The following is a 140,980-nucleotide window of genomic DNA, read 5'->3' on the forward strand; positions in this document are numbered from 1 at the left end:
CAGCTTATTGCTTCAGCGGAGGAACCCAATAACTGGGGATCCAATACTTAACAAATACCACAAAAACAAAGCAGAACAAGTCCTTACAAATGAGCACAGACATAAAGTTGCAGCATGTTGAGCTTGCTTTCCTCTTTAGTGATGGTGAAAATAAAACCTGGGAATGAAGTGTAAGCTTATCAGCGATGATGGCACTGAGTGAATTGTGGTCCATTCACACCGGGGACAATTATCAAGCAATTCTTTAAATGAACTTGAACTGTAGTAAGTGGGCTGAGAATTTTCTTTAGATACCTTGATAAAAAACTATATCCAGGGCTGGGGAAATGGCGGAGTGCGTAAGGGTGCTTGCTGTGCAAGTATGAAGACCTGAGTTCAAATTCCCCCTCACCCCACCCCCAGCACTTACTTAAAGAGCTAAGCTGTGGCTGCATAAGACTTCCCAATACTGTAGAAGTTGTTGGGACTTGCTGGCTGCCAGTCTAGCTCCAGAGCTCTTGAACTCTGACTCAAGAAATAAGGTGGAGAACGATGGAGCAGGACGCCCTTTAAAGCTTCTTCCTTAGTTGGTGTCAGTCTGAATGGTCTTTAAGGTTTGAATATGTGCTCTCAGCCTTCTGGATTCAATCTGTAAGGACCACATCACCCTTAGAAAACTGCCAATCCCCAGAAAGGTGATAAGTCACAGAAATAATCAAATAAGAGGAACATCAGAAACATCTTGCAAAATCTCATTCATAGTGAAATTTCAAAGGCTATGGAAACCGTGGATAGTAATGTTTTCTGACATTTTCAATCAAAAGAAGTCTTACTTGTATTTATGTATGTATTTATTTTCAACCGAAAAATAAAAATCTTACCTGTAAAAAAAAAAAGCTTCTTCCTTTAGCCTCTGTGCACATGCATAAGCACACATAACTCCCCCAGGCTCACATCACACACACACACACACACACACACACAGAGAGAGAGAGAGAGAGAGAGAGAGAGAGAGAGAGAGAGAGAGAGAAAAGGGTGGAGGGAGGGAGAGAGCACACTGGTGAGGTGGTCCAGTAGGAAGAGGCACCTACTGCCAAACCCAGAAACATGAGCTGATTTCTCAGGATGCACAAACATTAAGGAGAGGACTGACTCCCAAAAGTTGTTCTTTCACATCTGTGTGTTCACTGTGGCATGAGTGCACCATACACACATCATACCATGTACCATATACACACAGAGTGGGGGAGTAACAAGCAACTTTTAAACTTTTTACTAAAATATCATAGATTGAGAAGAATAACATTCTAAAACTAAATACCAGAACAAGAAAGCTGGCCATGGTGGCACAGGTCATCCTATGTGACGAGCACTTGGGAGGTGGAGGCAGGAACATCATTATAGGTCACACAATGAATTCAAGGGCACCGGGAGCTAGAGGAGACCCTGTTATGGATACAAAAGATGAGAAAATAGTTTGTTCCAGAAATACTAACTCCTAAACTAGATGTGGTGGCTCACACACCTTAAACTCAGGATTCGAGTGCGGAGACAGGAGGACTGCTAAGAATTGAGCTATGGAGGGGACTCTCTCTTTTGTTTCCAGAATTTCAAAATCTATTTTTTTTTGAAAAATTGCACAACATCTTTCTCTAGGATATTTATTTCAATAGAAAAAGACATCTGGCCAGGTGGTAGTGGCACACGCCTTTAATCCCAGCACTCAGGAGGCAGAGGTAGGCAGATCTCTGTGAGTTTGAGGCCAGCCTGGTCTACAGAGCTAGTTTTAGGACAGGCTCCAAAGCTACTGAGAAACCCTGTCTTGGAAAAGAAAGGGGGGAAAGAAAAGAAAGAGAGAGAGATCTGGTTTATCTATATAACCATGATTCTTTCATATACCTTTTATTTAATTTTAGATTTATTTTACTATTTTATATGTATGAGTATTCTCCCCACTTGTATGTATGTGCACCATATGTATGCCTGGTGCCCTAGGAAGCCAGAAGAGGTTGTTGTAGCTGAAATGGGAATTACAGACAGTTGTGAGCTGCAGTGTGGGTGCAGGGAGTCAAACCCCTCGAGAAGCAAGAGAAGCAGTGCTCTTAAGCACTGAGCCGATTTTCCAGCCCCTCATAAGCATGTTTTAAATATTCTAGGGTTTTTTGAGATTTATTTTTGTTTTTTTTAATTTGTGTGTGTGTGTGTGTGTGTGTGTGTGTGTGTACAGGCACACACAAACACAAATAGGCCAAAAGAGAGAGCAGTTGTGAGCTCCTCAACATAGGTGCTTAGAACCAAATTCAGAACCATGGCAATAGTAGCCAGGGCTCTTAACCCCAGAGCATCTCTCCAGTCCCTAGGCACCACATTTTTAAAGAAAACAAAATGACATTGAAAATTTTAATGATATTTTATTTGTGTGTGTGCACATGTGCACATGCATGTGGGGGGTGTGGGTATGTACATGCCACAGCACTTGTGCGGAGGTCAGAAGACAACCTGTATGAGTCAGTTCTCTCCCTTCCACCACACGGGTCTCAGGTATCAGATCAGATCACCAGGCTGTGTGCAAGGGTATTACCTGGGAAGCAATCTCACGCGGCCCAAGATGACATTTCAATAATACACTTATTCCCAATGGGCCCAAATGCCGTCCCTTTCATTTTCTGTTTATTTGTGTGTTCATGTCTGTGCATCATGTGTGTGTGAATGTGTGGAAGACCAGAAATATGTATCAGGTGTCTTCCTCAGTTGCCTCATTTGAGACAGATCCCTCATTGACCTGGAGCTCATTGAGTTTTCTGGGCTGACTGGCTGATAAGTCTCAAAGATCTGCTTCTTTGTATCTCCCCAGTGCTGGGCACACACACACACACACACACACACGGGCATACTGGCTTTTATGTGTATGCTAGGTTCCAAACTCAGGTCCCCCTGCTATCACAGCAGACACTTTACTGACATAGCCTTCTCGTTGATGCTTTTTTTAAAGTATTCGGGAGGCATGTTATTTTCCTTTCCTGCACAAAGTATTCTAAATGTGATATATATTTTCCATTTGCATCTCAATTTTGCATGGCTTCATTTCTAATACTCACACAGAGTCACCCGGGCCACTGACCACCTAGAAATAGCACCTTTCTGAAGAAAATCTATGCCACAAGGTATAACTGCCAGCATCATCGTGGCATAACTATTATGTTAGAACCAACAACTTTCTGATTAGACCTGGGGCCTGCTTCACAGAAAGGAATTCATGCCTGGTCCTTCAGCCCTGATCAAAATCCCAGAACTTGGGAGGGCATCGCTCTAGGAGGGACCCTACTACTGTTGTTTTGCTAACTGGTCATGTTGTCAAACTGCCTTCTAAATGTTTCTGTATATACATGGGCTCACAGCCTCTTTCTGCAGCAGGTAAATCAGAGACTCACGTCTGATCAAGGTTGAATGCTTAGCCCTAAATGAGACATCTATATCAACCCCATCCAGGGAACACTGCAGAAGAGGAGTCAGAAGGAATGGAAAAACTGGAGAATGTGGAAGGGTGCCGTGAATGGCCATTCTGGACCTGCCACGGCCACTGCCCTCAGGAACTTCCTGCACAAAGATCTGCTCAGGGTCAAGCCAAGTCCCGTCAACAATCCCACAGGCGGCTCATTATACTCACTGTGTTGTTTTTAAAGAAAGTAGAAGGAAGGCAGAGGATGTGAAGAAGGGGCACGTCAAAGTGTGTCTACAGAATTCAGACAGATGCATTGTATGGGTGCATGAAATTGTCAAAGAATAAATAAAAGATTCTTTAAAGGAGGAGGGAGAGGAGGAAGACGTGACAGTCAATGAGATAGTTCAGCTAGTAAAGGCACCTGCTTCCAAACTTAAGAACCTGCCTTCAGTCGCCAGGACCAACCAATAAACATGGCAAAGAACAGAAGCAATCCCTCCCTACAAGTTGTTTCTGAACGCCACTTGAGTATGTGGTGATATGTGGGTGCATGCACACATCCAACACACATCCAGTTACATATACACCACACACACACACACACACACACACACACACACACACACACACACACACACAAAGATAAATTTTAGGTGAAAAAACGTGATCGAGGCCAAGGCTTGGAGTGCCCTCTAGTGACAAACCCCCTGAACCGCACTTCTTAGCCTCTGTGTCTTTCCATTTAGATCTGGTCCTCCTGCCTCCAGGATATACCCAACCTCCCAGCTTTCCAGGCCCCCTCTCAGTCTGAACCCCATTCCAATCTTCACAAGTCACTGCCACCCATTTCTCCCACCCACACCAGATGTGCTCAGATTTATTCATTCACTCGGTCTGATTCCGTGAGCTCTTACTGAGTACTAAGAATGATGTCTGAAAGTCCGTTAGTCATGCTTGCGTCTCTGGGTTTGATAGCTTGCACTTAACCAATTCTGTCCTCGGGCCTTAGTTTTTTACAACTGATCCTGGGATGTACACCTTGTGTGTAGGATTGTTGGGGAGACTCCTTGCAACAACAAATGTAAAACACTTGGCATACATAGTAGATGTTGGATTAATGTTTACTTTATTAATAAACTGCAGACTTGGGGCAGGGTAGGATGCTTCCAAGAAGAGCCTCAGCCATCAAGGTTGATCATGAGAAGAGAGTTTGGATAGGCACAGATGGCAAGGCTATAAAGTAGGTGCAAGATATTCTGTCTTGCAACAGAGCTAAATCACACTCAGCCTAGTGGTCCCAGTCTGCAGAACACAAACCTGTGGTCACCCCCAACAGGAAGTCATTCTTCAGTGGCTCCCCAGTGCTCTAACATAGCACAGGAAAGGTGCATTCAAGAGCCCTTTCTTCTCTCACAGAGGAGGGCCCAGAAAGTGTAAGACCCCCGGTGGAAGGGGTAGAACGTTGTGGTGTGCTTGTTTTTCAGGTGTGACATACCCGTTGCACTTTTTCAGTTTTGTTTTTTGTTTTTGTATTTGTTTTTGTTTTCTTGAGACAGGGTTTCTCTGTGTAGCTTTGACTGTCCTGGAATTCACCCTGTAGACCAGGCTGGCCTTGAACTTAGAGATTCACTGCCTCTGCCTCCCCAGGACTGGGATTAAAGGCGTGTGCCACCACTGCCCTGCTCAGTGGCACTCTTACTCAGCATCTGTGACTACCTGCACAGATCGGACCCATCAACCTTCTGCAATGCAGAATGGGGAGGAGCTTACCAGACTCTCCCATCCCTAAGGATCTGTAAACAGGTTCATGGTTGCTAGGAAAGAAGAGATACTTTCTTCAACGTGCTAATCACTAGTAAGGAAGTTCCTGCTGCCATGTCCAACTTCCCTGCCCTCCCCACCACAATGGACTGTACCCCACTGGAACAATAAGCCAAGATAAATCCTTTCTCCCTCAAGCTGTTTTGTCTGAGTGTTTTTATGTTCGCAACAAGAAAGTCACACGGTGGGATCTAACTCCAATGCATGAGCTGACTTTATGAAGCCCATTCTCTATGGAGAGATAGATGCCTTGCTCAGTCTAGGCATGGGGTGGGGGGTGGGGCTTGGTCCTACCTCAATGAGAGGAAGGGACAGACTTAGTTGACTTCCCAGAGGAGGCCTTAAACTCTCTGAGAAACAGATGGGAGATGGGGTGGGGAAGGGGTGGGAGAAGGGGGAGGAACAGGAGGAAAGGAGGGAGGGGAAACTGGGAGTGATACAAATAAATAAATAGACCCCCCAAAGGCTCGTGTATTTAAACACTTGGTCCCCCATTGGTGGTTCTGTTTGAGGGCTTATGCAAACTTTAGGACATGGAGTCTTAGTGAGGGGATTAAGCACTGAAGGCAGGTCTCGAGAGTTAATAATAGCTGTGCTCCTCTTCCTGGTCTCATTCCCTCTTCCTACGTGCAGTGGAAATGTGATCTCTCCACTTCCCCCACCTTGATGGACTTCCAACCCTGTTGGAACTAGAGGCCAAAGTGAAACCTTCCTTGCTCTTGGCCATGGTATCTTATCATAAACACACACAAAAAGAAACTAAGTCAATAATTAAAACACAGATGGGGCCGTTTTCCCAGGCTCCCAACACTGGGGTATCAGGAGGACACATCTAAGACCATAGAGGAAAGGGTCCAGTATGTGTCCTTGTTTCTGATCTCCAGTCCTTTCCTGGCTTGTGAGATATGGGTGACGGCCCGAACATCTCTACATCTCAGTTTCATGATCTGGGTAATGGATGACAGCAAGGCCTCAGGAACCTGTTGTGAGGGTCACAACAGTGGCACACAAAAAGGAGGTGGAGTGTGTTTACTGTAGAACTAAACAGTATGCCCTCAGGGGTCAGCTCCACTCCCTGCCTCCTCTAGGGTCTTGCCTGGCCTCCAGCGAGCCCTTCCCAGGTTCTCCCTCAGCCTCATTCCCAGGCATCCAGCCAAACTCATCCAGCCATGTGCTCCAGTTTCCCGTCCACCAGCTGCTTCCTGAGTGCAGACAAAGAAGGCTCTGTCCCAGCCATCCACCCCAGCAAGCCCAGCACATTACACACTAGACTGTGAGTTTCCACCCTTCCCCCATCCGCCATGTCACTTTTATTGGACTTAGGGCCACAGCTTGGGCCCTAAGATACTCACTCCCTAGAAAAGTCAACTAAAGCAGACAAATTAAAAGTGAAGAGCAGATTTATTCAATGTGATCACATTGAGAAGACAGACAAAGAGACACAGTGACCCCCCCCCAACCCCCAAATCCATCTCTGGGGATCTCAAGGGGCTAATGTTTAAGTAGAATCCAGAATTGTTAGTATTCAGGCATCTGTACTGGCCTGCCGTTGGGGTCCTGACAGGATCCATCCTCAGCTGCAGCCACTGAGAGCACCCCCTGTGCACATTTGCTATGTTCCCTTATAAAAGGTGGACCTTGACCACCTCCTCTCTCTCTCTCTCTCTCTCTCTCTCTCTCATCCTCTCTCTCATCTTTTTCTCTCCCATGTCTTTCTCTCTTCCGCCATTCTTTCTTCTGCCACTCTTGTCCCAGGGACTGGTCTCTGGCCCCCTCTCTGTCTCCTTCTCTGCCCCTTCTCTCTCCTCTTCCAAAAATCCTCCCATGTGTGCCCTGCTATACGACATGACTCTCTCTCTCTCTGGCCGATTTTTAAATTATAACTTCGGTGCCGTGAAACTTGACAGGCCCTCTCCTTACCCTGAGGCATGCCGAGACACTCAAACCTGGTCCACATAGGACAACCACGCTTCTCCAACTAATGAATCACTGGGCTCCTCCATCAAACACGGGCATGGTTGGGTCAGACCCTCTTCTCACCTCTGGCCATTTTCCACGAGTGAGGACTCATCTCTCAAGCGTGGTTTCTAGCCTTGTGGCCTCGTTAAGCCCTGGTACCAGGCAACCACGGCTCTCTTGGGCTTGGAGCACTTGGACCCTGCTCTGTGTCTGACGAATCACTGAGCAGCCTGTGCCTTCTCGAAATCAACCCTCTCTGAATTCCTGGGAGTCTAGAAATTACAGACCATTGGGTCTCACTTATCTACCTCATTCACGGGAACTTTGGCATCATCTATACCTCCTACTTGTGCACTCAGTGCCCAATTTAAGGACTTCTAACCTCGTCCGCCTTTGCTGTCAGATCTGGCCCAAATACCCCTTAGACACTGTGTTCTGATCCACTCTCTTCCACCTGCAACAAATCTGCTTTCTTGTTCAAGATCGGCTTTGCCTTCCATTCAATACTGGCAATTGGGTCTCTGACAGAGCTACCTGCCTCTGACCATTCCTCTTGGGTGTGAGGTTTCCTTTCTAGAGCACAGGCCTGTTTTCACTTTCTGACTTTTCTCAAAGTTCTGGTACCAGGAAACTGTGTTTCTCTTGGGCTCAGAGCCCTTGGACCCTGTTCCTGCATGAAGGCATACTGAACGCTTGTGCCCACTCAGTCTGATCCTCCCTGGGTCCCTGGGATGCCAGTGTGTTCAGACCTATGGATCTTCTTTCTCTACCCCACTCACTGTGCCCACTCAGTCTTCCTCTGTCTCATCCTTGGGACCCATGTCATGCACCTCCTCACTCCCAGTGGCCTGTCTTTTGGAGACCCACTGACCACTCCTTTCAAACTGAATCTGGCCTCAGTAATCCTTGGACCAGACAGTTGTGGAACCAAGAAAGAATTATCCACTTTCTTTATCATTGCTCTAAAACCTGCTTGTGTCTGTCTGCTCTCCCTTCCTAAATGTCCTGTCTAGGTCTGCTGAATGTGGGAGTCAGAGATGGGGTCTGTCCTCAGGAAAGACAGAATGAACTAACTGCTCCTTAAAACACACCCTTGTTAAAATGACACAGGAACTTCACCCCAACTGGGACCCTGCACCCTTAAGCTTCAGAGGACATTGAGATCAACTGCCTTAATCCCAAATGCTAGAAGAATGAGGCTTTGCCCTGCAAACTCTACCGAATTGGAAAGCCCATATGGAAGTGGATGCTTTCCTTCCTGACCCCTCTCCTGGTTCTCCTACCTTTAACAACTACACCCTTCTTCATCAGTTTCTTCTCTATCTATTTCCAATGATACATTCAAAACTCTCTGATCAAATAACTAATTAGCTATTGTTACAGGACTATCAACTGTTAGCCACAGAGCTAGAGGCCTAAGACTACTAAACTTGTCCAGATGGTGGGACCCAACAGCACCCCAGAGGTATCCATGTCCCCCCAGATTCAGAAAAGAAACTCACAGCACAAATTCTAATGTAACTCTTTGCTCTTCTTTTATTTAAAAGGAACTAATTCTACAATGACTGCCCTCGGGAATCAACCACCTAATGTCTCCTGGTAAATTAGATAGAAAGCGGGGGTGCAGGTGATGCTGTGGTGATGGGGAAGGACATTAAGACTCCAAAAGTTCACTTGTCATATGTACTCACTCATAATTGGTTTTTAGACATAAAGCAAGGATAACCAGCCTATAAATCACCATCCCAGAGAACCTAGACAACAACGAGAATGCTAAGAGAGACATACATGCATCTAATCTACATGGGAAGTAGAAAAAGACAAGATCTCCTGAGTAAATTGGGAGCATGGAGACCACGGGAGAGGGTTGACGGGGAGGGGAGAAACAGGGAGGGGAGCAGAGAAAAATGGAGAGCTCAGTAAAAATCAATAAAAAAGAGACTCCAAAAGTCCATAGTCTTAACATTAATCAATGGAATTCTGATAAGGTATGAATCTGACAGAGTACTACCATTGTGCAAGTATACTACTGTTTTTGTAATGTGGATTTCAGTACAGATTACAGTGGCAATGCTAATGTGTCTAAAACTTACCTTTTCACAAACTCAGAGAAAGCAGCCGGAGAGATGGCTCAGCGGTGAAGAGCACCGCCTGCTCTCCCAGAGGTCCCGAGTTCAATTCCCGTCAGGTGGCTCAGCACCGTCTGTAGTGAGTCCTCTGTAGTGAGTCCTCTGTAGTGAGGTCTGCTGCCCTCTTCTAGCCTGTAGACAGAATACTGTAGTATCCATGATAAATGAATAATAACTATCAATTAATAGGAAAAAAAACTTAGAGCTGGAGAGATGGTTCAGAGGTTAAGAGCACTGACTGCTCTTCCAGAGGTCCTGAGTTCAATTCCCAGTAACTACATGCTGACTCACAACCATCTGTAATTTGATATGGTGCCCTCTTCTGGCATGTAGGCAGAGCCTATATACATAATAAATAATAAATCTTAAAAAAAAAAAAGACAGCAGAGTCACAAACTCAGAATTCTTGTGAGCTCCAGGGGGTTGACTTAGATCTGTCTCAGACAGTGTTTTGCTAGGTCCAAGCAGTACCTGATGGTTCCACAAAGCCTGGACAGTGAGGTGAAACAGCCAGCTACCTCAGGATGTAGGCGGGATCCTAGACTTCTCAGGTCCTCCCAAAGATGATCAACACCCCCAGGTCAGCAGGAAGCAGTCTCGAGAACATGCTGTCCTCATTCCCACCTCATCTGCTACCCCTAACTACTTATAATAAGCAAGAGGGAGAAATAAATGTTAGTATTCAGGCACCTGTACTGGTCTGCCCATGGGGTCCCGACAGGATACATCCTCAGCTGCAGCCACTAAGAGCACCTCCCGTGCACATTTGCTATGTTCCTTTAAAAAAGGTGAGCCTTGGGCTGGAGAGATAGCTCAGAGGTTAAGAGCACTGGCTATTCTTCCTGAGGTCCTGAGTTCAATCCCCATGCAGACAGAATACTGTATACATAATAAATAAATAAAGGGAAAAAAAGAATGCTTGTTTAGCATATGTAAGGCTCTTGGTTTCATCCCAACTGTGCAGAAGAAAAGAAAATGAAATATATATATGGTGGGCCTTGCCCACCTCCTCCTCCTCCTCCTCTCTCTCTCTCTCTCTCTCTCTCTCTCTCTCTCTCTCTCTCTCTTTCTCTTCTACCACTCTTGTCCCCAGGGACAGCTCTCTGTGCCCCCATCTGCCACATTCTCTACCCCTTCTCTGTCCTTCTGTCCCTTTTCTCTTCCAATAAACCTCCTGTGTGGGCTCTGTCATATGACGTGACTCCCTTCATACCATTTTTAAATAAATTATAACAGCTATTCATGCCGTTCTCTGGTCAAGGTGTGACTCTGCCCATCGCTGACCTGTTCTGGGGGAATTCCAGTTTTGAAGGGGTCTGTTATTACCAGAGTCTAACAGCCTAAGCCAGGGACACAAGTGTCTCTGCTGATTATCCTCATCCATCTTAAGCAGTCAGTCACACCAGCCTGCCCCCAGTCCTGGCCTTGGGCTCTTGAACACATCCTACCTCTCCTCTACCCAGATCCTCAGCTCAAGCTCACACAAACGGACAGAGTTAAAGATCCCCCAACTCTGGGATTACAGCCCCAAGGCCTTTCCCCAAGAGGGGCCTCTGGGGAAGAACAGAGAATCAGAGAATGGGGTCTATAGAAGGCAGGATGGGCTGGACTCACATTAAAAGAATGACAGAGGGTGTGGAGGGGGATCTCATGGGTGTGACATCATAACACGTGACAATGCCATTGTGGGAGCAGGGAGAATGTGAGGATATTTGTTGTCAGAAGGTGGTATAGTGCTACACATGTGTAATTCCAGCACTTGGGAGGATGAAACAGGAGGACTGTGCATTTTAGGCCAATCTGAACTACATGGCAAGATTGGAGTGGGGGTCAGGGGTTATTCAGCACTTGGGAGACTGAAATAGGAAGATTGGGAGTTCAAGGTCTGCTGTGAAGCAATCTTTATACACGGTAAATATGTATTGTGCTTGTTGTTAATAAAAAAAAACTGATTGGCCGATGGCTAGGCAATATTTTCTGGGCAGAGAGAATGCTGGGAAAAAGAAGGGCAGAGTCAGAGGAGTCACCATTCAGACATGGAGAACAGACAGGAGGTACAAGATGAAAGAGAGTTAATGCCACATGACAGAGTGCAGATATATAGTAAAGGGTTAATTTAAGTTGTAAGAGTTAACTAGTAACAAGTCTGAACTATTGGTCAAGCGTTTATAATTAATAGTAAGTCTCTGAATGGTTATTTGGGAATCAGTTGGTGAAGCAGAGCTGACCATGACAAAACACTCCATAGCTAATCTTGGTTGTCAACTTGACTACATCTGAAACCAACTAAAATCTAAGCAGCTGACACACCTGTGAGGGATTTTCTTGATAATTTTAGTTGGGAAGACCCACCCTAAATCTGGATCACACCTTCTGGGGGCAGAAACATACCAACTGACTATTCAATCCCAAATGGTCAGCTCTGAAAAGCTATGCATACAAATAACATTATACAGAATGATCAGGTTGTAGTTCTGTATTTAAGAATATGGAAGTGTGTGTGTGTGTGTGTGTGTGTGTGTGTGTGTGTAACAACAATTAAAAAGAGCCAAGGGGGAGTGCATGGGAGAAGGGGTTGGAAGGAGGAAGTAAAGAGAGGAACTGATGTAATTATTATTATATATTCACCAAAAGATTAATATGAAAAAAAAAAGACCATGAAGAAGAAAACTTTTGGTTTTTACCGGCTAGACCTCTCTCTCCCTGGCAAGTTCATCTATCCTTCACTGGTATTAGAATCAATTTTGGGGGGAATTCCAATGTTAACTGAAGACCAGCAGTTCTCTAAGAATCCTCCAGGACTTCAACACCAGATTGGGAGTGCTAAAACACCCAGCCACATGGACTGAATAGCTACCAGATTTTCAAACTTTCCTTTGTGAGACAGTCAATGTTGGACTACCAGGACCACAGACTATAAGCCACTCTGATAGATCACATTCTTGTGTGTATGTGCACACACACAGAGAGAGAGAGAGAGAGAGAGAGAGAGAGAGAACTCACTCTCTAATTTTGTTTCTTTAGAAAACCCTGCCTAATATGGTAAGTCTGAGACCAGCACAGATTTTATGAGACCCTATCTCATAAACAAATACCAGAGACCAAGAATCTTTAGAGATGGTTCAAGGAGTAAAGTGTTTGCTACACAAGGAAAAGAACCTGAGTTCAGACCCCCAGCATGACATCGTACACATGTGACTCAGACAGGCAAGACAGGAAAATGTCTGGAGCCTGCTGGCCAGCCAGTCTGGACAAAACACTGATAGAGATTTTCTTCAAAAAATAAGGTAGGGGTTATCAAGATTGCTTGGTAGGTAAAGACACCTGCTGCCAACTCTGGCCACCTGGGTCTGAGCCCCAGTACCTATAAGTTGTATGTAACCTACATACACATTACGATACATGTGTACCTCACACACACACATAATACCAATAAACAAATATATGCAATTAAAATTAAAGTGGAAAGCAATCTTTGACCTATATTGACTTTAGAAAACTCTCAAGTACCAGAGACCAAGTGATTTGTAAAGAACAAAATCTTAAGCCAGGCATGGTGGTTGGTACATGCCTTACATCTTGGCACTTGAAAGAAAGGCCCAGGCAGAGGACCGTAAGTGAAAGTTTTGGACTCCCAAGCCAAGTTCTCAGCACAAAGATTTATTTTCCCCAGAGGGGCAGAGGGCAGGGAATAAGGAACAAAGGCAGGAGACAGAGGATGAGGGAGAAGGGAAAGGGAATAAGGGAGATGGGCCAGGGGTATTTGTCCCAGGGGACAAAGGACTGTCTCTGGATAGAGAGAAGACAGACATGGCCCTTAGAAAGCAGCAGTTTATGAAGACACAAGGGGAAAACCTGTGCGAGGATGAGGTGTTTAGTTTTAATTGGGTATGTTAATTAGGATACTCAAAGGGGTTTCTGATTGCTGGACTTCAAGACTTTAATAACTAGACCTTGGTAGTCAACATCAGGAGGAGAAGTGGCCAAATAAGGGAATAGACCTTGGGGGCTAGCTTCAGGAACGTAATCTAACAGTTTTTAGCAAGGCAGAGGAAAAGGGGGGAAGGGGAAAGGCCTGCCAAAGCCATGTTTGCCTCACTTGAGCTGGTCAGAGTCCCTTAATGAGGTCAAAGCATCTTCATAGGAAAGCTAATGTTTGGTGACAAAGAACAATGTGTATGAATGTGTCGGATAAAAGATCCAGACATTGTGGCCCGTGTCTGCAATCCTGGCACTTACAAGGCTGAAACAGATGGATCACCTCAAGTCATAAGCTAGCCTGAGTCACATAGTAAGATCCTGAAAAGAAAATCAAGCCAGGAGTAGTGGCACATGCCTTTAATCCCAGCACTCAGGAGGCAAAGGCAGGTGGCTGTCTGTGAGTTCGAAGACAGCCTGGTCTACAAAGTGAGTTTCAGAATAGCCAGGGTAGCTACGCAGAGAAAGAAACAAAATGAAAAGAGAGGGAATTAAGTAGACAAAAAGTGTAAGGTCCTAGCAGGCACAGGGTGGTAATGGAATGTCAAAATAAGAGCCTGAGATTGTGATAGGTTTCAGCAGGAGTTTTGGTGGCGATCAGAAACAATGATAAGAAAAAGGAAATCAAGACATACTGAGACTGTGCTGTGGAGATGGCTCAGTCTATAAAACTGCACACAAAAACATCTAAGTTTGATCTTTAGAAACTGGAATATCCCTGGGGTTTATTGTCCAGTAGGCCTAGCCTAACTGGTCAGTTCTGGTCCAGTGAGAGATCCTCTCTCAGACACAAGATGACTCCTGAGGTTACCCACCGGCCTCTACACACATACACACACACAAACACTTGTACACACACACACACATACACACACACACACACACACACACCTCCCTACATATAGGACCTGTCCGGGTTTGCCTTATTACTATATTAAACAGCACAATCAAAAGCAACAGTGGGGAGAAAGGGTTTAACTGAAATAAAAAATAAAATGAGATATGATTTACTAAAGTTTAAATCATGCCTGTCAAGTTGAAACCACTCAACAATGCTTCAAATTGTTTTGCTTTTTGTTTGTGTTTTTCATACAGGGTTTCTCTGTTTAACCCTGGCTGTCCTGGAACTTTATGTGTACACCAAACTGGCCTTGAACTCAGAGATCTGCCTGCCACTGACTCCTGAGAGGTTAAAGTTGTACACCACCACCACCTGGCACCTCTTCAGATTGTTATAAGTATTTAGCTGGGGACTTCACCCCAGCTCCTGGCATAAGCTCCCTTCCCTGGGAGTTGCCTCAGTCCAAACTCCACCTCCGAGAAAGACCGCCAAATGGTGACCCCTCCGCAGAGAGGGTCAAAAAAGCCTGCCAAATGGTAACCCCTCTCCAGGGAAGGTCAAGACCACTCCCACAGGCTATTTAAACTGCCCCTCAGAGAATAAACACAAGGCCTCCCAGTTCTGCATGGTCTCCCCTTCTCTCTATTCCCCCTCTCCACATTTTCCCAGGATTACCCGGCAATATTGTCATCCATTAAATATAAGTATCTTTTAATTTGGTCATATTTGGTCTGATTGGGATTGTTTGCATCAGCAGAGAGATTTGTTGGCCAGAAGAAAATACTTAAGAATAAGCTGTTTGCTTGTTTGTTTGCTACATTCTAGAATTGCTGTGATGATGCAGGGTTAGCACATTTAGCTTTGGGGATTACATAGAGAAAGCTGATGTTTTGGGGGAAAGGGGAATTAAAGCAAATTGGGTTTGCTAGCTACATAGAATTTTGCTGGGTGGAGTAATGATTTTAAATCCAAGAAACAGCTTCTGTCAAGACTCCATGTTCAGGATTATTGGTGTTGAGTTATTCCCAAAGTGGTAGTGAAATTGCCAGAAATGTCAATGAAGGAGATGCCTCCAGAGTCTGGGGGATGAAGTTCAGCCACAAGGGAGGATAAAATTCCCTAAAATCCCCCCATGAGGGGTTAGATACAGGCTCAGCAGTATCTAGAGTCTGTATCTAACCAGTTCTAGAGCTCTGCCTAGAATCCCCCAGTGGGACTAGGAGTGTGGCTCATCTGTAGAGCACTTGTTTCGCATGTGTGAGACCCTGAGTTCGGTCTCCAATAATTGAGCTGGAATGCGGGATTCTACATCTTCTCTATGCTAATGTTTTCATTTGGTCTTGACAGAGGTAGTGTCCCTGAAGATAACAACTGAGACCATCTTCTACCCTGCACACTCTTGTGTAAACGCACATTAAGCTAAAGTTGATGTACATTTTGTGGAACTTTTCTTTTTTCCTTCTTTTTTTATTTTATTTATTTTTTTTTTTTTTTAGGAATTTTTCCTAATTAAGTCATTTGAAGAGGGAAGACCCACCATAACCCAGATCTTTTGAGGTGAGAAGATCACTGTAAGTCTGGCCCACACTTTCTGGAGGAAGCCTATGTAAAGGACGTAGAAGAGGAAGCTTGCTCTCTTTGCCTACTTGCCCTCACTCTTGCTGTCATTCCTTCTTCCCCTGCATTAGAACCTCCTGCTTTGGGATTCTGGCCTTATACTGAAGACCAGCTGAGACAGGCAGCCTCAGGACTGAACAACTACTGAATTCCTGGACTTTCCTATGAACTTAGACAGCCATTGTTGAACTAGTTGGACAGCAGCTTATATGTATGTATATATGTATATGTATATTTTATCAGTTTTATTTCTCTAGAGAACCCTGACTAAAGCACAGGTGAATTGCCATATTTAGAATTCTTCTTGCCCCAGCAGGAACAGGGGAGACCTCCCAGGTAAGTCTTGGGGCCTCCCTGTACCTACTACCTTCTGATCACCCCGCACACCCCAGCCTCACTTCGGGACCACCCCTAACTCCATTGTTAAACATGACCCCTAGGAGGTCGGCAGTTCCAGGAACCCCTTGCCTCTCTGCAACTCCTTGGAGTTGCAAGCCAGCTTCAGGCCTTCCCCCAGCCTCAGCCTCTCTCAATTCTCCCCGCCCAAGCTGAGAGGTGCAACCGCACCCTCCCCCAAACCCCTCCCGCCCTCAATTCGGAGCTAGACACGCAGCGGCTCAGCCTTCCCAGACTTTTGCCTTGCTGCTCCTGGGGTCCCCTTGGCTCGCGCATCTTGTCGGCTGCACCCTCAGGTAGGGAAAGGCGGGCCTGTGAAACAGTGACCGCTGGGAACGCGGCGGAAGGGAGGTCCAGCAGTAGCAGAGGGAGGTCGGTTGGCCGCGACCACGGAGTGAGGGATTCCTTTGTCTGCAGCCAGGCAGCCCCTGGCCCAGCCCCCTTCCCCTCTCCACTATCCACTGGGCTGGGCGCGCTCTTGTAGGATGCCGGGAAACCCCGTACTCCGCAGGAACTGGGCTTCCAGTTTCTGGTCTGCAGGTGAGGGCGGAGCGGAGCACCACCCTGAGGTCCAACAAGGTGCTGTAGCTTTGGCAATGGTGATTGGAGGTCGCTGCCCAAGCACTCTCAGGAGTGCCTCTTTCCTGGGACTTCTGATTCTTCTCTGAGGCAGCAGAGGAAGAGGCAGCGAGGAGCGAGGGAGGCACATCTTCCTATTCAAGTTCCGCTTGCCTTTGAGGCAACTTAACTCATCCAACTAATCTTGGGGACCTAACTTTCAGAGCTTGGGAGTGTGGGAGGGTCCCGCGAGTTGGCCATATTAATTAGATCCCCTGAAAGCAAGACAAGTGTCCCTGTCCCCTTCCCCTGCCTGGTCGTGCCTCTAAGTCAGAGTGTCTCAACCTGTCGGTCGGACCCCCTTTAACAAGCTATCTCCAGAAATATTTATACTACAATTCAGAACAGTAGCAAAATTACAGTTATGAAGTAGCAACGACAATAATTCTTGGATGGGGGTCATCACAATACCAGGAACTGAAAGTATTAATACAGTTACTACATTAGGAAGGTTGAGAATCACTGCTCTAAGTTAACTAAAGCTTGGGAACACCCGGTCAGACTTTCGCTTCTCCTCAAAGGCCCAGAGTTTTCATTCTGCAAACTGTTTACGGGACTGGGCCTTGCTATGTATCCCAGAAGGCTTTAAACTCACTATCTTCTTGCCTCTACTTTTCCACAAGGTCTTATTATATGTATGCACCACCACACCAGAGCTAGCCCCGGGGATCAAATCTAGGGTTTCATGCGTGCTGGAGAAGCACTCTGCCAACTGAGTTACATCCCCGGTCTCCATCCAAACCTTTTACAAAAGAAACATAGCACACTACTTTTTCTTACACTTTAGAAATTTAGTTTATGGGACGCGGGGAAGGAGGGGGGGTGAGAGGAAGCATGTGTGGAGGTCAGAGAACAACTTACTTGTGGGAATTGACTCTCTCCCTCCACCGTGTGAATCCATGTGAATCAAACTTAAGTCCTCAAGTGCCTTTTTACTGGGCTGAGCCTTCTCACCAGCCCAACCGACTCTTTTGGGAAATCGCCTCGACCTGCTCCCACACTCATTCTTCCTGGCCAAGGAAAGAGCCAACTGTTCTGGGAGGAGGAGATGGCTGAACCTTGAATCTTCTCACTAACCACGTGATTGTCTTGTTTTGTCCAAAGTGAACAAGATGCAAAGGTTGTCAGAATGCCCAGCTGCCTCCTTTGACTTAGCCACTTACTTAAGTTTGGAATGTGTGATGTACATGCATGTGTGGGTGCACACATGTATACATGCATGTGGAGGTCAGAGGTCAATCTCAGGTACTGTTCCTCAGGCACCATCACATTGATTCCTGAGACAAGGTCTCTCACTGACCTGAAACTCACCAAGTAGGCTAGACTGACTAGTCAGTGAGCCAAGGATCTGCCTGCCTCCTCTTCCCCAGCATTGGGATAAGATCATGTCCCGTGGGACTGGAGTGGTTGGCTCAGGGGTTAAGAGAATTTGTTGATCTTTCAGAGAACCTGGGGTCAATTCCCAGCATCCATATGAAGACTTAAAACCCACTAAATTCCAGTTTCAGGGGATCAAATGCCCTCTTCAGGCCCCCTTAGGCACCAGACACTTACATAGTGCTCAGGCATGTATGAAGGCAAAAATAAGCACACACAAAATAAGACAAAAATATTTGAGAGAGAGAGAGAGAGAGAGAGAGAGAGAGAGAGAGAGAGAGAACCCCATGCTTGGTCATTTTACGTGGTTTCTGGAAGGTAAAATTCAGATCTCCATGTTGCAAGCCCAAGCCATAAGTCTTTAAATACAGCTTCTCTCAACCCTCCCAGCCAGAATTCTGGGGGTCTCCTCAATCTTCTGTCCTCCTCTGGAATCCCCACCTACTCTTGTTGATTGTTTAAGTTCCCTGTTATTCCTTGTTATCAACCCCTGTCATCTGGCCCTGCCATCTCCCTGCCCAGCTTTTGCTGGACCCCACATCCCTTCCTCACTCCAAGCTCATATTTGTTCCTCACCAAAAATATTTCAAGAGTTCTTTATTGCCCTTGATGCACAACCATGGGCCTATCTGTCCCTTTCCCCCACTCTGTACCCCCTTCTTTCCCCCACAAACCTTCTTCCCCAGAATCATTATCTATAGTGACTTCACCTGTGAAATACCGTATCCTGAGGCTAGAAGATAGCTCAGTCAGTAAACCCCCTGCTTTGTAAGCTTGAAGGCTTGTGTTCGATCGCCGAGGACCCACTTAAATATAATAGCCCTGAGCATGTGTAGACAGAAGAATCCTGGGGCTCATTCACCAACCAGCCTAGCCTGCTTGGTGAATTCCACTCCAGGGAGAAGTCCAGTCTCAAAAAACAATGTGACGGCTCCTGAGAATGACAGTAGACGTTGCCTGGTGGCCTCCATGTGTATGCACACGTGGCAAACACACTAAAATCAATGAAACCTCTTTCAAAAAGTCTGCCATGGTTGTTCCCCTGCTCTCCCAAGCCAGAACTAGTGTCTTCCCAGGCAGGCTACTCACCACTGTCCATTCTATGGGGTGCCCCTTCACCATGTAATTCACTTGTCAGCTGACTCTGCTTGCTCCTTGCAGCCTCCAAAGACACATCATGACTCTGGAAGGCCCATGTTGGGCAAGGAGAGAACCTGGAGGCTTCCTTACAGCCTGGGGTCCTCCAGCTCAGATTCTGCTGGCCTGGGTGGTTCTGTCGTGCATGGAAAATGGTCAAGGCTACTGGGATGGGACCCTGGAATCTGCGAGTCCAGACCATGTGAGAAGACGTGGCAGGCCTGCCATCATTTTGCAGGGGTGTGTGTATTTGGAATGCTGAAAGTACCTGGGGTGCGGGCAGGGAAGGGCTATGCTGGGGTGAGGGGACAGGTAGCAGCTACATCACCCACTTTCTCCCAAAGGCCTAATGTCTGTGGTTCCCGCTTTCATGCCTACTGCTGCCCTGGCTGGAGGACTCTGCCTGGCAGGAATCAGTGTATTGTCCGTGAGTGTTGAAGAGTGGAGATGGAGGGTACAGGCAGGGGATGCTTGGGGGTCCTCCCAGCTACCGGTCAGCAATCCCAGCCTTGTCTACATGTGAAGTTGGAACTTAGCTCAGGGCTGCTGGGTGAGCCTCACTAATGTCCCATGCTTTTGTCCTTAGACTCCATTGTGACTTGATGCATTCATTTATCTCTTTTTGAAAAATATGTATTTCATTTATTTTGCTGGGTGGGTGAAGCATGCCATGATGTACATGAAGGCAGCTGACAGTTGTAGAAGGAGCAGCGGGCTGCGTCCCACCACCCGGCTAGCTTTACCCGAAATAATTACAAGGAAATTGTATTCATTTAAACACTGCTTGGCCCATTAGTTCTAGCCTCTTCTTGGCTAACTCTCACATCTTAATTAACCCATTTCTAATAATCTGTATAACACCACGTGACTGTGGCTTACTGGAATGAGTCTAACCTACGTCCATCTCGGGCCAGAGCTTCATGGCATCTGCCTGACTCGCTTCTATCTCCCAACATTCTGTTCTGTCTACTTCACCTAGCTAAGCTGCTGTCCTATCAAAGGCCAAGGAAGTCTCTTTATTTGACCAATGAAAGTAACACATTGACAGAAGACCCACCTACATCAGATAGTAGTCCGTTCTCACCTTCGATCATGTAGCTCTTGAGGATCAAAATGTCATCAGGCTTGGGAGCAAGTGCCTTTACCTTCTGAATCATCTTACCCAGCCTGCATTCATTTCTTTTGTCCTCCCATCTTGTCATTTCTGTCTAGCTCTCCTGTCTTGTCTGTCTCCATGGTTCTTCAGGCTTCATACTGTCTTTATGTCAATCTCACACTCTCTCCCCCAACTCTAACTTCTCTGTCTCCAGACTCTGAATCTATTGCCTGGGTCCTCACCACTGCAGCCTCTGTGTCCTGAAGTCAGCCCTTCATGCCCACATCATCTCTCCTGATGATGTAGCAAAATCCTGGAGCTGAAGGTCACAGCACCTGCTCAGCCTAGATAGAGACTTGGCGGGGGTTTGTTTGCCATTATTCAGGGTATGAGCAGAGCTAGAGTTGGGGAAGACCAACTGGTTCACCGTGAGGCTTCTGATGGCCTGGGAATCTTTGGAGTGAGGATGACATGGGACCTGTGTCCTTTCTCTCTCTCACCCTTAGCAGTCCCCCTCCATCCCTCCCAAGTGTTGGGTTGATATAAGTACACTACCATGTTAGTTAGTTAGTTAGTTAGTTAGTTATTATTGTGTGTGTGCATGTTGAGTGCATGGAGGCACACATACCATGATACACATATGGATGTCAGAGAACAATTATGTGAAGTCAGTTCTCTTCTTCCATTCTGCCTTTGCTGGTGAATAGAGGTCGGGTCACCAGGCTTGCGCAGCAAGTGCCTCTCCCTACTGAGAAATCGCCAAGGCCGTGGGTCCTGATTTTGAAGCTGTACGCTCTGCCTTTCCAGCTGTCTGTAGGCATACCTGTGGCAATGGCTTCTGCTCCCAGCCCAACCTGTGTACCTGTATGGATGGGACCGTGGCCCCCAGCTGTGAAGTAAGTAGAGGTGAGTGGTCAGTGGCCTCTTGAAGAAGGAAGAGAAGACTCTAGGCATCTGAATGCCACTAGGAGCCCAGGTTGTTTTTGTTGAAGGATAAGAGCCAAGCCAAGTAGAGGCCCTGGTCAAGCCTTCCTGGAACATCTTCCCCTTACTGTATGTTTTTCCTGATCCATAGCATCACTGGGGTGTAGCATGAGCTGCATGAATGGGGGCAGCTGCCGAGGGGAATCCTGTCTGTGCCAGAAAGGCTACACGGGCACTGTGTGTGGACAACGTGAGTACCCCCATTGCTGCCCTCACCTACGCATAGACTCCTAGGAAATGGATCTGTTCATCACTTGCTCACTTTGATCAGAGATCAAAGGTGACAGGCTCATTTTTACAGCTGCACAAGTCAGTGGGGCGGGTGCTTGTGCAGATGTGCGTGCATGTATGTATGTGTGCATGTGTGTATGTGTGCATGTGTGTATGTGTGCATGCGAAGGCCAAAGATCGGTGTTAGGTTTCTCCATCGATTGTTCTCCACCTTGTTTTCAGAGACAGGGTCTCTTATTGAACCCAGAGCTCACCTCTTCAGCTAGGCTAGCTGGCCAGTGAGCTGTCAGAGACCCACCTGCCTCTGGCTCCCCAGCAAGGGAATTACAGAGCACCATTGCTTGTGACTTTCCCATGGGTGCTGAGAATCTGAGCTCTTTACTGACCAAACCCTCACTCATTAGTCAGTCTTACTCCCCCTGGTCCAGATGGCAGGATCCCTGGATAAAGAAATGCTACTTAGGTCCCAGCCACCTCTGCTCCCAGAAAACCTTCAGTCGTCTTCCCCTGTCTGTCCACAGCCATCTGTGTCCACGGTTGCCGTAACGGAGGACGCTGCATCGGGCCAAACCTCTGTGCGTGTGTCTATGGATTCATGGGGCCTCAGTGTGAGAGAGGTACTGAGAAGGATTCGGGGAGGGAAATGGGCAGTGAGCAAGACATGGCTGGGTTCCAAGTGCAGACAGATGGCTGCTTTGCTCCTTCCAGGGCAGTCTGAGGACAATGGCCGCGTAGCAGTTATTGCTTATTGGCCTACTTCGAAAGAATTTGCATTGGGGGTTGGGGGGGCAGATGGAGAGATGGCTCAGCGATTAGGAGCACTTGCTGCTCTTCCAGAGGACCTGGGTTCAATTCCCAGCACCCACCTGACAACTGTCTGTAACTCCCGTATCAGATCAGACACCCCCACATATATGCAGGCAAAACACCATTATACATGAAATAAAAATATTAATTCAGTTAGCTCCTTTGCTTAGAAAAAAAAGAGTTTGTATTGCTTTGGGAATTGAAATAAGAAAACACTGACCTTGGGACCGATTGTCATGACGAAGGGGATATAAAGAGCAGAGACGTCATGAGCCATGGAGTGAGAGAGGACTTTCTGAGGAAAAAGACCTCTCTGCTGAATCTTGAAAAGGTTTTACTTTTAGATAATTTGATACATTTATTAATTTGTGTGTGTGCTCGTGCTACCATGTGTGTGGAGGTCAGAGGACAACTGGCAGGAGTCAGTTCTCTCCTTCCACAATGCAGGCTTTGGGAATCAAACTCAAGTCATCGCATTTGGTGGCGGTGTGTTTCCTCCCTGAGTCACCTCCCAAGCCAGGATCTTAACTTCTTGAGACAGGTCACTCAGGTAGGCTTCGATTTCATTATTCAGTCCAGGTTCACGTCAAGCTTACTCTTGATCCTCCTGCCTCAGCCTCTTGAATACCTAGGATCCCAGGCATGTGCCACCTTGCTCACCTGAACCCTGGCTCAGAAAATGATCCATAGGGAATGGACACACCTCTTTACCAAAACCTCGCCCCACAAACACCACCTCACCATCTCTCTCATCTCTGTTACTAGTGACTGAGCTCAGGTCTTATTTGAGAACTAAACAGGCACTCCACTGAACCACACCTCCCACCACAGCCCCTCACTAGGGGATTCTGGGCAGGGATTCTACCCTTGAGTCACTTCCCAGCCCCACACTGAAGAATTGTAGGACCATGCTTAGCAGTTAGCCATGCCCATAGACCTCTTTTTGCTTAATTTTTTTAAATCGTATTTACTTACGTGGAAGATGATGAGGAAACAAATACTATGGCAAAGTGTGGAGGTGAGTGGACAGCTTGCAGAAGTTGGTTCTCACCAACCATCCTGTGGGTCTGAGATCAGACTCAGGAGGTCAGACTTGGTAGCATCCACCCTTACTAGCTGAACCATCATCTTACCAGGTCTCCTTTTTACCTTTTGCTTTTAAAATGGTTCAGTTTACTACTTTAAAGTTATGTGTGTGGGAGAGTATGTGCACATGAATGCAGGTGTCCATAGAGACCAGGAGAAGGCATCAGATCCCCTGGAGCTGGAGTTACAGACAGGTGGTTGTGAGCTGCTCCGTATGGGTGCTAGGGCTTGAAGCAAGAACAGTAGATGCTTTTGATAGCTGAGCCATCTTTCCAGCCCCATGAGGAAAGGGAAGTGCTTCCTTTCTTCCTTCCTTCCTTCCTTCCTTCCTTCCTTCCTTCCTTCCTTCCTTCCTTCCTTCCTTCCCTCCTTCCATCTCCTCACTATGCAGCCCCAACTGGCCTAGAAATGGTTCTGTAGGCTAAGCTGGCCTTGAATTCACAGAGGTGCACACCCCCTTAGTACTCTGTTTACAAGTGTGCACCACCACTTCAGGTTCCTTTTAATTCTATGCGGTAGGGAGGGGTTTGCTGTGTATCCTGAACTGGTCTTGACTTTGTAACCCTTTCACATTAGCCCCTGGAATAGACAAGATTACAGGCGTGCACCATCACACCCAGCTGAATCTAGCTCTTAAAACGGTCCATCAGTAGATGTGAGTGGGATTGTGAAAACTAAACCAGCCGAAAAGGGCTGGGTGTGAGGTAGAGAGAAGAGGGGTGGGGTTGAGAATTGATCCCAGATCCAGTGCTGACAGTTGAGGTAAAGATGGTGTATTGAGGGCAGGAAAAGGGAGACTTTGATCTCAGTCCTAGCTGGGGACCTGCAAGAGCCTGAGTAGGTCACTGAGGCTGCCCTATTCGTGAGGACTGAGTGCTTGGAGCAGCTGAGGGAGAGAAGAGAGAGGAAGGAAACAGGGCTGTCTGGCATCTCAGGGCAGGAAAGAAGTGCGGCATCTAAAGGGTGCTAAGGACAAATAACAGGAGGACAACTCTTGGGCATGATTTTCTTTTCTTTTTAACAGTATTTTTTTATTTTACATATCAATCCCAGTTCCCTCTCCCTCCCTTCCTCCTGCTCTCCCTGCTTCCTACCACTCCACTTCCCATCCATTCCTCAGAGAGGGTGTGGCCTCACATGGGGAGTCAACAAAATCTGTCATATGACTTGAGGAAGGACCAAGGCCCTCCCCACTATGTCTAGGCTGAGCAAGGCATCCCTCCATAGGGAATGGGCTCCAAATATCCAGTTCATGCTCTAGGAATAAATACTGGTCCCGTTGCCAGTGGCCCCACAAACTGCCCAAGTCACACAACTGTCACCCACATTCAGAGGGCCTAGTTTGGTCCTATGCAGGTTCCCCAGCTGTCAGTCCAGAGTCAGTGAGCTCCCACTAGCTCAGGTCAGCTATTTCTGTGTATATCCCCATCATGGTCTTGACCCCTTTGCTTATATTATTATTCCTCCCACTCTATGATTGGACTCCAGGTGTTAAGCCCAGTGCTTAGCTGTGAATCTCTGCATTTGCTTCCATCAGTTGCTAGATGAAGGATCTATAATAACAATTAAGGTATTCATCAGTCTCTTACAGGGGAAGGGCAGTTAAGGCACCCTCTCCACTATTAGTTAGATTCGTAGCTGGGGTCATCCTTGTGAAATCCTGGGAAATTCCATAGTGCCAGGTTTCTTGCTAACCCCATAATGGCTCCCTCTATCAAGATATCTCTTTCCTTGCTCTTTCTCTCTCTCTGTCCTTCCCACATCTTGGCCATCCTATTCCCTCAAGTTTTTCTCCCCACTTCCCTTCTCCTCTCTTCTTCCCCTTCTGCCCACCATTCTCCCTCCACTTCCACTCTCCCAACTTTCTCAGGAGATTTTGTCTATTTCTCCTTCCCATGGGAATCAATGTATGTCTCTCTTAGGGTTCTTCTTGTTTCCTGGCTTCTCTGGGGTTCTGGAATGTAGACTGGTTATCCTTTGCTAATAGCCACTTTTGAGTGAATACACACTGTGTGTATCTGGGTCTGAGTTACCTCACTCAGGATTTTTTTCTAGTTTTTTTTTTTCTAGCTCCATCCATTTGCCTGCAAATTTCAAGATGTCATTTTTTATTATTTATTTGTCTTTATTTCCTGTGCATTGGTGTGAAGGTGTCAGATCCCCTGGAACTGGATTTTCAGACAGTTGTGAGCTGCCACATGGGTGCTGGGAATTGAACCTGGATCCTCTGGAAGAGCAATCAGTGCTCTTAACTGCTGAGCCATTTCTCCAACCCCGATGTCATTGTTTCTTACGAGTGATTAGTACTCGATTGTGCAAATGTACCACATTTTCTTTATCCATTCTTCAGTTGAGAGGCATCTAGGTTGGCTATTATGAATAATGCTGCTATGAACATATCAAATAAATGCCCTTGTGATTTGAGTGTGCATCCATTGGATGTATGCCCAAGAAAATATTGCTGGATCTTGAGGTAGATTGATTCCCAATTTTCTAAGAAACTGTCATACTAACTGTACAAGTTTGCATTTCTACCAGCAATGGAGGAGTGTTCCCCTTACTCTACATATTCTCCAGAAAAAGCTGTCATTAGTGTTTTTGATCTTAGCCATTCTGACAGGTGTAAGATGGTATCTCAGAGTCATTTTGATTTGCATTTCCCTGATGGCTAAGGATGTTGAGCAATTCCTTAAGTGTCTTTCAGCCATGTGAGATTCCTCTGTTGAGAATTCTCTGTTTAGATCTGTACCTCGTTTTTAGATTGGATTATTTGATATTTTAATGTCAAGTTTCTTGATTTCTTTGTTAATTTTGGAGATTAGTCCTCTGTCAGATGTGGGGTTGGTGACGATCTTTTCCTGTCTGTAGGCTGTTATTTTGTCTTGTTGACAGTGTCCTTTGCTTTACAGAAGCTTCTTAGTTTCAGAAGGTCCTATTTATTGTCGATCTCAGTGTCTGTGCTATTGGTGTTACATTCAAGAAGTGCTCTCCTGTGCCAATGCATTCAAGGTTACTTCCCACTTTCCCTTCTATGAGATTCAGTGTGACTGGATTTATATTGAGGTCTTTGATCTATTTGGGCTTGAGGTTTTTACATGGAGATAGCTATAGATCTATTTGCATTTGTAACATGAGGGGGACAGCTTGTTGGGGTTTCCATCCTGCCCGGTACCCCACAGCCGGCAAATCCCAAAGAGAAATCACACACAGGACTCCATAAGATTATAAAGCTGGTTGGCCCATTAGGTCAGGCTACTTATTAGCTCTTATGACACATACTACCCCATTATCTTTATCTACGTTAGCCATATGGCTTGGTACCTTTTTCAGCTGGGCAAGTTACATGCTGCCTCTTCGGTGGTCTGTGCAGGAGTGGTGGAGGGAGCTTCCTGTTTTCCCAGAATACTCCCAGTCTCTTTGCTCCACCCCTACTTCCTGTCTGGCTTTCCTGCCTATACTGCCTGCCTGGCCAATCAGAATTTTATTAAAATAGGATTGACAGAATACAGACAATTCTCCCACTCCGGTGGTCTGGGCAGAACTGCTGAGGGAGCTTCCTGCTTTCCAGAATACTCCCAGTCTTTTTTTTTTAACGTTCTTTTTTTTTCTTTTTTTTTGAAAGTAATTTTATTAAATTATAAAAGTTTCCATTTCCACCCCTCTTCCCAACACCCTCCCACTCCCCCCTCCCTCTCCTCCTCCCTCTTTGTCCCTAAGGGCACTCAGGGTTTCCAGCCCTGTGGGAAGTTCAAGTTCGTCCCCCCTCCCTCCAGGTCCAGGAAGGTGAGTATCCCAAAAATCCAGTATATGCAGAGGAAACTAGTCCCAGTGTCATTGTCAATGGCTTCTCAGAAAGACTCCGGGCCAGCCACATTCAGAGAATCCGGCCACATTCAGAGAATCTGGTTGGATCACGTGCTCGTTCAGTCGCAGTCCAACTGCCCTTGGTAAACTCTCATTAGATCCGACCCCTTGTATCAGTGGGTGATAGCATCCCTCGCAGTCCTTCATCATTTTCTTCGTCCTTCTGCTCCTCATTTGTACCTTGGGGGGCTCAATCCGGTGCTCCAATGTGGGTCTCCGTCTGTATCGCCATCCATCGCCAGATGAAGGATCTATGGTGACCCAGGAGGAGTAGAAGACTGGAAATAATCAAACTGAGGGCTGAAATCAACAAAATAGAAACAGAGAAAACAATCCAAAAAATCAATGAATCAAAAAGCTGGTTCTTGGAGAAAATCAACAAGATTGACAAACCCCTATCCAAACTAATCAAACGGCAGAGAGAGCACATGCAAATTAATAGGATCAGAAATGAAAAGGGGGATATAACCACAGACACAGAGGAAATTCAGAGAATCATTAGGTCTTACTACGAAAGTTTATATGCCACAAAGTTGGAAAATGTAAAAGAAATGGACATTTTTTTAGATAAGTACCATATACCAAAGTTGAACCAAGAACAGGTGAACAATCTAAATAGACCTGTTAGTCATGAAGAATTAGAAGCTGTTATCAGAAATCTCCCTGCCAAAAAAAGCCCAGGACCAGATGGTTTCAATGCAGAATTCTACCAGAACTTCCAGGAAGAGCTAATACCTATACTCCTTAATGTATTCCATAATATAGAAACTCCCAGTCTTTTTGCTCCACCTCTACTTCCTGTCTGGCTTTCCTGCCTATACTGCCTGCCTGGCCAATCAGCGTTTTATTAAAATATGATTGACAGAATACAGACAATTCTCCCACACCACTTTCATAGTGTTCAATAGGTTTAGGTACGCTGTGCCTTCGTTTTTGTTGAATTCTAGAAAGTCTTTAATTTCTTTCTTATTTCTTCCTTAACCTAGGGATGATTCAGTTGAACATTGTTCAGTTTCCATGAGTATGTGAGCTTTCTGCAATGAGTGTTGTTGTTGAATTCTAACTTCAATTCATGATGATCCGATAATGTTCAGGGGGTTATTCCAATTTTTGTACCTGTTGAGGTTTGCTTTGTTACCGAGTATGTGGTCAGTTTTAAAGAAGGGTCCATGAGGTGCTAAGAAGAAGGCATATTCCTTGGTATCTGGGTAGAATGTTCTATAAATGTCTGTTAAAATTTGAATCATAACATCTGTTAGTTCCTTTATTTCTCTGTTAAGTTTCTGTCTGGCAGTCCTATCCAGGGGTGAGAGTAGGGTATTGAAGTCTCCCACTGTTAGTATGTGGGGTTTGATGTGTGAATTAAACTTTAGTAATGTTTCTTCTACATATGTGGGTGCCCTTGTATTTGGGGCACAGATGTTCAGAATTGAGACTTCATCTTGATTAATTTTCCCTGTGATGAATTTGAAGTGTCCTTCTCCATCTCTTTTGATTAATTTTAGTTTGAAGTCTATTTTGTTAGATATTAGGATAGGTACAGCAGCTTGTTTCTTAGGTCTATTTGATTGGAAAGTCTTTTCCCAACCCTTTACTCTGAGGTAATGTCTGACTTTGAAGTTTAGGTGTGTTTCTTGTATACAGAAGAATGTATCCATTCTGTTAGCCTATATCTTTTATAGGCGAAATGAGACCTTTGATATCAAAAAATATTAATGACCAGTGACTGTTAGTTCATGTTATTTTTTGTTTTGGTGGTGGTGGTATTGTGCATGTATTTCCCTTCTTTGGGTTTTACTGGTGTGGGATTATCTATTGCTTTGTTTTTGTAGGTGTAGCTAACCTCATTGGGTTGGAATTTTTCTTCTAGTACTTTCTGTAGTGCTGGATTTATGGATAGGTGTTGTTTAAATCTGGTTTTGTCATGTAATATCTTGTTTTCTCCCTCTATGGTGATTGAAAGCTTTGCTAGGTATAGTAGTCTGGCCTGGCATCTGTGTCTCTCAGTGTCTACAGAGCATCTATCCAGGATCTTCTGGCTTTCAGAGTTTCCATTGGGAAGTCGGGTGTAATTCTGTTAGATCAGCCTTTATATGTTACTTGACCTTTTTCCTTTACAGCTCTTAATATTCTTTCTTTTTTGTTTGTTAAGTGTTTTGATTATTATGTGGTGAGGGGAATTCTTTCTTTGGTCCAGTCTGTTTGGTGTTCTGTAAGCTTGTTGTACTTTCCTAGGCATGTCCTTCTTTAGGTTGGGAAAGTTTTCTTCTATGATTTTTTGGATATATTTTCTGTGCCTTTGAGCTGGACTTCTCCTTCTTCTGTTCCTGTTATTTTTAGGTTTGGTCTTTTTATGGTGTCCCAGATTTCCTGGATATTTTGTTTTACAAATTTGCTGAATTTAACACGTTCTTTGACTGATGAATCTGCTTCCTCTATCGTATCTTCAATGCCTGAGATTCTCTCTTCCATTTCTTGTATTCTTTTGGTTATGCTTGCAGCTGTAGTTCCTGATCATTTACCCAGATTTTCCACTTTTAGAATTGACTCAGTTTGCATTTTCTTTATTGCCTCTATTTCAGTCTTCAAGTCTTGAACCATTTCTTTCACCTATTGGATTGTTTTTTTCTTGGTGTCCTTTGCTTTCTTTAAGGGATTTGTTGATTTCTTCTAATTTTTTGTTTGTCTTTTCCTCCATTTCTTTAAGGGAATTTTTCATTCCCTCTTTAAGAGCCTCCATCATCTTCATAAAGTTATTTTTTAGGTCATTTTCGTCTGCCTCATCTTGCTGGTGTAGAACCACTAGTTCCTGGTGGTGCCATGTTGTTCTTTATGTTGTCAAATGTATTCTTATCCTGTTGTCTACCCGTCTCTTCCTCCAATGGGTGCAGGTGGGACCTGTGCTTCAGGGGTCTCTCTTCCTCAAGGTGCAGGCAAGGCTTTGCTGCTCGTGGTCACTGATGCAGCTCTGGGGTCTCCTTTCCAGGTGCAGTCAGGACTAAGGCCCTGATGGTCAAGCATGTGGTGGGGAATTGTTACAGGTAAAGGAAGGCTGCTCCCAGGTCTCTGGAGCTTCACTGGGTAGGGGTAGGGCACAGAATGTGCCTCCCGGGGGCTAGGTTCCAGAGAGCAGGGTCCTCCAGCTGGGAACCCAGAAGCTCACCTCTCCAGGAACAGTCAGGGCCAGGACTCCAGTGGTCACAGAGGCAATTGGAGGTGGTTGTGGGTGTGGGGAGACTGCTCCGGGTTCTCTGGGACTTTGGGGGAATGATTTTCATACACAGAAGCTATCAGAGTGGCTTGTGTAGACAAAGAACCTAAAGGTGATGGACATCTGAGGCCCTGAGATTGATTCCTATTGTGGGAGATGGCAGCCAGGAAGAAGCTACTGTTGTAGCTTGAGCTACATAGCTTTACTGTCTCTAAAAGTAGGAAAGGGGTCTGAGAAGTGACTCACTGGTGAGCACTGGCCTACCATCTCCCAGAAAGGAGCTACAGGTGAGACTCAGCCTGAGGGCACCCACCTAGAACCCCACAGTGAGGGGCTGAGGTTATTGACGGTGACAAGGGTCAGTTTATAGATTAAAGGGAGACTTGTGATGAATTGGAAGCAGGAGGAATGCCTGGGTTCTGGAATGATGTCTTTGGAAACACTTCAACCAAAAGAGAAAAAAATGAAATATGGACTTTAAGAGATGAGGAGAGTGTAGGTCAGTGTGGAAGGGGAAGGGAGAATGAGGCCTGGGCTGGTGGTGGGTATCAAAGGCCCAGGAGGGCTGGGTACCAAGCTACCTCTGATGCCCTCCTTCATAAGGGGCCCGGAAAGGAGAGTGGTTGGCTTATTCTGGGAGGGGCTGTCCTTCGCCTTGTGCCAGCCCTATTATTGGAAACAACTGAAGGGTGGGAGCCAAGCAGTCACAAATGGACCCTGGGCACTGCGCTTGGGAAAACTGACACAGCTTCCTTGTACTAGATTTGAGGGTTCAGGAACATGTGTCATGGGAGCCAAGAGGAGATTCAGCAGGGCCAGGTGTGCACTCAGACGTGAGACAGGCTCTCCTGCCAGGTATCCGTGGTCTCTACTTGAAGGCAGGGTGAGAGAGACCAAGTCTGAGAAGGTCTAAAGATTCTCTGCTGGAGGTTATTTGTGTGGAGGTACCAAATATTTTGAAGGATCAATAGGAGTTTGTTAGGTAGAAAAGGCGTCCTCTCCGAAAGGGGAAGTAGAAAGGCTCTTTGGAAAGAAAAGGCCAGATATGTTGATATAGAGGCCTGGGCACCTGCAGAGAACTGGGACAGAGACAGTTCAAAGAGATGCCTGTGTCTGCCTGTCCACAGACTTCCAGATGGGGCCCTGCTACCCCCAACTGAGTCCTGAGGGGTGCCAGCGCCAGCTGACAGGTCTTATGTGCACCAAAGCTCTCTGTTGTGCCACTGTGGGCCATGCCTGGGGACTTCCCTGCCAGCTCTGCCCTGCACAGCCGCACCCCTGCCGCCGAGGCTTTACCCCAAATGTTCACACAGGAGCCTGCCAAGGTGAGTTGTGGGGTACGCAAGGGAGAATGGAGCCCCTGGGTAGCCAGAGCTGAATGGAGATCCCCCTAACACACACACATATACATACCACACACACGCCACACATACACACATACCACACACGTACCACACACACACACAAAACACACACACCACACACACATATACACACACCACACACAAAACACAGACACATGCCACACACACACATACACACACACATACATACACACACATACACACCACAAACACATGCATACCACACACACACACACACACACCATGCACACATACACACATACCACACACACACCACATATACATACACACCACACACACATACACACACATACCACACACGTGCACTACGAGATGGCTCTTCTCTCTGACTCCCTTTCTGGACTTTATTCCTGCAGATGTGGATGAGTGCCAGGTCATCGCAGGTCTGTGCCAGGGCGGCAGCTGTCTCAATACAGTGGGCTCCTTCATGTGCCACTGTCCTAGTGGACACCAGTTCAATATCAGAGGCGCCAAATGTGAAGGTAGTGTGTGTGTGTGTGTTACCTTGGCTCCCTGCAGAAGGATAGAGGGACGACCCTGTCTGCCTGTGCAGATCTGATTGAGTGTCTTAGTGTATCCAGGCCCTGCTCTAGGGGTGGCTGCACAAAATACTGGGAGCTATGTGTGCACCTAGCACCGAGGCTTAGTCAGAAACCTGGATGGAACTCACTGCCTGGCTGAGATGGGCCACTGGGCTAAAGAGGGACACAGTGGTAAATTACCTTTCCCTCACCCCAAGACCATCACTCTGGTCACTGACATCAATGATCCTATGCCTCGCTGGGCCCTTGTTTCCTCCCATCTAGCAATTGTCTTCCCAGTACCTATGCTCTCACTGACTCTGGTCTGGGGGTCCTTTTGACCCTCTTTTTCTATGTCCTTTAGTGCTCTGGTCTCCCAACTCAGTCTCTTGATTCTTCTGTTCCCCATCTTCCTAAAAACAAATATGCTTCCACTATGCCTGTTTGTTTCTCCTGTTCTATGCCCTTTGGGGTTGATGGATATGTTTACCCTACACTTTATCCTTAACCTCTGTTCCCACCAAACCTCCCCTGATGGAGTGACCCGCAGCACTCCCCCACCCTGTGGCTTCATCTCCGTCACCTCCCACAGCCTCCAACTCTATGCCCCCCAAAATTCCCTCTAGTATCCTTTTTTTTGCCAACCTCTAATCCTCCAGTCTTTATCTTTATGTCTTTCTCTGTACCCGCTAACCTTCATTTCTGTGTCCCCCGTGATCTTCTAGCTTCAATTTCTGTTACTCCTCTGACTCTGTAGCTTTCAACTTGGACCCCTTCTGACCCTTGAGTCTTTACCTTTGCTGTCTTCCATCATTCACATCTATGCCCTGCTGCCCATGAGCCCCTCTGTACCCCTAATCTCTTAAGAACTTTTCTCACGACTCCTTCATTTTTTTTTTTGAAAAGGAGAAACTGGGGCTCAGAGAAGCAAGGCTGGTTTGGATAGATTCAACAAGTCCATAACAGAGAAATGCCTACACCCAGCTGCCCAGACCCACATGAGGTTTGAAAGTGCCCCTTGTCTGGATCTCCTATACAGTCCCCCACACTTCAGCCAGTCAAGAATGTTTCTACCTTACACACAGTTGTCAAGAGCTTCCAAATCTAGATAATTTGAAGAGTCCACAAGGCTGCCTAGGAATATGGATGGAAATGAAAGTGGAGAATGGACAGAACTCTGTTTGCAGGAAAGAGAAGGAGGTATGGCCCATTCTCAGCATCACCTCAAGCCCCTCAGGCTAGGCCTGTATAAGACAGAACTAAGATTTGTCCAGTCTCCACCTCCAGGGTCCTTCATAGCCAGCATAATAGGAGGTCTTCAGCCAGAGGACCTTGAAATTCTCTGGATTTCAAGGAACTGATCCAGCTACAGAATCCAGTTGCCTCTGAACATGGGCTTTGATTTGGTCCTAGGTGTGTTTGTTTGGTGTGTGTGTGTGTGTGTGTGTGTGTGTGTGTGTTGTTTACCTGCGTGTATGTCTCCATATCATTTGCATGTATGATACCTGAGGATGCCAGAAGAGTGCATTAGCTCCCTTAGGTCTAGAATTACAGACAATTGTGACCCACCATGTGGGTGCTGGGAACTGAACCTGGGTCCTCTGCCCAACCATCTCTCTAGCCCCTCCGTCCTGAGTTTCTAGCTGAGCTGTTCCCAGACTATGTAATTTTACTCAACTGACTTTTTTAAAAAAAAAAAAAAAAGAATTTTATTGTGCCTTAGTTTCCCCATCTATAAAATGGGGATAGTAGTCATACCAATCTTGAATGGTTGTTTTGAGGATAGACAATGATAGAGCTGAGGATATGGTTCAGTTGATAGAATGTTTATGTAGCTTGCACAAAACCCTGGGCTCCACCTTCTGCACTGTGTACAGTAGTCATAGTGGTGCATGCCTGTCAATTCTAGCACTCGAAGTGGACACAGGATAATCAGAAGTTCAAACTTACCCTTGACTACAGAATGAGTTTAAGGCCACTCTAGAGAGATGGGGAAAGGGGGAGAGGGAGAAAGAGAGAAGAAACATAGCAAGATGTAGTGAAACAGAAGTTGAAATGATTTGTAGATGACTGGTACACAGGTGTGCTCAGTACATGCATTGCTTATACATGCTCATACATACATGCTCAGTACATACATGCTCATATATACATGCTCAGTACATACATACAAGATGTAGTGAGACAGAAGTTGAAATGATTTGTAAATAATGGTACACAGGTATACTCAGTACATACATTGGCGATAAGGAGTACCCTGGGGAGGTTGAGGCAGGAGCACCTGTCAGCGAGGGTGTTTAAATCATTGACAGCAGTAGTTTACATTAAAATTCTCAATATTCGGTCTCTTTCTCCCCTACTGGACATACAGCTGCTTGTCAGACCCCGTGTGGTTAGAGAATCTGGTTCCCCACGTTCAACCAAATCTAATATCTGGGTGACCTTGAACCAGAGTGTTATCGTCTTCCCATCTGAACAGATCTCTTCTGAGTGGCCATCTCTCTCTCTCTCTCTCTCTCTCTCTCTCTCTCTCTCTCTCTCTCTCACACACACACACACACACACACACACACACACAAACACACACACACACACAAACACACACACACACACACACACACACACCTGGGAGGCCCCCAGGTACACAGGGTAAAAATTAGGATGGTGGAAAAATTGGCATGACTTTCCAGCATAATGTAGGACAGAGGTAGCTGCCAGCAGCCCTCTCTGCTGGTGGGAGGAGTTCCTCAACCAAAGGAATAATATTTTTAGGTACTGAACCCAAAAATAAGCCTGGGAACTCTGATCTCCATGCAAAGCCATGTGCCCGAGAGTCTGGTGAGAAGCAGAGGAGTGTCTGTGTTTCTCATGCCAAGGTAACTAGGGGATCAGTTTCTTCAGAGGGCAGTGGCTCCTAGTGCATCCACTCGCCCCCTGAAAATGTTTCTCCATGCTTCCCTGTGATATCTAAGGTCAGTAAGCAAGGACACATGGACGTATTTGCCTGAGTTTGCAACAGGTACCCCCCCCCCCACCGCTAAGAAGTAAGAGGTCTTCCTCATTGTGCTTGAAGAGAGAGAGTTTGCTGCTGATGGCAACTTGAGATATTGGAGCCATGGTCCAGATGGAGGCCTAATTCATCTTCTATAATGATTTAGAAAGCTTTAAAATAGGAAGTAGGAAGTACTGAGCAGGGTTTACCCACATGCTAAAGTGTGTGTGTGTGTGTGTGTGTGTGTGTGTGTGTGTGTGTGTGTGTGGTGTAGTGGTTTTCATGTCTGCTTTACATGCAGAAGGTCCTGGCTTTGGGCCTCAGTGGAACCACAATTTATGTTATTTATTGTGTATATTTTATTTATGTGTATGTATCTGTGTGAGTGTGTGCCATCTATGTGCAGGTGCCTGCAGAACCCAGAAGAGAGCATCGGGTCCCCTAAAGCTGAAATTACAAGGGATTGTTGGCCACCCAGTGTGAGTGCTGGGAACTGAACTCATGTTTTCTAGGAAGAAGCAAGTCTCTTAACCATGGAGGGCACCTCCTGCTTTGACTACCCTTTTCTGAAGTAGGGTCTCCCTAGCCTGGAACTCACCACATTAGCTAGGGTGACAGAGCAGGCAGCACTAGGAATCTACCCCTCTCTGCCTCCTCGGTACTGGGATTGAAACTGCATGCTATCACACCCAGATTGTTTGCTTTTTATGTGGTCCTGAGGACCAAACTCAGACCCTGTACTTTCCATCTCTCCAGCTCAATGCCTGCTTTTTCCTCTTCTGGGGCACTGTGGGTGCTTGGAGCACCCTGATTTATAGATGAGAAAACATAACTATGACAGTCAAGGAGAGCCGTTCTACAAGCAGTGCAGGTACCGCTGGGATTTGAACCCATCTGTGCTCAGTTTGTGCTAAACTTCCCCTCTCTGTGTCCTGTTACAGAGCGCCAGGTGGGCACCTGCTTCTCAGTGCTTATCAGAGGTCAGTGTGCTGCAGGTCTCACTGGCCACTACACTCACAGACAGTGCTGCTGTGACAAGGGCAGGTGCTGGGCGACTGGTCCATCCCCAAAGCTGTGTCCTCCAAGGGGTTCTGGTGAGTGGTAGTTTGAGCTTCTAAGTAGAGAGGCCATGGTGGGATCAATGGCCTGGCTTCAGATTCTGTCCTATGTTTTGTTGTTGTTGTTGTTATTTTTATTATTGTGTGATGAACCACCATATATGGACTGCCCATGTTCAACATTGCCAGGGCATAAATTTATTCAATTCATTGTTGTGGGATGGGAGGACCATTCATGCACATGTCTGCAGAAGGTAGAGAACAACTATGTGAAGTCGATTCTCTCCCTCTTCTCTGCCTTTGTTCAGCTCCCCACGCTCGCAAGGCAAACACCTTTCATCACTGGTCTTCAAACTCTGTCCTTTGCAGGTGAATTCCTGAGACTGTGTGCCCAGGGGCTCCCACTGCTGCCCGCCTATGCAGACCTCTTCCCTGGACTCTCAGAAGTTGGAGCCAATAACCTGGGGTCTTCCCTAGGACCAGCACAACACAACCACCGTGGTTCCAATGGGCATGGGTACCAAGGCTCCACACTGAGTTCTGGCAACTCCAACAGCGGTGAGCCCTGGTGGGGCAGGAGGTTTCAAAAACTGGGGCTGGACTTGAGCCTGAGGAAGCAATCCTGAAGAAGGGAAGGAAACTTCTCTTTGATGGAGTTGGAGTTTAGATAAGGAGTCCCAGGGGGCAACTCTCGTTGGCCTTCCATATCTACTGTTTAAACTAACATTAGAAAATACTGGAGAAGAAAACATTTGCCAACTCATTTCATTGTTTATGAACAATCTATAGGAACTATCTGTAGGAGCTGGCTCTTCCAGAGATCCAGACTGCCTGTAACTTCAGCTCCAGAGACTCCAATAGCAGAAGAGTCTGGCCTCTGAAGGAACTTTGCACATGTGTACAGACATACATGGGCACAAAAAAGTAAATCTTTTAAAAAGAAACATATGCACACACCAACCACCCACATACACACTCACACATAAGTTCTTTCTCTCTTTCTCAAGCACACACACACACACACACACACACACACACACAAATATACATACGCACACAGAGAGATACTAGCATAGCATTGTATTGTATCAGGAACTATAAGGTATCCCTTACTACTTGAAGCCCACATGAGGGATCTGGGAAATGTGACTCAGTCAGTAGAGTGCTTTCCTAACGTGGGAAGCCATGAGTTTCTTCTGCACAATGCACTGCATAAAACAGACATGGGAGTGCACATTTGTAATCTGAGAACTGGGATTTGGAGTTCAAGGTCACCCTCATCTGCGTAGTTAGCACAAATCCAACCTGGACTTGGTGAGATGCTGTCTCAAAACAAAAAATAAATAAGGACCGTGGAGAGGGCTCAGTTGGTGAAGTGTTTGCTGGGCAATGATGAGGACCTGAGTTCAGTCCTCAGAACCCACATTTAAAAACCCAGATGTAATAACATGAGTTTGCAATTCCAGTGCTGGGGAAGTAGAGACATGAGGACCCCTGGGACTCACTAGCCAGCCAACCTAGCCCTAGGTCCAGTGACAGACCCTGCCTCAAAAAAAATAAATAAAATAAAATAAGATGGGGGACTGAAGAGATGGCTCAATAGGTAAAGGACTTGATGTGCAAGTGTGAGGGCTTGAGTTCAGATTCACAGACCCTGCATCTGCTGAACACAGTGGCCTTCATGCGGAATCCCAGGGTGTTCCTGCTGTAATATGGGAGAGACAGGAGAGTCTCTGGAGGCCCAGGACAATCGGCCTGGCATAAGCAGAGGTGATGAGACCCTGTCTCAAACAAGTGGAAGGGACAGACTGACACGGCATCCACATGTCATCTTATTCTTTAAGGCAGCGTATCTCAGTGGACCTTGAGCTCATCAATAGCACGCGCGCATGGGCACGTGCACACACACACACACACACACACACACAGATAGGTACACACACACACACACACACACACACACACACACACACAAAACATGTGCCTGTGAGGGACATTTTACCCTCAAACCCTAGTAAAGAGTTTTACTCTACACCTGAGACTGTGCCCACGGTGAGGGTCTAGGCCTGGGGTGGCCATCTGAATAGGCAAGCTTAAACAAGAAGATGGTGTGGTTTCTGAGCCAAACATGTCAAAAGTTCTATTGGTATCAGAACCCAGAGGCAAAGCTCAGGCTCTGGATGGGTGAGGGACTTCTGGTATTCAGGTATCCCTGTCAGCTCCGTTGCAAACACAGCCACTCACTCCATTGCAAACCAGATTGTTGACATCTCTTGCCGTGTCACCAGCTTATACCTCAGTAATTGCTGCCAGCTCACCCCTTCCAGCTACTACTGTAAATGCAACTTGGGCTATTCCCTTGTTTCACATGGAGAATGGATCAGCAAGTTGTGGCTGAGCGGGCACAACCCTGATGGGCTCAGGGTCTTATGTGAAAAGACATGAAAAAATGTACCAGCATTACCGTGGTAACTGTGCTAACACTCATGGATCCCACTACTGCCATTTCTATGAAGGTTTCCAGGCCATGTTCATCAAGGAGGTGTGTGTGGGTATGACCATCCACCCATTAGCCATATACGCATCCATGTACCCACCTAACCATCCATCCATTCACCTACTCATTCACTCACCCAACCCTTTGTCCACCCACCCATCCACTCATCCATTCATCCATCCGCACATCTGCCTGCCCACACATCCATCTTCTGTCCACCCATCCATCTATCCATCCATCCACCCATCCATCTTCTCATGTACCTACCCATATAGCCAAATATCTACCACCCATTGATCTACCCATCGACCAGCATACTCATTCATTCATCCTTTATTCCTCACCCATCCATCCACCTACCCAGCCAACCATCTATCCACTCACACTTCTACACCTCTGTTCATTCACCCACCCATACATACAACCGCCTTTCTACCCATCTTCGTTTCTTTCATCCATTCATCTATCCAAGAGTGGAGGAAATGGGGAGAGGGAGCCTGGCCAAGGGAAGATAATACCTCCTCACTGCCTGTGGTTTCCTCTGCACAGCTATGAATGAGTGTATCACCCATGGTGACCTTTGCCACCTAGGCTGCTTTATCAACAGAGAAGGCAGCTTTCAGTGTGTGTGCAATGCAGGTTTCAAGCTCAGCCCTGAGGGGAGGAATTGCATGGGTGAGTTGAGGTTGTACGACTGAGCAGACTGTTGATGTGCCCAGGGTTCTTCAGATCTTGAACAGGTAATCACAATTCCTGTGAGCTCAAGAGGATCAGCACTCCACATTGCTCCCAGTTCTTACCCCTTTTCTGTCCCTTTCTCTCACAGTGTTCCCTGAGTCTTGGAGGAAGTGATATAGACAGCCCATCTATGGCCAAGCACTCAACAGTCTTTTATTCTTAGTGCAATGCTTATGCTTGCTTCCTTGTTTGCTTTCTCTTGCCTGTGTGCTTGTACTTGTGTGTACATGTTTACGCTTGAGGATGCACATGTGTCTGTGGGGATGTGTGCATGTTTGCTGGAAAGGACAGCAGGGAACAGTCTCAGGTGTAGTTCCTAGGGAACCGTTCACCTTGGTTTTTTATTTATTTTTATTTAAATTAAAATATTTTGACTTTTTATTATTATTTTGTGCAAGAGAGGGGAGCACATGCATGTATATGAATATTATAGTACAACTTTGTGGAGTCTGTTCTCTCTTTACATCTTTACATGTGTTCTAGGGATGGAAATCAGGGTTTCAAGGTTGGATCATCGGACAGCAAGCTCCTTTACTCACTGATCCACCCCATCACATCCCTACCTTTGAAGCTCGATGCCAGTAGTATTCCACTGCTCCATACTTAGTGTCAAAGGTCCCTGGGTAGACAGCCAACTTTACCACCTGAAAGCCATATGTGTCCCATAATAGCTACCAATGGGTCCCAAAGATTTGTAGGTGATGTCATGTTGCAGTGTCAAAAAGATAGATGTCCTTTAATCTAGATTCTGATAGGACATTTTATTTTTAACATGTGGTTAGTTGGGTTCACTGGCTCTTTTAGCCACTTCTTGACCAAAACAATTTGTCAGCTAGTAAGAAAATGTATTTTGCCTGTACATCTTCCAACTATTTGTAGCCCCCTTGTGGGCTCTTTTCCTAGTCAGTGGGTTGATGGATCCTGATGACTCTTCTTTGGTTTGTTTGCTTCTGAAAACGCACAGTGGATTGGGGAAATGGCTCAGTGGGTAAAGTGCCTGCCACTCAAGCATGAAAACTTGGATAAAAAACCAGGTCTAGTATCATGCAGGACAAGTAGGTCCTGGGGCTTCACTGGCCAACCAGTCTAGCTGCATTTTCAACTCTGTGTCAATGAGAGACCCTGTGTAAAATTCAAAAATAATATAGGAAGTGACTGTGTAAGATATCCAGCATTAATCTCTAACCACATATGCATGCATGAACATGCATGAACACATGAACTTATTTGTACACATACTTAAAATACGCACACACCCCACATACAAGCAGACTGTGTTAGGAGTTTTAGGTTCATATCAAAAGCCGGTCTGGGGAGATAGCTCCGTGAAACACACATGAAAATGGTGGCTGCCAGGAAACCCCGCATGGGGGAGGCAGACATAGGGGAACTCTAGAATAAGCTAGCTAACTACTCTAGCCTGTGAACTCTGGGTTCAACTGAAAATGTTTACCTCGATAAACAAAGTGGGGAATGATGAGAAAGAAACACCAATATCAAACATGTATGCATGCTACACCACCACACAGGCAAAAAAAAAAAAAGAAAAGAAAAGAAAAAAGCACTCTGCGGGATGTAACCCATGTTGATCACCACCATCAGCAGCCTGCAGTCAGAGCTGTAACTCTGTTAATTGACACATCACCACAAACATGAGACTCACTCTAATGGGTTTCCATGAGACTCACTCTCAGGATTGTGCAGGCTCTGTGGAGAAACATACAATCATGCATTGCTTGACAAAGGGAACGCATCTTGAGAAATGGACTACTTGGTATTTTTGGTGTTGTGTCAGCATTTAGATCTTGCTTCACACATGTGTGTGTGGCAAACGTTAATCACTTTATGTTGTCTTGGTGCAGTGGAAACCAAGGCTAAGGATTAGATAGTGACTTAGTTTTAGAATTTGCCAAGGACAACCTGACTCCTCGGTGGTGGATTTTAGCAAATTCTCCACTACAGAAGCCATGTCCCAGCTCCTGATTGGCAGGTTCTGGACAGGCACGACACTGCTGGTCCATCATCCAAGCCCTCATTGGAAGATTCTAAGCAGGTGCTCTACTGCTGAGCAAATCTCCTGGCCATATTCTAGTATGTTATATCCTATTATATCCTATTCTAGAATATCCCAGTATATTCTAGTCAGAGTCTCTACCACTGAGCCACACACCCAAGATTTTCACTGGGGGATTCTATGCAGGAGCTCTCCTGCTGAACTACAACCTCAGCCCTCCTCTAGGCATTACTAAATGGATGGAGTTACTTAGAGTAATACTTAGTACATAATAAGGACCCAGGCAGTGTGGTGACATCAGACTTCAGCATGAGAATGCCACATCTTATCGCTCTTTGAATCCATCTTTGTTGGGGGTGGGGATCTCAGGCAAGTGATACCAACTGATAATCCTGCCAAAGTGTAACAATGATAGGACTCAGTGATCAGCCATTCCTCTGTGCAGATGTGAGGCTGGGCCTGTGTTTCCTAAATTGGGATGAGGATGACTGCGGAATTCCCCTGCCTGGCAAGTACCGGATGGATGTCTGCTGCTGCTCCGTTGGGACAACATGGGGAGCTGAGTGCAAGGTTTGCCCCGAGCACAGCTCCCCAGAATTCTTCAAGCTGTGTCCCCAAGGGCTGGGCTTTGCCAGCCAGGACTTCCTGTCTGGCCGACCCTTCTATAAAGGTTAGTCTGGGGAGGAGCACACCAAAGGAAAAAGGTCCTGGAAGGGAAAGTGGTAAAGGGCACAGCGTGGGCAAAGATCTGATGGTAGGAAGCATTATTTGCAGGTAGGAGGTTTAGTATCCAAGGCATAGTGATATAAGACTGTCATCCCAGCACTCAGGAAGTAGAGGCAGGAGGACCAGAAATTCAAGGTCAGCTTGGGTTGGGCTACATGAGACTTTTTCAATATAAATAAAAAAAAAAGCAGGGTTGGTATGATAATGCAGTTGATGTAATGTTTGCCTTGCAAGCATGGGGATCTGAGTTCAATTCCCAGCAACTATGTAAATTCTTGGGTACAAGTTAAACAGATGTAATCTGATAGCTGAACAGACAGAGACAGATAGATCCCTGAGGCTCACTGGCCGGCCAGCCTAGGTCAGCCCCAGGACAGTGGGGAAGTTTGTCTGAAAAATCAAAGATGATTTTCCCTCCTCAAAGCTCCTGAGAAATAACAGTTAAGGCTGTCTTCTGGCCTCCATATACACAGGTGTGTGCGTGTGCGCGCATGCGTGCACACACACACAAAGTGTGGTGGTGCCTGCCTGTCAAGCCAGTGCTTGGCAAGTGGAAGCAGTAGCTCAAGGTCTCCCTTGGCTGCATAGTGAGTTTGGTACTGTGTTAAAAAAAAAAAGAAAGAAAAGAAAAGAAAAGAAAAAGAAGAGATAGCAGGATGGCTCAGCAGATAGAGGCATTTTCCTCTGGGCCTGGCACTATGAGTTCAAGCCTCAGGAGGCACACAGTGGAAGGAGAGAACCAACTCTCAAATTGTTTTTCTGACCTCTACAGCATTTGCACCCACATGCATGCATAAAATATAAATATGAAAATCTTTTAAGGTAGAGATGTTAGCAAGCTCAAGAGGTAAGAACCTAGGGAGGGCTTAGTGTATGAATCCCAGACTAAAGACCTTCGGAGTGGTTTATCTGACCTTGTTTCCAACCCGTACTCCAGATGTGAATGAATGCAAGGTGTTCCCCGGCCTGTGCACACATGGCACCTGCCGCAATTCTGTGGGCAGCTTCCACTGCTCCTGTGACAAAGGCTTTGCCCTGGATGCCCGAGAAAGGAACTGCACAGGTAGGTGCCACTCCCCGCCTGGTGAGGACAGGTTATGCATGCAGGAAATTGTGGGAGAGGTCCCTGAACTGAACGTGAAGACAAGGTTCATTCTTCAATCTCCTTTTAACATACCCAGCTATGGGTGTGGCCTAAGACAGCTCACCACCCTGTCTGGGCTGCAGATCTCTATTGTCTATGGAGGGCAGGCCAAAACTAGCTCTGAAAGGAAATTTCTTGCTCTTTTTCTGTGTTCACCTGAGGCATTTATCCTTCCTGGACTTAGCTCAGTTTCTTGGGGCTCTTGGGTAACCCCCATGTCTACAGAAACCCAGCTCCATATGTCCCCTTACTTGAAACCCCCGGCCTGTGGATCCTCATGTTTGCACACACAGACCTCTAGCCCATATGTCTCTGTCCTCACAGACATTGATGAATGTCGTATCTCGCCTGACCTCTGTGGCCACGGTTCCTGCGTCAACACCCCAGGCAGCTTTGAGTGTGATTGTTTTCCCGGTTTCACTGGTGGCTCTTTGCTGATGAAGAACTGCGTGGGTGAGTGGTGGCAGGGTGAGGCCATGGCAGAGAGAGAGCCATGGGCAGGAGGGATGTCCAGAAGAGGGACACCAAGCATGCTGCTACTGTGCAGATGTGAGGAGAAGCTGTAGTGTGCTGTTGGACTACCGTGGAATACTGTCATTAAGACAGCACGTTGAGAATGTGTGTCTTATGGGGAAAGGGACTACCCCCAGAGAAACCATTTAAGAAGAATCTAGCTTGGGCATAGACTTTTAATGTCATCCCTCAGAAGGCTAGGGCAGGGGGATTACCAATTCTAAGCCAACCTGAGCTATATAACAAGGCCTTTTCTCCAAAATAAAGCAGGTCCCCATCATTCACTTTGTTATTTACTCAGCAAACATGTCACACACATTCACTGGACTGGGATAATGCAGAGAGCTTAAGCACAAAGGACTTCACAACTCCATGGGAAGACAAATGAAGTTGGTCTTGAAGGGTTTAAAAAGGACACAAAGTTAGGTGAAGTAAGGAAGGGGACTGTAAGTGGGAGCAAGAGTAAGGTAAGATCAAAGTGTATTCAAACTCTCAAAGAACTAGCTAAAAAAGCCTTTCCCAAGAAAACAAAATTCTTATGTGGTCTGATGGGAATAAGGACCCAGGAGATCTGCGTATTCTGTGAGGTCAGGAAGGTGGCTGAGGAGAGTGAGAGTCAATGGGGTAGAGAGAACAGGAAGTGGCTGAGAGATGGGGATGAGTGGAATGGTTCAGTGGGTAAAGGTTCATGAGGCCAAGCATAACAACCTGAGTTTGACCTGTGGTGCCCACACCATACAAGAGGAAAAGGAACTGTCACAGTTGTCCACTGTGGCCTCCACCCGCATGCCACAGCATGTTTGAAGGATCTCGGGTGCACCTAAGGGTTTAGGGAAATTCTGAGAAATGACACGGAGGCAGAAGGACACATGCAAAAGCCCTGGGATGGGTATGAGAGGTAGAAGGATAGGTATGGCTGGACTGCAAACATGTGATGAAGGGGTGCCACCCAGAGAAGCTTCCCTAGCCGCCCCATCCTCGGGTCAGCATCATCAGCCTGCTGTCTCTTCACGTGTCCAGATGTAGACGAATGTGCTAGGGACCCGCTGCTCTGCCAGAGAGGCACCTGCATCAACACGGAAGGGAGCTATGAGTGTCGCTGTTCTCCTGGACACGAGCTGAAGGCCCAAGGCACTGCCTGTGAAGGTGAGCTTGCAGCAAGGTATGAAGGAGTGGCAGGGTCCGGCACGTGCTCACATCTGTGTGTCTATCCAAATGTACGGTAAAAATGTGAGATGAAGTGTGTTGATGTGTCTCTGAAGATCAACCGTGTATGTGTGCTCTCATCCACAAGATTGTTGGAGGGTGAGTGTGAAATGGAAAAGTGTGTGTGTGTGTGTGTGTGTGTGTGTGTGAACATATGTGCATGAGTAGTGGTTTGTATAGTGTCTCGTGTGCGCCAGAGAGTGAAGTGGTTAATATTGTCCACCCGACAGGATCTAAAATCACCTAGGAGACAAAGCTCCGGCATGTCTGTGAGGGAGCTCAAGTTCCTAGATTAAGTTAATGGAGGTGGGGAATACCCAACCTGAATGTAGGTGGCATCATCCCATGGACTGGGGCTCTGGTCTGACTATAGAGAAGGGAGCTGAGTGCCAGTGTTCATCCCGTTCTGTTTCCTGGTGGATGCAGTATGACCAGCTGCCTTATACTCCCATCACCATGACTACCCTACTGTGATGGACTGTATCTAAGTGTGAGCCTAAGTAAATGCTTCTCCCTTGAGTTGCTTTTGTCAGATGTTTTGTCACAGTAATGAGGAAGGAAACAAAGACCAATGGGAAGTGTATCTGTGAACACACCCATGAAGCTGTACCTGTGCAAAAGCAAGTGTGTTTGTGAATCGATGTGTAGGTGTGTGTGGATGTGCAAGGGAAAGTTTTTGCATTTGAGTATGTGTGCATTTAGATGAGCCTATAAGAGAACAGAAATGTATATTTGGGTGTGAATGTATAAGCGATGAGCAAGTCTATATATTTGCATGTAAATGGGCATTGGTGTGTGTGTGTACCTATAAGAGTATATGTGAGGATGAGGTACAGATTCATGTTAGTACAAGGGAGATGCATTCATGTTGGAGACTCTCCTTTCTGTGACCAAGACTATGGTCCCATTGTCTGGAGTACAGTCAAGCCTGGCAGGGAAGCCATGGCTACAGGAGCAACAAGCCACATTGTATCCACAGTCAGGAAGCAGAGTATTTAGGAAGTGCAACTGAGTTATAAAATGTCAAAAATGGTCCACAGTGACCCACTTCTCCCAGTGAGGCTCACCTTCTAACGGTTCCACATCCGTCTCTAATAGCACAACGAGCCTGGGACCATGTTCAATCACAAGAGCTTACGATATGAGTAAATATAAGGCTGTGTTTCTGTGTACATTTATATAAGCACACACAGTATGAGTGTATCTGAGTGTGTCTTGGTGTGGGTTCATATTTGCACAAGGATGAGTGTGGGTGGGTGTGTATAAGGTGTGTTTATATCATGCCTCTAGGTGTGAGCATGTTTCTTCAGGCGAACGCAAGTGTCTGCAAACGTGCGTGACTTTGAGTTGTGCATAATTAAAAGATATATTTGTGAGTAGACAGGCAATCAAAGGGAGGGATGCTGGTGCAAGCAGCCAGAGGGAGCTCACTGGGATACAGGTGATGACGGATAGGGGATGAGGGACAGTAAGGCTGCTCTTTCATCAGAAACTCTGTCACCAGCCAGATGTGTTCCTCCCACCAGACATCGATGAATGCACCACGAGTGACAGCCTCTGTCCCCATGGTCAGTGCATCAACGTCATCGGTGCTTTCCATTGCTCCTGCCACACAGGTTTCCAGAGCACTCCTGATGGCCAGGGCTGCATGGGTGAGGCTATGCCATCTCTAGGATGCTCTCTGCAATTCCCTGCACAACACAGTTCTTCCCAGCCTTCTTTCCAAACTCCTCTGAGTTTCTACCCCTAATTCAGCCCAAGTTCACCAACCTGGTTCCCCTCTTGTCTGCCCCTATAGACATCAACGAATACCAAGTCCAGAACAGTGGATGTGAAGTGCTGTGCACAAACGTGAAGGGACGCTTCCAATGCAGGATGCCCAATAGGAGGGCATACACAGGGTAGTGGGTGTGTCCTATGCCCTCTGCTTGGGATGTGAGCACCAGAGAAGGTCTAGGCTAGACAGTAACCTCACCCAAAACCAGGCACAATCAGTCAGATCCCAAATATCTAAGCCCTGGAAAGGATCCTGAACTCTTCCTATGTCCCTGTCCACCTTCAACCCGTCCCCTCTCCTTGCTTCTCAAGATGTGGATGAATGTGAAGAAAACCTAAGCATCTGTGGAGAAGGCCAGTGTACCAACGTGCCAGGATCTTACCATTGCATTTGCTATGTTGGCTTCTCAGTCTCGCCAGTCATGAAGATTTGTGTAGGTAAGCAGCAGGGGCTGGTGGTTAGGGACACATCCTGAACACAGCTCTTCATAGTCTGTGTGATCCTGTCATAGAAACAGAGATCCGCCCCCAACCTTATTATTCCCCTCTGCATTTAACATTCACCATATGTCCAACACCTGTCAGAGACCTGTGCTCATTCCACAGACTGTGCACCAATAACTACAGGCAAAGGGTGGTTGGTTGGTTGGTTGGTTGGTTGGTTGGTTGGTTGGTTGGTTGGTTTAACCAATGTTGAGCATTGCTCAAAACAGAACTGTTTGCTGATCACTGTTTGAGGACCTCCCCAAAGCTCTTTGGACAGCACAAATCCCTGTCTCCACCAGGCCAGAGGCAGTCCTTCCTCCTGGGGAGTAGACGCATACTGGGCACCTTGACAGGGCAGAGCTGAGCTCGAGCAGAGAAGTTCCTGGTGATAACAAGCCCACCAGAGGCTTTCTAACCCAGTAGAGCCTGAGAGTCTCAGCTAGTAGGGATGTCAGAGAATACCTTTTAGAAGGTACTAATGAGAAAATACAGTTGAGGCAACACTTCTACCCAGAAGGCATGTCCTGCTTTTTAACATAACAGGATATGGCCTACGAAGTTCAAACTCCAGAACCATGCAATTGAGTAAGTCACCCCCAAAAATTTTCAATGCAGTTCTCATTGAGTTTTAAGTAAGTTTGTGATTTTATTTGGGACCACACTCATAACTATCCTACATGTAGTCTATAAGTTAGTCACCCCAGCACACCATCCAAATACATGTTAGCATGAACGTATTGACAAACCTGGCTAGCTTTGTGAAAGGCAGGTGAGTGTGGGGGCCCTCTTTCCTCTGCTTGGGCTCTAAGGACCAGAGAGGAAAACCTGGCTATCTTGGTGACATAAAGCCCTTGTTACATATAGTTGAACATGTATTACTTTGGGGAACTCATACAAGGTGTGTTCCATGAAATGTAACATGGAATGAAAAATGCACTGTGAAATGCTCATAAAAGACATAACTATCTGACCTGGGCCAGCAGGTTGTTCTTCAGTGACAGGAGCCTAAGGGGATCAGAAGATAAAGACAGCAAGAAAGTTTAGGACCAAGAGGTCTTATACAAGCTATGTCTCATACCAATCGAGTTTATTAGGAAGGGCAATATCTTATATACAGTTTTCAAGGCAGGGGATGCAACACAGTCAGCAGAAAGCCACCATACAATGGTTTGAGGTCAGCATGAAGCTAATCAGGCCATGTTACACAAAGAGAGCATCATACAATGGGATCTTCATTGCGTGAAGCTAATCAGGCCATGTTACACAAAGGGAGCATCATACAATGGGATCTTCATTGCGTGAAGCTAATCAAGCCATGTTACACAAAGGGAGCCCAGTAGTTCTCAACTTCATCACAATCTGAACACACAGCAGCCTTGGGACTGGTAACTATAGTATCTTCAAGGGGGAAAGTCAAGTTTCTGGGAACTAAAACCTTAACTCTTTTGAGGTGTTAACCCTAGACCCAGACTGAACCTTGACAAGCCTGCCACTGGGCAAGGACACAGAGCTAGGTTCCATCTGTCCTTTCATTGGGGCCTCTGAGGAAACCTTGAGTCAGCCTGACTCGCTATCTAATGCTGGTTCTAGAGGGAGCGCTCAACCTGTGTTAGTAATTTGTTTCTGTTGCTGTGATAAAAAAAAAAAAAACTCAACAAAAATCAATGTAGGGGTTAAAGGAGTCTACTATAGCTTATAATTTCATGTTAGAATTCGTCTTTCTGTGTGGGAGGTCAAGGCAAGAACTTCAGACACAGGGTGGTCATGTCATATCCACAGTCAACAGTAGAGAGACGTGAATACCTACATGCTCACATGCTTCCTTACTCAGCTCCATGTCTCCATTCTTACATAGTTCAGGACCACTCCTGCCAGGGAATGGTACCACCCACAATGATCTGGATCTTTTCACATTAGTAAACTTAAGACAATCCCCTACAGCTGTGTTCACAGGCCAACCCAGTGTAGACAATACTGTCACTGAGGTGATGCTAGGTTGTGACAAGTTGACAATCAAAACTAACCGTCACACTTTTCTTTGCAGACACCCACACAGCCTAGTAGGAGATTCTGCTGTGTGGCAACTACTCAGGAATACTGGTGATCTCCCTCATATGGCCTGCCTCCCTTCCCTAGCCCTAGCTCCAACCCTATTCCTCTCCCATCATCCAGCCCTCATAACCCATACTCTGTCCTCACTACAGATGTGGATGAGTGTGACATGAATCCCCACCTCTGTCTCCATGGGAACTGTGAGAACACAAAAGGATCTTTTACCTGTCATTGCCACCTGGGCTATGTCATCAGGAAGGGAGCTCCAGGCTGCTCTGGTGAGTGAAAAGTCAACCAGCTGGAGCTGGAAAGATCCAAAGAGCCAGCTCGAAGATCATCAGCACTGTCTCCATGCCTTAGGATAGAAGGCAACGAGACTCGTTCTTACTGCTTCCACTAATGAAACCTCTTGACAGTAAAGCACCCTGGGAGCCTCTTAAAGAGCTCAATAGAGGGAACCCCACAGGAGAGAGCAGCATTCCCAAAGCAAGCAAGCCAGATGGTTTTTGCATGGTACATGGATTAGCATTTAAACATCTAACCAGTTAGAGAATTCACATCTCAGATCAAACACAAATCAACACACACCTGGTGACTTCAAACCCCAGGATATTTTCTCTATCCAGAATGACAGCTAGAAGGCTGGAATCAGGGGATGGGTGGGTAGGTTTCTTCTTGGTACAGAGAAAAGACCTGCCCTAGGCATCTCCCCAACTTCTGGTTGTTGTTGGCAGTCTGTGGTAGAATTTTATTCACAGGAACATTATACCCACAGCTGCCTTTATATTTGCCTGGTATTCTTCTCTGTCTGTCTGTGCCCAAATTCCCCTCTTAGGAGAGCTTATTGAATCAGGATGCAAAACAAACCATGATAACACTGTAACTTAGTGCCATCTAAAAAAAAATCATCTTTAACTAAGGTTCACCTTCATAGATTTGGGAGGTCATAATTCTCTCTCTCTCTCTCTCTCTCTCTCTCTCTCTCTCTCTCTCTGTGTGTGTGTGTGTGTGTGTGTGTATGTGTGTGTGTGTGTGGTGTTGTATCTACACATACACAATTCTGTTTTTGTGGGAGGGGATACATGTTCAAGTGGATACATGTGCTTATAGAGACCATAGGTCAACCTTGTGTAATTTCTCATATCCACCCTACTTCTCACTGAATTTGAGGCAGGGCAATTAGACTAGGCTGACTGGCCAATGAGTGTGAAGAAATCGTTCTGTCTCTGCTTCTCCTGACGTAGGATTACAAGCACACCCCACCATGCTTGACTTTTTATATGGGTGATAGAGATAGAACTCAGGTCCTTACGTTTATATAGCCAGCACTTAACCAACTGAACTGTCTCTCAGGCCCACACAATTCTTTAAACATTGCTTAATATGAATGTATTATGTATGTATTTTGAAGCACTGGGGATCAAACCCAGAACCTTTCTCATGCTAGGCACACACTCTATCAGTGAACTACCCATCCAGTCAAACTCCAATACTTCTTTGAAGTTATTAGTGTTGATATAAACTTTTACTTTAAAATTTATTTATAATCAAGTATAGTGGTTCACATATGTTACACCTGTACTCACAAGATCAAAGCAGAAGGATCTCAAATGCCAGGCCAGCCTGTTCTACATAGTGAAACCATGTCTGTCTCAGAACAACAAAATACCGGGCTTGGGTATGGCTCAGTGCTAGAGACCCTGCCTGGAGTGTGCAAATCCCTGAGTTCAATGACCGGGCTCTATGAAGACAGACAGATAGATAGAAATACATAGGGGGATGGATGATATATAACCTTTATAAAAAATGATGGATGAAAGATGATAGACAGACAGATAAATAGATACCTTTAAAAATGAATGGATGAATGATAGACAGATGATAGATAACTAACCTTAGAGAAATGAATTGATTGATGGGTGAAAAATAAAATATGTTCATGCAAGTCAAAGTGAGGAACTATATAGAAAAAATGTTTATTTAGTAAACAGTGACTCACACTGATTCAGAATTGGAAAGCCTGGAATCTTGGTTTAACTGTTCATTGGATAATTGCACTTAGTGTCTACCATGAGTCTCTCGTGTTGCCTGACATTTCCAGTCATTTCTGAGGATCACTGCAGGTCAGATCTGGTGGCCTTGAGGTTTCTTCCTTGGGTTATAGAAGAAAACAGAAGGTCCTTGGAAAGACCAGTCTTCCATCTGTCTTTCTGTCGTTGCCTCTCTGAGTCTTCCCTGCTGTGACTGCTTCCTACCACTGTTCCCTCTCCCCTCAGATGTGGACGAATGTGAGTTTAAAAGACACAGTTGTGACAGGCACGCCTCCTGTCTCAATATCCCTGGGAGTTTCATCTGTAGATGCCACCCAGGCTGGACTGGAAATGGCTTCAAATGCCATGGTGAGTACCTAGGGGCAGGACATCCCTGAAAGGTGGAGAGGTAGGTGGAAGGCAAGACAGGATTAAGGGTGGAGGACTAGGAGGTGGTCTGTGGGAACCACGTGGGGCTGGGATTGGAGAGTCAGTCTCCCCACAGTCTCAGTCCATACCGGGGAATCCCGGCTCTGTCTGCTGCAGACCTGGATGAATGTGCCATCCAGCAACATCGTTGTGCTCCGGAAGCTGACTGCCTCAATACCCTGGGCTCCTACCACTGCACATGCCAACCAGGATTTGTTGGAGATGGCTTATTCTGTGAAGGTGAGGTGGAGGGCAGGGCCTGAATGGGACAACCATGGTGCCTAAGTTGTCCTCCCCTGCCCCATGGGTACTAGAGGATCTATGTCCTTAGCTCACAGAGCCACTCTCTGCATGCCCACCTGTCCTCTTCTTTGGTTACCATCTTTTTTCTGATTTTTAAAAGATTATTGTTATTACATTGTGTGTGTGCACAGATGTGTGGGAGGATGCACTCATGTACAGGTGCACATATATGTGAGTAGGTGTGGAGGCCAGAGGTTAACTTCAAGTTCCTTTCTCAGGAGTCATTCACCTTGGGCTGGTGGTTAGTTATGGGTTTTCGTTTGGCTGGTCTATTGGTTGGTTTGAGTTGGGCTGTTGTTGTTATCATTGTTGTTCATTTGTTTGTTTCGTGTTTTGTTTTGTTTTGTTTTGTTTGGAGGCAGTTTTCCTGGTTGGGGCCCCTAGGACTCGCCAATTAAGCTATACTGGTTGGTCAGTGATCTCCAAGGATTCAGGGATCTCCATCTCCCCGGAATGGATTACACATTTGTGCCACCACACCTGGGTTTTTCCACCTGGGTGCTGGAGGTCAAATTCTCATTCTTGTATTAGAGTAGCAAGAATTTACCAGCTGAGCTGTCTCCGCAGGCTTTTTGCTCCCCAGTTCTTTCATTATTAGTTCTTCTTTAGGATCTACACTACTGTAGTCAATTTAATCCTCTTCTTGCTTCCTTGACTGTGAATCTGTGTGCATCCAGATGGACTCTACATGTCAGGGGCCACCTTTTCACTCCTAATCCCCAATCTTGGTTATCTGCCTATTCAGAGTTAGTATCTGAGTTCCCGGGGTTCTCACCTGAGATTCTGGATTAAAGTAAATAGTTAAAGGCACTTCCTGCCCATTCAATGTGGGTCCCAACCCAGTTGGTTCTCAGCTTTATTCTCTCTCAGACAAGGATGAATGCATGGAGAATGTGGGCCTCTGTGATAACGGACAGTGCCTCAATGTACCTGGCGGGTACCTCTGTGAATGTGATGGAGGCTTTCACCCTACCAAGAACCAGCGAGCTTGCTGGGGTAAGTCTCAGCCTAGCCCTGTCCAGCCCAGTGGGTGTACACAGTGAGCTAGTTTCCAGAGCATACGATCAAACATGGTAGGCTGAAATGAGGTCCCTGCAGATGTGGACGAGTGTGCTCTTGGGAACCTGTGCATGTTTGGGAACTGTGAAAACCTGCCTGGAATGTTCCACTGCTTCTGTGAGGATGGCTATGAACTGGACAAAACTGGAAGCAGCTGCACAGGTATGCAGTCACCCTGTCTGGCGACTGAAGAACACAGGACCCAAAAGGGGGGGCATGGCTTGCTCCCACACTACACCCACCTTGACTTCTCTTCTAAAATAGTTTCTACCACCCCCTTTTGTGTGCATGTGTGTATTTGGGGGTATGTACCTCTGTATAGGCATCTGGAATATGTGTGGGCAAATATGCATGTGAGTCCAGAGGAGGATGTCAGGCATCCTGTTCTATCACGCTCCACCTTATTCCCCTGAGACAGGATCTGTAGCTGAACCTGGAGCAAAGCTGGCAGCCAGAAAGCTGGAGCCATCCTCCTGTCTCCACCATTAACCCTAGTGTTGCAGGAGAGCATTCAAACTTTTTACATTGGTGCTGAGAATTTGAACCCAGGCCTTTGTGCTTGTACAAGTGTTCTTACCCACCTAGGGAGCTTCTTTGGCCCTCACCACTCCTTTGTTTTAAAATTTTATTTTTAGATTTATTTATTTTATGTGTATGAGAGCTTTGCTTGAATGTGTCCTTTGCAATAGCAACAAACTCTCGACTGTTGAGTCATCTTTCCACCCCCACTTTCTGTTTTTAATCATTGAGATCATTGCTGTTTGGTTTCATTTCTGTTGGTTGATAAAGTGTCCCAGAAGCAAGCAACTTAGGAGAGAAAAGAAAGAAGTCAATTTCCACCCCCAAGTCTACCACTGTGGGCAAGTCATAGCAGCAGGATCTTGAGACAGCAAATCATATCACATTCACATCAAAGAGCAGAGAGAGAATAAATACGTGGAAAATAAATTCATGTATGCTTGCTTCTATGCTTATGCAAAGAAGCTTCATTTCTCTACTCCTCTAAAAGTGCTTAGGGAATGGTACAACTTCATCTTTCCACATCAATTAATTTAACTAATACAACTCCCACAGACATGCCCCAGGCCAATCCAATGGAGACAGTCCCTCACTGAAACTCCCTTCCCATGTTAGTCTAGGTTGTGTTTAGTTGGTTATTAAAAACTACCATCACAATTGCCCTCTCATCATCTCCTGAGCAAACGCAGTGGACAAATGAAGTGCCCTCTGCACCACATCTGCTAAACGGCCCCCTACCCCAGTGTCTTTAATAACAGGTGGTGAAAATTTTCTGCATTCTTTCTAGGTGTCTTTTGCCACCACTAGCTTTCCTGCAGACGATAAGTAAATAGATGGGCTCAGTCATGTGTCAATAAAACTTTATTGATACAAACAAGCACTGGCCACATTTGGCCTTCAAAGTGGTTTTCCAACACCTCAATCAAAGGTGTTTTCTAATATTAGTTTCATATGTTGGCTGTGAAAAACTAAGAAATGAAGAGTATGGAAGGAGATAAACCTAGGCCAAATGGAATTGAACAGGGGAAGGGAGAGGGCTGAACGGCGAAGGCAGACTCTTGAAGCCATGTCCTCTTTGGCTCCATCAAAGGGAACAACAAAGATTCATACTCCAGCACCCGAGTGGGCCCATTGAAATCTATGGACACTCAGGAGAAAGGGAGGGATGGGGTACAGTGAAGTCTCTTAGCAGATGATGGTGTGTGTGCCTCACAGATGTTGACGAGTGTGCAAATCCTGTGAACTGCATCAATGGCCTATGTGTTAACACCCCTGGCAGCTACCTCTGCAACTGCCCCCAGGACTTTCAGCTTACCCCCAGTGGGACTGGCTGTGTTGGTGAGTACACACATGGCAACAGCTGGGTAACTCAGGAGTCTGTATTACTGGCAGGGCTATGGCCTGGGTCACCCTGGATGTCAACTTGTGTAGATTTTCCTGCTCCCAACATGCAGGACAAGTGTGGGCTGAGACGTCATCTGTTGTGATACTGCCTTCCGGTCTAGACACACATGGTCACATGCACTCACAATTTTACACACGTGCATACCTTCCCTGCCCATTCAGGAATATATTCAACCACTACATACAAACACGCAGGCATATATGGAGGCATACACAGTTGTTACACATAGAAATACATGGTTCTAGTCAAGGACAACAGCAAACAGTTACATACAAAGAACTACATAGGGTAAGACAGACAACTACACAGAGACACGCAATTATACATAGCATGGTTACACCCAGAGAAAAACACTGAGGCACACACAATTACCATAGAGACACACTTACAGAGACAATGTTTAGACACATTACATGCAGCTTCTTAGAAGACAACAGTTACCCACAAAAAAACACAACTTCATGCAGACATTGTTACATATAGAGACAGTGACTGCTTATACAGAGACACACACAATTACACACACATAATTAAACAGTCTGTACACACATACACAGTTACAGTCAAGTTACACATGGGATATATAAACTCACAGTTACACAGACACAGGTAGATACAGAGACAACCATTACACACATAGAAGCACAATTCTGTACATAGACACATACAGTTACATGCAAGGATATATGTAGTATAGTCAGAGATACCATTTGCATATATACATATGCCTGCAGTTAACATACAAGATCAAATTGCACACGGAAAAATACTTAACTACAGATTCACAGACACACAGAGAGACTATTGTAACACAGAGATACATAATAATGCATAGACACATGTCACACAGAGACCTGTGGTGAGAAACAAATTACATACAGATATACTAAGACAAAGAGGAACATTTATGCACACAAATTTGCAACACACAGATGCATAGTAACACAGTAACAGCCAGTGACAAGTAACACAAAGAAAAAAGCGCACTCAAACACAGACAAATAGACAGAGACATCCAATAATACACATAGAAAACTGGTAGCATGTTGTTTGTTTCTGGCTGCTCAGCCCTGAAATAACCACACAGAAATTGTATTAATTAAATCACTGCTTGGCCTATTAGCTCTAGCTTCTTATTGGCTAGCTCTTATATTTAATTTAACCCATTTATATTAGTTTATATTTTACCACGAGGGTTGTGGCCTACCGGCAAGGTTTTAACTACATCCTCACATCTTTCCCCTCTGGTGGCTACATGGCATCTCCTGACTCTGTCTTCTTTCTCCCAGAATTCAGTTTAGTTTTGCCCGCCTACCTCTATTCTGCCCTATGCAGGCCCAAGACAGTTTCTTTATTCATGAATCAATAAAAGCAACACATAGGCAGGAGGACTTCCCTCACCATTTCCCCTTTTCTGTTTAAATAAACAGAACATAGTTTAACATAGTAAAATTACATATAACAAAATAGGTATTGAACAAGAATATGGTTACAATATTTATATCTACTTTATCTTTTATCATAGCTAAGAAAATCTATAATTATAACTATCTATTCACAAATATACACATATACAGAAAAGTTATACACAATACAGTTATACACAAAGACAAGTTACACGCAGAGAAACATACTAACATGATATAAAGTTACAAACAAAGAAACATAATTATGCATAGCACATTGTATGCACAAATTCACATTACAGACACAACTAGACACATTAATACACACAGTTACACAAATATATACAGTTACAGTCAGAGATGGTAATTACACACATGTATGCAACAGCACATGGCACATATAAACTCGCACACAGTTACACACAGACAGACACAAAGACTGAGAGGGAGGCCACAGTTACACTCAGAAATACACATATATGCAACCAGGAAGTCATAGAGGTCATGGTAATACACAGAAATACATAGTTTCTTCATGTGCTAACCCCCATTTTTGCCTATGCAGACACCCAGGCTGTGATCTGTTTCCTGGATGTTCAGGACCAAGATGACGGTGGCATTTCCTGTAGTGCAGAGATTGGAGTTGGTGTCAGCAGAGCGTCTTGTTGTTGTTCCCTGGGTCAGGCCTGGGGAAACCCCTGCAAGCTGTGTCCAACAGGCAACACCTGTGAGTCCCTGCAGGCCAGTGAGCCTGAGCCAGAGACTCAGAAGTTTGCAGGGTTTCTCTGCCTGCAGAAGGCTTTGGAGGACAAGGATGTAGAACCAGGAAGGAAAAGGATCTTGGGTCACAACGCACACCCTTGCCAGTTCAAAGGCCAGGCCTCTCTCCAATTTTGCTTTCTATAAATTCTCTCTGTGTTTATATTCAATCCATCACTCAATCAGTCAGCAAGCAATGAGTTCCTATATGCCTTGTGCTAGGGACTAGGGATCCAGAAAACTGCAGGTCCCAAGTAGGGTATGGGTTTGGAGGGTGAGTAAAGTGGAAAGAGTGAAGTTCAGTAAAACCAGGATCCCTTGCGATCCACTATCCATGCTCTGGATGGGAATCGATGTTTATACATACACCCCATCACTAGGCAGCTCCACAAAGCTGAGGATATGAATCATGATTGGTTCAGCAAAGCAAAGGAAGGGGCACCCATGTTGCATCTTTTTCAAGGGGCCCACTCCCATCCACTAGGTTTAACCCAAGTGCCTCTCTTCATAGTTCCTCATGTAAGCCTGTTTCCCTTGCAGCAGAGTATAGGACCCTGTGCCCCGGTGGTAAGGGTTTCCGGCCAAATCCCATCACTTTGATTCTGGAAGGTGAGTTCCTGACAGACTATTGATCCAGCTATGTATGCACTGATGGGTCTTTCTCTCATCAGCACATTGCCAAGTGTACAGGGGGGCAGCCTGGGGAAACATTCTTCTACTTGGAGGCTTTGTTGCAGAACCAAATTATGTATGAAACTTTTAATCTGTTCTGTCATTTCTTCTGTCAGTTGTTTGTTTATTAATTGAGCTTTCCATCTATCCACTTGTCTGTTCATCAATTCTTTCATCCATTTAACCACCCAACCTTTCAGACAACCAGTCAATTAGCCATCCAGCCTCCATTCACCTATCTACCCATGGATACCTACCCACATACCCATCTATTTCTTCATTTATCCATTCATCCTTCACCTATCTATACCCATTCATCCATCCGGTCATCCATCCATTCATCATCCATCAATTCAACCCATTTCCCATCCACCCATACAATCCATTCATCCTCATCCTATTCATCTACTCACCCATCCACTTAACCACCCATATCATTCACCCATGCCCTGTCATCATCTGCCTTAGTTACCTTCCTACTGTGATAGGATACCATGGCTAAAGCAATCTATAGAAGAAAGAGATTTTTTAAATCTTACAATTCAGAGGTTAGAGACCATTACCGTCATGGCAGCAGGCAGGCATAACCTCCTCCAACAAGGCCACACATTCTAATCCTTTCCAAACACTTCAACCAACTGGGAACCAAGTATTCAAGCATTTGAACCTAGAGGGTCCATTCTCATTGAAATCACCACACCATCTACTCATTCAGTTACCCCCATCCATCCATCCCCCATTCACCCCCGTCCATCCATTCATCTGTCCATTTCTTATCTATCTATTCATCCATGCATGCATCAATCCTCCATCCCCAAGTTTACGTCCATTTTCCATCCACTTCATTGACCCATCTTCCATCTACCAATATCATCTGCCCATCCTCTATCCCTATTGACTCATCTAACTACTTGCCTCTCTACCCATCATTCCACTCATCCACACGTGATCTTCTCATCCATTGACCTGCACATTCACCCAGTCACTCTTTTCATATTCAGCAATCACTTCTTCTGTCAATCACTACTTTTCATATCCAGCCTTCAATTCTCCCATCTATTCTGTTCTTGGGGAATGATGATGTTAGGAAAGATATTCTAGCCTGAGGAAACTATCATGCATGGGAAGATGAAATTAAGATGGAATTAAAGGAGTTGGGATCAGGCCAGCACGGACTCAAGTATCCAGCCATTGAGATAGATTCTCTAAATGCCCAACAGTCGTGGAAATAACTATTAGGGGAATACTTTAAAGAGCCCATAAGATCCCGAGCAGCCTGTGGGGATCCCTCAAGTCCTCTGCCAGATGTAGCTCTCCTCCTCAGCTTCCTCAATTCCTGACAGACATCAATGAATGCCAGGAGCTACCCAGACTGTGCCAGGGAGGCAACTGCACCAACGCCTATGGTACCTTCCGATGTGAGTGTCCTCTTGGATACAGCCTCAGTGAAGATACCCGCACCTGTGAGGGTGAGTGTGGACTCTGCCTGGGCTAGGCCGGGCACTTCCTCTCCATCCCTGACATGATGCTCTACCAAGTTTTCTAAGGTCAGGGATGCAAGGCTAACTGAATGCCCCCTTTACATCCTGCCGCCCCCACTTCTCTCACTCATCAGTTCAGCCCCCTTCCTTCTTTCTTCTACTCCTTTGTAAATAACATAGCTTAACAGCAACCTTGACATTCCTACTCCTGAGCCAAAGATGACCAAGGTCCATGGCTAACTGTGTGAAAGGACATGAGAAGGTATGGTCTCACCTTGGCTTCAAACACACTTCACATGTCTCTCTATTGTCCTTGATTGAGCATGTAGTAGTGCCCAACAGTGACTCAGGGCCAAGACTGTGGGTTACCACTGTGCTGGAGATCCTAAATTAATATCTATCTACTACAGCGTCCCCATAAGGAAGGGTTTTCTCTTATGATCCCTCATTTTTCATGTAGAAACTAAGGTTCAAGAGTATTAAGTGACTTCTAGGTGATGTGGGTCAGCTTGAGTCTGACCATTCTGAAACTGAAGCCTGGGCTCTTAAATATAAGAGCCACCCAGCCGCCTAGACAACTGGATGGATGGATGGATGGATGGATGGATGGATGGACAGGTGGACAGATGGATAAATAAGATTGATGATGATAGATAGATAGATCGATAGATCGATAGATTTCTACCTGAAATCAGCTTATGTTGAGATAGTAACAGTAGTTGCTTGATCTTTGTGGCTGGTACCTCAGTAATTGAAATAGTCGCACAGTGGATGGGTCGCACTAGAGAGGCCAACAACCTGGTAATTGCTCCATCCATGGTACTGGATATTTCACTAGTCCGAGTTGGGAGCTAAAAACCTTGAAAGTTCCTGAAGGGCCATCAGTTCTTAGTATGGAAACCTGGCAATACTGGTTTTACTATCAGATAAAGAATCCTGAGCTGCAGCAACAGGATTAATCAACTCAGAGGCAAGAAGAAAGGCCAGGTGAGCAGTAGGCAAGTTATTTTCCTCCTGCCATACCCTTTATGTCAGGGATTTACCCAGAAGGTGCTATCCACATTTTGAGTGGGTCTTCTCATGTGCTCCTAATATGTGGCAAGTTGGCATTAATACCAACCATGACTGTCATGGTGTATCCACAATATGCTGTTGGATTCCATCTGCTGATGTTTGTGCGTGTGTGTGTGTGTGTGTGTGTGTGTGTGCATATATGCATGTGTGTGTGTGTGTTCAGGTGATATGCATGCTGCAGCATATGTGCAGAGGTCAGGGACGAACTCTCAGGAGCTGATTCTCTTCTTCCACCTTGCTTGAGCCGGCTTTCTATTTCTACCACTTCCCTGGGTCCTCCTGACAAGTCAGTTCTCCTGCCCCCATCTCCCATCTCAATATAGGATATGTGTCTGTCTCTATGTGTGTACGTATGTGTGCAAAGTGCACATGAAGATCGGACGGTGTCGAACTCCCTGGAACTGGAGTTACAGGCAGCTGTAAGCTGCCTCATTGCTTGCTGAGAACTGAACTCATAACCTATAGAAGGTATTGTGTGCTCTTAACCACTGAGACATTTCTCCATCCCACATCCAGCTTTTAAGATGGATTCCATGGATCTGAACATAGGTCATCAGGATCAGGCTTGTGTGGCAAGTGCAAATGGCAAGTCATTTCCCCAGCCTGATAACGGTTTTATGTATTTCCTTTTATAGTGCTAGGGATGGAACCCAGGGTCTCATGCATGTTAGACAGGTGCTGGGCAGCCCCATTTCCTGTCCCTCATTTCCCACTTATGGAAGACCTTTGCATTTAGGGGCATTCATAAGGGGTACTGTCCTGCAGCATCTGTTCTTGTGGTATCTTTGTGTATTCTGGATATGGAGGTGATTCTGATATCATTGGATGAGCTAGAGATGATTCTCTACTAATTCTGGAAAAGCCTGGATATAATTGGTATTCTTTTAATATGTGGTAGAATTCTCCAGTGAAGCCATTTGTCCTGATCTTTTCTTGATTGGAAGTTTTTAAACTGCTGCATTCTGATTCTGTCACTTTCTATTATATTGACATTCAATCTCTCTCTCTCTCTCTCTCTCTCTCTGTGTGTGTGTGTGTGTGTGTGTGTGTGTGTGTGTGTGTGTGTGTGTAAATCTTAAAGACTTTTTTTGTGCACAAGTGCAGTACTCATGGAAACCAGAAGAGGGCATCAGATACCCTGGAGCTGGCTCAGTGAATGCTCTGCAAGAAAAGTGCATGCTCTTAACCACTGAGCCATACGTCCAGCTCCTCTTCTAGAAATGTATTCATGTCCTCTTATCAACCTGATTTAGGGGCAGCATGCAATTATTCATTCTACTGTCCTATGATTCCTGAGTTTCTGTAAGGTTGGAAGTAATGGCCCTGATTCCTTAGTTTCTGTAAGGTTGGAAGTAATGGCCCCACTTCATGTTTTCATTGCTCTCAGTCTTTTTCATATTTTCTCTTAGTGTCAGTCCTGGTTTCTGTTGCTGAGATAAGATATCATGACCAAGAAACAAATAAACAAAACCATCATAGGGAGTGTCAGTGTAGGTGCTCCTGCCACAATGTGCATGTGACAGTCAGAGGACAGCCTTGGGTCAGTATTTGCTTCCTCCTTATCTAAGACAGGGTCTGTTTGCTCCGTGTGCACCAGGATAGCTACCAGAGCTATGTGGGATCTGGGGATGCAAACTCAGATCCTCATGTGTGTGCAACAATCGCCACCTTCCTGGCCCAAATATTTGTATGATTTTAAGCTAGTGAAACCAAATATAAGTCAATAATAAAGTGTCTTTGCTCGGCCTGGGGTAGGGAACCCTTGAGGGAATCACCCAGATGGTCTCTGACATTTCTCATGTGTCCTCTTCCTCCCTTCCCTCCCTTGCAGATATCGGTGAATGCTCCACACACCCAGACACCTGTAGTCGGGGCACAGGCTACAGCTTAGGCAATTACACCTGTATCTGCCCTGCAGAGTTCCTGCAGGTCAGCAGTGGCAACAACTGTGTGGGTAGGAAGTGTGATGACTTGGGCTTGAGGGGTGGAAGGCTAGTGGTTGCTATGGCAGAACGTGGGTGTGGGAAAGACTGCAAAGACCCTCAGAGCCTTGGAAGGTGCAGAGAGCTGTATTTGAAAGAAGAAACAGAGTACATCTGCATATATTTGACATGCTTATATGGGACAAAATGATACTCCAGGACTTGAGAGCCCAGAGTAGCTGCAAGTAATCCTCCCAGGCCATGCCCTGGTCAACAAAGGCTTAAAGAGATTGAAGAAGAGACCTCAAGCCAAAGTGTGAGCATGGATCCATGGATAAACCCCCTCTCCAATCAGCATTCTTACTCTGGCTTGAACCCGTTCCCATATCTTTTCTTTTTCTCTTTACCTTTTATTTACGTATTACATGGGAAATGGGGGCTGTGTGGGCATCATGGCACACACGTGGAGGTCAGAGGACAACTTGCAGGATCAGTTCTTTACTTCAACCATGTGAGCCCAGGAGTCAAACTCCGGTTGTCAGGCTTGGTGGTAAGCGCCATTCCCAGCTGAACCATCTTGCCAGCCTGCAGCCCACATTCCTTACTCCCACTTCAGCTGCAGACACAAGAAAGAGCATGGGTTTCCGGCACAGTCAGGGAACATGTGGGAACACGCTGAACTTCAGTGTGACCCGGAGGATGTGTTGCTGCTCCTACAGCATGGGACAGGCCTGGAACAGACCCTGTGTGGCCTGTCCCACCCCTGCCAACTGTGAGTGCCCCCAACCACTTTCTCAGTCTGGCCCCTCCCAGCACAGTACAGAGGGATACGTGGTAGAGTTAGAGGCTTCTAGCCTTTATTTATCTGCTTTATTCTCTGGGTGTACCACACAAGTGGGTGTGTCTTCATGTGGTATATGCATGTGTGGGTACCCAATTGTGGGGGTCAAAGATCTACTTGGGGTGTTACTTTTTTACAAGTCTTCTCCCTTGGTTTTGTTTGTTTGTTCAAAGGCAGACACAGTCCCCAAAGATCCACCCACCCCCAATGGCCCACTTACTTGAGGTAAGCCCCCCTCTTAAATATTCCACAGCCTCCCAAGGCAGCAGCACCAGCTGGAGACCAAGTATTCAAACACCCGAGCCTGTGGAGGGACATTTCACATTCAAGTCGTGGCACTAAATGTGAGGTTTGGGTGCTGTAACAAAATAGTTGAGATTAGATTCTTATAAACAGTAGGAGGTCAGGGTTGGAGAGATGTTAGCAGTTAAAAGCATACACCACTCTTCCAGAGGACCCAAGTTTGGTTCCCAGCACCCCTGTCAGGTAGCTCCCAGCCACCTCAAACTCAGGTGCTGGGGGATCTGGCTCCCTCTTCTGGCCACCATCAGCACTTACATTCATAGACTCAGACATATACATGTACACATACACATAATATAAAATAAAATAATCCTTAAAAGAAAAAAATAGGGGTTTTGATCTGGATTTCGGTTTGGGGGTTCTTTTTGTTTTGTGATGCTTGGCTCTGAACCCAGGGCTTCATTCATGGTAGGCAAGCTCTCTACCACTGAACTTCATCTCCAGCCCAAATACATGTTTATTTACTTTACAGTGCTAAAGGCTTAGAAGCTCAGTGTAAAGGCACCTGCATCTGGGGGGGGCTACCTTCACCCCAGTATGGTGGGGGGTGTCACAGTGTGCAACAGAACAAGTGTGCCAGTTTGGGTGTCTTTCCTCGTCTTTGAAAGCCACAATGCCACCTTGAGATCCCACCCTCCTGATCCTGTTTACCTCCCTTAAGCCCCTTCTCCAAATATCATCAGCATCCAACTTTGGGACTTAGGTTTCTAACGAGGAAACTTCTGGGGGACACCTCTAAAGATAGCACTAGGGAAGGCCAGGGAAGAGGCTCCTCTCTGGCAGCTTAAAGGCTCATACTGAGACATGTCAGTTATCTTGGCTTCATTTCTGTTGTAGCAGTAAAATATCCTGACCAAAAAAAAAAAAAGCAGCTTAGAGGAGCTTGTTGTGAGTGTATTTCAGTTGACAACCTCAGGTTTTGGTCCTCCATTGCGGGGAAGTCTTGGTTGGGAGCTAAAGATTGAAAGCTTGCATGCTTAGTGTTCGGCTCACCTTCTCCACCCACACAGCCCACAAACCAGGGGGCAAAGGAGCCTGATTCCAGATTGGGTCTTCCCATATCAAGAAAGGCAGTGAAGACAATGCCCAGAAACATGCTCAAAAGGCCAGCTTGATCTAGGTAGTCCTTCATTGAGACTTTCTCCCCAGTTTAATCCAGGTTTGTATGAAGTTTTAATAATTAAAACTAACCATCACACAGGAAGGAACATTGGGGGCTTAAATGCAAGAATCTTCCTTGAGGGAATGGTGGGGTCTGGAGTGAAAGACTTGAGGTAGTAACTGAAGAGTGTGTGTGTGTGTGTGTGTGTATGTGGTGTGTGTGTTGTGTGTGTGTGGTATATGTGTATGTGGTGTGTGTGGTGTGGTGTATGTGTGTTTGTTTGTGTGTGGGGTATGTGGGGTGGGTATGTATATGTGTGGTGTGTATATGGTGTGTGTGTGTGGTGTGTGTGTGGTGGGTATGTGGTGTGTGTGTGTGTGTGTATGTGGTGTGTGTGTGGTATGTGTGTATGTGGTGTGTGTGGTATGGTGTATGTGTGTGTTGTGTGTATGTAGTGTGTGTATGGTGTGTGTATATGTAGTGTGTGTGTGGTGTGGTGTATGTGTGTTTGTGTGGGGGGTGTGTGGGTGGGTGTGTGTATATGTGTGGTATGTATATGATGTGTGTGTATGTGGTGTGTGTGGTGTGTGGGGGTGTGTGGTATGTATGTGTGTGGTGTGTGTATGTGTCTGGTGTGTGTGTTTATGTAGTGTATGTGTGTGTGTGTCTATGCAGGTGTGGGTGTATTTACTGGTACACACACTGTGGATGCCAGAAGTTGACATCAGGGTGTCTTCTTCAGGCAATTCTCCACGCTAGTTTTTTGGAGCACCTCATTTATTTTGGCCAGAGTGGCTGGCCAGGGAAACCCAGAGGTTTGCCTGCCTCTACCTCCCTCATGATGCTAGAAACATGTATGCACCAGCAACCCGCTTTTATACATGGCTCTGTGATTTAAGCTCAGATCCTCATGCTCAGAGGCCTGCACTTCAGCTGAGCCACCTCCCTGGTCCTCTCTTTAATAAGGGTAATAAGCATGGCTGGTGCTTTCACCAAAGGAAAACATGCGGGAAGTCTCCCATCTGTGTTCTGGGAAGTACCCTGAATAGACGTGGGGCAGCCTTGAACCCAGAGATAGGCAACACAGAGTAAAGGAAGATGAGAGGCCAGGGGAGGGACAAGGGCTAGGCTGTGAGTGCGTGGAGGTGCAGCACTCAGGGTGGGCAGCGGTATGCTCTGGGGTTCTGTTTTTCTCTTCCCAGCTCCTCTGTGGACCTAAGTGCCAGGGTTCATCACTGACATCCGCATGGGGAAGTTTCTTGGTGAGCAGTCACCAAACCTTCTACCTACAACCTCAGACTCCTTCACCCAGCCCTTCCCCTCCCTACTGCCTCTTTCCTTTCTACCTTCCCTCCTCATTGTTTCTGTGCCTCCGGCACCCTAAAGAATCCTGCCCCAAAACTCTTCTTTTTTTTTTTTTTTGTTTTCCCTTATTGGATTTCACCACCACCACCTTTGGGGGTTTAATTTATGTACAGTGAAATATGTATACAATATATACTTAGACTTTTAAAAGTATTTTTATTCTTTGAAATTTTAACACATTTAAGCAATGTATTTTGGCCAAAGCCTCACACCACTACCTTCCTCCCGTCCGTCTCCTCCCTAGCCAGTCTTCCTCCCAGCTTCGTGTCCACCATTCTGTTGTTTTTAATAAGCCACTGTGTCCAGTTCGTGCTGCCCATTGGCACGTGGGTGTAGGGCCACCCACTGGGATGTGCAGAGAGCAGCCATATCCCTGAAGAAGAATGCCTCTTCCTTGCTTAGGAACCATCTACTGCCCATAGCTCCTCCACTAAGAGTGGGGCTTTGGAGACCCTTCCTGATCCATGCTGGGATTCCCATTAGCTTGATCTCGTGCCAGTTCCCACAGCTACTGTGTGTGTTTGCAGCAGCCATGCCATGTCCCCATCCATCAGCTCTTAGGCTCTTTGAACCTCCTCCACAATGTTCCCTAAGCCTTGAATGTGAAATTTTGGGGGAGGGGAAGTGTTGTAGGGAGAGAAGAGCATTTTGGAGAGAGTCTCCAGGTTCAAGCTCGTCTGGAACCCACTATGTAGCTCAGGCTATCCTCAGACTACAGTCCTCTAAGCTCCACCTTCCGAGGGCTGGGAGCACAGGTCTAAGCCATCATAACCAAGCTGTTTTAGTTTTATAGAAACAGGGTCTGACTTTGTAGCCCAGGCTAAACTTGAATTCATGACCGCCCTGCCTCTGGTTCCTAAATGCTAGGTCTACAGGTAAGCACTACCATGTCTAGTTTTGAATGCAATTTGTGGTTTTATTTAGTTGGTTTGTTGTACTTGACTGTTTTTGGTTTGTTTGTTTGTTCGTTTGCTTGTTTTTAAAGACAGGGTCTCTGTTAGCTGAGGGTGGCCTGGAGGTTGCTATGGGACCACAGATAACTTTGAACTGCTAATCCTCCACCCTCTAGCTCCTGAATGCCCAGGTTAGATATGTGCCTCCATACCCAGTTTGTAGAGTTCTGGGGAGCAAACCCAGGGCTTTGTGTTTCCTAGACAAGAACCCTACCAACTAGGGAAGCACATCCTAACACCTTCTGGTGGTTATTTTTATTTGTTTTTTGTTTTGTGATTCAAAGCATGGAACCTTGAGCTTTGCACACATTAGGTAAACATACTTCCTCTCTGAGATACACCTCTATCCCTAAAATACACTTATTCAATTGTGTGTGTGTGTGTGTGTGTGTGTGTGTGTGTGTGTGTGGTGTGTACTAGTATTGTATAGGTCTGTATACTGTTGCATTACACAGGTGGAGGCCAGAGGCAGACATCAGGATGCCTTCCACAATTATTTTACCTTATTTTTTGAGACCAAGTCTCTCTCACTGAACCTGGAGTTTACTGGTTTCTGGCTGCTAGCTGACCAGCAAGACCCAGGGTCTACCTGTCTCTGTCTCCCCAGTGCTAGGATTATAAAATGTACTGAGGCACCTGAAAATTAAACTCAGGTCTTCATGCTGGCAAGGCACACACTGTATTAACCATCCACCTGCGCTTGCCTCTCCTCCCACACCCTGACCTCTTTGAGGTGTAAACGGCTGCATTTACAGCACGATTTGTGGGGCATCTGCCATCTTGTGGCTGCATCTTCTGTTAGAACTTAAGGCGGTCCAAAGTACCTAGAAGGTCCCCTAGACTGGGCTGTCTCTTATGGCTTACCCTCTCCCCAGATATCAGTGAGTGCGGGGTGATTCCATCCATCTCTGCCCATGGTGTCCGCATCAGAAGCTTCCACTGCGCATGCCCCATTGACTTCAACTACAGTAGAAACTTTCTGGCCTGTGAAGGTGCAGCACACAAGAGTCCTGAACTCTAGGACAGGATCCTCTCTATAGATAGATAGATAGATAGATAGATAGATAGATAGATAGATAGATAGATAGATAGATAGATAGATAGAGATATAGAGATATAGATATATAGATCTCCAGTCTAAGCGAGCCCAGTTAGTCCATCTGTATGACAGAACTGACACCTTTCCTTGGGTCTCTGTCGTCCCGTATAATCACCCTTACTCCCGTCCTAGTTGCTTCCAGAGCCAAAATTCAGGTTGGGGGTTCTGTCGGGAGAGGCTTTTATTTCACCCCTATCCCCTTCCTGGGACTCCCCAGGTGTGGATGAGTGTGCCAACGGAAAGGGACTGTGCCAGAGAAACGCAGACTGCATCGATGTCCCTTGGAGTTATCAATGCAAGTGTGCTGGGGATCCAAGCTCTCGCCCAGTGGGATCTGTGTAAGTGGGGTCTCCAGGGAGCTGACAGGTTAGACTTAAGCAAAGCCAAAGGAAGGGAGGTAAGCAAGCCAAGTTTTGTCACCTGCTGTGACTCAGGTAGAATGTGGCTGTCACTGTTGGGGAATGGGAGACAAGCTCAGTGAGCAACCATAAGTAGCACAGAGTAAAATAAAATATGACTGGTGACAGCTAGGCCTGATGTCAGCAGCACAAGATCCTGGTGGAAGCTTGAATGGGGGCTCCAAACAGCCTTGCTCCCTGCTACATACATGTGTTGTATATGGAGAGATCAGCAAAATATTATCAGCTGGGGTTCTCAGAGATATCATATTGCCTGCACCTCACAGGATGAAATGAGTGTTGGGACATCCCAAATGTCTGTAGCCATGGTGACCATGTGGACACTGAGGACAGTTACATGTGTCTCTGTCACCATGACTTCCAAGCCTCAGCTGACAGGAGCCTAGGTGCGAGCATCTCTGATTAGACTCTGTGTAGGGTCTTCATTTCTCCTGGGGGGTTGTCCCTTTTATCTACCCTAAGTCACACCCCCTCCAAAATTTAAACCCAGACTCGGAGGTCTCGAGAGTCTGGAATTGCACTGTCCTCTACATGACTTTTCCTATATGTCAAATGAACATCGTTGATACTAATACGGGTATTCCTCCCAGCCATCTCCTCAAGGGTCACTTGCCAGCTTCTGGGCAGGGTTAGAGGCAGGTGAGGAAGGCTAGCTCCAGCCAGTTCACCCATCAGGTTAATTAATGCCCTAGGGTGAGTCTTCTGGATTTGTGGGGTTTGCTCTGATAGACCTTGATGAGTGTGACCAGAAGCCATGTGGAAATGAGACCTGTAGGAATAATGTTGGCTCCTACAAGTACCTGTGCTTCCCTGGCTCTGTGGCAACCCACAACAGTAACTGTGCAGGTGAGCTGCCTGGGTTGGCGGATAAGTGGCCCTATGACTGGGACACAGAACTCAGTAAGTAAAGACGGTTTCCACCAAACCTAGTAGCCTGAGTTCAGTCCACAGTGATTGATTCACTCTGACCTCTACACATGATTCATAACACACACACACACACACACACACACACACACACACACACACACACACATAAAATAAATAGATAAAACTTAATTTAAAAAAGAATAGGTAGGGGGGAAGTCACCCAATCACTACAGACAACAGGTCTGAGTCTCAGAGCAACTTCCATCATGTCTCAGGGGAATCTGCTGTAGCATCCAGGTTCCTGTGTCTCATGGCAAAGAACTAGACCAGGGACAAATGGTTAGAAATAGAAATAGAAGGCTGGAGGCATGGAGCACTGACTGCTCCTCTAAAGGACTCGGGTTCAATTCCCAGCATCCACATGTAGACTCACAACTAGTTCCAGAAGATCTGACACCCATTTCCCGCCTCCATAGGAACCAGGAATACACATGGTATAAAGACATATGAAGGCATACACACAAAATAAACATATAAATAAAATTTAAATTATTTTATTTTTAAGATGCATTTTTTTTTATTTGGGGTTTGATGGTTTTGTTTTTGTTGTTGTTTTGGTTTTGGTTTTGGTTTTTCAAGACAGAGTTTCTCCGTATAACTGGACTGACTATCCTCATCTCATTCCTTAGACCAGGCTGGCCTCAAACTCAGAGAGATCCATCTGCCCTGCCTCGTGAGTGCTGGGATAAAAGGTGTGTGCCTCCACTGCCTGACTTAACATATACTTTTAAAGAATTTTTTCTTTTCCTTCCGAGATTATTATATAATTACATTATTTCTACCTTCCCTCTCCTGCCCCCAAGTCCTCCCGTGTACCCCTCCTTGCTCTCTCTCAAACTCATGGCCTCTTCTTTCGTTAATAGTTGCATATGTGTTTATATCTATTCATATATATTCCTAAATATAACCTTATCAGACTGAATAATGTTACTTTTATGTATATTTTCAGGGATGACCGTTTGGTATTGAATAACCAGCTAGTGTTCCTCCACAGGGAGGACTATTTCTCCCACTCTCAGAATTTATCAGTTGCCTGTAGTTCTTTGTTTAGGGTTGAGGTATCCTGGGCTTTACCCTGTCCACTTTGCCTTATCTGTTGTTCTTTGTCTCTGTTCAGCTTATTTTAGGCAGTCTTATTGATGAGACTTATGGGTGTAGCTTCAGACATTACTAGGAAATACAATATCACAGCAAATTCCTTGATCCCTTAATCCTCTGGTTCTCACAATCTTTGCGCCTCCTCTTCTGCACTGTTCCCTGAGTTCTAGAGTAGATGTATCCATTCTGATTGGGCTCCACAGCTCTGCATTTAGGTTGGTTGTAGTTTTCTGGAGTGGTCTCTGTCTCTTGCACTGGGAAGCTTCCTTGATGAAGGGTGAGGATTACACTTACATGTGAGTATAAAGACAAATATTTAGAGTGTAATTGGGAGTTATGCTGGTTTAGTAAAGTGGTGGTTGCAGGTTCTCCTTCTGAGATTCATGACTTCACTAAAACCGAATTATTGGCTAGGTTTCTAGTCCCAGGCATGGTCTCCCTCTTGTTGAATGAGTCATAGGTCCAATTAGAGAGCCGTTGGTGACCACCAAGTTATGTGTGCCATTACCACCCCTACGGTTATCATGACAAGCTGGTCACTGTTGTAGATTATGCAAGTCATAGCTGGGTAGGACTGTTGGTTACTTCCTCCTTTGGAAGCTTGCATGGCACCTTCTGAGCCCATGAAAGCTAGCCCTCAGAGGGGCCATTCAAGTCACTTCCAGCTCAGGGTCATCTGGTCCCTGTATCTGAATGCATGATGTGTCTCTAGCAATAGGGACTTATCTTCTGCCTCTGGGGAAAACAGCAATGGCCTAAAATGTTTTGTGAGTCTCTTGGACAGTCCTCGCAACAGCTCTAAAGATGACTTTCTTGTGTCTGGTACTGGAATTTTTGTTAGTTGATTTTAGGATCTTAGAGGGATAGTTTTCAATTTTATTTATTTAAACTTTTTTATACAAAACTATGGAATGCTTCACACGTTTACATGTCGTCCTTGCACAGGGGGCATGCTAATCTTCTCTGTATTGTTCCAATTTTAGTACATGTGCTACCCAAGCGAGCACTTATTTAAACTATGTAAGTATTTCTATAACCAGACTTACAGGTATTATAGTTGTTTTCAGGTAAGTGGTTAATAGTAGGATTTCTTATGATTTTTTTTTAGATATCCTTACTGTTATTTTGCCCTCCTCCCTTCTCCTGTGTTTATCTCACTCCCTTCCCCTTTTCCCCATTTCCCTGACCAGATCACTTGTACCCAACTATTCCTCTGATCAGTTGCTCTCCCACACCAGCATTGGTCCTTTTTTCCTTTCTTGCTTTCTTCAGTTACTCCAGGACATGTTCACATATCTGAAGATTTGGAGCTAGGAGTCTCCAATGAGAGAGAACGTGCAATGTCTGTCCTTCTGGGTCTGGTTCTCCAATGAGAGAGAACGTGCAATGTCTGCCCTTCTGGGTCTGGGTCTCCAATGAGAGAGAACGTGCAATGTCTGTCCTTCTGGGTCTGGGCTACTCACTCAATATGATCTTTTCTAGTTTCACTCATTTACCTGCAGAGTTCACAATTCCACTTTTCTTTACATGAATAGTATTCCATTGTGTATATGTACCATATTTTCATTATCCACTTGCCAGTAGGACATTTAGGTTGTTTCCGTTTCCTAGTTAGTTGTGCATAGAGCCACAGTGAACACGACTGAACAAGTATCTGTGAAGTAGGGTGTCAAGTCCTTTGCTCATATCCAGGCAGTGGTAGAGATCCTTTATTTTATCTTTGAGACCTGATATTCTGTCTTCTGCTTGATTCATTTTACATGTAAGACTTCCTTGGATTTTTGCATTTCCATATGAAGTTGAGTATTGTTCTTTCAAGGTCTGTGAAGAATTTTGCTGGGGTTTTGATGGGCATTGCATTGAATCTGTAGATTGCTTTTGGTAAGATTGCCATTTTTGCTATGTTAATACTACTTACCCAAGAGCATGGGAGATCTTTCCACTTTCTGGTGTCTTCTTTCATTTCTTTCTTCAAAGATTTAAAGTTCTTGTCATGCAGGTCTTCCATTTGTTTGATTAGAGTTAGTCTAAGATATTTTATGCTCTTAGTGGCTTTTGTGAAGGGTGATGTTTCTCTGATTTCTTTCTCAGGCCATTTATCATCTGTGTAAAGGAGGGCTACTGATTTTTTTTTGAGTTAATCTTGTATACTGCTACATTACTGAAGATGTTTATGAGTTGTAGAAGTTCTTTGGTAGAATTTTTGGGTTCACTTCTATAAACTATCATATCATCAGCAAATAGTGAGAGTTTGCCTTCTTTTCCAATTTGTATCCCCTTGGTCTCCCTTTAGTGTCTTATTGCTCTAGGTAGGACCTCAAAAACTATATTGAATAGGTATGGAGAGAGTGGACAACCTTGTCTTGTTCCTGATTTCAATCGGATCACATTGAGTTTCTCTCCATTTAGTTTGATGTTGGTTGTTGGCTTGCTGTATATTGCCTTTATTATGTTTAGGTATGTTCCTTGTATTCCTGCTCTCTCCAAGACCTTTATCATGAAGGGATATTGTATTTTGTCGAAGACTTTTTCAGCATCTAATGAGATGATCGTGTGGTCTTTCTTTTTTTTTTAGTTTGTTTATATGGTGGATTACATTGACAGATTTTCATATATTGAACCATCCCTGCATCTCTGGGATGAAGTCGACTTGATTATGGTGGATGATATTTCTGATGTGTTCTTGGATTCAGTTTGCCAGTTTAAATTGAGAATTTCATACATGCATATGTGTTTTTGATCAAATCCACTCCCAGTTCCCTGCCCTGCTCCTCCTCCCATATCCCACCACCATTTTCCCTCCCATCTCCATGTGCTCTTTGTTAGGCACACTGGGTGCGGGTGCACTTACTGTTGCCCATATGTGGTGGGTGTGGGGTCATCTACTAGAATACAGGCAACCTATCAGGGGCCATATCCTGGGTGAAAACTGACACCTTCCTGCTGCAGCCAGCCGTTGCCAACAGCTCTTCAAGTGGGGGTGAGACTTCATGATCTCCTTACTCATCCATCTTATTTATTGCAAAGGTATTTAAAAAAAAAAAAAGTTGACTATAGTTCAGGGCAAGGCCGTCTTAAAATCTGGAAATTTATGAAACAACAAATAGCAGATATACCGAATGGATGCATAGAAATCTTGGAGGGAACCTGCAAGCGGCTTGTAAATCTTGCTCCCTGCTTCCCTCCAGGTTCATAAACCCAGCAAGAACAAACAATCCTTCCTTCCTTTGCTACCCCTGTGTTCCAGAGTCTCAGCTTTTCCCTTAGGCCCAAAACTGCCCCTGAAAAGGTTTGTCCCCTTCCCCCTCCCAAAATCACCTGCAGTTGTTGGCCAAAGACCTCAGGGAACACTCCACCTCCTCTCTGGCATTGAATTCCTCTTCTTTTCTCCTCCAAAGATATTGATGAGTGCCTGAGCCTACCAGGGACCTGTCTGCCAGGCACCTGTCAGAACTTGGAAGGCTCCTTCCAGTGCATCTGCCCCCCTGGCTTCCAGGTGCAGAGTGGCCATTGTATTGGTGAGTGTCCAACCTTCTACCAGAGTGCAGGTGCGCACAGCACAGGACCAAGCGCAGCTCCATTATTATCAGAACTGCTCTGGGGCTCCTGGTTCAGGCCTTTCTCTCAGGGCTCAGAGAATTCTTTGTGATAACTGTAAAATATACTTTGTTTCAGTATCACTGTACTTCAGAAACTCCATAGAATTCTCATCCACAAGAATCATTACATATACTTTAGACTAATTAGTCCAACTTGATCTTAGCTATCTAATTCACCAGGTTGGTCTCATATAATATATGCTAACCTGGACTAGAATGTCTGAGCAGGTGGATTAGCCTATGGGCAGAAATATAAGGAAAGCTCAATAACCTTGGGGTCCATGGTGACCCTACCTTCCCATCTCCCTCTGCAGATACTGATGAGCCCACCTTGATGGGGCAAGTATGTCAGTTTGACCATGATCTGAACCAGTCTGGCCCAACTGCTGATAATCCAGTCTTCCATTTGTACTAACCTTTTACAATCTGGGCCAGTTTGACCTGCCAACATCTATTTTCCACTTGGGCTAGCCTTGTATAACCTGGGCTAACAAGCCATTCTGGCTTCAGCAAATGCACTGTTGTGTAAAGAATGAACTCATTTAGACCAGTCCAGCCTGGTCTTTTCTAATTTATTCTATCTAGTCTAGCCTGGTACATGAGCTAACTCCAATTAGTACAGGCAGAATATCTTTAGTCTCGATTAACTTTGCCCAGTTTTCAGTCTCTAATGATGACATAACTCGGCAGGTAAAGGCACTAGCTTCCAAGCTTGAGTTCTGTCTTTGGAATTCACCCAGTGGAAGAGAAAACTGATTCCTATAGGTTGTCCTCTGACCTCCACACGTGTACACACAAAATAAATACAAGTATAAAAGTACAAGTTTTTGAGGCAAGGTCTCACTATGTTGCCCTGGCTCTCCTGGAACTCTCTTTGTCGACCAGGCTAGTCTGCAACTTACAGACATCTGCCTGCCTCTGCTTTCTGAGTGCTAAGATTAAAGGTGTGCACCACCATGCCCAGCATTTTTTAGATGAACCTCTGAGTCTGGAGAGGGGTGGCTCAGCAGAGAGCCTACTGCCCTTACAGAGGACTAGCACCTCCATCAGGCAGCTGACAACCGGCAGCTCTAGAGAGATTCAGGACCTAGGGCCTCCACAAGCACCTGCACTCACACGTACATTCCCACACACACATGTGCACAGACACACACACAAACAGGCATACTTTAAAAACACAGAAATAAGTTTAAAAGGCGAACTCCTGAACATGACCCCTACTGTGAACATACCTGAGAAAGACCTCCACATACACACTGCCCACCTAGTTGTGACTCCCTCTGCAACCACCAGCCCCCATCCTGCGTCCATGCTTAGGTGCACGTTGGAGAGCTAAACTCTCCCTGCTTTGCTGGAAATACAGTTACCCCCGCCTTCTGCTCTCTTGGCACTTGTGCCAACAGTCCTGGGACCTTCCAGTGTCTCTGCCCTTCTGGCTTTGTCCTCTGTGACAGTGGACACTATTGTTTTGGTGAGTGTTGCGAGAAATATAAGCAAATGCCTGTTCCAGAGCCTACAATTCAACTTAGCCAGTATCAACCATGAAGGGAACATAGGGCCCACTGGTAAGTCATACCCCAGCCTGCCAGTAAGAACTCAGGCTGACGGGTTGGAGGCTGAGGGGCTGCCCTACCAGGTCTTCCAACCCTCTGAAAATGATCTTTGTCATTCTAAGAAGAGAACTCTGATTCAAAGCAATGGGTGGAGTTTGCCTATTCTACCTGACACAGGGCCACGTTGGAAGTTTGTCAGCAAGACGCATGCACACACACACAAGAAGTGACTTGAAACACCACTGGGAAGAATTCCCAGCTCATTCTCATTGGCCCAGAGTGCATCACAGGTTCACTCCCAAGCCATTGGGTCTAGCCAGGTGTGTGGCGTATTGTCATTGGGTGCTAGTAGGAGCAGGGTTGCCCATTCACTAAGGTTGGGATGAAGAAGGTTAGCCAGTCAGGTGCAGCTCCTGGCTGCTCTCGTCCACTATTATTGCCCCCACCTCCCTCTCTGCAGACATTCGCCAGAGTTTTTGCTTCACCCGGTTTGAGGCTGGAAAGTGTTCAATGCCCAAAGCTTTCAACACCACGAAGACCCAGTGCTGCTGCAGCCAGAACCCTGCAGAGGGTTGGGGGGAGCCCTGTGAACTGTGCCCTCAGAAGGACAGTGGTGAGCTCCCCCCCTGACCCTCTCTCCCTCCCACTATGCTTTCTCCCTCCTCCATTCTTCCCTCACCCTTCTTTGATACTGGGGACTGTTTGCTGACTCCCCCTCCCCCACTCTTCTAATCCCACTTACCATTTTCTTTCCAGTTACTTTTCAGGAGCTCTGTTCCTTTGGCCATGGGGCTGTCCCAGGCCCAGATGGCTCCAGAAAAGGTAAGGCTTTCTTCTGGGTTCTAGGAACCCCTTCCTTCTGTCTCAGCTCTGCATGGATTCTCAAGCTTTGGAGTTCACAAGTTGCCCTGGAATCTACTCAGTGACCGGTGGACCAGGCACTGTGTCTCAACCCTGCAGATGTGAATGAGTGCTCGGAGAATCCTGGCACCTGCACTGATGGTCGCTGTGTCAACACTGATGGCTCCTTCCATTGCAAGTGTCCCTTTGGCTACAGCCTGGACTTCACCAGCATCACCTGCGTTGGTGGGTAGCTCAGGAGCCCTTCGCCAACCACTGTCACTTTCCTCATCCACGCACTCTCCTATCCTACCTTAATTCCTGCAGAGGTGATAAAATATCCTGATGAAAAGCAATTTAAGGGCCTGGGCTGTGGTGGTACACACCTTTAATCCCAGCACTCGGGAGGCAGAGGCAGGTGGATCCCTGTGAGTTTGAGGCCAACCTGGTCTACAGAGTGAGTTCCAGGACCGTCAGGGCTACACAGAGAAAACTTGTCTCAAAAAGAAAGGGGGAGGGTATTTCAGCTCACAATTATAGTCCATCGTAGTGGGGAAGTCACGGCAAGAACTTCAACTAGTCCCATGGTATCCAAAGTCAAGAGCGGAGAGAAATGAATGGGTGCATGCTCACTTAATTGCATGTGCTCAATTCTATATCTCCACTCTCACACAGTTCAGGACACTATGTCTGGGAAAGGGAGCAGTCCACAGTGGGCTGGGTCTTCCCCCCCCACCAGACACCCACAGGCCAGCCTGATGTAAACAATCCCGTGCTGAGACTCTCCCCAGCTGTGTCAAGTTAGCATAAAAGTTAAGCCTGCCTCCTCCTTTTCGTTACTCATTCACTATTCTTTCTCTCTTTTTTAATTTATTAGATTTTTTAAAAAAAAAAATACCAATCCAAGTTCCCACTCCCTCCTCTCCTCTCACTCCCTCCACACACCCTTCCACTCCACCCCCATCCAGTCCTCAGAGAGGGCAAGGCACATTGCTTTGTGGAAGGTCCCAGGCCCTCCCTACCATATCCAGGCTGAGCAAGGTATCCATCCAAAGAGAATAGGATCCCAAAAGGCCAGTACATGCAGCAGGGATAAATCCTGGTACCACTGCCAGTGGTCCTGCGATCTGCCCAGCCATGCAACTGTCAGCCACATTCAGAGGGACTAGTTTGGTCCTATGCTTGTTCCTTCCCAATCCGTCTGTAGCTGGTGCGCTCCCATTAGCTCAGGTAGACTGTTTTCAGAATTCACTTGTTCTTTCATTCACTCATTCATTTCCCATGTTCGTGCGTTCATTCACCAGCATTAGCGTTGATTCACTCATTTGCTTAATTGTTCCTTCATTTGATCACTCATTTACTTGATCATTTGTTCACTTACTCAATCAGTCCGCACTCATCCACTGACTCATCTCTTCATTTTATCCTCATAGTCATTCATTCATCCAGTTCTCTCACTCATCCAGGCTCCACTGGTTCATTCTTCCCTCAGCTTCTCCTTGCTCATTCATTCATCTCTTGCTTATTCATTCACCTCTTGCTCATTTATTCATCTCTTGCTCATTCAGCTGCTCATTTCCCATGCATCATTTAGGTATCCAACTAATCATTAATTCATTCCTCCATATTCTCCCCTTACTCCTTACATAAGGAGACCCCTGTGGGGGAGGTATTAGCCCAAATATCGTTGGAAGTTTCAAATGCACATGTACTTTGAGGCTTTGAGCCTGGCCCCATGATGATCTGTGATGCTACGATGCTTCCTGAGCAGGATCAGAACTGTATAACAGGGGTTCTCCAGGACTGATCATAGGAGGCACCGGGGGTACCTCAGAGAGAGCCTGCCCAGATGAGATCTCCGCTGACCTCCACAGACATTGATGAGTGCTCCCTGAATCCACTGCTCTGTGCTTTCCGCTGCCACAACACTGAGGGCTCCTACCTATGTACCTGCCCAGCCGGCTACACACTGAGGAAGGATGGTGCCATGTGCCAAGGTAGGGTCTGCACAGACTGGCCATGGGAAGGGCTCTCCGACTCCCCACCATTGATCTAATGATCTCCACTGTGTGGTAACATCACACTAAAAATGGTCCTGACTTCGAACAGATCCAGATGTGGTCTCAGCACTTTGGTTTCCTGTATTTAAATGGAACTGAGCCTCAGAGGGTAGAAGTGAGCAGCAAAGAAGCTCACACAGAAGACCCCTGAACAAGGGCATGAAGTAGACACTTGGTTTTTGAAGGAGGCGTGGTTTTTTGCTTTTTTGGAGAAGTAGTAGCTTTTTTGCTATAACTGATTGCTACAGACTGGGTAATTGCTAGAGAACAGAAATATGGGACAAGAATGATGGCTCAGTGACTAAGAGCACTTGCTGTACTAGTGAGGACTTGAATTCAGACCTAAGCACCCACAGCAAAATCTGGGTGTGGCCACATGAATGCCTTTAACCCCAGCACTGTAAAGACAGAAAGATCCATGGGGCTTGCTTAGCTCTAGGTCTAGTAAGACCATCTCAAGTAAAGAAGGCAGAGTGTGACAGACCAGGATATGTGACGGTCTCCTCTGCCCTCTGTGCATGTGCAAGGATATGCACACCTATGCACATGTGTATATATAACATACACACGAATAACAATATATTTGGCTCATGGTTCTTGTGAGGGTCTCCAAGTGGCATCCCGATATGGCACAAGATATCACAAAGCAAGACATATCGAGGTGCTAAATCAAGTCTGTTCTTATAACACCACTGAAACCATGATGGGAGACCCATCCTTATGACCTCATCTAATCCTATCACCTCCCAAAGACCCCACCTCTAAATACCAACCCTATAAAGCTTTAGAGTTGTTTGTAGCACATGAACTTCTGCTAGGGTATGGGATCTAGGCTCTTCCCATCTGGAGCCAAGCTGTGGAAGGCATGACCTTGACTTACCCACTATCCCTGGTCATCCAAAGATGTGGATGAGTGTGCAGATGGGTCTCAGGATTGCCACACCCGAGGCATGCTGTGCAAAAACCTCATCGGCACCTATGTCTGTATCTGCCCGCCTGGCATGCAGCTCCAGCCCTCTGGGGAGGATTGCACAGGTACGTGGTGCTTCTAGGGCACAGGGAAAGCTACATGGAGGGGAGAATTCAAAGTAAGGGGGAACTTTCAAGGCCAAAGGCAACTGGCTTGGGGGCTTTGGCCTTCCCTTCTGGCCTGCTTTATCCCTTCCAACTCAGATGAAGATGAATGTCAGGCCCAGTCCAGCCTCTGTGCCCATGGTCGCTGCATCAACACCGTGGGAAGCTTCCAGTGTCATTGCGATGAGGGTTTCCATCCCAGCCTCACCCTCACTGAGTGCCATGGTGAGTGGAACCAGGAACAAGCAAGGTGAACAGAGACTTGTGAGGGTCTGGGACAGGGATGAGGTCAGGAACACCGAGGAGACATGTAGGGAATTGCTGTACCATTATCAATATAGATGCATGAGCCTGCACACACTCTGTAGAAGAGCTGATTCCTTGTTGTACTCCCCTTCCTCCTATTCTTTCCCATCCACCTCTATGACTCCTGTAACCTTAGAGGCATCAGCCCAGAATGACCTCTCCTTGGGTTTCCCACAACAACCTAAAAACTGAACCCAGCAGAAGACCTTGATAGCACCTTCTATGTTAGGCGCCTGTCCATTCCTGTTCGCATCCTCTTCTCTCTTCTTCATGGATAAAGTACATCCCCTAGCTTCTGGCCAGATGATATTCATCTCCTAGACACCCCATTCCCAACCCCTAACACTGTAGCTTACCCAAAGCCAACTCAGCATCTTTGCCCCCAAATCCTATCTCAGTGGTTGGAATTCCCTGCACTGGCTTTCCAGAGTGACCAGTAGAGACTCTTCCAGTCTGTTTTTAGCCCTCACTTCCCACCTATCTCTGATCTTATTTTTTATTCTATTTAATTATACTTTATTTGTTATCAGTATTGAGGTTTTGAGGACCATTGTATATAAGTGTCCCATGGCATGTGTGTAGAGGTTGGCTATTTCTTTCTACTTTGTGGATCCTAGGAATCAAACTCAAGTTAGCCATCTCACCAGACCTGATATTTTTCTTCTCTGTCTCTGTTGTTCTACCCCAAACCAAGCATCAGCTCTTCCTACTCCATCCCCCTGCTTCCCTGCTGCCCCTTAATTATCCTTTCTCACAAAGACACTGCCCTCCATAGAGGCCACCTAACTTTCAAAACCTAACACAGAGTTAATATTTGGGGAGGTGGGTAGCTTTTGTCCCAGTCCATTGAAGCAATCAGGCATATGTGTATAGGGGACCATCTTCCTGTTGGCATTGAACACTGTAAAACACCCTTAAATGGGTCAGGTAACACCCACTTGCTTCAATGGGCAAAGCAGTTTTTCCACTCACCCTTCCTACCAATTCTCTGCAGATATCCGGCGGGGGCTCTGTTTCTCTGAGGTGCTACAGGCCATGTGCCAGAGTTGGTCAAGCAGTGGTGAGGCTGTGCCCAGAGTCGAGTGCTGCTGCGGAGGCGGCCGGGGCTGGGGCCCCCATTGTGAGCTCTGTCCCTTGCCTGGCACCTCTGCCTACAGAAAGCTCTGCCCCCATGGCAAGGGCTACAGCACCGAGGGCCAAGGTAAGTTCTCTTGAGGTCGTGTTGAAGCTATGTGGCTGTGCTACAATGGTGTGAGATACTTTGTGTGCATTTACGTGTGTGAGTGTGTGTGTGTGTGTGTGTGTGTGTGTGTGTGTGTGTTAGCAGATGTGCTAGCAGATACAGGAACAGTGTTTGCCCTGCGCATGCATGAACTACAATGGCCAAGTGAGCAGGCATGGGAAGAGGTGTGTTGTGTTACTTGTTTGTGGTGTGTACAAACCTGTTAATGTACTTGGGAGACCCTATCAGGAAGTATAAGTCCTCTTCACAAACTTGTTAATGTCTGTGTGTGAGAGCTGATTTGTACCCTCTGTGTGTGAAAGCTTATTAATGAGCATTGTGTTGCTCATGGGCATGGGGGTCACTGGACTTTGTGAAGAGTAGCCCTTCCCACAAACTAGAAAGCTGTGGGGGTGGGGGAGTGAGCCTGTCGGGTGTTAATGAACTTTACCAAGTTTATAAGGGTAAGTACATGGACTGCATGCTTATCTGGGGATGGGTGTGAATCTGTCCATGTATATCACTAAGTATGAAATGGTTAACCCGAGTAAACAGTAAACAGTAAAAAGGCTAGACCCCAGAGAGAAGTGCCTATTCTCAGTGTCCCTGGGGTACAAAGGAGCCCTGGATTAGGTGCATGTCCCTGTGACTCAAGATTCTGCAGTAGTGCCTAGGTACATGGCTGAAGTAAGATGTTTATTAGTTTTTCTGAATATGTGTATTGCTCTTTGACCCTGAGGAGGTATTGCTGTTTGCTGATCAGACTGAGGTTGAGGGATGTGTGTGTGTGTGCGTGTGTACATCTGTATAAGTGTGTGCATGTGTATGTGTGTGTATCTGTGTATATGTTTGTATATGTATGTATATATATGTGCATGTGTGTATATGTGTATGTGTGTATGTATTGTATTATATGTATATTGTGTATGTATCTGTGTGTATGTGTGTATATGTATGTATGTATGTGTATATCTGTATGTATTTGTATACATATGTGTATACATGTATGTATGTTTATATGTGTATATTTATACGTGTATATGTATGTGTATATGTGTATATATCTATATGCATGCATGTATTATGTACATGTGTGTGTGTTTGTGTGTGTATGTATGTATGTGTATATAAATACTCAGTGGAATGAAGCTCTGTCAGCATGTCCAGCTGGCTCAGGATTGACCCATTGCCTTAGGGTAGCATCCATGTGGTTAGAGTAAAGGAAAGCAAGACTGTACTTGACTCTGGAGAGAGGGCTTATGGGTAGAAAAGAAGGTATTCTTTAAGAGAACAAGAGAGCCAACCAACCTCTGCCCTGCCCTGTTTGTCCCTAGATGTGGATGAATGCCACATGTTTGCTGACCTGTGCCACCATGGCGAGTGTATCAATAGCATTGGTTCCTTCCACTGTGACTGCCAAGATGGATATACACCAGATGCCACTGCCACTGCCTGCATGGGTGAGCCAAGTCCCACCCCCACCCTGTACCTCTGGTCTAGTTATACCTCTGCAAAAAGTCTGTAACCCCTATTCCAATGGGGACTATCCACTTTGTATCTCTTGGTTTTCTTGTACACTCTAAGGAACTCAAAAAACAGACCAAAAGCAAACATTCTTAGGCATTTCCATCCTGTTTGGGTCACATTTCCCGCTCCTATTTCCTCCTGTTATTTAATACATCCTAAGATTTTTTCAGTTACACTGTGTACCAGGTGTTCCTCCAAATCGTGGCTTGCAAACTCCAATCTTAGGGCCAAGTTGTAAGTAGAGTTTCGTTGGCACACAGCCGTGCCTGTGCATTTATTCACCTCCAGTGACTACATTTCTGATGGAAATATTGTGATTACAGCCACGCAACCCACTATGTTAGTTTGCTTTTCTGTTGCTGTAATAAAACACCAGGACCACATCAACTTTTGGAAGAGAGCGTTTATTTGGGCTTACACTTTAGAGGAATGAGAATGTGTCATGACTGGGAGGCATGGCAGCAAGCAGCAGGCGTGGTGGCAGGTGCAGAAAGCTAGCAGGTCACATCAGGAACCACAGCACAAAGCAGAGAGGGAAAACCAGAAATTGCAGGAGTCTTTACATTCTCAAAGCTCACCCCTAGTAACATAATTTCTCCATTAAAGTTTTACTTCCTAAGTCTCCCAAACAGTACCACTAACTGAGGACCAAGTGTCCAAATACAGGAGGCTGTGGGGGACATTCTCACTCAAACCACCACACCCATAAAAGTAAACATTCATTCATCCCTCAGAGCCAAAGGGAATTTTTCCAATATTCATTCCCCTATCATATGCCAAACTGGGAGCTCCTTAAGCCTCCAGTATAAAATGGTGTCTTTGGGGATGAACAAATGGCTCCATGGTTAAAAGAGTTTATGGAGGACCTGAGTTCAGTTTCCAGCGCCCACACTGGGTGGCTCCCCAACCTATAACACTAATTACAGGAAATCCAAAGCCTTCTTCTGGCCTCCAGGCTCCTGCGCTCTCTCACACACACACACTAAATAAAATAACAAAATTTAAATGGTGTAGTGTTTGCCTATGACCTACACACATCCTCCTGTATATTCATTTTGTTTCATTTTTACTTTTTGTGACAGTAAGAATGGAACTCAGTGCCCCCCAGGAGCTCTTTCCCTAAGCCATGCCCTCAGCCCCTCAGTGGTATATTCTAGAAAGATGCTCTACTTCTGAATGATACCCACAACACCTTTTTAAGTATTATTATTATTTAAATTTGTTCCCTAAAATGTTCATAGATGTGTATTATGTAATGATTATCTGCATATTATTTTATAAATTATTAATCACATTCCAATTTATACTCACCCCAGCTTTCCTATCTCCTTCCCACCTCTGTACAACCCCACCTCCTCTTCATAATCCTCTTTCCCACATTTGATTCCTAAAAATGTTTAAACTATCTTGGGGGACATCAGAGTTCATACTTGCAATTCTAGCTCATGGGAGGCTGAGGCAGGAAGTGAGCTTACGGTGAGCTAAAGGCTAGCCTTGGCTGCTTTGTAAGTTCTAGGCTAGCCTCTGCTACATATTGGAACCCTGTCTCTAAAATAAAATAGAGGCTGGAGGGATAGCTAAGCTGGTTAAGGGTACCGGCTGCTTGTTTCCCAGCACCCATATGTCAGCTCACAACTGTCTGCAACTCCAGTTCAAGGAGAGCCAGCATTCTTTCCTGACCTTCCAGGCACCTGGCACACAGGAGGTACATACATATACATGTACAGGTAAAACATCCACATAAACATTCACAAAAATATTTTTTCATTTTAAAATATTTATTATCATTTTATATGGTTTCTCATCTTTATTACAATGTAACATAGAGTTAAGGCACTGAGTCAGTTCAGCATTGGTGTATTAGTCTAATGCAGTGTAAGAGCTGTGACGTGTACTGTTTGGGAAAATTGAAGGAAAATAATCTGAATGTTCAGTACAGACACTCCCCCCCACAAAATATTTTCTATTGCTGAATCCATAGAGGTAGGTGGAGCGTGGAGCTCTTTCCTGTCGTGTGCAAACATAAAGACCCAGCTTTGATCCCCAACACTGCATAAAAATAGAAAATAGGGCCATTGAGATGCCTTAGTGGGTAAAGATGCTTGCTACCAAACCTGCCCACCTGAGTTCAAAACCTGGGACCCAAATAATAGAGGCGAGAGCCAACCCCTGCAAGTTGTCCTCTGGCCTCTACATGCACCAAATATGTGTGCCCTTCTCATATACACATACAGTAAGTAAATGTCATTCAAATTTTTAGGGACAGGCATGGTGTTTTGTACCTTTAATCCCAGCACTAAGGAGGCAGAAGCAGGTGAATGTCTGTGAGTTTCAGGTGAGCCTGGGCTACCCAGTGAGACCTTGTCTCATGATAATAAACAAGTAAAAAAAATAACATTTAATAATAAAAATTAAATAACTTAGGTGGTTCCACAATTTCCAATAAACAGAGTATGAGCAGGGGTCCCAACCTGTGAGGCCCCCATCAACCCCTAGCGATGTCTATGTGATCCCCTCATGCCCTGCCATCCCACCTAGATGTGGACGAGTGCAGCCATGACCCAAAGCCATGTGCCTTCCTCTGCAAAAACACAGAGGGCTCCTTCCTGTGCGCTTGCCCCCGTGGCTACCTGATGGAGGAAAATCTCAGGACCTGCAAAGGTGATGTCCTTCCCTCCCCCAGTCCTCCCCGTCCCCTATCGGTCTCAAGACGCTCTCGGTTGTATAGAGTTGATCCTACTGCAGCCAGGGTATCTCTCTTGCCATCCTTCCAGTGGCAACAGCACCCTGCTTGGAGTGGCAAGAGTGATCCCAGGCCCCACACCTAAGCCTGGACCCATAAGACCCATTCACAGTTATCCCCTGAACCCCTGTCCTTAAGCCATCACCTCTCTAACCTAGCCCATGAGCAGCCCCTCAAGCCTACTCCCCACTCTATACATACACTCAACCCACCATTGAGTTACCTTCCTCAACCCCCTCTGAGCCCTACCCTCTTAGCTGGTTCTTTATGACCCCAGCCTTGAGCACCTTACTCAAGCTGATCCTTGAACCCTGTACCTTCAGGCCCAGCCTCTGAAACTTCCTCTCAAACCACCCTCTAAGCCCACCCCATGTCTCTGCACACCCTCAAGCCTGTCTTCTCAGGGCTCTCCCCAAGCTCCTCTGAGTACTGTCTCCTTAGCCTTCAAGTCCTTCGGCTAAGCTCCACCCTTGAGCACCCCTTGATCCCTGCCCTCTGAACCCTTTGGATCCCCTGTGCTGCAGACCTGGACGAGTGCACCTCCAGGCAACACAACTGCCAGTTCGTCTGTGTCAACACCATAGGCGCCTTCACCTGCCGCTGTCCTCCTGGCTTCATGCAGCACCACCAGGCTTGCTTCGGTGAGTTGTGTTATCTGCTTCCTACCCCGCTCCCCAACACAACCCTCACAACCCTAGCCTTCACATGTGTGTGATACAAAATTAATGTCAAACACGCCTCATGTGTCAGGCATGAAGACATGGGGGTAATTAGAATGCAGTCCCTGGATACTCGCATCTTGGTGGCATCTAGAACCTTTTTCATTACCCAAGGGAGATGGGACGCCTACCCTCAGAAATCCCTCTGGTCTAGGCCCAGGACTTCTCCCCTTGCCAGTGATCCATCCCTGCTGGGTCTCTCTAACTGAGATTTCCCGGGGTATTCCACAAACTCCAGGAGTTTACACAACCACTCTGGAGAAAGTAGTTCAGAAGTCAAAGCCACAGAGCTATGGCCTCTTCTTGTCTTCTGGACCTGAGGGAACTAGAGCTCCCTCTACTGCCAGCCCAAGCAAAGAGAGTACTCAGCCCCCAACCCTCCTGCTAGCACCTGATGTTCATAGACTCTAAGATTGATTAACAAATGGGCCTGGAACTGATGCTCAAGTTATGAGGACCTGTGCTCAAATCCCCGTCACTCACATTAAAAGCCAGACATCTCTGGGAGGTAGAGAAAGTAGGATCTCAGGGCCTTGCTGGCCAGTCAGTCCAGTCAAATCAATAGGTTCCAAGTTCAATGAGAAACTCTCACCAAAAAATGGAATGATTGAGCAAGACACATGAAGCACACACACACACACACACACACACACACACACACCAATTTTTTAAAAATAATAAATGCACTGGGGCTAGACACCTTCTTGCAGCCTCACATGACCAGGAGTTGGGGTGTTCAGACAGATAGACAGACAGACAAGAGACAGAGCAAGATTCTTCTTTAGGTGTCTCTTCTTTATCTCATTTTCTTTTTAACATTTATTTTTAACTATTCTCAATTTATTTTTAACATTTCTTTTATTTTGCACGCAGGTGTGTGTTTGTGTGTCCATGGTGTGTATGGAGGTCAAAGGACATCTTTCAGACATCAGTTCCTTACCTTCCATCATGGGCTCCAGGAACTCAGCCACTTGGGCTTGGCAGCAAGCGCCTTTATCAACTTAGCCATCTCACCTGTGCCCCTCTTTTTTTTTTTTTTTTTTTTTTTTTTTTTTAGATAAACGGTGTCTTGCTGACCTGTTCACCAAACAGGCTAGACTGGCTGGGCACTACTACCACCCATGCCCAACTTTTTCTTCTCTCCCCTAACAGTGTTTTACTCACTGAGCCATCTTTTCAGCACACACACACTTTTTGGGGGGTTGGTTTTGTTTTGTTTGAGACTTTACTTTTTTTCTTCTTCCTTTTTTTATTTTTTTTTTATTTTTCCATTCAAAAATTTACACTTCCTCCCCTCCTCCCAATCCCCTCCTGCTCCCCCACTCACCCTCCTCCCTCACCCTCCCTGCTTGAAAGAGGGCAGGGAACCCTGCCCTGTGGGAAGCCCAAGGTCCTCCCCCCTACATCCAGGGTTTCTCTGTGTAGTCCTAACCCTTGCCCTGTAGACCAGGCTGGCCTCAAACTCACAAAGATCTGCCTTCTTCTGCCTCCCATGTTCTGGGATTTAAGGCGTGTGTCACAACTGCCTGGTCTGAGGTCTTACTTATCTTTATTTCATTAGTATGATTATTTTGCCTGTCTATATGTATGTGTTTCACATACAGGTGGTGCTTTCAGGGGCCACAGGTGGAGAATCCCTGGGACTGGAGTTACAGACTGTTGTTATCCACCATGTGGGCTTAGGAAATTGAACCAGCGTCCTCCGTAAAAACAGCCAGAATGACTCTTAACCACTGAGCCATTTCTCCAGCTCCTCCCCTACCTCATTTTTTGAGAGAGTGTCTGTCATTCGGATCTGGAATTAGGATGAACTGGCTTCCCAGCCTCCAGGGACCACCATCTCTGTGGGTGATGACATACCCCACATCTGGTTCTGAACACGGAACTCAGGTCCTCGTGCATGCACAGAAAACACTTAATGCCTGAGCTGGCTGCCCAGCCCTTCATTTTACTTTTTGTTTTGAGACAGGGTCTCTCTAAATTGACCTAGCTGACCTTTAATTTGTGATCCTTCTGCCTCCGGATCCTAAGTAACTGAGATTATGGATCTGTGCAAGCACATCTGACTGCATATGGGTTTGTTGACTCTTTAAGAACAGCGTTGGGGATGTCAGGAGAGCATGCTACTACTAAACCACACCCTCAGCCCAGTGTAGGTAATGTCTGACTCTCAGAGCTGGAGCTTCTTAAACTCTATTATGGTTAAATCCACTGAATTCTCATGCTACAATGCAAACAAGTAACTACTTTCTCTGTGATAACTGAGGAGACTAGAGGAGTCAGCAACCCCAGGATGCACAGCTTTGAATTTCAAGCAATACACTCTACATTCAGTACCACTAACACTGGCTGCGATTCTGTGAGCTGGGAACTATTCGTTTCTCATTTCACAGAAAAAGAAACCAGCACGGGGTGGGGGGGGGGTGACTCCTCTGAAGCCACACTGTGCAGTGTCAACACTAGCATGGCAGCCCTTCATGTCTATCCTCTAACCACAAAGCAACCCTGCCCATTCTCTGTCCTCTATAGATAATGATGAGTGCTTGGCCCAACCTGGCCTCTGTGGCGCCCATGGACACTGCCGGAACACCCCAGGCAGCTTCCACTGTGAGTGTAATAGAGGCTTCATGCTGGACAGCTCTGGCCACAGCTGTGAAGGTGAAGTAGAGTTGGAGTGAGTTCTCAGTCTGGAGGATGAGCCCCAAAACCACCCACCAATCTTCTCTCTTTCTTTATCTCTTTCTCTGTGTCCCAGATGTAAATGAATGTGACAGACCCCATCGCTGCCAGTTTGGCTGCCTAAATGAGCTGGGGGGCTACCGTTGCGACTGTCCCCAAGGCTTCACCCAGCATTCCCAGTGGGCCCAGTGTGTGGGTGAGTGGCAATGGCTGGGAGGAAGCCAAGCACCCACCAGGATCTTTCCAGCGCAGACAAGTAGGAACCATTTCCCCTGCAGCTGTTATGACAAGCTAGTCCATCTATAAATTAAATGGACCAGCCTAAAAGGTTGACCACTGGGATGTCATTGGTCTGCTGACCAAACATGGCATAGGGCTCAAATCCATTTGTTACAGAGTGGTGGCTTGACTACCTGGAAAAAGTGCAGCACCAAAAGACTGGGGTTGGTTAGCAATGTCTACCAGGTGTGCAACAGAAAGAATGCTGTGAATGATTAGCAATGTCTGCCACAGGCAGAGCAGCAAGATTTGGCAATGCCTGCTGTAGATGCAATGGGAAATATGATGTGATCGATTAGTCATGTCTGCCCTGAGTACAGCAATGCACCTCAAGACACACATGCTGTCATCTTTGCATCTTTGCCACATAAATTTCAGAAGCTCTTGAATTAGTGAGCGTGCCTTCTGTATCACAACTTTCTGCCTTTTTTGCTGCCCCAAGCTCTTCTTTCAACAGCCTCATCTCTATCACTTTCAACATTTCTCCCATAGTCTTTTTGTCTTTTCTTTTTAAGATTATAATAGAATTATATTATTTCTTTCAACCTTTTCCTCCCTCTAACCCTTTCCATATACCCCTCCTTTCGTTTTCGCCCAAATCCATGACCTCTCTTTTTGTTAGTGGCATATATGTGTATGTAGCTTTTACCCTCTACCTTTGTGGAGTCCACTTGCTCTCCTGAGACCTGTGACATCTCCTCAGCTCTTACTTTTACAGCTCCCACAAGCTTTGCAGCAGAGGATGGGAGTTGTGAGGGAGAATAATAGAGAAGGGATAGAGGAAAACAGTCTGAGGGCTTCTGGCAAGCTTACTGGAGGCTTGCACAGTAAAAGGTACTGGAGTTGATTAGTATTGTTTATTGTGAATACAGAAAGTAGGGGATGAGGGGCTCCTAGTATCACAGGCAGAGCCTAAGGATACTGCTCAGTATCTTACAGTGTTTGACCCTACCACAGAATGACCTGACCCCACACGAGAAAGCTTGTGCTGTAGAAGCCAAGAGTATAATAGACGGTGGGTGGAGGAAGACAAATACAGTTCTGGGGTTTTGTCTTTTTATTGATTTTATTGAACTATACATTTTTCTCTGCTCTCCTCCCTGCCTCTCCCCTCCCCTTCAACCCTCTCCCATAGTCCCCACGCTCCCAATTTACTCATGAGATCTTGTCTTTTTCTACTTCCCATGTAGATTAGATTCATGTATGTCTCTCTTAGGGTCCTCATTGTTGTCTAGGTTCTCTGGGATTGTGATTTGTAGGCTGGTTTTCTTTGCTTTATGTTTAAAAACCACTTATGAGTGAGTACATGTGATAATTGTCTTTCTTGGTCTGGTTTACCTTACTCAAAATGATGTTTTCTAGCTCCATCCATGGCAAATATAGTTTGAGAGCTCCTAATGAGTCTACTGGAGGCTTTACACAGTAAAGAGTACTGTGATTGATTAGTAATGTCTGCCATGGCTACAGAATAGAGTGGTGTGTATTCAAGTAGAAGGTTCCAGGCATACAAGGTTTCTTCCATTCTGTCCCTCCTTTTCTCTCTGCCTACAGATGAAGATGAGTGTGCCCTGTCACCCACAGCTTGTGGCAATGCCTCTTGCTACAATACTCTTGGCAGTTTCTACTGTGTCTGCCCCTCTGGTTTCAGTTTCAACCAGGACCTTGGAGGCTGCCAGGATGTGGATGAGTGTGCAGAGCAAGGCAACCCCTGCAGCTATGGTTGTGCCAACACACCTGGTGGCTTCTTATGTGGCTGTCTCCAAGGCTACTTCCGGGCTGGACAAGGGTAAGAGGTTCAAGAGGGATGGGCAAGAGTGTAGTGGTCACATTTTTCATGCCCTGATCATGAACATTGGATTCTTATACCCACAGAATCCGTTAACAAAGCTCCATATGCCTGTGCATGTAGGTGCCTACATGCATACACAGGGAAGCACAAGCACAGCCAGCCATTCATATGCCAGTATACATGAGTACATGTCTGTGTCATTAGTCCATTTTTTTGTTCAGGCTTGTATTTGCTCACTACCTAGAGATATTTATAGGCTATCCATGATCCAAGTTAGTACACATGAAGAAACACATATGAACCCCCACACACAGAAATAAAATCCCCCCTTCATATTCATGGAAGATTGCTTCCTGTACCCCCCATATGTGATACAATTCCTGGGAGACATGAACAAACGTCTGCTTACCTCAGATATGGAACCAGCAACAGATCAAAGTAATGATACCATTAAATTCCAACTTGGTAAGCCCCTGAGTTTACTACTCACCAATGGGATACTTGGAGACGTGTGGGTAAGAGATTATCTACAGAAACATAGATGACCCAAAGGCAGATACACCAATGAAAGCCCATAGACTGGAGGGATGGTTCAGCAGTTAAATTCTCTGGCTGCTCTTACAGGGGTCCTGATTTTAATTCCAGCATTCACATGGTGGCTCACAACCATCTATAACTGTAGTCCCAGGGGATCTGATTCCCTCTTCTAGTGTTCAGACATACATGCAGACAAAACACCCATGTACATAAAATACATAAATAAATAAATCTTGAAAGAAAGGAAGGAAAGAAAGAAGGAAAGAAGAGAGGGAGGGAGGGAGGGAGGGAGGGAGGGAGGGAGGGAGGGAGGGAGGGAGGGAGGGAGGGAGACTGAGAAAGCAGGCCCAACTTACATGGGTAATGACTCAGGGAATCTGAAATCTTGGAACTCACTGCAAGATTTGCAGGCATCTTAACAAGATGGAGTCTCCTCAGCTTTCCTTGATACTTATATAACAGTGATGGGAGTTGGGGGGGGGGGGTCTTGTGCATCCAGTAAATTTTAGGTCCCTCTTGAAACTTATGAGTTGTTTATTTCCTGTGCCTCATGGACCCTTCCTCAAGGACAGAACGATTCATCGACACCAAAAACTTGCTGTGCAATAACATCACCTCTATCTCATGGATCCCCAAATATAAGGATGTTCTAGTCCCCTATATAACATGACACGGCATTTGCACAGGACCTACACACTCTCCTCCATATACTCTAAATCATCACAGGCTGGGGATGTCACGCGGTGGGCAGAATACTTGCCTAGTACGTCCAAAGTCCTCAGCATTGTGTACACCAGTCATGGTGGTACGTTCCTGTAACCCCAGCACTTGGAAGGTACAAGCAAGAGGACCAGGAATTTAAGGTCATCCTCTGCTATACAGCAAATTTGAGGTTAGCCTGGGTAACATGAGACCCTATCTTGAAAATAAATAATCATCTCTACATAATTTATATCACATGATACAATATAAAACAGTATATGCCACTGTTGCACTGTTTTATTAAGGGGATATTAACAAAGAAAAGGTCTCTGAAAGTTCAGTAAGGAGTTAACTAAGACAGGCCTAACCACACAAAAGATCACAACACAGTAAACATCTTCTGTCCTTTGATAACCAGTTGAATATGAGGATGCAGAACCTGTGGATACAGAGAGTTGACTGTGCTTGTGCACAAGGGTTTCTATACTCACATTATTAGCACACTCATATAGATTCATATAGATACACTCAGTGGGCACAGGTGTATGTATGTACACACTATCTTCCATATATACATGTAGGCTCCCAAACATACATGGTTCTAGATATACACTGATACATTATTCTATTCTATTGCGTGCTCATCATCCCATTCTTGTGTTCATTTCAATGCCCAGGTAAACCAAGGGACACACATCCCTCCTGTAGGTGTGCATGCAGGCACATACACAATCATGCCAACACACACACATGCATATTTTTCTGTGCCCAATAGCTCAGAATGAGGTATGATGGGAGATGGTGAGGGAGGTGCTACCAGCCTGTTTCTGAAAGTTTCCCCCATACCATCTCTCTGGCTCAGACACTGCATCTCCAGTCCTGGATTCAGCTCTGGATCTCAGGCCACCCCAGATGAGGAAGAGTTACTCTCACCTGAAACCTGCTATGAATGCAAGATCAATGGTCTTTCCCCCCAGGACCGACCAAGGCGCAGCACCCATGGAGATCATCAGGTGCCATGGGGGCCACACTGGGAGGGTCAATTAAAGAGTCTGCGGGTGTCTGAAGGAGACTGTGATCCCTCAAGAGAGAACACTAGCTCTAGGAATGTAGCTTAGCTGATAAATTATTTGCCTAGTATGAATGAGGTCCTGGATTCAAACTCCAGCACTTCATAAAAATAGACATCCTCAGCTCTTTAGTGTGGTTGAGACTAGCCTAGGCTACATGAGACTCTGTCTCAAAATGGGGAAGAGAAGATCAGGTAACCATTAGACTATGTGTCTCAGCTTCTCCCTCATATCATGGTGCCTGACTGGATCCTCTATACATTCTCAGCCCATGCCTTTTCTGGGGAGCATATCCTTTGGTCACTTTACCTCATTGTTGTGACAGTTAAGGCTCCTTCTAGACAGATCCTAAGCAATCTGTAATAACCAAATGGGGAGAAAAAAATCCCTGCCCTCATGAGGGAAAAGAAATCATTAAGTAAAATATAGCATGCTTTATAACATATGAAAAATGAGCCATGTAACAGAGAAATAAAGCCAGAGTGTAATGGGCATGTTAGGTCTGAGAGACTTTCGCCATATAGTTAACTAATATGAATGGATTATGGGTTACTTTGTCTTCTGTTTTCTTCAGTTGGTATTTCCTTTGTTTAAGAAAAACTTTTCATGTAGAAACTATCCCACATTTACTGCTATTTATTGCTGCACTGCCTGCCCTTGGTTTTCAAGGAGAGTAGAATGGTGAGGATCCTGGGATGGACAGAGAGAGGGAGGTTTGCGTTGTCTTTGCTTGCAATACCACGGATTGCCAGGAGGTGTCAATAAAAGCATTTGTTGTTCTGAGGAGCATACTCAGAAAGATTTCCCAGAACCAGAGGCAGAAAGGCTGAAATAGCTTTCTCTCAAAAGTAATGGCAGACCACTCCACAGGCATGTAAATGAGGTGAAACAAACACGGCACAACCCACAGGGGGAAAAAGTAAACACAGATAACCCTTTGTGGAATCAGATACATCACCCAGCCTGGGGTGGCCTGCCATTCAGGTTCATTGGCTTATTGAGGGTTCTGTCTTGCTGCCAGGACCATGAAGGCACTTCTGAAGAGCTCAAATAAAGAAGGGCTTGTCATCTGTACACAAGGTCCTCTCAGAGAGAGCCAGATACAGGAAGTACAATGGAAGCCAGCGGAAGGCTCTTCTGAGGCCTCTCCTTGCTCTCTTTCTGTCCTAGCTGGACATTCTGTTTGTATCTCCGTAGATTCTGGCATCTTTTTAGAGATGTAGGATTTTCTTGCCAGAAAAAAAAAAAGCCCTTAGTTATAACACCAGTCCCATAGGCTGCCTCGGAACCCCCTTAGGGTGCTGGAACTGCATGTTGCCTGCCTGACCTGTTTGCTGCGTTTTCAAGGCAAACCTTTGATTCCCCTAACTGTTGCTTTTCTTATTGGTTTTGGTTTTGGTGTGTGTGTGTGTGTGTGTGTGTGTGTGTGTATCTCATATATGGGGTGGGGGGAGACACACATGAGTACATGTGCTCAAGAATACCACATCTGGAGACAAGAGGTCATCACTGTCTTAGAATTTCTCCCCACCTTTTTTTTTTTAATTTTAAATGTATTTACTTAGAAGTGGTAGTGATTGTGTGTGTATCCATTCATGCACAAGACAGGGATGTAGAAGTCAGTGAACAACTGGTAGGAACTAATTCTCTCTCCTTTTCCATATGGGTCTAGGGACTCAAACTTAGGTCCTCAGGTTTGACAGCAAGCTCATTTACCTGATGAGCCATCTCGTGGCCCCAGCTCCACTAATTTTGGGAGGGACAGATTCTCACTAAACCTGGAGCTCACCGTTTGATTATACCACTGGCCCACAAGCCCCTGGGATCCTCCTCTCCCCTCCCTAAGCAGTGTGACTGTGGGCATGCACCACCACACCCAGCTTTCTACATGGGTGCTGGAGATCTAAACTCAGATCTTCACGCTTGACAGCAAGCACTTTACCACCTGAGCCATCTCCTGAATCTTTCTCCTCCTGTTTTTTTGGTTTTTTGTTTGTTTGTTTGTTTTTGGTTTTTTTTTTCCATCAAAGAACCAGATTTGGCCTTTGCTGTTAGGTCCTCAGTCTTAGCTGATCTTGGCCTTGTTCATAGATTGCTAGATGAAGAAACCAGGAACCAAGCTTAGTCCTCTACCTACTTGCATCCTGGTTTACACAGTCTCTGACAGTTCACTTGGTCCCTCCCCCTAGGTTGACCTGGCTACCCTTGACGCGGACGTCCCCTTGACCTTGAGCCTGAGCCTCTCACACCTGGGCCAAGACAAGCACATCTTAGAATTTCGACCAGCTCTTGAGAGTCTGGTAGGCCAGATCCATTATGTTATTGCCAGAGGCAACAACCAAGGTTTCTTCCGAATGAGTCACCTGGACGGCTTCAGCTCCCTGCAGGTTGGCCGTGGGAGACCAAGACCGGGGAAATACCAGCTGGAGGTGGTGAGTGTAGCAGGGGCTCAGGGCCAGCCAGGACCAGCAAACCAAGCCTTGCGGCTCACAGTCCAGCTGCAGCTCCTCTAGCAGGAAGAGCCTTCAGAGCACCTGGGCGTCCTGTGGCATCTGAAAGTGGATGTTTTACAACTGGCTAGAACTGATCTCGGAGGCAATGCCTAACCAAGTTGAGCCTCAAACCTCAGGAAAAGGGAAACATGACACTCTGACCTCAGATGAACCCTGTCTTTGCAAGCCTGGGGGACCCCCCAACACCTCAACCTCTCCTGGACTCAGCTAGAAATCTCAGCATTCGTCCCTCCACCCCACAGCCAAAGTCAGCAGGAAGGGCCCCTGGTGTTCACCACTCCTCGTCTTCCTCCTGCGAAAATGTCCAGACTACACTATGATTCGCCAAGGGTGTTGGTGGGACATGGGAATAAGTGTCTAGGGTGGGTGTGGGGTTCATCCCTCAGAGAATCAAAATGGAAAGCCTTACCTGCCACATCTTGACTAGCAGATCAAGGGTCTAACCCAGAGGCAGATCTAGGGTTCTAAAGATACTTTTCTTTGAAAATGGAGAAAACAATAAAGTCCTTGGGGGTTAAATCTGCCTGTGGTGTTCTCAAATAAGTAGATGCTATCTCCTCTTACAAAAGCCACACACACACACACACACACACACACACACACACACACACACACACGCACACACTTGGGGAAGCTGGAGGACCCAAGTTGGTGCTGCCAGAAGCAGACCTGTCTCACTGTCATAAAAAAGAAACTTATGTTATTAAAACATCTTATATGTCATATTCTGTAGACCTCTGAAGTGCTTAAAGACCACATGTGTATCTAAAATATATCTCAGTTTGATCCTGAAAACATACCTAACATGATTACAAGTTTGATTGTAATAGGTGACTAACTACTAACCAGAATTTCTATATCACCCTAAATGGTTTGTAATAATAACTTTCAAGGACTAGAAACAAGCTATATAGGTAGAATACCTAAAACAAGAGTAGAAACGTAGGCACAGTAGGTTTTAATAAAAATAACTTTAAATTTACATCAGTAGACAAATATCTTAAACAAGAGTAGAAACATATATTCAATATAACAAAAATAACCTTGAAATTGTATCAATATACAAAAATCCATAACAATATAAAATATTTAAGACTAGTAGTTGTTTTTGTGGTTAAAAGTAGATTCAATAATCTACCCTTTTATCCTGTCATTTCTATATCATAGCATCCTTTCTTCTTTTAGAAAGAGATTGACTATGATCAATAACAATTTGTAACCAACACCCTTAAATGAAAGCAAACATTCATGACAATATTTTGGGAATTTGGGCGTAGTTGTCTAGAGTACTTCCTGTTGATTGGTGGGCACTGGTCATCTTTGAAGGACCCTGAGAAAATCAGGATAATTGTTAAGTCTTGACTGGAGTATTCTGTGAGGTTGACCCATCTCAGTCAGCAGCCAGGAAGCTGTTCTGGATGTTGGATCACCTGGGCCATCATTTTCATTGGTGTCTGGTCCCTTTACTTTAAAAACATATAAACTTTTAAAGGTAACAAACACATCTGTATTAATACAAATATAAACTGTACATTGTACAAAGCCAGTCAAAGGTAGTTTTTGTTGTTGTTGTTTTTTCTTTGAGCAGGTAAAATATATGTCAATGTCCTATAGTTACTTTAGGTTTATTTTCCTGTGTCTATAGTCAGGATTTTTAGGGGGCTCTTCCTCAATCACTTAACCCAGAATGAATCCAGAGCCTCTCATTTCCTGTGGAAACAAAAGCATATCCTCTTTTCCAAAGTAGCATATTTTTGACTTGTTTGAAGTCGAGACATTTTTTAAATATATAGGTTGGTTTAATGCAGCAGCATTTATAATCAAATATCTCTTAGTAACTTTTGTTCCTTTCTCAGCAGTTAAGCATGACACATGGTATCCATACTCTCTGTGTTTTCCATCTTCATGTGGCTTATTTTCTTTGTATTGATTTATTTTCTTTTTGAAAGTTTCACTTTATTATTTTTAAAATATATTTTTAATCTATGACTGTATGACTCTTTTTTCTCCTATCTATATAAATATATATATGTATATATGTATGTGTGTATGTATGTATTTTAAACACTGTAATTTTACTATGTTTAAGTTAAAACTTTCCTTCTTTGGTAAAAATCATTTTTATTGATTTTTATTGAGCTCTACATTTTTCTCTGCTCCCCTCCCTGCCTCTCCCCTCCCCTTCAACCTTCTCCCAAGGTCCCCATGCTCCCAATTTACTCAGGAGATCTTGTCTTTTTCTACTTCCCATGTAGATTAGATCTATGTATGTCTCTCTTAGGGCCTTCATTGTTGTCTAGGTTCTCTGGGATTGTGATTTGTATGCTGGTTTTCTTTGATTTATGTTTGAAAACCACTTATGAGTGAGTACATGTAATAATTGTCTTTCTGGGTCTGGGTTACCGCACTCAAAATGATGTGAAACTTTTCTTTTTGATTAGACATAAAAGTGGAAATGCTGTGGGATGATCCTTCCATATGCTGTGAATACATGTTGCTGTCATTGTTTGATAATAAAAACTAAATTGCCTATGGCCAGACAGAACAAAGCAAGGCAGGAAAACCAAATGGAAAGACAGGGAAAAAGAAGGCAGAGTCAAGAGAAATGTAAGCCAGCTACCCAAGAAACAAGATGCCAGTGGACCAGTAATGCCACAGCCATGTGACAATACATAGATTAATAAAAATGGTTAACTTGAATGTAAGAGCTAGTTAGTAATAAGCCTGAGCTATAAGCTGATGGAGGAGGGTTATCTGTCTATTGTGTTATTTTCATTGGTCAATAAAGAGACTGCCTTGGCCCCTTGATAGGACAGAAAATTAGGTAGGCGGAGTAAACAGAACAAAATGCTGGGAAGAGGGCTATGAGCCAGAAGCCATGGAGCCAGCCACCAGGTCAGATATGCTGAATCTTTCCCGGTAAGCCACCACGATTACACAGATTATTAGAAATGGGTTAATATCAAGATATGAGAGTTAGTCAGTAACTAACTCTCTAGAGATAATGGGCCAGGCAGTGCTTAAATGAATACAATTTGTGTGTTGTTATTTCTGGGGCTAAGCTAGCCATGCAGGAGCCGGGTGGGATGAAAAGCAGGCCTGCCCGCAGCCCCTCACTACAATAAGCCAAATACTATAATTAATATTAAGCCTTTGAGTGATTATTTAAAAACAGCTATGGGATGGGGGGCAGAGAGACAGAGAATGTTTCCATTTACACAAACCCCAAACTAGGCTGACAGTGGCAGCCTTCCTGGGCCCTAATGGTTTTTCAGGTATTCATTTGTTTGCTGTTTGTCTTGAAAGTATTCACAGAGTCCCCATTTGATAGACAGAACAACTGAAAAGTTAACGCAGAGAAGTTAAGCAACATGGTCATGATCAGGCAGCTATACTAGCAGGTATGCTGTCAATCACTGTGCCTGGCTCTGACTCAATGACTAGAATATGTGTCATAATAATGAACTCTCTGCAGCTTGAGGGTACCTTTCAAATACTAGTATATATGGTAGCCACCAAGCCTAGCCAAGGAATGCAGTGTTACCACATGGATACTGAGGTTTAGAGAATATATGGGAGCCTGCTGGGATCACCACATTATTGCACAGTCTAGAGTCTGATGTTTTAGTTTTTGTTGTTATTCATTGTTTGTTTGTTTGTTTTATATTGTTTTGTTTTTGGGGTGGGGTTTGTGTGTGTTTCCTGACACTATATTCTGAAGCCTGGCTCCAAACCACAAAAATCTCTCTACGAAGGAAACATTTGTGTTAGGACTGACTTTTGTTTTCTGTGTGTGTTTATGTTGCTGTGTTGTTGTTTGGTGGTAATAGGAATTGAACCCACAGCTTTACTTTAGAAATGCTAGGCAAGCATTCTACCACTGAGCTACATCCCTAGTCCTTTTTTAGAAAAGTTTGTTGTTGTTTTAAATAGGATCCCTGACTGGCCTGAATTCTCTTTGTAGACCAGGCTGGTTTTAAACACCTAGAGATCTGCTTGGCTCTACATTCCTGAGATTTATGATTTGGGAGATATGGTGGTTTAAATAAGAATGGCCCCTCAGGCCATTTGAATGTTTAGTCATCAGGGAGTGGCATACTCAAGAAGGATTAGTAGTTGTGGCCTTGTTGAAGTAGATGCAGCCTTGTTAGAGGAAATGTATCACTGGGGTGGGCTTTGAGGTTTCAAAAGCCCAGTGGCGTTCTCTCTCTCTCTTTCTCTCTCTCTCTCTCTCTCTCTCTTTCTTCGTGCTGCCTGTGGATTCAAATGTAGATCTATCAGCTACTGTCTATGTACCACCATGCTCCTGTCATAGTGATAATGGACTAAATCTCTGAACCTGTAAGAGAGCCCAACTAAATATTTCCTGTGGCCATGGTGTCTCTTCATAACAATAGAAAAAACTGAAAAATGAAAATTATGTCCTGGTAATGCTGCAGCATGCATGGGTAGCCCATATATGGCGGTTCTGTTGAACTAGCCCATATTGGGTTTCATGGTCTAAGTTGATGAGGACGACTGACCTGCTCTCTTTCTGAAAGAGACCAAAATAGAACACTGACTGAAACAGGAGGGTTAGAGTCCATGTTGGCTGAGCAAAAGCTGGTAGCAAGAACAGCTGAGAGCCTACAGCAGGCCCAGAGCACACTAAGAATGGCTGAATCTTTTGAAACTTTGAAGCCTGCCCCCACGACATACCTCCTCCACCAAGGCCACACCTCATAATCCTTCCCAAATACTTTACCAACTGCAGGCCATGTGTTCAAACACATGAGTCTATGGGGATGCGTTTATATCCTCATTCAAAAACTGAACAACCTCTATCTGCAGGTCTCTAGTGTCTGACCCCAGAGCTCTGTCCTTGCTCCAAGTCTGACCCAGTGACCTCTGGGCATCCCAGTATGGGTAGCAGAAAGCCTCTTCATCCATTATCCAGATCCCCCATAGCCCCCAGAATCTGGACATGGCAAACACAATGACCCATATTTTACAGAGAAATTCAGCACAGACACTGAGATTAAGATTAAGACACTGGCATGGTGGCCCACGCCTTTAGTGGCCCACACACTTTAGTACTTGGGAAGCAGAGGTAAGCATATCTCTGTAAGTTCAAGCCATCCTGGTCTACATAGCAAGTTCCAGTCCAGTATTCCATAGCAAGAATACACAGTGAGACACTTTAAAAAAAAAAAAAAGATTTAGACCAAGAGGCCAGAAAGATGGCAAGATAGTTCAGTAGATAAACATGTTTGCCATGCAAGACTGACTTCTTGAGGTCAATACCCAGACCCCAAAGTGAAAGAAGAGAACCTGCTCCCTAAATTGTGTTCTGAACTATGCGCATCCACCACCACCATCCCACAACAGCAATGAATAAATAAATAGATTTGGACAGCGAGCACAGGGTGTAATTCAGTTAGCTGTAGAGTGCTTGTCTAGTATGCACCAAAGCCCTGAGCTAAAACCAGCGGTACATAAATTAGGGGTGTCATTTTATCGGCCAAGTGAGGAAGCAATGGTCCAAGGTCAGGTCACATCCACCCTTCCAGGGGTCATTCCCCAAGGAGGAAGACTATTATAAGACTAGAGCACAGATTTTCTGTAAGGGAATTAATATGGAATTCAGCCCAGGCTGGGGCATTTCCCAGTAAAATATGACAGGAACCTGAGGCAGGAGGGTCCCAAGATAAAGGCCAGCCTATACAAAGTGAATCACTGTCTCAGAAAAAAAAAAAAATAAGGCTAGAGAGATGGCTCAGTGGGTAAAGTGCTCGCTAGATAAACCTGAGGACCCGAGTTTGATCCCTAGGAGCCACACTTTAAAAACGAAAAACCAAGGCGTGGAGGCAGGTGGCATGCCCCTGTAATCCTAGCACTGAGGAGGCAGAGCAGGGGTTCTGTGGCCACTCGAAGCCAATCGGTGATCCCTCAGCCAAATGAGAGTCCCCATCTCAATAAAATCATGACTAGGGGTAGCTAGTAAGACAGCCCAGGGAGAAGGCACTGGTCTCAAGCTTGAGGGCCTGAGTTGGTGAGAGGAGAGAAGTGACTTCTGTGAGTTTCCCTCTGGCTCCTACACATGTTCTGTGGCACACACACTTTAAAATTTAATAACTTTTTGAGACAGAATCACACTTATGTTGCCGTGGAAGGACTGAAACTTGCTATGTAGACCAGACTGGCCTTAAACTCATAGAGATCTGTCTGCCTCTGCCCTCTGAGTACTGGAATTAAAGGTCTGTGCCAAGATCCCAGTCATAATTTTTTAAAACTCTTTGTTGTTCTTGGTAACAAATAAACTCAGAAAATACAAATCTTAAAAAAGGAAAAGGAGAAGAGGATGTTGAGGGGGGCGGTTGAGAGAGTGGGTCTTGGAGAAGTTAAAGGGGTGAGTTGGTGAATATGACCAAAATACACAGTATGGAATTCTCAAAGAATTAATTAAATCATTATGTGTTTCTTTTAAAAAGGAACAAAAACCAAAGCAGATCATGTCCTGAAGAAAAACCACCCACGGTCAACACACACACACACAAACATGCACACATGTACACGCATCGTGGTCCCCATATTCTATCTCGGCACTCAGGAGGTGGAGGCAAGAACATCAGAGCTTCAACATCATCCTCAGCTACCTAGTAAGTCTAAGGCCAGCCTGAGCTACATGAGATTCTGTCTCAAAAAAAAAAATTTAAACTATTTGAGGGCTTGGGGATAGCTCAGTAATAAAGTGATAAGGTGCTCAAGGCTCTGGGTTCTATTCCAGCACACACACACAAACACACACACACACACACACACACACACACACACACACACCATCCACTTCCCAAAAAAACAAAAACAAAACTGTATAGTTAAAGAAGAGCTTGAACTCCTGATCCTCCTCCCTCCCCTCTCCTCCTCCCTCCCCTCTGTGCTGGATGATGACTGAGAACTACTACCACACCCAGTTCATGCAGGTATGAGATGAAAACCGAGACTTCATCCATGCTAGACAATAACTCTACTAAATGAGCCACACCCCGGGCCCCTAGAAGCAACTTTTGTTCTAACAGTTGGTCTTTGGCCCCAAATCCTGACACAAGCCTCCAAAGACCTCGGGATTGGCTGCATGGGCTGAATTTCCTGAGTGTGTCGAAGACTTGTCACAAGGAAAAGTGAGCCATGGATTAGATTTCTGCTCCACACAGGGGAGAAGAGGTGAAAGTACAGTTAGTAATCAATCATGCTGTGTGGAAACATGTCCATAGAAATATCGAGCTGGGAGGTTCAAAGGGTTTCTAGATTGGCAAAGACATCGGTGTGCCAGGAAAGTAGTGCATCCCTGCTGTGTGACACTTTTCCTGGGGAGACCTGGAAAAGCATCTACTCACCCCAGATAGAGAACCGCTACAGAAAAAGGTAACAATGCCCCCAAAGCCCATTTTAACAAACCAATAGGTTTACTGGGCTTACCTACAGCAGCATGAGTGAGGGCTTATGATGTGGAATCCTTCTGTAAATATGTTGCTCTTATTGGTTGATGAATAAAGCTGTTTGGGTCAGTAGCTTCGCAGAGTAAAGCCAGGTGGAAAATCCAGAGATATAGAGAGAAAGTAGGCAGAGTTGAGAGAACGCCAGGAAGTCGCTGGAGAAAGATGCCAGAACATTACCAGTAAACCACAGCCTTGTGGCAATACATAGATTGGTAGAAATGGGTTAATTTAAGATGTAAGCGCTAGCTAGGAATATGCCTGAGCCATTAGCCAAACAGTGTTGTAATTAATATAGTTTCTGTGTGATTATAGGGGTCTTGGTGGCCGGGAAACAAAAGTCCAATCTCCACTTACAGGGTTATTTACAGCGGCATGAGTGGGGGCTTACAGCAGCATGAGTGGGGGCTTACTTACAGCAGTGTGAGTGGGGGCTTACTTACAGCAGCGTGTATGGTTCAAAGGCAGTTGTGTCACTGAGTGCCCATCCTGTCCTGAGTGCAGATTGCCAAAAGCTTCTGCAATCCTGGCACTCCCTGCACAACTCTCATTCTACATACCAGACATCACTGTGAGTAATTAGGTGGTTGTTGTTGTTTGAGACAGGGTTTCTCTGTATTGCCCTGGCTGTCCTGGAACTCGCTCTATAGACCAGGCTGGCCTTGAACTCACTGAAATCAGCCTTCCTCTGCCTCCCAAGTGTTGGGATTAAAGGCATTTGCCACCACCACCCGGCTCAAGTAATTCGTTTTTAATGGCTTTTACACTTTTTTATTTTTAATTCTTTGACCATTTCACAAACGTAGGCATTTTGACCATTGTCACACACATTGTCCTCCAGTCCCCTCGGTCTGTTGAATACCTTCTTCCTAGCAAGCACTGCCCTGCTTTCGTCCCTCCTTTCCTTTGTGTGTGACTCACTGCATTTGATTAGGGTTGCTTGAATGAGCATGGGTGGGGGATTATACACTGGACTATGGCAACACTTCTGGGGAAAAAGACTCCCTTCCCCCAGCAATCATCAACAGCCAACAGCTCCTCCGCATGGGGTAGGGCCCCAGGAATCCCTCTCTCATCCATGCTGAAACGTTGCTGAGTCTAGTCAAGTACAGGTAACTGCAGCTCCTGTGAGTTGATGAGTTCAGTGCCCATGTCATGCCCTGAAGAGAGCACTTCAGGGGACTCCTCCCATTCTCCAGCTGGTGCTCACTCTGAGTAACTTAATGGGTGATCTTTCTGGTCATCCTCACTACCCTGTAAAATAGACAGTGTTAGTATTGTCCCCCTCCTATGGAAAAGCTGAGACTCTGAGAGTTTGAGTTTTCAGTGGGTCAGTCTTACATGGCTGTGTCCTCAACCTGTGGAACCAGATATGGTCTGCACATAAAGAGTGTCAGAACTGCGCTGAACTAAATGACAGGACACGGGTATCTGCTTGATTCATGAGGGACATCCTCTTTCAGATCTGGCATCAGATGTGTCAGGTTGAGGCCTGCTGAGATTGTTCAGCAAGCAAAGCTGTTTGCGTGAAGCCAGATGGCCAGAGGTTGATCCCTGAGACCCATATGGTAGGAAGAGAGAAGCAACTCCCAACAATTGTTTCTAGCCTCCACTGGCTCACAGTGGTATATCACTCATACATACACACCCAAGCATGCACGTGTGCATAGGCACACACACAATGTGTGTGTGTATGTGTGTGTGTGTCACATTGAAGCCAAGCATGGTGGCAAATGCCTATAACTCTAGATAGTTTAAAGGTTAAGGTAGAAGGAGCTAAAGATCCAGCCTCAGCTACAGAGTGAATTCAAGGTCAAGGTGGGCAACTTAATAAAACCTTGCCTCAAAATACAAATTATAAAAAGGCTGGGAGGGAGTGCTTACTAGCCCAGGTCTTCCATTCAAGCCCTAGTATTGCAAAAAGAAATAGAGGAGATAAGAAGGAAGGAAATGAGGGAGGGAGGGAGGGAGGGAGGGAGGGAGGGAGGGAGGGAGGGAGGGAGGGAGGATAGACAGACTTTCTTATAGAGCTGGAGAAATGGCTCAGCAATTAAGAATGTGTTCCTGCAGAGGAACAGCCTGGTGTTCCATGCTCCAGCACTACATAAACCAGCATGGTAGCACATGTCTGTGACCATAGCACTTGAGTGGTAAAGACAGGAGAATAAGAACTTCAGGGGCGTCTTTGGCTACACAGGGAGTCTGAGGCTAGACTGAGATGCATGAGCCCTGCTTGGGAAACACACATAAAACAGAAAGAAATGAAGATAGAAAGTAGGAAGGAAAAGAAAGGAGAGAGAGAGAGAGAAGCAAAATGATTCAGCAATAAGGACATTTGCCACCAAGACTGACAACCTGAGCCCCATCAGAAACCCACACTGTAGAAAATGAGAATTGATTCATGCAAATTGTCCTATGACCTCCAGATGGAAACGTGATTTGTGGAAGCACACATGCACACACACACACAGAGAGAGAGAGAGAGAGAGAGAGAGAGAGAGAGAGAGAGACTCAATCAACATAAACATTTTTAAGGAAAGTGTAGGGGGGAGTCTGCTTATTAGTTCCCAGCTGCCCAGATCAGAAATAATCACTCAGAAACCATATTATTTGTAATACTGTTTGACCAATAGCTTAAGCATATTTCTGGCTGACTCTTATATCTTAACCCATTTCTATTAATTTGTGTATCACCACATGTCTATAGCTTTACCAGGTAAAGTTCTGTCCAACATCTGTCTTCAGCAGGGCTACATGACTTCTCCCTGACTCTGCCTTCTTTCTCCCAGCATTCAGTTTAGTTTTCCCCACCTAGCTCTATTCTGCCCTATCACTGGCCAAAACAGTTTCTTTATTCATTAACCAGTAAAAGCAACACATATGCAGAAGGACTTCTCACACCATTTCCCCTTTTCTGTTTAAAAAAAGGAAGGTTTTAACTTTAACATAGTAAAATTACATATAACAAAACAGTTATCAAGCAAGAATTACAGTTACAACATTTATATCTACTTTATCTTTTATCATAACTGAGGAAAACTGTAACTATAATTATCTATTCGTCAACTCCATCAAAGTCTCCAGTAGGATTTAATATTACCTAAGTAAACAGGAAATGCATTGTAAGCAACTTCCAAAACTCTAGAATTGGCAGAGACATCTCACTGCCTGGGAGGTCCTTCTGTATATGTGTTGCTTTTATTGGTTAATGAATAAAGAAGCTGCCTTGGCCTGTGATAGGACAGAGTAGAGCTAGGTGGGGAAAACTAAACTGAATGCTGGGAGAAAGAAGGCAGAGTCAGAGAGAAGCTATGTAGCCACTGCTGAGGACAGACACACCCAGAACCTTGCTGGTAAGCCACAGCCACATGGCGTTACACAGATTAATAGAAATGGGTTAACCAAAGATATAAGAGCTAACTAGCAATATGCTTAAGCTATTGACCAAACATTATTGTAAATAATATGTTTTCTGAGTGATTATTTCCAGTCTGGGCAGCTGGACATGTACAAGTGGCCTCCTACTACAGGAAAGAAGGAAAAAGAAAGAGAAAAGGAGGAGAGAAGGAAGGAGTGGTAGGGGAAGCAAATGTGAATGGTGTGAGGAGAAGACACTTTCTGTTTTGCCTATGGTTGAGTAGCTCTTGGCCCATCTCCCTGGTATTTCATGTTAGCATTTATTTGTGTCCCCTAAGCCATGCTAAAGGAATGAACAGCCACCTAGGATCCTTGCACATGAATGTCAGGGTGTGACCACACAACCTATAGCTGACTCCAAACTCCTGGGAGTAGACCCCATCAGCAAAGTGATGGATGGAGGAAGGTCACATGACCAAGGGTCCTTACCTAGGCCGGCCTAGGGTGGCATTCCTCCTGCTGGTAATTCTGAGGTTCCCTAACTTGGACTTTGCATGATTTGACTTCTTTCTTTCAGTATGAGAACCTGCTGGAAAATGGAGAAAGAAACAGGTGAATGTTCCAACAGGGGCTGTAGAGATGGCTTTGAGATTAAGAGAACTTGCTGCTCTTACAGAGGACTGGGGTTGAATTCCTAGCACCTCCATGGTGGTTCACAACCATTTATAACTGCAGTTCCAGGAGATCTGATGCCTTCTTTTTTCCTTCCCAGGCACCACGTCCACTTTTGTGCACATACATAAAATCAAGCACTCATACACAAAATTAAAATGCATGAACTTTATTTTACTTATTTATTTTGGTTTTTTTTTTCCAAGACAGGGTTCCTTAGTGTACCTCTGGCTGTCCCGGAACTTGCTCTGTAGACTAGGTTGGCCTCGAACTCACAGAGATCCACCTTTCTCTGCCTCCTGAGTGCTGAGATTAGAGGTGTGCATCACCACTACCCTGCTTGAATTAAGCCAATCTTAAAATGACAAACATTTTGTTTTTTCCTCATTTATGGTTCCTACATTTTATATAGTCTAATAAAACCATGTCTGTATGCATTAAAGTTGAAATGAAATGAAACTCTCCAGGGAAATGGAGAAAGTGGGAGAAGAAGATACTAGAAAAGGAGGACAAATTTCCAGTCAGGGGTGGTGCACACCTTTAATCCCAGAACTGGGAAGGCAGAGGCAGGTGGATCTCTGTGAGTTTAAGGCCAGCCTGATCTACAGAGTAATTTCCAGGACAGACAGAGGAGCTTTCTTGTCTCGGAAGTTTAAAAAAAAAATAGTTCAGAAGAGGGGGGAGAGAGGAGGGGTGTTCAATACACACTATATTTATTTTTTCCCCCGTTTTTATCTATTTATAGTGTGTGTAGGGTAAAAGGACCAAGGAAAGGACTTTCTGATCCTGACTTGACCCCCCCACCAGCCTGAGACAAAGAATCCCACCAATCCCTGAACACAAAATCCCACCAATCCCTGAGCTTGCCCCAAGATCAGACCACAAAATTCCTACCAATCCCAGGCCACCCTGGAAAACCCTCCCCACCCCACCCCTGCCCAAGAAACCATGTATAACCCTGTCTCCTGCCAAGTTCCCTGCTGCTTCTTGCACAAATAGAGGCAGCCACTCTCCTTCCTGTGTCTTTCCAAACAGATCTTTTGTGTGGCGTTTGTTGCGTGGTACAACTTTGTGGTTTTTCTTGGCTCCCAACTGCCAGCATACCTTTCCCCTCTGAGCTGTAACACTTGTGCACGTATGTAAGCATGCATTTTTTCCCTCACATGTGTGGGTGTGCATGCACATGTACACCTGTGCTTGTGGAGGCTCTCAACTGTCAGAAATTATGCTCCATTGCTCTATGACCTTATCCATCGAGGCAGGGTCTCTCAATTAAACCCAGAGCTGCCAGCTTGTTAGGTGGGTTCCATGTCTCCATGTCATGAGGCTGGAATTACAGAAAGACCACCACACCCACCCAGCATTTACATGGATTCCTAGGGATCCAAACTCCAGTCCTCACACTTGCATGATTAACAGGTGACCTATCTCTCCAGCCCCTGAAAATAAACTTAATTTATTAATTAAAACAAGGATGTACTGGAGAGACAGCTTAGTTGGTTAAAATGCTTGTCATATAAGCCTGAGGACCTGAATTCCATCCCTAGCACCCATGTAGAAATCCGGGTATGATCATATATATTTTTAATCCCAGAACTGATGAGGCAGAAAGCCAAATCTCTGGAACTCACTGACCAACAAGCATAGCCTAATAAGCAAACCCTAGATCCCAGTAAAAGACCTGATCTCAAAACACGAGGTGGAGCCAGGCACGGTAGCACACACCTCTAATTCCAACACTTAGGAGGCAGAGACAAGGTAGACAGCAATCTGTGAGTTTCCTGTTCTACATAGTGAGTGCCAAGACAGCCCAGGGTTACATAAAGAGACCCTGTCTTAAAAAAAAAAAATAGAGATTCCTGAGGAGAATTGGTCAGTAGGTAAGAGTTTGTGCTCTGCAAACTTGACCTGAATTTGGGCCTCAAGCACTGTGCAAAAAAATGAGGAATGTTCTGTGGCGCCATCAGCTTCTGAAGGAGGAAGCAACCAACAGCCCAATCCAGGCTAGTCAACCTATGAACCACAACAGTAACCTGCATGGCATGATAGCCCAAAGCGTGCAGTAATGCCACACATACCTTGCTGGTAACTAATAGCTCTCTCTAATCAGACTTTGGAACTTCTCAAAAAGAGGGAAATTGTGCCTGGTGCTGGAAACTTAGCCAAACTGCCCACTGAAGTCATGGATCTTGAAAGAGAACCTACAACCACCACTTTACTAAACCAGCACAATGCCCAACTACACTCTAGATTGTTCTTATGCCCACAGAGAAGTGTAGTTCTCACCCCTCATCAAGGAAATGTCTTGATGAAACAGATAAGGATCACTACAGAAAACTCCAACCAATGAAAATGCAGAGCCATGCCCAGTCCCAGTGGATCCATCTACATTACAATTCCAGCACCTAAGGCTCAGGAAGCAATGTGGATTTAAGAGTAGAGAATTAGGAACTTTGCAACAGCAAGCACATTGATATAGATGGGGACAGGTGGAGTCCAGGAGGCCTCAACCCTAGACTACTCCCATTCTGAGAGTGGGAGAAATTGTCTTCCCCATGGAAAAGCACACAAAGTAGTTATCCAATACAAAACGATCAGCCCTGAAACATACATATAAGTAATATTATACAGACTGATTAGGCTATATTCATGTATTTTGGAATTTATGTATTATATAGCAACATTTAATGAAAAAAGAGGCCATGAATTTGAAAGAGGACAAGAGGGGCATGCAGGAGAGAAAAGAGGGAGGAAAGCGGAAGAGGAAATGATGTAACCTTTACGATCTCAAAAAATAAGAGAAAAAAATGGTTCTGTTTTTGCTTCTGTTTTGTTTTTGTTTTTTGAGACAGAGTTTCTTTATGTAGCCTTGACTGTCCTAGAACTCACTCTGTAGACCAAGGTGGCCTCCATTTTACAGAGATCCACCTGTCTCTGCCTCCTGAGTGCTGGGATTAGAGGCATGTGCCAACACTGCCTGAACAAGAAAAGAAATTAATGAGGCATAGCTTCACATGCCTATAATTTTGGCACAACCTAGAAGCCCGCTGGCTAGTACCAGTCATCCTAGTCAAAATGACAAGCTTTCAGGTCAGTAAGAGCTTTTTCTCAAGGCAGTAAAGGCAGGAGAGCAATAGAAGATTTGACCACCGCATGCGTAATGGCGGCGTGCTCATGCATGCGCGTGCACACACACTACAGACACCCACATCGAAAATAAAATGGAACCATTAGAAATATTTCTTAGTGGTAGCACACTTGTGTAGCCTATTCTAGGGCCTGGATTCAGTGCACAGCACTGAAAGGGAGAAAACGTGGGAAGCTCTTGAGGAAGGACACGTGAGGTTGCTGCACAGGAGCTGGATGTTGACGCAATTGATTAGCTGTTCGCTCCATCTCTGACTCACTAGCAACTGACTGTGAAGAGAGTCAGCTGGCAGCATGTTAGCTCGCTGAGCTGTTTTCCTTCCTGAGCTGTTGGCTGGGGTCTTACCTACCTGGGGTGCACTTCCTGGGACTGCCAGCTGGCTTGTTCCTAGGCAACAAGATCCTCTTCACATCCTTGTCCTCTGGGTTCGCACACACCAGGCCTTTCTGGCGGAAGTAGAATCTACAGAGGATGGAAAGGCGGGTGCCAGGTCAGGGCATGAGGATCTAAGGTAGGCATCACTCTGACCCAGCATACCTTTCCCGAAAGGTCCCGCTCACATCACAGCTGGAAGATTGCAGCTCCCACTCACTTCCTGCTTGCGATAACACTTAGCACGCTTGAGAATACTCCATTTGAGATTGGATTGGTAACCCAGGCAGCAGTCTTCAAAGGCACCTGGAGGCAAGTGAGATGGCTCAGTGGGTATAAACGCTGGCTACCTTAAATTCAATCCCTAGGGGGCTGGAGAGATGGCTCAGAGGTTAAGAGCATTGCCTGCTCTTCCAAAGGTCCTGAGTTCAATTCCCAGCAACCACATGGTGGCTCACAACCATCTGTAACGGGGTCTGGTGCCCTCTTCTGGCCTGCAGCATACACACAGACAGAATATTGTATACATAATAAATAAATAAATATTTTTAAAAAATTCAATCCCTAGGACCTACATAGGAGAGAATCACAAATTATCCTCTGACCTTCGCAAACATGTAGCAGTGTGTGTGTGTGTGTGTGTGTGTACGAGGTGTGTGTGGCTGACTGAGTCATAGGCCCTAAGTAAGAACCTAATACTATTATCCTAATAAATAGACATAGTATAAACTGTCGCCTACATTCCTATCCATATACTTATAAGTGATACCCTCATCAGTAAAGCTTTTTGTAGTAGATGGCAGTTATCCAAAAGACCCACAACCGATCAACATTCAGGGTAAGAGACTGCGGAATTCCCAACTACAAATGAGACATCTGTATCATACTCCCTCCCCACAAGATTCAGGGATTATTTCAGCAGAGGGGGCAGAAGGATCCTAAGACTCAGAGGAAGGGGGCGTCTTCACGGAAAAAAAAAAAATGTTTTCTGGGCCTGATGATGATGCACGTGTCAGTCATAGGAGCTGTGATGAGCGCACAGACCCACACAAGATCAAGACAGATGGAGTCTCAGCATGGATGGCTGGGGGAGCTCAAGTCTGACCCCCATCTGAGGAGCTATTGGAAACTGATGGTTGCTAGGAACGACTTGGTTTTCTTCGGAATCGTGGTCCCTGAAAGACTACCGCTGCTCTAATAGATGGTCCTTCAACCATATACACACAGGCAGCATTAAATGGGCTCAGTGGGCTCAGTTTACAAACAGAGAACATGAAGTTGGTTGGGGATAGGGGTGATAACGGAAGAGAGGGAGTGAGAAATAGATTTAATCAAAACATATTTGCATTGTTTGAAATTCTCAAACAATAAACAACAACAACAAAATCACAAAAAGGTACCTGCAAGTAGATGACCCAGCCACATCTGTGATTCCAGGGCCACATCAGTGGCAGGGACAACCAAAGATGTGAGTGTGCCCACGTGTGCGCGCGCGCGCGCGCACACACACACACACACACACACACACCACCTTTTAGAGACGGAGGTCAACAGGCTGCCTGGGAGATAAGGAAGCTTTCTTATCTCAGCTCTTGATAGAAGGATGCGGCCAGGAATTATAGGGTGCGGACAGGCAAAGAAAAAGCCCAGGGTCCTTTCTGTTTCCGCTCTGAGGTAGACAACAAGTGCACGCTTGGGGGGCACTAACCCAGCCCTTCTTTCCTGAAAATGGTTAACTGGACATCAAGACACATGCACATTTGTAGGCCCTGCCGTCCAGAGGCTGGTGCAGAGGATCATGAATTTGAAGCCAGTCTGAGCTACATGAGACCCTATCTCAAAGCACCTAGATTGTGACTAGGACTGTAGCTCTGTTGGTAAAGTATTTGCCTAGCTCATATGAGGCCCTGGATTAGATCCCCAGGACTACATAAACCAGATATGGTAGTGCATGCCGGGAATCCTAGCTCCTGGGAAACAGAGGCAGACAGATCAGAATTTCAAAGTATTCCTCAGGTAGATAGCAAATTGGAGACTAGCTTGAGATATATCTTAATTTTAAAAATTAAAAAATTAGCTGGGCATGGTAGCACATACCTTTAGCCCCAAACTCAGTATGCAGAGGCAAGCAGATTTCTGAGTTCAGAGCTCACCTGCCCTACAGAGAGAGTTCCAGGACAGCCAGGGCAACAAAAGGAAATCTTGTCTCAAAAAAAAAATTTAATGAAAAAAAAAATTAAAGGCCAGGTGTGGTAGCACATGCCTTTAATCCCCAGCACTCAGGAGGCAGGAGGATTTCTAAGAGTATAAGGACAGCTTGGTCTACACAGTGAGTTCCTGAACAGCAAGGTATACATAGTGAGATCTTGCCTAAACAAAGAAACTCACACACACACACACACACACACACACACACACACACATACACAAAGATATCCAAGGCCAGAGAGGCAAAGGCACTTGCCACCAAGCCTGATAACCTGACTTAGACCCTAAGAATCCACATAGTGGAGGGAAAGAACCAGAACCAGCTCCTGCAAGTTGTCCTTATTTTCTCCACATGGGCACTGTCACATGCAGGTCCATACAAATGCACATAAAATAAATCAATAAATAAATGTACATGTGTAACTAGTATAAATAAACTCCACTTTTCTGGAGATCTCAGCTAGGGGCTGGCCTCTCCCCACATGGAACCAGCCTAAATTCCTTTTCCTTTCTCCACTGATCTTAGTAACGGCGAAGTTGACTTGGCCATTCTTTATTGGTCTCCCTGCTGGCCTAACGAAAACTTCAAGAGTTCTCCTAGGTATCAAATATCCAGACAGCACAGACGTAAATTGAACCTAGTGTCTCAGGGGAGTTTCAACCTGGTAGGGGAGGCAGAGAAGTTTTCCACACAAAAAGAGTCTGTGCATGAGCTGGGAGGGGTGCCCAGGAGAAAGAGAGGATTCTAGAAAGTTCTGGGAAGGAGAGAAGCAAATGGATAAGCAAAAAAATTGATAAGACAGTAGGTTCCTCAGTCTAGCCAGCCTTCAAGGTTATCTGTGACTCCATCTGGCAAACCTTGACTCCGGGGGGGGGGGGGGGGGGGGGGGGTCAACTCTGAGTTCAAGTAGAGGCCAGTACAGTGGTTCAGGGAGAGAGCTCATCCTCCTTACCATCCCTCCACTTTCGCTCTTTAGGACAAGGGGCAGTGGTGTTAGATAAGAACTGGGACTCAGGGTTCCTTGGCAAATGTTTCCCAACACTGGGGGCCACTTTTCTCCCAGGATCAAAGGGCAGAGGCTGGGCCTGGCTCTGATAGCAGTCTCTGGAAAGAAAGCCAAGCCTCTCTCCTGAGCAGAGAGTGAACTCTGGAAGCTTAGAACTGTAAGACCTAGTAGAGGAGCAGGCAGAGCAGGGGGTAGAATCCTGGGTCCTCAGCCTGGCCTGGGACCTTGTTTTGACACCTGCTGAGACTCCATGTTTTCTCAGAGATGAAGCATCCAGTGGTGAGATTCTGTGGGGATGCTCCATGCCTTGAGCAACTGAATCCTCAAGTACATGCTTTCCAGTAGAGTGAGGAAGATGCCAGAAACAATTCCCTGACCCCTGGGCTGAGAGTATCTGTCACTGGATCCTTAAATTTTTCATTTCTACTTGGCAGATGAGAAAGTGAATCCCACAAAGGACAACCTTGGGCCCTTAGCTACACTACACAGGGGAGAAAGGCAGGGAATCCACTCTGGAAGATCTTCAGAGCTCACAGCTCAACCTCACAACCCTAGTTAGGCAGAGGAAGAACATCAGAGCGCATTGTTGGCTATAAGTGTTTTTCCCCCAATTGGAAGCCACCCTCTGCCTCCTACAGCCCCTAATCCTCTTGAGTCTTGTAAGGGAAGCACTCCAGAGTGGAGGTGAGGGGTCCTGGAACAGGAAGCTGGCACCCTTCATCTCTATGCATCCACCCAACCCCAGTAGTGCCAGGAATTCTTGCTTTGCCCAACCTCTCAAGAGCCACTGAAGAAATCAAAGGATACAGAATCAGTGGAGACTTCAACAAGTGGGAGGGAGGTTGAGAAAAGAAGAAACATCTGGAGAACTGGAGCAAGAAAAATACCTTGGGCATGGACAGCGGGCACCCAGGCCCCAACAAAGCAGGCGACCAGGCAGGCGAAGAGCCACAGTTTCATGGTGCAGACTAGATCTCTTCTCCAGGTGCCTGAAGGTTGAGTGGGGCCACCTGTGGAAGCGGAAGGGAAGGATAAGGACACCAGTGTTTCAAGCCAGCCCCTGGAACTCTCTGAAAGAGAGGCGGGTGACAAAGAACGTGCTCTACTCAGGGGAAGACTCACCAGTGCCGTTGTGATCCGGAGAGCTTGCGCCTGCTTGTAGGGTGTACTGCCCGTGGAATCAATGGACTGGTTTCATCCTTTATAGTCAGAGCCCCACCCTGCATGACCTGCCCCCTCCCTTCTCTCCCTCCCTTCCTCCCTCCCTCCTGCTGCTCCTCCCCCTCCCCACCTGTTTTGTGAGACTTCTGCTGGGCTTCTACCTCCCACAGATAGACCTAGCCCTAATTTGCATCTATCCCTCCGGGTTACCTGCTTCATGAACCCTGAGGTTGCCTCCACTTTACCCAGGCCTCTCAACCAGCATCTCCTCTCACTACCTTATTATATGGGGTCCAAAATGTCCTCAGTCCTCTCCCTTAACAGCTTTTTATCACCATCCTCATAGATACCTTCCTTTATAATTAACTGGTTTTTAAATTGCTTTATTACTTCTAGCTTTTTTACTATTTTGTACGTGGGTGGAGGCACACACATGACCTGTGGGGTCAGAGGACAACGATCTGTTATTTCCTTTCATCATGTGGATTCTAGGGATGGAACTCAGGTCATTAGGCTTGGCAGCGGGTGCCTTTCCCCACTGAACTGAGGAGCCGAATTGCCTTTTTCTTGCTCTGTTTTAGCCTTAAATATACTCGGTCACACACACACACACACACACACACACACACACACACACACACGTTTATGTATATATGTATATATGTGTCACACACGTGTTTATGTATATATGTAAATATGTGTATATGTATATATGTGTGTGTGTATATATGTGTGTATATATACACACACACACGTGCGTGCGTGAGTGCATGCATGCATACAGAAAAGCTAAGCTGAGCCCTGTGGGAGAGAGACCTGCAGTGTTAGTCCTTCTAAGCCTGGTCACCTGAAGACACATTTTTCATTTCGATCATTTTCCTGAAATTTCATAATTTCACCTTTTTTTTTAAAGATTTATTTACTTATTCCACATACAGTGTTCTTTCTGCACGTATTCGATTGCATGCCAGAAGCAGATCTCCTTAAAGATGGTTCTAAGCCATCATGTGGTTGCTGGGAATTGAACTCAGGACCTCTGGAAGAGCAGTCAGTGCTCTTAACTACTGAGCCATCTCTCCAGCATCTCCTAATTTCACTTTTAATGGTTGAATAAAATTACAGTTGATGATGCACTTTTAAAATTTTTATTTATTTGGGAGTTGGGGGTGTGAGAACCACAGCGAGAACATGGAGACCTGGGGACATCGGTGGAGGGTCGGTGGAACCCAGGAAAGATATTAAAGCCATCAGGCTTAGTGGCAGGCACCTCCAGCCATCTTACCCGATGGGGCAGTAAGTGACACGTGAATTTGCCCCAGTATTATATGGGGAAGCATCTCAACAAAACTGTTTTTAACAATCCCAACGCTGAAAAGAAATGCTCTCATTTGGAATGTCAAGCCAGGATCCAGGTAACGGCGCGTCTTCTGTCTGCTGCAGCAAGCAAAACGAGCTTCAGTTTTTTTTTTTTCCTTTGGTTAACTTGACTCACTGGGGGATAAAGAAGTGTTTCAGATCAGGCGGGGTGGGGGGAGGGGCGGGCAGGCCTGCCACAAGACCTGTAATTGATTGGTTTTTCCTTTTTATCTCCCTCCTCCGAGGCAGGCTACCCCAGTCCTCTCCCTGGCTATTTCACACACTCTGAATCTTCTATTTCTCGGGGCCCTATTTAGTCCTACTCAGTCGGGGCCTCTTGCCTCCCCACCCCACCGCGGGTGGGGGCGAGGGTGGTGCTAGCGGAACTGCAGGTAAATGAGGCGTAAGGTCTGGCTGGTTGAACGCAGAGCTCGGAGCTACAGGCATCCAGGGTAAGGTCGAAAGTTGCGGTCTGTTTGGAGAATGGCACCAGGGTGTACTGTCCGTGGGCAGTTTTGAGGAATGGCACTAGAGGGTGGAACTTGATGGTAATTTAATGGGGTTGGTGGATAGAATTTAGAGCCAGTGTATAACAGAGGAAGTACTGAATAGAAGAGTTTGTGGACCAAGGTGGGGCTTGCTGGGTGAGGTTTACATCGGGTTGAGGCGCGCGAATTCAGCTACAGTACCAGCTGGGGAGGAACCCAGCACTCTTTTTGTAGAGGGGCTGCAAGTCCCACCCTTATCCCCCAGACCAGTGAACTTCTCAGGTCCCTTAGCCTGTGGGTCCGGGTGGGGGAGGCTGGGTTGGGACGCCGCTCCGCGTGGCTGCAGGCTTGGAGACGCAGCGTGGCAAACTCCGGCTGGCTATGGCCCATTGCTTCTCAATACCTGCTGAGACCAAGTTTCAGGGGAAGTTCCTTGGAATGTGTACCCACTTTCCCAACATGTGGATCAGGGCTTGTCCCGCCAGCAACCTTCAAGAGGAAGAGGAGAGCGAGTCTAAGAGAGTCACTGGGTACAGGTTCATGTGTCTGCAGGTGCAGGTGTGTGGGCAGGAGACAGACGTTCAATGGTCACAAGGCCATGAATTAAAGATAAAGTTCTAAGCTGGGGGCGTAGAGTTGATAGAGTGCTGGCCTAGGATGCATGATAACTGAGGTTCTAATGTTACCACCACGTAAAACGGGAGAGCGCACAACTCTAATCCCAGCATTTGGAAAGACAGGTGCAGAAAATCAGAAGTTCAAGGCCAGCCTGGGATTTATGAGTCTCTCCCCACCACACACACACACTGCATGAGTTTGGTACCTAGGTGGCTGAGACATCCAAATTCAAGGTCTACTTGGACTGCAGAGTTCAGAGAGTTTAAGAGCAACTTAGTGAGGATCTGCCTTAGTAAAAAGAGGGCTGTGGTAGAGTGTTTACCTAATATATAACCCTGGACCAATCAGGGAAGAGTCAGAAATGCTACAAATCCCAGTACTGGAGAGTCCAAGGGAGAAGGATGAGAAGTCTGAGGCCAACATTAGCTGCACAGTGAGATTCCCCTCTCAACAGCAAGAACAACAAACATATGTTCTTGAAATGTGTAGTCCTCCCATGGTAGAGGGTTGCAGAGCAGAGACCTGGAGGTCATCAGCAACGGTGCAGCACTGAGCATCCCAGGCTGAAGTGAGGGTTTTCCTAAACTCATTTTTGCACGTCAGACCCACAGCTCTCCTGAATTCTAGTGACAAGAGGCTGGCAAGCCTGACTGTTTGAGAGAAGCAGCTGGGAACCCTCCTTCACACCTGCTCACCTCACGGGGCTACTCTGTACTCCAGGTAGCTGTCAGCCAGTCCTGACTCACCTTGTGCCAAGCAGACTCGGTTTGTTTTCTTTTCCATTTTTCATTTGAGTGTGTGTGTGTGTGTGTGTGTGTGTGTGTGTGTGTGTGTGCGTGCGTGCGGGCGTCTGAGGTTGCTATCAGGAAACATCTTCCATCGTTCTGTCTCATTCATTGAAGCAGGACCAGCCATCAAGCCCACAGCCTGCTGAAAAGAATGCTTTCCCTCCCTAGCCATTCCATCTTACTTTTTGAGACAGGATCTCTATAGTCCAAGATGGCCTTGAAGACCTGATCCTTCCGTCTCTGCATCCAAAGTGCTGGGGTTTCAGGCACACGCCACCATGCTCAGTTTATAAGGTGCTGGGACTAGAACCCAGGATTTTGTGCATAGCAAGACTCATTTTTTTTTGTATGCTTGAGGTTTTTATTTATTTCTAAATTAGCAAGCAGAGTATTAGGCATTGTTGTGGTGTTTCAAACTTTAGAATGTTTTATGACATTATTTTATTGTGTATATGTGTGAGCGTAGTAAGACAGAGGACAATCCATGCAAGCTGGTTCTCTCGTACCATCATGTGAGTCTAAAGGATTGAACTCAGGTCGTCATCAGTCTTGGCAGCAAGCATTTTACCCCCTCATCACATCTTTTTACTTATTTTCTACTTGTACACATCACATCTTTAATCTTATTTTATGTGTGGGTATTTTGTCTGCAAATATCTGTGCACTGTGTGTGTGCCTGGTGCCCAAGAAGACCAGAACAGGGTGTTGAGTCACCTGGGACTGAAAGTCCAGACCCCATGTGAGAACTGGAAATCATGTCTAACTTCTCTCAAAGAACAGCAAGTGCTCTTAAACACCAAACTGGCCCTCCACCCTCTTGGGGTTTCTTAAAGATTACTTTTATTATTTTAAATTATATGGAGGCATGTGTATCTTTCAAGATAAGTGCACAGCAGTGCAGGTACTCAACAGAGGCTAGAGGCATCTCATTCCTAGCACTTAGGAAGTAGAAACAGGAGGCTCAGAAATTCAAAATCAGCCTCGACTACACAGTGTTTAAAGCTAGTCTAGGCTACTTGAAATCCTGCCCTAAGGAAAAAAGGAGGGGGGCTGGGAGATGGTTCTGTGGATAAAGGAATTAACCAACAAGTCCAACAACCTGACTTTAATCCCCAGAATCCACACAGCAGAAGGAAGGACTGATTTCCACAGTGTACTGTGCATGCATGTTTCTCTCTCTGTCTCTCTCTCTCTGTCTCTCTCTCTCTTTCTCTCTCTCTCTCACACACACACCAAAAATAAACAAAAAGTAAACAAGTATACAATTTTAAATAAACAAGTATAGTTTTTTAAGGGGAGGAGAGCTGGAGAAGACTCAGCAGTTAAAAGCTCTTATTGCTATTGTAGAGAACCCAGGTTAAGTTGCTAGCACCAATATGGCAGCACACAACCATTCATAACTCCAGATTTAGGGATACGGATCCAGCACTATCTTTTTGGCAACAGGCACACAGGCATACATAAGTTGTATGTATACATATAAAGACAAAACACTCATATAAATAAAATAAAATAAATCAACAAAAAATAAAAGAAGATTGGTTGGGCAGTTGTAGTCTGAGACAAACTACAAAAGAAGAACAAAAAGAAGGGTGGGGTAAACGTGGTTAGAAACATGTACTGCTCTTCCAGAGACCCAGAAGTTTCCAGCACCCGTGGTGGCAAAAAGTTCACAGCTGCCTGTAACACGAACTCCAGGGAATTTGATTCTTTCTTTTGGCCTTTATGATCACTTGAACTCACCTGCGCATGCATGCACGCACACACACACATACACACACAATAAAACCATATAAAACCATGCACACACACATACACACACACATACACACACAATAAAACGGGAGTGGAGAGAAGGTTCAGTAGTTGCATACTGCTTTTATACAAGATCCGAGTTCAGTTCCCAGCACCCAAGCTGGGCATCTCACAAACACTTGTAACTCCAGCTCCAGGGGATCTAATGCCTCTGGCCTCCAAGAGTACCTTGCAGGCGCACAAACTCACATATACCAACATATAATTAAAAGTAAAATTAAGAAAAGCGGAGAGTATGTTGGTGTCCTAGGTCATGCTGTCACCACGGCCGTACTGATCAAGATGGTCTGTGCTGCCACTGGGGTCATGGTGATATCCAAACCTGAGATGCCGACAAGGACATGTCTAGGTCTGTGGGCCTGCTGCAGCTAGAGTCTGTGTTGATCTCCATGGCCCCTCTTACCACAGGGGGCCATAGGAACCATGCATGTTAAAATCTGAGGGCTATGCTGAGCCAGCACTGTCCTTCAATGGCCCTGGGAGAGTTGGTCCTGCCCCTTGCTGGCCACTACAGCAGAAGAACTGGTGCCACCTCTCATGGGAGAGCTGGCTCCACACTTAGAAGAGATGGCCCATCCCTCACCACAAGCATGGGAGAGTACCTGATGGCATGGGTGTAGAACACCTGACTCTGTCCCTTTAAGGTATGGGGGAAGGGTACCCTTTAAGTCCAGGGGCCTGGACTGGCCAAATCAGCTCCCTCCCTAGCATACATTCAGGGCTTTGAGTTGGCCCTTCTTTCCCACATCTACCCCATCTATGACCTGCTGAAGCGGGTGAAGGGACTGGTCCTGCAGAACCATAGCTGCAGGATCTCCTTGACTCAGGGCAACAGCAGGACATCTAAGAGGAGATTTTATGATGGTGTACCAGGGGCCAGAGGCCTTGAATCACAACAACTCATTGTAGTGAACATTTGCAAGTAAACTGGAGATGACAAAGGGGTCTACTGCATGACACGTTGTAACTCCCAATGCCACTAAGATGGATGAAGAGGTGTTGGAGAGGTGGGTGAGATGGCCAGTGGCATCAGTGACAGAGCGCAGGTTGCATGGAGGAGCAGGTGCCCAGCTGGCGTGAAGCTGGGTACCCTAGGCCAGTGTGGGCATGAAGCTAGGAGCCCAACCCTGGCTGGTTGCTCCTGCTTGCCTTGGGCCCAGCCTTTTGTACAGCCCCCAACTCCACTTCTGGTTTACCACTTCACAATTCTCTAGTGAGGCTTGCCTAGCGTGTATGAAATCCTGGATCTGACCCTTGCACCCTATAAATCTAGGTGTGGTCACACACACCTTTCATCCAGCACTCAGGAGGCAGAGGCAGGAAGACCAGAAGTTCAAGGTTATCTCCTGCTACACAGTATATTTGAGGCCAGTCTGGTTTACCCAAGACTCGCCTCCCACCCCTGTGCACTAGGAGGCAAGACTAGGATGAAGAAATTCAATACTCTGGTGAAAAGAATGGGGTGGAAGTGGGGAAAGCCCAGAGTGACTCCCACTGCCACCTACTTTTCAGAAGTGGGAATGCAAGCCATGTAGTGCATACCAGACACTCACAGGAAGGGACCTTTCAAGGCCAAGGATGCTCACAAGTTTAGGGAGAACAGAAGTTGACTTGCCTATCCCCTGCTGTCCCACTTGTGCTCATTAGTTTTGTCAACTCGACACAAACAATACTTCCCTGGAAAGAGACTTGGTGAGGGGTTAACGGATCAGGTTGGCCTGTAGGAAAGTGAAGGCCTGTCTGGGATCATCTTCATTGACTTCATTGATGTGGGAAGATCTAGCCTGGAAGTGGACATCAACATTCCATGCTTTGGGGTCTTGGACTGTATAAGAATGGAAAGAGTGAGCTGAGCACTGCTCTTGACTGTGGATATGACTGATCACCTCAGTTTCCTGCTGCCTTGACCTTTCTGTAGGGATGGATCTACCGTGGCAAACAGGACTTTGGCAGGCCTTGTCCTTCCCCCACCCCTTTGTCTTGCTAAAACCCATCAGATTACATTCTGAAAGTGAGTACCCATATTCCCTTATTTGGCCACTTCCTCCCCTTCCTCAGACTGAATACCAAGGACTACCAAAGTACTGAAGCTCAGCAATCAAAAGCCCCCTTCCGCTAACCTAATTAACATATCCAATCAAAATTAAATGCCTCATCCTAACGTGGGGTTTCCCTTTTTCCCTGTGGGCCATGCCTGTCTCCTCTCTAGACAGAGGCGGTCCTTTGTCCTTCCAGGGAATCCCTTTCCCCTCTCCATTGTTTTTTTTTCCCTTCTTGCTCATCCTCTGTCTCCTGCCTTTATCTCTTATTCCCTACTCTTTGTCCCTCTGGGGCAAATAAATCTCCTTTTTGTTAAGAACTTGGTCCTGGGGTGCCTCAGCTGGTCCCTTCACTCTCTGCAGAAATGAAGTGTGGCTTGCAAATGTGAGCTAAAATAAGCAATCTCCTTTGTAGGAGTTTGCATGAGAATGCACCATGAGATCATGCTGTTTGAATACTTGGTCCCCAATTGGTGGGACTTTTCAGGAAGGATTAGGAGGTATGGCCTTGTTGGAGGAGGTGTCACTGGGGTTTAAGGTTTCAAAAAGTCATGCTATTCCCAATTAGCCCTCTCTGCCTTATGCTTATGGGTGGATATACAAGCTCTTAGCTACTACTCCAGCACCATGCCAGCCTGCCTGCTGTCACACTCCCCACCATGATGATCATAACTCTGGCTCTCTGGAGCTGTGAACCCTAAATGAGATGGTTTCTTTTCTAAGTTACCTCCTTCTGCTGTTCTGTCACAGCTCCCTAAACTGGTTTGTTGGTGTTTTATCACAGAAAGAAAACCAGGGCAGGAGTCATTCCAAACCTTCCAGTAGTCTACTCAGCCCTGGGAGTGCGGTTGGAGAGGGTGGTTAACTTATCCCCACTGTGACTCTGGGGATTCCTTAGGACTTCCGCTTCTACTTGTGTCCTGCCAACCCTGTGATGTTTCATTTGACAACTTGAGTTCTAGAATCATGTCAAAACAAACCCCTGTATTTGTCTGTGAGGGAGTTTCTAAAATTAGGTTAACTGAGGTGGGAAGGCCCACTGGTAGTGTGGGCAGCACAATCCCATGACTGGAGTCCTGAACCCATCCTTGTCTCCCCTGTAGGATCCCTTTCTCAACAACCTGGAATTGGGTAAATCTTCTTTGGCCTTGTTAGGGACTGGGGTCTCCATCTCATCCACTCTAGCAGCTTGGGAGGGTTCATCCATTGGAAGAAATGCTCATGTACAATATAACACCCTCATGTCCCCTAAGATATAATAAACTCATATGACACTGTGTTGATCCACAGGAGAAAAGAATGGTTGCATGTGTATCTATACAGCAAGCCTTTGTCACCTGCTGAATCCAGGCCCAAAGCCCTGAAGGCCAAAATAGATAAGTGCTTTTCTTCAAGAAGAAAAGAGTCTAGGATGACAGAGAGAGTCAGGCCTTCTGTTAGGTGCCAGTCAAAGGCCTGGAGCTTTACTTTCTGGTTTTATGAACCATGAATTATGAAGGAAAGATCCACCCTTAGTAGCCTTCAAACACACGAATTTCTCCCTCCCTTTCTTTCTTTTTTGGGGGTTTCATGCACCCTGCATTCATCAGGGTTTTGTAGGAAGAGGGCCTGCTTGTACTTCCCAGCCACCCAGCTAGCTTACACCTGAAATAATCACACAGAAACCATATTAATTAAATCTGCTTGATCCATTAGCTCTAACTTCTTATTGGCTAACTCTTACACCTTAGTTTAACCCATTTCTATTAATCTGTGTATCGCCATGTGGCAGTGGCTTACAGGGTAAAATTCCCTACATCTCTGGTGGCTCCATGGCATCTTCCTGACTGCACCCTTCTTTCTCCCAGCATCCAGCCTAGCTTTCCCCACCTAGTTCTGTTCTTCCCTGCAATCTGTATATCGCCACGTGGCAGTGGCTTACTGCCAAAGATTCAGCATGTCTGATTCTGGAGGTTCCATGGTGATAGACTTGCTGGAACTTTGCTGGTAGGCCACAACCTCGTGGGGATACATAGATTAATAGAAATGGGTTAAATTAAGATGTCGGAGTTAGTCGACAAGAAGTTAGAGCTAATGGGCCAAGCAGTGATTTAATTAATACAGTTTCTGTGTGATTATTTCAGTTCTGGGTGGCCGAGATGAAAACAAGTGGCCTCCTGCTACAGAGTTCTCTAAAGAAATGTGTGTGTGTGTGTGTGTGTGTGTGTGTGTGTGTGTGTGTGTGTGTGTATGAATAAATGTATAGTATGGGAATACATATATTACACACATATAAATTCATTTTATCAGACTCTGAGGATATGGATAAAGTGAGACTAACTACTTACATGAAATATATGTGTAGGAATTATTAGAGCAGTTTCTGGGAGGTAGTCTGGGTAGTCCCACAACAGCTCTCTCCTGGCACAAAGGCCAAGAATCTGGTAGTTGTTCAGCCCACAAGACTCAGCAGTCCCAGTCTGGTGCTGGAGTCTTGGAGGATTCCTAGAGAGAAGATGGTCTTTAGTCTAATACTAGGGAAGTAATGCCTTAGCAACAGGACAGGTAAACTTACAAGAGTGAGAACATGCAGACAAAAAGCAAAAGTTTCCTTCTTCTAATGAGAGTCTTTGAGGTCCAGCCCCAAGATCCTCTTTAAGGTTCAGATCAGATGGTACAGCAAGTGAAAGGCACTTTTTTCTTCGAGTAGCTGGAGGCAATTGAACTCTCACACGTGCTGTTCTAAACAAATCTCTTTATTTTTCTGCTTCCATTCTAATTCTCTTATCCTAATTCTAATTCCTTCTGGCTTCTTCTCCTCTAACCTCAAAACTCACCTTCTCACGGAAGCCTTGAAGTGATTGAAAAAATTACAAGAGTTGCTTCTCTTTGGTCAAAAGCACATTCCTAGGGTCAGCGACACACAGCTGAGCCATTGCCATGGCAACACAAGGTTCCAAGGTTACAGGACTAAGACTGTGACCAGTTTGGGGTGCTCAGAGTCCAGTGACAAACCTTGTGACATAGGTCTATTGCCAGCTATTCTTGGCAAACAAAGAATTGGAATGCCTTCCTTAGGGTGCTTTGTGTAGCAACCTTGGTTGGACAACTGTGACTCTGTCCTTGTGTATAGCTGTAAAGTTTCAAACTTATGATCTATTTACAAAAAGCCTTTAGTCTAGCTTGAACTTGCTTGGAGGTAAAAAGTAAGATAATTGTGTGCAGTTTGTGTTAGACTGATGAGAAATTGTTGTTTCCTGATATTAGTCTGAGTAAAAGAAACAAAGTAGGCTTTTAAGTGTCTACAGTCCTTGTGGGACAATAGATCTAGTTATGATCTATGGTCTAGTATATTTTCTATATGTCAAAATAATATGATAAATGAAAAGTCATCTTCCTGACTACCCACAGATATATGTGCCCAATAGATTACTATTTTCATGAGATAAACACACTAGCAGTGAGAATACACCCAAAGCTTGAGGAAGAAATGAAATGACATATGAGAGAAATACAGATACAGGCAACCAGTTTTCAGAGTCAGTGGTCCTGTGTCTCTACCAGAGTCTGGTGGGTTGATACCCAAATTATCAATTGCCATATGCTGTATACTTCCCAGGCCTCTGACATTCTTCCATGTCCTTTTATGGGCTGCCACCAGAACATGTGGCCCAGGTTTAGGGTCTTTCCAATAAAAAAAAAAAAGACTTCTTCACCGGTGTGGTCAGTTGCTTGGGTTCTTGTTGGATCCAGATGCAGTTCACAGCCAAGATTAGTTACTGCACACCTCAAGCTGGCCTAAAACTCTCTACACAGACAAAGATGGCTTTGAGCTTTGAACTCACTATGTACCCGAAAATAGCCTTGAACTTTTGATCTTCTTGCCTCACAAGTGCTAGGAATTTCACACATTCTCTACCATGCTTGGTTGATTACAGTGCTGCAGTTGGAACCCAGGACTACGTGCATGCTTGAAAGCACTCTATTAGCTAGAGAATCTGTTCTCTTCTCCACCACCCTGTGTAATGAAGTCTTAAGAGACCCTGCTCAAGTTCTGCGATGTACTGATCCTAGTCTCGCCTCTGCCCCTTCCAAACACTGCACTAGTTATCTTCATGTTGCTGTGACAAAATACTTGAGAAATGAACGGAAAGGAGTAAAGACGCATTTTGATTCCCTTTCAGAGGTTTCATTCTTCTGAAAGGATGAAGAGCTCACTTTGTTTTGTTGCTTGAGGCCATTGTGAGTCAGAAGAGTGTGGTGAGGAGCAAAGCTCCTCAGTTCAGGGTCATCACAGAGGAGAGAAGGAGGGGGAAACTGTAAAAAGAGCCTAAGCATAGGTATAGTCCCCAAAAGCCAGGAGTAGTAGCACTTGATGCCTAGAATCCCAGTACTTGGAAAATGATAGCAGAAATGTCAGTTCAGGAGCAGCTCAGCTACACAGCACATTTACTGGGCTTATTTAAAAAGCATGAGTGAGGGGGTATGGGCAGGAACATGGGTAACTCTGAAGCAGACATACTGAAAAGACCTTCACCTACCATGGATGATGGCTTCCCCATAGCTAAGTTACATGGATCATGCCATCCTCAATGAACCTACCCCATCCTATGTACACTAGCACCTCCTGAGGCACAATGCTATTTGGCACTAGGGCAGAACTGCATAGATGGCTGGAAGGAGCAACTGGCAAGCCAGCATAGTTAATCTAATGACTATGGTGGTGGTTTTGCTTGAATACTGAATGGGAACAAGATGGACGAATTAAGTGTGTGTGTGTGTGTGTGTGTGTGTGTGTGTGTGTGTGTGTGTAATTCCATTCCAGGTCTTGGGAAGAAGAAGAAGGAACATGGCTAATTAGAGGCTAGCCTGACCTATCTGACAAGTTCCAGGCCAACCTAGACTACATAGTAAGATACCTCCAAATATCACAAGGCAATTTTTTAAAATGATGGGTGGAGACTGGAAGATGACTTGGTAGTTAGGAGCTCATACTGCTCTTACAGAGGACCCAAATTTGATTCCCAGCTTCCAAGTCAGGCAGCTCATAACCACCTATAACTCCAGCTTCAGGGCAACCCAACACTTTTGGCCTTTGTGGGCATCTGCACTCACATGTACATATCCTATCCCCATACATGCATATAATTATAAAAAATAAAAATAAAATTTTAGAAGAGAAAAAATAACTCAGTTGGCAAAATGCTTGCCATACAATCATGAGGGCCTGTGCTCTATCTCTAGAACCCATATAAAAAGCCAGGCATGGAGGTAGGTACTAGAGAGACAGTGACAGGAAGATCCTTTGGGCTTGGTTGCAAGCCACCCTAATCTATCCCATGAACCCCAGGGCCCAATAAGAGGCCATGTCTCAATAAATAAGGTGTGCATCAATTTTTTAATCTCTGGTCTCCATGTGTGCACATATGCATGGGCACCTTCATATACACAAGAACACAAAAACAAGAGTTGGGTACAAAATAAAACAGAAACCTGAAAGAGAAAGTGAGAGTAAGGTCCTATCATATAATAGTTAGTTGGCTGGACTCTGAGAAAGTGCTGGCGGTCCCTTCTACAGAGTGAGCCTGCACAGATGCGGGGAGGATGAAAGTGTGATTTATTGATTTATGGTCTACTCTGGAGTGGCCAAGAATGAATGGGGTCACTGTCCTTAAGGTCCAGGACAACATGGGTCACTTTGTGACCCAGGAAACAAAAGTTGTGGGACTTTGCCAATCTTGACCCCAAAGAGATAAAATGTTTGTGCTTGGTGGAGAAATACTAGAATGGGTATTAGGGGTCGGGTCCAGAGGGATGTCTGTAGAATTAGGCTCTCCAAAGTGGCTCAGTTAAGTGACCTAGGTTTGTTTACCTTCAAGCTGAAATAATATTCTCCTATTACATTTATTTATTGTGTTCCACATATCCACATAAGATCTGAGGACAAATCACCCAAGCCAGTTCTTTTCTTCTAATATGTGGGTTCCGGGGATAAAACTCGGGTGATCAGGCTTGGCAGCAAGCCATCTTCCCTGATGAGCCATCTCAGCAGCTCTTCGCACACACACTTTTAAAAACCTTTATGTGTGCATGTATGTTTAAGTGCAGAAGTCAAATGACTACCTTGGATGTTAGTTCTCCCTTCCCACCTTGTTTGACAGGGTCCTTTGTTCATTGTTGAATATAGCAAGTATAACCATTATTTTTCTGCTGCTATAATAAGATGCTCTGACCAAAAGTAACTTATTGAGAGTTTACTTTGTTGGCTTATAATGAGAGGACTAGGTGTCCATAAAGATGGGGAAGGCATAAGCAGAAGAGCAGGAAGCTGGGAGTTCACGGCTCTACTTCGCAAAGGTTCCAAAGCCTCCCCACACAGTACCACCAACTGAGGACCCAGTGTTCAAACACAGGAGCCCATTGGAGGGACATTGTCATGCAAAACCCTACATTAGGCTGGCTGGCCCAAGAGCTTTGGGTGTTTGCTAGGTCTGCCTGCCATATCTGTGCGGAAATGCTGGTATTACAGATATGCATGATTGCACCAAATTTTGTATGGGCTCTGGGGCTCTAAACTCAGGTCCTCACTCTCCCACTTTACTAAATGAGCCATCCCCCCAGCCTTCTTGAAGATTCAAATTAGCCTGCTCACATATGGAGTTCCACAAATAGTTCAGATGGAATGACATCTCCATATCTGGTTGCTGCCTTCTCCCTATAGACTGGTCAGTCAACCAGGTCCCACGTATCCTGCCTGATGAACACACAGAATTGACCTCCTCTACACACACACCATCACCCCTTTGTCTCCTTTCATTTTTGAAGGGATACATCCTTCTGTTTAATGTACAAAGGTGGAATTGGTGGATACAGACCACTAATTACGACTATATTTTAAGGTTTGTTTTTTTGCTTTGTTTTGTTTTTTGTTTTTATAGATAGCGGTAAGCTGCCATGTGATTGCTGGGAATTGAACCTGGGTCCTCTGGAATTGCCCTTCACCACTGAACCATCTCTCCAGGCCTTTGTTTTTGTTTTTTAATATATTTTTTTTTTATTTTTTGGGGGGGGAATTTCACATGCTGCACCCAAATCCTACTCATTTCTCAGTTTCTTATTCACCCAAGTAATGTTCCCCACAAAAGAAAAATTTTTAAATAATAATTAAAAACAAAACAAACAAAAAAACACTTCACTCCTCTGTCTTTCCCACTGTTAGGGTCCACAGATCACTGCAAAAGACTACCACTCACACATACAACCTACAAGAGCATTTATTTCTTGAGAGCAAATTCCAGCACGCAAGGATCAGCCACATAAAATGACAGTGGCCAGGAAAGAAGCTCCTAGGCTCCTTTTATACACCACTAGGGGAATTCCAGGGACAGTTAGGTCATCTCCAGCAAACACAATTGGCTAAGCAAGCAATGGTTACGTTAGTTTAAATTTAATTGGCTGTGGCACCTTTGGCTAAATCAGGATAAACCTAGACATGTATCAGAAAAGGGGGCACAGCTTGCAGGACATGCCCTTTTCGGATTGGCCAACTCTAGTCTGGCAGGACCAGGTAAGCTGCGGGGGTGCCAGGTGAGAGGGGGGCTCACTAGAGAATCATAAAATGGCAAACCAGGAGCAGAGTTGGGGGCTGTACAAATGGCTGGGCCCTAGGCAAGCAGGAACAGCCAGCCAAGGTTGGGGTCCTAGCTCTATGCCCATGCTGGCCTAGGGTACCCAGCTTCACGCCAGCTGGGCACCTGCTCCTCCATGCAACCCGCGCTCTGTCACTGATGCCACTGGCCATCTCACCCACCTCTCCAACACCTCTTCATCCATCTTAGTGGCATTGGGAGTTGCAACGTGTCAGGCAGTAGAATCTTTTGTCATCTCCAGTTTACTTGCAAATAAATGTTCACTGCAATGAGTTGTTGTGGTTCAAGGCCTCTGGCCCCTGGTTCACCATCATAAAAACTCCTCTTAGATGTCCTGCTGTTGCCCTGAGTCAAGGAGATCCTGCAGCTATGGTTCTGCAGAACCAGTCCCTTCACCCGCTTCAGCAGGTCATAGATGGGGTAGATGTGGGAAAGAAGGGCCAACTCAAAGCCCTGAATGTATGCCAGGGAGGGAGCTGATTTGGCCAGTCCAGGCCCCTGGACTTAAAGGGTACCCTTCCCCCATACCTTAAAGGGGCAGAGTCAGCTCTTCTACACCCATGCCATCAGGCACTCTCCCATGCTTGTGGTGAGGGATGGGCCATCTCTTCTAAGTGTGGAGCCAGCTCTCCCATGAGAGGTGGCACCAGTTCTTCTGCTGTAGTAGCCAGCAAGGGGCAGGACCAACTCTCCCAGGGCCATTGAAGGACGGTGCTGGTTCAGCATAGCCCTCAGATTTCAACATGCATGGTTCCTATGGCTGCCTGTGGTAAGAGGGGCCATGGAGATCAACACAGACTACTGCAGCAGGCCCACAGACCTGGACATGCCCTTGTCAGCAGCTCAGGTTTGGACATCACCATGGCCCCAGTGGCAGCACAGGCCATCTTGATCAGCACGGCCATGGTGACAGCATGGCCTAGGACACCAACATGCTCTCAGGTTGACCAGAACCCAGGTATCCATATGACCACTGATAGTAACAGGAGCCATGGACCCAGACACAGTCCTTGGCAACAGCTCAGGCCCAGAAATCACCATGGCCCCAGGTGGCAGAACAGGCCACCCAGATCAGTATGGCCTTAGCAAAACGGACCTCAGACACCAATGTGGCCACAGGTGACAGCCCAGACCCTGGGTATCCATGTGACCCTTGGCAGCAACCCAGGCCACAGAGACCCTGGTTTTGGTATGACCACGGACCCAGACATGGTTCTCTGCAGCAGCCTGGACCACTAGATGTCACCATGGCCCCAGGTGGCATCCCAGGCCACTCAAATCAATATGGCCCTCAGACAGTAATGTGGCCACAGGTGGCAGCCCAAGCCAGAGACACTGACATTGGCACGGCCTTTGGTGGTAACAGGAGCCACAGACATCAAGATCGGCCCTGGCTGCTGTAGCGCCAAGGACACAGACATGGCCCTTGGCAGCAGCCTAGCCCAGATGTCACTATGGCCCCAGGTGGCAGTCCAAACTCAGGGCATTGGCAAAGTTCAGTGTGGTAACTTAAGTCCAGAGATTCTGCCTCCCCTCATTTTTTTTTTAAAAAAATATGTGTTTGTAGCCATATGGTGAAGCCATAGAAAAATTCCCTTACCCCCACTCTACATGGACTCCAGGGATGGAACCTGGGCTGTCAGATACCTTCATCAGCTAAGTCATCTTGCTTAACCACCAGTCCCCCTGTTTTTGACATCCATGTCTGGTTTGCATAGTCCCTGCTCCCAACCTCCCTCCTCTTTAGGCAGAGTTCTCTACTTGACACATGTTTTAGTTTACTTTTTCTAGGTGGCTTTGATAAAATACTCCAACCAAAAACAACTGGGAGAAGAAAGGATTTATTTTCCTTACACTTCTAGATGGAAGCCAAGGCAGAAACTGAAACAGAAATCATGGAGGAACACTGATGTCTGGCTTCCTTCCTATTTTTGTTTTGTTTTGTTTTGAACACAGCCTTGCCTACTTGCCTAGGGATGATGCTGCCCACAGTGAGCAAGGCCTTCCCACATCAATCATCAGTTAAGAAAATCTCTTACAGCCACAGCCACAGGTCATTTTGAGGCAGTCCTTTTGAGGCTTCCTCTTTCCTTCCCAGGTGACTCTAGCTTGTGTCAAACTGACAAGAAAAACAGAGGAGGATAGAATTTTAGTCCTTTTTGGCAACCCAGTAAATCACCCTTTTCTGGGTCTGGACAATCTTTTCTTCACTAGATAGATCCCAGGAAAGAACCTCAAGACACCAGCTTAAGGTTTATTCTCAGGCTCACACTTCGCTACTCTCATACGTACAAGTCCACCTGCCCGGGGATGGTACTGACCACAGTAGGTTGGGCTCTTCTACATTATGAATCAAGAAAATGACACACACATATGCCCACAGGCTAATCTGATGAAAGCAATTCTTCAGTTGAGGCTCCATCTCCCAGGTGTGTCGTTGACAACCACAATTAGCCTTTATAACTCTGGTTTCCTTACTGGGGCAAAAAAAATCTTCATGTTGAGCATGGTAATACTTGCCTGTGATCTCAGCTCTGAGAAGTGAGCAGGATCAGTGTTCAAAGTCCTCCTTATTACAGAGACTTTGATACAGCCTGGGACACAGAAGACCCTGACTGCAAACAAATTAACATCCCCCTTTTATGTGCATGTTTTTATGCGTGCATGTACATGTATGTAGGCCATGTATGTACATGTTTGGAGGCCAGAAAAGAGCATCAGACAACTGGATGCTGGGATCTGAACTCTGATGGTTGAGCAGTACTTGCTCTTAACTGCTCAGCCATCCCTCCATAACCGCCCCCTCCAATTACTTTAATTGATCTTCTTCACCTTCTTCTCTGATGCAGGGTCTCTCGCTGAACCTGAAGCTAGACTAGTGGGCCACTGAGTTCCAGGCTGTTCCCTGACTCAGCCTCCTCATGTACTACAGTATCTGGTTTTTGCACAGGTGCGGGACGATCTGAGCTCAGGTCCTCAAGTTTTTGTGACAAACTATTTACCAACCGAACCATCTCCCTAGTTTAAGCCTCCTGTTTTAGATTTTTTTTTTCTCAGCCAAAAGACAATTTTTAAGTTTTAATGTTTTGTTGTTTTTAATTCTTGGAGAGAGTTTCATGTAGCTTCAAGCTGGCTACATAGCCCAGAATGACCTTAAGTTACTGAGCCTCTCACCTCTACCTCTTAAGAGCCAGGATTATGGGCTTGTACCACCATTCCTGGCTTGACAAAATTTTTTTTTTAAGATAGTCACTGTTGACTGGTTTGTGGACACTGAAATTTGTATTTCATGGAATTTTCACATGTGCTATCATAAATTATAATCATGGAGGATTCCAATAGGTCTCTATTATCTTATAACAATAATAAACAGCATCATAAATCTCAAATTATGTATTATCAGACTGTTTATAGCAGTTTCCTCTCAGGTTAATTTTCCACTTTGGAGGAAAATACATTAGACATGCTATGGGGAGGAAAACATTCCATCCTGCATGTAAGCTCCTTAAACTCAGGAAGTAAATAACTCAAGGCCTTCGGGAAGTCCTTGAGACTGACCAGATTTACTAAGCCCTTCCTTCCCCCACCAAGCACTTGTTATAAGAACTAAGAGACGTTCTCAGACCAACACAGCAGCTTGGAAGGAGTAGAGACCTACCTAGCTGTCTAGAAAAAGGGCAGTTATTGAACTGCCTGCAGGTTGTGTAGTCTGCTCCAGGTTTTCAGCTTTTTTTTTTTTTTAAGTTGTCACCCATGTGGAGGTGGGACATTTTGGTGATCCAGCTGACTAAGTCATTCCTAACCCTGTAAGTAACCACCATAAAGCTTACTGGTTTACTAAGCTGGACTTTGGTGGCATCTTCATTCCAGTCTCTTGTTGGTTCCCTACTTGGGCTAAGTAGAAATTTGTTAAGGTCTGAAGCCCAGGAATAATGACATACAACAGGCTAATCAAGGAGATGAAGGGCTGATCCTTCTTCTGCAGGCTCTTGACAGTGTTGGTGCCTTCCTTTTCTGGCTTCCACAGGTCCTTCACCCCTGGTCTAAAGCTCAGTCCCCATTTTCAGGGCTGGCAGCAGAGCTTTTCCCAGTCTTTCTGGCCCCTGTTCTCTGGCTCTCAGCACCCATTTAGGAGGGTGCTGTGTGACAGTCATAGATGGGGACGTGCCTTCCACATTCTCTCAGATTCCAACTGCGGCAGCAAAGTTGTGTCCTTGAAGTACTCAGCCAGGAATGGGTAGAGGAAGCCAAATTTCCAAAGTTTATTATTCAGGTTAAAAAAACTAATGTAAGATTAAGATACCGCCAAATCTGATGATTCCAGTTTGATCCCAAGGGCACACACTAGGAGAGAACTGACAACCCCGAGCTGTCCTCTGACTTCAGTATGTGCACTGTGGCAAGCATACACATAACTAAATTTAAATTTTTTTAATGTTTGTTTGTTTATTTATTTATTTATTATGTACACAATATCCTGTCTGTGTGCATGCCTGCAGGTCAGAAGAGGGCACCAGACCCCATTACAGATGGTTGTGAGTCACCATGTGGTTGCTGGGAAATGAACTCAGGACCTTTGGAAGAGCAGGCAATGCTCTTAACCTCTGAGCCATCTCTCCAGTCCCCTAAATTTAAATTTTTAAAAAGCATAAGCAGAGTAATCTCCTTTGAATGGAGGGTGGACCAAGCCAATCAATAGCAACAGAAGGCACATAGCATCTGACAGACAGGTCTGGGTCTTGCATTCCTCCTCCCCTGGCCCACCAATGGGACAGTCTGATATCTTTCAGGAACAGGAAGAGGCTTTCTTAGAAGCTGTACCTACCCATAATTCAGTCTGTAACAATTAGATCCACAAATATTGAAGGCGTAAGTACTCCCAGCTGCTGAGAAAGAGCGAAGGTACCTTGTGTGTGCTTCTGTGGAGGTGAGGGGGGTGGGGGGAACCTCTATGGGAGCCAGCTGGAACTTGCAGTCTGGCTTTTTTTTGTTTGGTTTTTTTTTTTTGGTTTTTTTCAAGTCAGGGTTTCTCTGTAGCTTTGGAGCCTGTCCTGGAACTAGCTCTTGTAGACCAGGTTGGCCTCGAACTCACAGAGATCCACCTGCCTCTGCCTCCCGAGTGCTGGGATTAAAGGCGTGTGCCACCACTGCCCAGCGCAGTCTGGCTTTTTTACTAGAGCTTTCTTTCCTCTTTCTGGTTGGCTACCTTGTACCAGATGCAAACTTTCTTATTTCCCTGCATTCCAGCACTGTGTGTATGGGCAAATGTATGTGGAGGCCACAAGTCAATACTGGGCATCTTCCCCAATCACTCTCAACCTTGTTTTTTGGTTTTTGAGACAGAGTCTCACTGTGTATCCCTAGCTGGCCTGGAGCTCCCTATGTATACCAGGCTAGCATTGAACTTAAGAGATCCGTTTGCTTCTTCCTCCCAAGTGTTTGTGTTAAAAACATGAGCCATCATCATGCTCAGCCACTGGTTTTGTTGTTTTTTGAAAGAAAGAGTTTTTCACTGTTTGGCTGGCTACCCTGCTTGGATAGCAAGCCACAGGGACCTTTCTGTCTTCCCAGTACTGACTACAGGTGTGCAACACCTGGCAGCTGCTCCTGGGTTTTTTGTTGCTGCTATTGTTTGTTTGGTTTTGTTTTGTTGTTTTCTTTTTTTCTTACCCTTTAACCACAGAATCTCACTATGAACCCCTGGATGGCCTAGAACGTATGTAGCCCAGACTAACCCAAACTGCCAGCAATCCTCATGTCTCTACCTTCTGAATGCTGAGATCATAAGCATAGGCCAACATGCCCAGCTTGCACTTGACTTTTTTACTTTTTTTTAAATAGACACCGAGGATCTAACTCTAATCCTCATGCTTGCATACTGAACACTTTCCCAACTGAGTCATCTCCATGGGCCCTTATGGCTTGGATAATAAATGCCCCCCCCCAAAGTTCCTTTCTTCAGAACAAAATGGACCATGGGGGCTCTGACTTCATCAGTGGTTCATCCATTGATTGGTTCACAGCTGAGTGAACCATGAGAAGGAGATGGGGCTGTCCTAGGAGGTAGGACCTAGTTGGAGGAAGCAGGTCACTAGGAGTGGCTATCTTGCGACTGTTTCTTTGTTCTCAGTCTCTTCCCATCCTGGCTGCCATGAGCTGGGCAGCTGTGCTCCAATTTATACTTTCCACTATGACCTTCTGCCCCATCAAAGGCCACAAGCAACGGAGCCAAGTGACCATAGTGACCATGGACCAAAACCATGGAATCCCAAGAGCCAAAATAGGCCTTTCTTCTATACAGTATTCACCTCAGGCATTTGTCAGTGACAGAAAACAAACACAAACAGATATCCAGAAGCTTCCTTCAAAGGGCTTTATAGCAAATATTTGAGGCTTTGTGGGCACATATTCTCTGTTGCTAGGGCAACTACTTGACTTAGAAAACTGTAGGATCTAGAGTTGAAGAGATGGCTGGCTTAGTGGTTAAGAGGGCTTGCTGCCCCTGCAGAAGCCCAGAGCTCAGTTCCCAGCACCCACATCAGGTGGCTACAACCACTCATAGCCCCAGCTCCAGTGGATACCCTCTGCTGGCCTCCAGCACCTGCACACCTGTGCACATCCACACATGCAAACTCAGTTTACAAGTCAGGGTTTCTTTGTGTAGCCATGCTGTCCTGGAACTAGCTCCACAGACCAGGTTGGCCTTGAACTCAGGGAGATCTGCCTGCTCCTGCCTCTGGGCGCTGGGATTAAAGGTGTGTGCCTCAGCCACCTGTCTCACCTTTAAAAAAAAAAATCTTAAAAAAACGAATGTACAGCTTACTCTTACTCAGTCTTCAGAATCATGCTAATTTCTCCAGCTTCTCTGTGATTCTTCAAAGCAGGCAGCTGGCGCCTCTTCAGTGTCCTCTCACCGTTCCTCTCCACTCACTTGGGAAGCAAAGGCAGGCGGATCTCTGTGAGTTCAAGGCTACCCTGGCCTATACATTAGATTCCAGGCCAGCCAGAGATATCGAGTAAGACCATCTCAAAACAAGAAAAAAAAAGCAAGTATATTAATAAAAAAATTAACTAATTGGGGAACCAGGTACGGAGAATAACGCTCTATCATCTCTCTGATATTTCCAAAAAATCTAAATAGTCTATGCCCAACAAGATGGCTCAGAGGATAAAGGTGCCAAATAAGACAATCTGAGTTTTGCCCTACGTGGTAAAAGAAGCAAATCAACACCCTCAAGTTTCACACATAAATAAAAAACAAAATTTTTTTTAAAAAACATAATTTTATTTATTTATTTAGGTTTTTCTAGCCAAGTTTTCTCTGTTTAACAGCCCTGGCTGTCCTGGAACTAGCTCTTGTAGACCAGGATGACTTCTAACTCACAGAGATCCGTTTGCCTCTGCCTCCCGAGTGCTGGGATTAAAGGTGTGTACCACCACCGCCCAGCTAAAAATAAAATTTTTAAAGTCAGGTATTAACAACAGAATATAAATAAAGGAAAACCAAGCATGGTGGTATACACTTGTAATCCCAGCCCTAAGGAGGTGGAGGCAGGAATATCATGAATCCAAGGTCATCTTCAGCTACACACCAAGGCTGAGGCCAGCTTGGGCTACAGAACACCATGTTTCACAAACGGGGTTGAGGTGGTTGAAAAATGGCTTGTTGATTAAGAGCACTAGCTGTTCTTCCTGAGGACCTGAATTTGATTCCCAGCACCTACACAGTGGTTCACAGTTCTCCCTAACTCCAGTACCAGTGGATCACACACATTCTTCTAGTCTCCATGGGTACCAGACATGCATGTAACACATAGACGTACAAACAGCCGAAAGACCTGTAGTTGTTTGAATAAGGTTCATAGATTAGAATGCTGGTCACCAGGAAGTCACACTATTAGGAGTGTGCCTTTGTTGGAGGAAGTATGCCATTAGGGCAGACTTTGAGGTTTCAAAAGCCAAAGCCAGGACCACTGACTCTTTCTCTTTCTGCTGTCTGTGGAATCCAGGTGTAGGACTCTCAGCTCATCTCCAGCAGTATGTTTGCCTGCATGTTGCCATGACTGATAATGTACTAAGCCTCTGAAACTGTAAGTCAGTCCCAAGTAAATGTTTTTATTTATAAAAGTTGCCATAGTCATGGTGTCTCTTCCCAGCGATAGAACAATGACTAAGACAGAAGTGAGTTGGTGTTGGACTCTAGTGTCCAAACCGAGGAGTCACCCCCAGAGACCACCTCACACACCACAGCCGATGCAAAAGCATGAGGATTTTTATTAATTCTGTCATGACAGGGTCCCTCAGCATTCGGGAAGCCGAGAGACCCCGACTAGCTGGTACAGTCTACTTTTAAAGGAGAAGACCCCATAGAAACAAGAGAGGTTGTTCCTTGACCATTATGATTGGCTTGTTTGAAAAGGGCTAATACCAATAATTGACTGGAGAACTATTGTCAGATCAGATGAGGTAAGAGGTCATTTTGACCCCGTTTCCCAGGGGACTGAGTCAAAACATACGTATGTGAGTAATTGTTCAGGAACTGAGTACGTATGTGTAGCTGTTAGGTCCTTGGTTCCCAGGGGAGGAGGGGAAGCACTGAGGCACAGAGGCTGAGAGGGTTTGGAATTGTCAGAAATGGCTTCAGAATTGTCTAAAATCTTACATTGGTACCAGGAACTAGGGTATGGCTGTGATAGGCCTGACCATGCTTCTGTTTGGAGATAATGGAACACTATGGGACTCTGAACTAGAAGAGCAGCAGGACAATTTAAGAGGGGCTGAATGGGCCATACTACCAGCAGCATGGAAGGCAGTGCTGAGGGTAATTTGAAATGTGGGGGTCCTGTTCAAGAAGTTTCAGAGGCAAAGAGTATTAGTATGAGGCCTAGAGACCATTCTTGTGATATTTTGACAAAGAATGTGGCTGCTTTTGGCCCATTTCTAAAAAGTCTGCCTGGGGTTAAATTGAAGAGTTTTGGATTAATGGGGCTGACAGAGGAGATTTCAAAGTAGCTTAATATTGACTCTATCATGTGGTTATTAGTGGTCAGTCTTATGCAGCTTTATAATGAAAAGGAACAAGCTGCACAAGGAAAAATACAAAAAGTACAGTTTGAGGAGAAAGGGGGCATCAGGAAGTATAATAGAGCTAAGGTCTGAGTTCAGAGAGATAAAGAGATTAAAGAAAAGTCTGAAGCTAAATAGAATAAAGGGAGTGGTGGCCTAAGGGCAAGATCTCACCCAGCTATGCTTCCAATTTGTGAAAAGGAATTAAGAAAAAGCTTAAGCAATAAAGGAAACCATCAAAAAACAGAAAGCTTGTGAAGATATAATTGAACAAGGGGCCCACGTTCTAACTCCAGCAAGCAGCAAAACTTGGCAGTTTTGGCCTCCTGGTTCTGACTTTTAAAATCAAGGATACAAAAAAGGGGTTATGGAAATCTCCCTCTGATACTAAGGAAAGCCATTTATGCCAGGCTTGTGTCAGGGGTGTCCCTGCACGGAGGCCCACATGGGGTGATGCTGTGAAGGTGAAGCCTGGATTGCCTTGGAGACCACCCAAGATGTTGGAAATGTCAGAGTTGTGGGATACCTGCTGAGGAAAGTTGCTAGCAAGGAGGGGAACCAGCCCAAGACAGAGAAGTGTGTTGCAATCAACAAAGCTGAAAGTGAAAGGAATTGGAGATCTGAAGACATCAGACACGGAGATACAGTGTTTGGAATTTATACAGCTGGTTTTCGGTCTTGTTTTGATTTCATATTTCCTCAAAATGCTCCTTTTACTCCCTTTTGGAACAGTAATGTATATTCTCTGACACTGTATGTTGAAAGTATGCAATATGCTGTTTTATTTTGATTTTACAGGAGATTACAGTTAAGAGATTGTCATGAATCTCAGATGAGACTGAACTTTTAAAAAGAGTAGACTGTTACATACTATGGGAAGTTTTGAAGTTGAACTAAATGCAATTTTGAATTATAATATGGCCACAAGCCTATGAGGCCCAGGAAGTGATTTGTGAGGGTCTGAATAAAAATGGCCTCCATAGGATCAGAGATTTGAATGCTTGGACACCAAAGAAGGCACTATTAGGAGGTATACCCTTGTTGGAGAAAGTTTGAGGTTTCAAAAGCCCAAAGCCAGGCCTAATGGCTCTCTCTTTCTGCTGCCTGGGGATCCAGATGTAGAACTCTCAACTCTTCTCCAGTACCATGTCTGTTTGAAAGCTACCATGCTGATAATGAACTAAACCTGAGACTATAAGCAAGCCTCAATTAAATGCCTTCCTTTATAAGAGTTGCCATGGGGGCTGGAGAGATGGCTCAGTGGTTAAGAGCAATGCCTGCTCTTCCGAAGGTCCTGAGTTCAACTCCCAGCAGCCACATGGTGGCTCACAACCATCAGTAATGAGATCTGGTGCCCTCTTCTGGCCTGCAAGCATATATGCAGGCAGAATACTAAATCAATCAATCAATCTTTAAAAAAAAAAAGTTGCCATGGTCATGTCTCCTCACAAGCAATAGAACATGACTAAGACAATACCCATACATGTAAAATAATATGTATATTATATATTTGAGACAGGGTTTCTTTGTGTAGCCCTAGCTTTCCTAAACTTGCTCTGTAGACCAGGCTGGCCTTGAACTCAGAGATCTTCCTGCCTTTGCCTCCCAAGTGCTGGGATTAAAGATGTGTATCACTACTACCCGACTTGAGTTTTTTAAAAGATGAATAAATGATTTCACTTTTTCCTGATTGAGGTAGGAACTTGCTGTGACCAAGGCT

At 45.6% G+C, this 140,980-nt stretch overlaps 2 protein-coding genes and 1 non-coding gene across 4 annotated transcripts; 1 reads left to right on the forward strand and 2 right to left on the reverse strand.

The window, feature by feature from the left end:
- Window positions 1-19,326: 19,326 nt before the first annotated feature.
- Window positions 19,327-98,074, forward strand: Fbn3 (fibrillin 3). The gene is given in 43 exon segments (XM_087898039.1): window positions 19,327-19,534; window positions 19,639-19,721; window positions 21,198-21,296; window positions 21,466-21,564; window positions 22,127-22,222; window positions 31,701-31,898; window positions 32,315-32,440; window positions 36,413-36,565; window positions 36,899-37,087; window positions 42,224-42,448; window positions 43,442-43,567; window positions 43,973-44,101; window positions 45,182-45,307; window positions 46,894-47,019; window positions 47,166-47,257; window positions 47,446-47,581; window positions 49,834-49,959; window positions 51,958-52,080; window positions 52,258-52,380; window positions 53,314-53,439; window positions 53,542-53,664; window positions 55,237-55,359; window positions 57,398-57,559; window positions 58,132-58,200; window positions 59,607-59,732; window positions 74,249-74,368; window positions 76,463-76,615; window positions 76,759-76,824; window positions 76,963-77,088; window positions 78,494-78,555; window positions 78,557-78,591; window positions 78,715-78,839; window positions 79,806-79,937; window positions 80,076-80,201; window positions 81,277-81,483; window positions 82,839-82,964; window positions 85,570-85,692; window positions 86,299-86,415; window positions 89,023-89,151; window positions 89,249-89,368; window positions 91,003-91,237; window positions 93,342-93,492; window positions 95,739-98,074. Coding segments are annotated over 43 exon segments (5,781 nt in total). The 5' UTR covers window positions 19,327-19,334; the 3' UTR covers window positions 96,063-98,074.
- On the reverse strand, window positions 71,751-71,857 carry LOC125396973 (U6 spliceosomal RNA). Its single transcript, XR_007230957.1, has one exon. It is a non-coding gene; the product is annotated as a U6 spliceosomal RNA (small nuclear RNA).
- Window positions 98,075-104,281: 6,207 nt separating the features above from the next.
- Window positions 104,282-115,768, reverse strand: Ccl25 (C-C motif chemokine ligand 25). 2 transcript variants are annotated; one of them, XM_048429071.2, is made up of 7 exons: window positions 115,673-115,768; window positions 115,424-115,469; window positions 115,189-115,311; window positions 111,275-111,392; window positions 111,064-111,176; window positions 107,384-107,480; window positions 104,282-104,791 (listed from the first exon to the last, which is right to left on the reverse strand). In XM_048429071.2, exons 1-7 carry the CDS (start codon window positions 115,679-115,681, stop codon window positions 104,758-104,760), a joined length of 540 nt encoding a protein of 179 aa, XP_048285028.1. In that variant the 5' UTR covers window positions 115,682-115,768; the 3' UTR covers window positions 104,282-104,757. The 2 variants fall into 2 exon arrangements, with proteins under 2 accessions (XP_048285028.1, XP_048285027.1); XM_048429070.2 differs by having other exon boundaries at window positions 107,384-107,483; window positions 115,673-115,764.
- Window positions 115,769-140,980: the final 25,212 nt, after the last annotated feature.

Source organism: Myodes glareolus, chromosome 2, assembly GCF_982192425.1.
Source record: "Myodes glareolus chromosome 2, mMyoGla1.1, whole genome shotgun sequence".
Classification (NCBI taxonomy): Eukaryota; Metazoa; Chordata; class Mammalia; order Rodentia; family Cricetidae; genus Myodes; species Myodes glareolus.

What these genes read in the sequence shown, in the direction of transcription:
- Ccl25 (XM_048429070.2), bottom strand. An exon ending in GCCCGCTGTCCATGCCCAAG is followed by an intron (nt 111,393 to 115,188) that starts GTATTTTTCTTG and finishes ACTTGCCTCCAG; the next exon opens with GTGCCTTTGAAGACTGCTGC. An exon ending in TCCCAGGAAGTGCACCCCAG is followed by an intron (nt 107,484 to 111,063) that starts GTAGGTAAGACC and finishes TCCATTTTCCAG; the next exon opens with CAGGTTCTCATACTGAAAGA.